This window comes from Periplaneta americana, chromosome 5 (genome assembly GCF_040183065.1).
Source record: "Periplaneta americana isolate PAMFEO1 chromosome 5, P.americana_PAMFEO1_priV1, whole genome shotgun sequence".
NCBI lineage: Eukaryota > Metazoa > Arthropoda > Insecta > Blattodea > Blattidae > Periplaneta > Periplaneta americana.
In genome coordinates, this window is record NC_091121.1 from 174,335,519 (window position 1) to 174,478,746 (window position 143,228).

The window sequence follows — 143,228 nt, forward strand, 5'->3', positions numbered from 1 at the left end:
GAAGTTGATGTACTAAAAGGTAGTGACTTTCCGTTCTTCAAATATGCACCTACTACATCGTATGATGTTGAACGTACATTTTCCCAATATAAAAACTGTTTGAGTGACCATCGGAGGAGGTTCACTTTGCAGTAGCTCAAAATGTACGTAATTCTTCACTGCAATGCACATATTCAAGAATAATGTATCTTACATTAAATTTTAAGAGTTAATATATCTCTCCACAAAATAATTGTGTACTTACGTGTTTAGACATTTCCTACTTCAATGATCATTCATTATGTTTCTTGAATGCAGGATACAAGTTTTATTGTAACCTCAATGTTTACATCAGAAGCATATTCCAGCCGCTGCACGTCCCCTTCTCATACAGTCTATACTGTGTGCATAGTAAACCTTACGATTCTCGTGACAATTCTACGAAGTCTAATTACATCATAAGCAAAAGATACGTGTGCATGTGTTGTAAAAATGTCAGCTCTATAACTTCAGCAGATTTTGAAAAAACAATTTAATATTCTGATGATAGGAAGTTGCTCACAAATATCACCTTAAAAGCGTAATGCGATAAGAGTTTTGTTATGTAATATTAGTTAGGAGAGACTGTTGTAACTTTAAACACTTTTTATATTTTATTTTTTTTTTTAATTTTGGGAAATGAAATTTTTTAAATTAAAAAATGCTTGAAATAATCGTTGAAGATTCCTTTACAACTTCCTGTATGTATTTTCCTGTTTTACAGATCTATTAAGGATGGAAGAAATAAAATGACGGGATATGTAATGTGTTCAAAAGTACAACAGGTTCATGTACCTTGGAACATATCCTCTGGTACCTCGGAATACATGAAATGTACGTGTGAATATAGCTGTAAAAATGACAGTCATATTTAAAATGTATTTGCCATCATAAACCAGACCAGGCTTCTCTGATTGAGATTTTATTTCCTGGAGGCGCAATAACTGCTTCCACAGCTTTCTTCAAGGCATCCGGATCAATTGGGGAGCTCTTAATTCCAGACTTACTTCGTGACATGATCTTAAAATAAAACAAAAACAAAAACCGATAGCAAATTAAGCTTTCAGGAATAACTCCCTGTAAAGTTAATTTGAACAATTTTTCCTTGAAATTATTCAAAAGCCGATAGTATCGTGTACTTTGCAACATGTTCCATGGTACAAATGTTTTGTGTTCAAAGGTACAAGAGGGTGCATTTTTAAACAAATCTGGCTCCCAAAACTAGAGATTCGAATAAATTGTGGAAATTAAAATATGTTATTGCTCATCAGATGATAGGGAACACGCTGTACTTGATTCATAATGACAAATGCAATCCTGTTTTGTGTTAGAAAACATATATTAATAAACGAAATGTTTAGTTTCGGAACTAAAAAAATTTCTTTTGTCCACGGAATTCACACTTTGCAGTAAATCAAACTGAAACTACAACCAGAGGTACTTTGCGGCTTTCTCTACAATCTACTTCAGTTTGATTCCTCTAGGTAGCAGCAAATATTAAAAAACAAAAAATGTTCAAAGGTACACTATGCTAAGGTACAACAGTCTCCCCTACACTTAAAACAGATACAGTACCTAGGTAACTTTGCTTCATACTGTAATATTGTTTTGATTAGTTTATTATTTACTTTTGTAAGGCTAAAGATACCATAAATATAAATTCCAACTCATCATGTCATTCTCAATCTCTTTCTTTGGAATATCACTTTCTTTATGAATGATGTGTTTCATCCACTTAATACAGTATAATATTATACTACTATGGAATTTAAGTGAATATTCCTTCTTAACTCTCTATTATGTTATTAAGATTTAAAACAATAGTGCAATATTAAGAAATCAGTGTTAGTACTTTTGTTTTACAGACAATATAGATAATATTACACAGAAAGAAGCCATATAAAAATAACGAAATAAAATTTCACGTTCCGTTTGAAGTTTATGCACCACTGTTTTCTAAATCCAACAGGTTGCTTATTCATATACACAACCCTTCCTCTTTCCATACTTAGGGCTTGCTGCCCGCGCACGACGTCAAGGTCAGAAAAATGCGCTTGCTTTGACATCACTGTACTAGGGCATTTGATAAGTAATGACAACAATGCTGTAAATCAGTGCTCCTAGCTGTGACCATTGGAATATTGTAGTACGTAATAGAGCAGCGATTGTTAAATAATTCTGTCAGATTGAAAGTCTCGAAGTAACAAGTTAATAGAGCCCTAAAAATGCGCAACAGATGCTTAAAAAAAATCCAAGTTGCAAGAGAAAAAAATGCAACTCATTGCTTTAGCCCAGCCGTGGCGAAAATGTGACTCGCGAGCACATTGTGGCTCGCAATGATAGCTGTGCATTTCTCTTGCTTCCTACTTCCCCAACCCCCACCCTCTCACTCACTGGAGTCAAACTCCGTTCCATTTGTATTTGTCTCTGACGTGCGAGTGGCATATCGTCGCAATATATCTCTCGAAACCATGTACCTCTACAAGTAGGATGGGAGGATGCATTTTTTTGCTGAAAATATGATGAGAATATTAAATGTATGATTTGTTCACAAGTATTACGAGGAGATTGGTTGTATAACATAAAACAGCATTGTACTACATGTTACTCATGAAACATTAAAAGTTTAAGTGTTGTTGTTGTTGTTATTATTGTTATTGTTATTATTATTATTATTATTATTATTATTATTATTATTATTATTATTATTATTATTATTATCTCTGTACGTCGATCCTTTTCAGCAGATGTACGAATAATTCGGTTAGATCTTCAATTTAAACTCACAGATTTACAATGTGATGTAAAATGAAAGCTAGATGTAAGGACTTTTCAAATCTTTGCCAAAAAATAAATATCCGAAGTTTCGTTCTTTTGCTTGCTCTGTTGAAAACATGTTTGCTACAACTTACGTTTGTGAAAAATTATTTTTAACAATGAAAATAGTAAAAACCAAATTTAGATCACGACTGACAGACAAACACCTTCGTTATCACCTACGACTAGCAGTAAGTGACATAATTCCTGATTTTGAAACTTTGTTGTCGCAGAGATATTATGAAGACAGTTAATAGGGTGTGATAATGTTTTCTTATTCATTTCTTTCTTCGTTACACGTACTAAACACTAGTTTGTAACCTTATACTGTATAAAATTATATTTAAGCGCTTGACGTAAGAAAAATGAAAATCCGTTAATAAGTCAGACAGTTGCTTCACTTCCCCTTCGGGTGTCCGTCCCCCTCCATAGGTGCTATGCACGTTGCAGGTTACACAGTGGCTCGGCGCACGAACACATTTTCGACACAGCTGCTTTAGGGCATTAGAAGAAATTTGTGGGAGAGAAATCCTACCATACTGAACTATTGCAAGTTGTGCGGAAGCGAGGCATTTGCTTTCAATCAAGAGTTGACATATCAAAAGAGCTTTAGATCGATCAGTGACAGAGATATCCAAAAACGATGCTGCAGATGGGGTCCGCTCTCTTCCAAGAATTCGGCAACATATTGTTGAAATGGCAAAGGTCTATATTTGAAGTATGTAATGCCAAAAGTAACCTAAGTAAATTTAGTGTGAAACAGTAACTGTGTTGCCATTACTTTTAGAATGTTCTAGTAAAAGAACTGTCATTGAGATCTTTCATTACGCACCATTCCAAGTTCGCTTGTAAACAACTGTTGTATCAGCGTGGTTGGGTAAAACGCAGGAAAGGAAAAAGGATCGTAACTTTAGATATTTTTGTCTGCCTTTCACAAATAGTATAAAGTAAACACCATGATAATTATAACAATTTAATATTAACAAACTGAGAGAGATAAGTTAATGTAAAAATACAAAAACAAAGAATTATATATCTAATAACAATACAAAGTAGTGAGATAATGAGAGAGAGAAAATTAATGACTGCCATCGAAATGAATGTAAGAATGGCGATGTATGACAGAATAAATTGAACACTCATTGAAAATACAGTACGAATAGACTCGGGCTCAAATAAGACATAAAGTTGTAGTCTCCAACCTTTAGCTGAATCAAAGTTCAAATCCATTGGAAGCACACGGTAACCTAGTAAGCCGTTATGTAGATTAATGGCGTAACGACGCCAGAGAACTTCCCTGTAGGTTTATGGACTTTAATGATCCCTCGTAGTGTAGAATATGAAAATTAGGAATGCTGAGAATGAAACAGACCATCCCTTAGTCTGTAAAGCGATGATGTCGAAACGATGTTCCACCGATCCGATGAATTATATCACACAGACGAAAGTCGTAGCTATCCAAATCAGCGGGTTACCTTGACCACCGCAACTACGTAATACGATGAGTTGACAACTATCTCAGCAGAGACGGGAGACTCCCCGTTTCTCTCTTGAAGTCGTAACTGCTTCGAGTTCTCTTACCAACTGAACGTTAGCCCGGTCTACCAGCCGAGGCCGGCGATGCGTGTCATTCCTCCAATGAGCGGAGGAGAAGATTAGGGTGCGTTCAGGAAAAATAAACCAAACAGTACAGCCACCATAAACAATAAAATTGCCCACAGCATAAACTACATCACATGACATTATGGTATTCTACACTTTTAGTCGTCTTGAGGGGAGATGCACGGACTGAGGACTGTCCTCGTACGTAGGCCGCTTAGGTGAGCCCATTGTACTACTCGGAATAGAATGGTGTTTAGCTATTAATGAAATGATGTGGATTTTTTTTTTCAGATATTCATGATGTAGATATTTATGTGTGTGAATCTCTAATTTTCTTAGGTAGTAGTACAGCACTATGGAAGAAGCATTAGTAATTGAGTCATGATTCCTATTTAGCTACGTTTTTAAACTACATAAAAATTAATTTCATATTCCTTTTGTTTAATCGATCAGATTTGTAATCGCTGCCAAGTCATTTTGCTGTAGGAAGAATAGCAGGCTATTTCACTTCTTGGTGCTATGATGAGTTAGTTTCCCGCCACCAACAACGAATGAAACATTGAAACTGCTAATGATTTACGATGAACAATTTTATTTAGGGCGCATATAAGATTCTACAACTCTGTTATAGCATTAGCGTTATTATCCGCATTTCAACAACTTTAAAAATTGTATTTGAAAATGTAATTCTTTTTTACAATTTCATAAAGTTTTTCTGTATATATTATATTTTATGTTGCAATTATTAGCAAAATAACAAAATAAATAAATAAATAAATAAATAAATAAATAAATAAATAAATAAATATTGCAAAACAGCTGTTCGTTCTGCGGTTTAAGTGACTGATTGACTGGCCGACTAACTAAGTAATTATTTAACTATCTGACTGACTAAGTGAATGATTGACTGGCAGACTACCTATGTAATTAACTAACTACCTGACTGACTGACTGGCCGACTAACTAAGTAATTATTTAACTATCTGACTGACTAAGTGACTGATTGACTGGCAGACTACCTATGTAATTAACTAACTACCTGACTGACTGACTGGCCGACTAACTAATTAACTACCTAATTGACTGACTGACTGACTAGCCGACTAACTAATTAACTACCTAACTGACTGACTGACTAGCCGACTAACTAATTAACTACCTAACAGACTGACTGACTAGCCGACTAATTAACTAGCTAACTAACTGACTGACGGACTGGCCGACTAACTAATTAACTACCTAACTGACTGAATGATTGACCGACTAACTAATTAATTAACCTACTACGTAACTAACTAACTGACTGACTGACAGACTAACTACCTAACTGACTGACTGACAGACTAACTACCTAACTGACTGACTGACTAGCCGACTAACTAATTAACTAACTACCTAACTGACTGACTGACTAGCCGACTAACTAATTAACTACCTAACTGACTGACTGACTAGCCGACTAATTAACTACCTAACGGACTAACTGACTGACTGACTAGCCGACTAACTGACTGACTGACTGACTAGCCGACTAACTAATTAACTACCTGACTAACTGACTGACTGACTAGCAGACTAACTAATTAACTAACTACCTAAGTGACTGACTGACTGGTCGACTAACTAATTAATTACCTAACTGACTGAATGATTGACCGACTAACTAATTAATTAACCTACTACGTAACTAACTGACTGACTGACAGACAGACTAACTACCTAACTGACTGACTGACTAGCCGACTAACTAATTAACTAACTACCTAACTGACTGACTGACTGACTGACTGACTAGCCGACTAACTAATTAACTACCTAACTGACTGACTGACTAGCCGACTAACTAATTAACTACCTAACTGACTAACTGACTGACTGACTAGCCGACTAACTAATTAACTACCTGACTAACTGACTGACTGACTAGCCGACTAACTAATTAACTACCTGACTAACTGACTGACTGACTAGCCGACTAACTAATTAACTAACTACCTAACTGACTGACTGACTGGCCGACTAACTAATTAACTACCTAACTGACTGAATGATTGACCGACTAACTAATTAATTAACCTACTACGTAACTAACTGACTGACTGACAGACTAACTACCTAACTGACTGACTAACTGGCCGACTAACTAATTAACTACCTAATTGACTGAGAGAATGACTGATCGACTAATTAGCTAATTAAGTAACTACCTGACTGACTAACTGGCCGACTAACTAACTGATTAACTAATTACCTAACTAACTGACTGACTGAATGACTGATCGACTAACTAGCTAATTAAGTAACTACCTGACTAACTGGCCGACTAACTAACTGATTAACTAATTATCTAACTGACTGACTGAATGACTCATCGACTAATTAGCTAATTAACTAACTACCTAACTGACTGACTAACTGGCCGACTAACTAACTAATTAACTAACTACCTAACTGACTGACTGAATGACTGACCGACTAACTGACTGACTGACCGAACGAGTGACTAATTAACTACCTGGCAATGTATATGTATTTCATTATCATCAATTGCAGTACATTCCAAGGTTCTTCTTGTTTTGGGCTGTTTATTTAGAATTTTTGAAGTCTTTACTACAGCTCACCATTTTCAGAAATAATAGATCCACTTAATTAGTAATCATGATGCATTTAGTCCCATAAGTGACATTTTTATATATTTCATTTTTTATAAGAAGTTATATTTTAACTTCTCCTTCAAAATAGATAACGGTGAACAAATGTGCTAACGATACAAGAAATAATAATAATAGAAGATAAAAACAGTAATTTGTAACGTCTAAGAATGACACATTGTGTTTACGCTTCTTATTTATAACATTCAACGAGCTATCTCGTCCAAGTCGATAATTGCACTCAAACTAGTCCTTATATAATGCACTTGGAAGATAAGTATAAGGAATGTATTTTGTACGCTATAATGACGAGGAAACGATGTCACACTGAGTTTCACGAGGGAATAAATTTAGTTCACGTTTGCTTTGTTTTTGTAGGAATATCTTTAGCACGTCATACCACACATGTTTTGGATACAGATTATATAACCATATTTAATTTTATTTAATGGAGAAGGTACACCTTTCGCCAGCATAATTTTACTGTATTTCAACTTTTTTTCTTCTGAATCTACGAGTAGACTACCTATAGATGCAAAAAAAAAATGGCATGCTTAATATATACTATTTGTATACATCAATAAATAATTTTTATATTTTTGAAAACCGAATAGTTATTATTTTTAACTATGAAAAGTTTTTGAGATTTTTTTTAGACGGGCAGCGTTTTAATGACTATTACACTTTTACTACGTCATACTACTTTCGACCAATAAAACGGTACGAAAGGACGTCTTTCAACCAATCATGGCTGCTTATCGCACAATTTTATAGCGTCCCTAGAATTTGTTTAATTTTATCGCGTCCCTAGCATTTGTTTATTTTTATCACTACCCTAGCATTTGTTTCTTTGTCAACATTTCAAACTACACTGGTCTGGACGTCAAAAAAAAAAAAAAAAAAAAAAAAAAACTGAAAATTGCAAACCACTCCAGTCGATGCACAGCAGTTTCAAATATGACTATTATGAAAAGTTTTTGAGATTTTTTTAGACGGGCAGCGTTTTAATGACTATTACACTTTTACTACGTCATACTACTTTCGACCAATAAAACGGTACGAAAGGAGTCTTTCAATCAATCATGGCTGCTTATCGCACAATTTTATAGCGTCCCTAGCATTTGTTTAATTTTATCGCGTCCCTAGCATTTGTTTATTTTTATCACTACCCTAGCATTTGTTTCTTTGTCAACATTTCAAACTACACTGGTCTGGACGTCAAAAAAAAAAAAAAAAAAAAAAAAAAGAACTGAAAATTACAAACCACTCCAATCGATGCACAGCAGTTTCAAATATGACTCGCATTGGCATTCAAGAACAAGAATTAATAAAGATCATTAGATTTACGAAAACATTCTGTACTGCTACTAAATAAATAGGCCAATATCTGAAAATTTCACTTTCTAATAAAAAAGTTGAGAAAATATTTCTTTTGAATAAAAAAAAATCAAACTTGTGAAAAATGAGCATTAAAATTAAAACTTTCATTCTTATAATCCACTTAAACTTCCCAGACAGATCTAAAAAATTAACATGGATACAGTTTTAATAAGTTCTCTTCCCTTTATCTATTGAATCAGTGCTGACCATCCCTGAATATAGCTCGACCAAGCGGCATATTCCACTTCATTCGTCTGTCCCTTTCCTTTCAGCTGTAAAGCGCTCAGGCTCTCCTGAGCTCTAAAGCGCGCGCTTGCGCCTATGGGCATCGATTGACATGACTGCTATAGCGCAGTCGTTTTTTAGACGTTGACTATTATCTTTGCAGCGGTATGGATGCTTTCCTTTAGTCATTTTGTAGAAACAATGTACCAACATAGACTTCACTCTGGTTAAATGAGGTGTCAGCTAGCCATGTTTAAGTAATCGATGATTATGAATGGTGCACAGAAATTACATTTTAACCACTGTTACTGTTTAACCGTTGTTTCGTAATCTATGATTACTGCGTTTTTAACCGGTGTTGATGCACTTCGCCATTAGTCTAATCGGTTTCGTGCGCAATTGAATACTGATGTCATGCTAGTCTGACACTTTCAATAACCTGTGCGTAGTTGTAAGATCTGTAATTTATTTAGAATAATTATATTACTATACGACAGTTACGTAAAAAATCGTTCTTGTAATTTCTTAAAGAGGTAATTTCATCGTAATTAACCCGCGATGCATGTTTAATTATCTTAACAATTTTCAACCTACGTATTGGAAAAAGTGCGAACAAATTACATATTTCCTATGGCTTTTATTTATGGACTACTCTTAAACAAGTAGAGTACATAAACAACCCACGTGATCGGAGGATTTAAAGGAAAATATTCGTCAAGTGATTTTTGCAATACAGCAAATTGAATTTTAAGTTTTTCGAAATCTTACCAACAGCATTTAAACATCTTTAAGAACGTAGGATGAACACTTCGATCGTCTGATGTAATGGTAGGTAGGCCTATCATTTATTTATAATAAATAATTAACTATTACAATAAGGTAAGTTATTAAAACTATAATTGTGGAGCACTTTACCGATGATAAAATATTGCGGGATCAACCTAATTGTGGTCACATCAGCGAATAGGGATTATAAAGAATTGACACTGAGCGAATTTTCCTCTGTTTTGTTTCTCTGTGCGCCGGCGTTTAGTTCCACTTTCAAGCGCTAGAGGTTAGTGTAATCGAGCATACGCTAAGATAATAAATGAGTATAGAGTTGAGACATAGGATCCAAACATCGCCTACCTTATTGCATAATCCAGTAAAGCTTTGCTTCAAATAAATTCAAGTTAACAGCTTTTCCTTATTTCTCAGTGACAAACTAGTTGTGATAATAATTTTTTTTATATTTCAGATATAATAAATTATATTATAAAATAATATAATACATTATAAAATTATGTATCAAATTCGTTTAATATTTATATATAATATCTGTGGTGTTCGGGTAAAGGGGTATAAGTCATTTTTTTGTCCAGGTGGAAATTTGTCCCCCAGATGAACACACAAGTTAAATTACACAAGTGGGTGTGCAAAAATCGAAGAATACTAGCAGTTGATGTGTTTTATTTATGTAGAAAATTATTTGTAATAAGGGTTCCAAGTTTAATTTTCATTTATCTCCGAACTCATTTTTATGACTTATCTCCCTTTACCCAAACACCACAGATGTAGGCCTAATATAGGTTATATGGTTTTACTTCTCATAAGAGTTTTGTTTTTCCATTTTCAGTGCTATCAAATCATTACATATTTTAATTGTTGTTGGGGTCAATGTCTCAACTCTCATTATAAAGGAACTCTAGAGTCTAGACATTACAGTTAATGACGGATTTATTATTTTATGGATCCAATTTAATTTATTTGAGTACATGATGTACCTAGATGTATTAATTATATGTGTTATATTTCCGCTGTGTCGACTGCTAGCTGGTGTGATGTCAGCGCCAACTCTAAGATGAAAGCAGAATCTCACGCTCTAGATGGCTTGAAAATCATTGAAATCAATCCTGCTACATCAAAGGTACCTACGCGAAGTGTCCATACTTAGTTACCTATACGCTGGTCACACGTTACTTGAGCTGACAGAGCCAAGGTTGTGCCGTTTTTCTTTATTTCATCAACACTCTCCATAATTCCCCTTATGTTGTATAGGACTTGGAAAGTAGGGCACCAATTCTGTTTATGTGACGCCGTACAGGCTATCCGCCATGGTGGGTATTCCTCGCGGTTTGCCCAGAAATTGACATATGGCAAAGATGGTGGTTTCTAGATGACTATTTCCATAAAAAGCACCTGAACCTTCCAGGATCTAACTCTTGACGTGGGCATGATCTAGAGAGCATACCTGCACAAATAGCGCTCAACGAGCGCGCGCGCTCCTTCGGAGCGGGAGCAGGAGAGCCGTGTTTACCGCTCGCCGAAACGGAGAGGATGATACGTCAGAATGACATAGACTTGCTATGGGTAGAGGAGAGGGAAACGACCACTCAGTTACCTAGCGGAGTGCAGTGTGTAGGCCTATTCTCAGTAACTGTTTCACGTTGCTTTCCTACTGCTACAGTATAGTATGGCGGAATCTAACAGACGGAACATAACATTTAACACTTAACGATTTACAGCTTGAATTTATTGATCTGCAATGAGACCTAAGGGCTAAAGATCGTTTGAATAATACTACTAGACTGGTTGAGTTTTACAAGACTAAACATTAGCAATAATATCCAGGACTACACAGGCTGACTGTGAAAATGATTGCTATGCTTGGCTTAACATTTATATAATATGTGAGCAACTGTTTTCTATAATCAACTTTAATAAATGCAGACATCGAACATCTGTAACTGATGTTTCATTACGATCAGTAGGCTAATGTTTCTTTCAGCTGCCAACAGCATAAAACCTCGTTTTGATGTACTGGTAAATAAAAATGTAACAATAGTAATATGCGTTACAAGAGCGGTGTGTTGACGTTTTCATGTTCGAGGAAAAGATTGAAAAAGCGAAACGTAGTTGAGCTTTTTTAATTTCCGAGAACATGAAAACAAACATACCGCTCGTGTATCGTACATTATTTTGTGCGAAGATCGTTTATTACATACCTGAAAGACGAATTTCTAATTAGTTGCAATGAAATCTCCATCTTGGTTTCTATTCAATGACGGCAACTTTGGAAAACAAATATATCTATCTTCAACATTGTTGCTATAAAATGTTTTCTGTGTTTACTATACTCCAGCAGGCCGTGATGTACGTCTGTCTTTTTTTTTCCCCAGTCTATAAATGCGTACTTAAAACAAACGGTAAGGTTATGTAACGATTTATTTTTCATTTTAATATTTTAACAATATTATTTATATGACATATTGCAGTAATAACATCGGCATCTGGAATCTTGTTGATTTTTTCACGCCTTCCTTAATGTTACTTGCATTACAAATGCAGTAACTTTTGTGGTGTTGTAGAGTTTACTTAATTTTTGCAAATATTTAAAAACAATAATTGACATTGCAATTTAGGTGAAATTGCAGTGGTAAGTTTCCAATTTATAATTATTACTATGTTAAAAGTCTCTAAAAATAATATGTTAAAAGCCTAAAGCAATAAAATGAATATGGCGCTTAAGCGGTAAGAAGAGGGAAATTGTTATGTGTGTTACGTTGGGAATACTGAATGTGGTATTTCACACTTACCGCGTATTGGTTCTGTGCGGAAAGCAAGCAAATACGCACGATCTCGCACAAAATGATATTGTACATTTAAGTAGCTATAGAATTTATATTATTTCTGTAAAATAAATATTTTTTTATTAATTAATAATAGCCCAAGATAGTTTTGCAAACACTGAACGGAAATTCATTTCATAAACATTCGTAAAAGTACTTTTTTTTGTGTATATTTTGTATGAAATCACCTCTTCTTCCAGTCCACCCTTATACAGAGCGCAGCTAATATCTGCATTCCGCTCATGAGCTCTGAGCCGGCTCGGAGAGCGCAAACCTTGTGCAGGCCTGATCTAGAGAGATGCAGAACTGGGCGCACCACGTGAACTTCGAATTAATTTATGTGTGCGTGTTAAACAAACTACAACTCTCACAGTTAACAACTTACTTTGCAATTATTTACTTATAAATTACAGACTCAGAGTACAAAACAAGTTGAAGACATCACATCTTACTGACAGATCACACTTTGCCGAAAAATAAAGAACTGTACTATGTACCGATCCTTTGTTTCTCCTGGTATTATCCAGGAAGAAAAGGTTTGAGAGTCAGCATGTTTCCGAATCGTATTATCTCTGTTTCTGACTTGTCCAAGAACTGCTTTAGAAAGTGTTGCGTTTGTTCAAAGCATTTTCCCAGCTGCAAAATATGTCAAAACCACTTTTTGGAACAAGAGTCAATATATTGCAAAAGACAATTCATGTCTGATACCTACAATAAAGATAAAGGAATGTGAATAATGACTGTTTATCTTGTGTAGGGTATTGCTGTAGAGTATCAAGATTTTAATGACGTCCAGTGAGCGGTGAGATTCTGTGCTTTCCAATCGCAAAAGGGGACTTGCCATTTGTGTCCACTCTGTATATGCCCCGTGCACTGTAAAAGAGATAAACCTGTATTAACTTATCGTAAAGAAGGTTTTGCAAGTCGATCAAGGTCTAGAACATATTTAGGCCCGGTTGCAGAAACACCGATCAAAATATGATTGGCAATCAAGGAGGGTTTGATTGGCCATCAGTTCTATTTCTGTTGCAGAAAGAACAATCAGTGTTTGATCGGAGATCAGTCTTCCATTAGATTTGATCAACAGATTTTTGCTGGTCAAGTCACTGATCATCGATCAAGTAGGCTATTAATGTTGTTCTGTTTGTAATGCAGTTACTGTAATTATATAGTAAATAGTTATAGCGTAACAATATTGTTTTCGACGTAATGGATTCTTCTGATGAAGAAATTTTAGAATGAAAAAAAAAATATTATTAAGAAGAAGGCGTTTCCGTGATGGACATGAAATGTCTTTATGTGTAATGACAGAATCTGAGCAAAGATTTAGGTTAAGTAAGGATTCGTGTGTTTTTTTACTTTCAAAAATTGAAACAAATAGGCCTATATGCAGACAGACAAATCGAAACCTTTCATTTTCTCCTATGAACCAAGTTCTAATAATGCTGAGATTTTATGCTGTTGGAATTTTTCAGATGGTCTTGGGTTATCTTGTTAGGGTCCACAAATCAACTATTTTCCGAGTAGTTAGGAATGTTACGTATGAAATTGCTTTGTTATGGCAGGGTCTCATAAATTCCCAAACTTCAAACAAGGAACGATTTGAAATCCAGAGAGAATTTTCAGCCATGTCAGGATTTCCAAGTTTAGCCTAATATTGGTTGTATAGACTGCTCACATCCCCGTCCAATCACCTGGTTGAAATGATGCCGAACTTTATCGAAATAGAAAAGGTTTCTTTTCTGTGAATATACAAGTAATATGTAGTTTACATCATCATTGAAATTCTGGAATGTTGTAGCTCGTTGGCAGGGTTCTACCCATGACAACACAATATTTTTAATGAGTAGGTTACGAGCTCAATTTGTAAACAGAGATATGGGAAATGGAATTATTTTAGGTTATGGAGGCTATGCATATTCCAATTTCTTGTCGACTCCCCTAGCAAATCCCACAACAGAAGCCCCCTCACGTTTTTTTTTTCTTTTTGCTTCATTTTTTTTTCACTATATTGTAGTATATATACAAATAGAATCCGCCTGTTTCCTTTCTACAAAAAGCAACAAACCAGCAAAACATTCACTTGTTTTCCTAGTCACCGCCCACTTGATGCATTCGTTTCGCGACTTTTAAAGAGCATCAAATTGGCTGTGGTTGCTAAATAGCGCTGTTGTCAAATGTATTTCTTTCCCAAATCAGCAATTAGTAAATTGAGACAAGTTGATTGGAGATTCACGTTTGTGCAACGCAACGAACAATCAAATAAATCAGACATCAACTGACTGGCGATCAGGGACTGATTTGATTTGCGTTTCTGCAACCGGGCCTTAATGCTACTTGAGTCGCTATACCATGTACTTTACCTGTAGTTGCCGCAAGTAAGGACACAGTCCTCTGTGCTCCGCTGTTAGTCCCTATTTACACTAGCTTAATGTCATTCGACTTATAGCGCGGGTGCATGCGCAGTACGGATTTCGTTTCTTCCCTTTCGACATCTGCTGGGTAGAAGCTGTTTCTATTTGTATGTATGTATTTATTTACACTGCAAGTGGGCATGCAATCGATGGCAGTGGTATACACAATATAAACAATACACAATAAAGAAATGATAAGCAATATTTACAATACACAATACAATAAGAATACACAATATAATTTAACACAATAATAATAAAACATAAATAAAATACCTAATTTTACATTACAACCTACATTATTATGTACAGGCCCTACATAAGTTTCAGTAGTCTTTCACTTTATTCTCATCTCACTCACTGTAGTGGCACTATGACGCATTTCACTGACACTTTAGCACACATTTCACTGACACTATAGAACACATTTCATTGACGCTATAAATTATCACTGATCGGAACTATTCACTGCACTGTAAAACCATAACTTCACTGACTCACCTCGCTTCACTGATACAACAGTTCAAATAAGTCAAATAATTACACCCTTATGCATACTGTACTTATAAACAGAACTACATTTAAACTAAACATTTCTAGTCTAAGACCCACTTACACGCTATTTTTAAATAATTTACAATTCAAACCACGGAAGTAACTCGTCAGGCTAAATAAATACATGTCACCTTAAAAAATTAAATGTTAAATGTCGCCTTAATTTTAATTTGCACTTTATACACAACTTTTTAAATTATTCTTGAATCTCCTTAAGGAAGGACAGCCCTCAAAGACCGCTGCAGGTAGGTCATTCCAATCATTTATAGTTCTATTTAAAAATGAGAATTTACCTACATCCGTTTTCTGTTTCCTACATTTGATTTTAAAATCATGATCGTTCCTACCATAGTGCGTTGGCTTTCCTAACCGAGCCGTTATGTCTACCCATGCTTTCTGACCTAGATGTGCTCTATACAATGATGTTATTCTAGTTTTCCTACGTCTGTTTTCCAAAGTTTCCCATTTAAGTTCTTTTATCGTATCGTTCCCATCTTCTCTTTTACCTTTAACAAATTTAGCTGCCCTATACTGGATTCTTTCTAAGGAGTTTATCTGATATATTCTATAGGGATCCCAACATGTAGTTCCGTATTCCATTAACGGTCGCACTAACGTTAGATATGCTATTTCCCTCGATTTGGGGCTAGCCTTTCTCAAGATTCTCATAATAAAGTGAAGTGCCCTCCATGCTTTACCCGTAACATTATCAACATGCTATCCCCAAGAAAGTTTGGAGTTTAAATACACTCCTAGGTATTTACAACATTGTTCTTGCGGAATTACAACACCACTGAATTCGTAATTAAGACTAGTTTCGTCTCGGGTTTTACAAAATGTTATAGATTTACTTTTAGAACCATTTACTTTCATCCTATGCATTAACGCCCAGTTATAAATTTTATTCAAGTCTGTTTGAATAGCATCTACATCTGAATTATTTCAAATCTATCTATAGATAATGCAGTGATCTGCAAATAGCCTCACATTTGATGTAATATTCTGGCATAGGTCATTTACGTATATTATAAAAAGTAATGGACCCAGAACGCTGCCCTGTGACACACCTGAATTTATATTTCCAATTTCCGATATTTCATGACCTACTCTAACTCTCTGAGTTCTACCTTTCAAGAATTCTTGGTTCTATAGCACCACTCTTTTATCTATTCCTAGCCTACTTAACTTATATATTAATATGTCATGTGGTACCAAATCAAATGCTTTCGAAAAATCAATCACAACTGCATCGATTCTTCCGCCTCTATCTACCTCTTCAGCTAGATCCTGAACCAGCGACGTAATTTGACTATCACATGAGAAGCCTTCCCTAAAACCATGCTGGCGGTTGTAAAACCAGTCTTTCGCATTTAGAACATGACGAATATAATCCGATATCAAATGCTCTATGAATTTACATACGACAGATGTAAGGCTAATCTGTCTGTAGTTTCCGACATATAATTTATTTCCACCTTTATGTATGAGTACAACTATAGCTGATTTCCAGTCACATGGAATAGCTGCATTGTTTATGGAAACATGAAATATACGCATTAAGTATGGAATTATGGCCTCGGAACCTAATTTAAGAATCTCTGTAGCAATACTATCTGGTCCTCTAGACTTCCGACTTAATTCTGTGCGATATTTCCGTAGGTGGGCCAGCTGAATTCACGCGACAGGACCCGAACATGGTTCGGAAAAGCAGTAGCAGACAACTTTTAATCAGCTGTTTCTCTGTTCCCGCGAGCATTGTAGCATCATGTCAGAGTGGAACAAAAACCAAGTAATGAAATTAATCGAGCTTTAAGAGCAATGTCCATGCTTATATGACATCAGAAGTAAGGACTATCACAATATGATTCGGAGGGAAAATGCACTGAAGTTTATTTGTAAAAATTTGGAGTCTGTTCGTCCCAATACTATTCCCTCCGACATCAAAACAAAAATAAAGAACATCAGGAGTCAATATGCAAGAAAAAATTTAAACTTACAATTCATTTTAATACAATAAATATCTATTGGACAATTTTGTTCCAGTTTGAAATATCTACTGAGAACATGGAATAACTCTTTCTCCTGCCTTCTGGATATCCATTTCCTTTTCCAGTCTCTCTTTGTTTTGTTTTTGTTTTTTTTTCTTTTGCTTCTCATTAGTGCAAGCTAACAAAACACTTGAACCTGCAGAAGCTAAAACAGCTGCTTTTATATTGTTCTAATCCATTCTGTTCATTTAAAATGCTCACCACATCAATCATACGTTGCTCTAGCTCTACAAGTAGCCTCGAGTAGCAGACGAGAAATCTGCCAAGAGTGAACGGTGATACTACATTTAGCCGACAGAAAGCGCTTGATATAGGACGTTCAACGAGTTAGAAAGAGAAAGATATAGAGTGGTCATTGCGCCGCCATGTTTGAAGAAAATTGAACGACCGTCGGTAATGAACTTATGCGCCCAAAACAAAGTGGGCGTGGTGATAACTGACATTAGAATCGTCAGCTGTCTTAATTTCGTTTGCTTAAATCAGTTAAACTGAAGTGGAAAAGCCTAGTATTTCGTCAAATACGTGCTAGGAACTTAATCTAAACTTATGTACGCTAAATTTAAAACACTTGAGCTATTCCTAGAAGGAATGCTTAAAAGAATAACCTAAGCAAAATTGTCATGTAGTATGACAAGAAGTCCTAGCAAATATACTGAAAAAAATGTTAATATTCCTAGGTTCTTTTAAATGCGACCTGCAAGATTGCCTATAAAATGAACGAGTACGATTCAGATGATTTTATTAAATTGTTTTCCCAGTCTCTACACTTTGCAAAACTATTTACTCTACCATAAGATATAGAATGAAAGTAGGCCCTATCTGTAGTAAACAACCTTTACCTCCAAGCTTGTAACGTGGGTGAAACATGACAAAACATGCTTTCAGTTTTTTTGTTACAGTAAAGTATAATTATTATCGAAATGTGAACGTGAGGCCAACAGCCGGCTGGTCTGTCTGAGCCTTTCAAGGGCTGTGGCACCACAGATAATTATTAGTGTATAATTGAGCACCCACGTACAATAATGGGGTAAGTAGTTACGAAATATATTCATACTTACCCCGTTACTGCACGTGGGTGCTCAATTATATTCTTTCATGTCCTTCCAGTCAAAATACTAACAACAATACGACCTACCCTAGAGTTTTGCGTTATTTTGGATGCGAGTGTCGAAATACAATTTTAATATTTGATTGCTATTACTAGGTTTGAAACGGAATTGTAGCGGTTATATCCGTATTTAGTTTAACTTTATTACTAGTGTACCATTTATTTGATTAATCATTTGTCTTTGAAATAGGCCTACTTCTTATAAGCTACAGCTCATCGTCTTCTTGTATAAGCAGTAGGGACAGAAGGAGCAAAAATAAAGGATGCCGGTGTCGAAATACAGTTTTAATATTGTATTGCTATTTGTTTTTCACTGGGTCTGAAACGCAATTGTATTGGTTTTATCCGTATTTAGTTTAAGTACATTACCAGTGAACCATTTATTTTGTTTATGCCGGGCGTTGTTACACATTTATGCATGAAAAAAAAAATGCTGCTAATTAACAAAACTGTGGACTTAACTTCATAAAATTTACATGAAAAATGATATATCAGTTGTCTTTTTCCTTTTGACATTGTAGTTATATGCAGCACATACAACAGGCATGTTTTTTCTTCGTTTTTTTGTACTTCTTACCTCCGTTATACAACATTGTAAGCAGACGAATTTTTACAAAGGTGGGCGCTTAGCTCAGATCTGCCGTGTTTCGCGGTGGCACCGCAAAGAGCGCTGTACAGGACAACATGGCCACTCTATAGTCTTCTCTTTCTAACTCGTTGAGGACGTTGCTCGACAACTTGCGTCGACTTGTGGACGAGAAATCTGCCAAGTGTAAACGGTGATGCTACATATAGCCGACAGAAAGCGCTTGATGTTGCGCGACAAATAGCAAGTGTAAATAGGGACTTATAGATACATTGGTGCTGCGAGTTTATTCACTGTGTTTCAGGCCCAATGCCATTAAAGCAAACAAGCAATAGCCTTCTATAAACGATTAGGTTATATCTGCGGTGCACAACCCGCGGCCCGCCACTATGTTTGATGCGGCCCGATAGTAAAGTTTCAAACTTAAAATTAAAAAAAATATATTTGAACAGACTTGTATTATTAATTACTATAAATTACAGTAATCACTAATTAGTAAGACATTTATGTAAATTATTTATTATTGGAGGATGTCTGCGGCCCTCCAAAAGAACATTTTTTAAGTATTGGGCTGCAGTATTCATAAGATTGAGCACTCCTGTGTTAGATGGACTTGGTTTATTCCCTATTTCAGTGACAAGATTAGATATTTTGTGAAGGCAATAACCATGCCTTGTACATTTGATTAGGTCTGCTTGACTTGGTTTAGTCCTAATTTCAGTGACAAGATTAGATATTTTGTGAAGGCAATAACCATGCCTTGTACATTTAATTAGGTCTGCTTGACTTGGTTTAGTCCTAATTTCAGTGACAAGATTAGATGTTTTATGTAGGCGATAAGCATGCTTTTCACAAACGATTAGGTTTCCTTGGCTTGGTTAAGTTCCTATTTCATTGACATGATTAGATGTTTTGTGTAGGCATTTGACAAACGATTAGGTTAGCTTGGCTTGGTTTAGTTCCTGTTTCAGTGACATGGTTAGGTGTTTTCTGTAGGCGATAAGCATGCTTTTCACAAACGATTAGGTTTGCTTGGCTTGGTTTAGTTCCTATTTCAGTGACATGGTTAGGTGTTTTATGTAGGCGATAAGCATGCTTTTCACAAACGATTAGGTTAGCTTGGCTTGGTTTAGTTCCTATTTCAGTGACATGGTTAGGTGTTTTATGTAGGCGATAAGCATGCTTTTCACAAACGATTAGGTTAGCTTGGCTTGGTTTAGTTCCTATTTCTGTGACATGGTTAGATGTTTTGTGTAGGCGATAATTATGCTTTTCACAAACGATTAGGTTTGCTTGGCTTGGTTTAGTTCCTATTTCAGTGACATGGTTAGATGTTTTGTGTAGGCCATAAATATGCCTTTTCACGAACGATTAGGTTTGCTTGGCTAGGTTAAGTTCCTATTTCAGTGACATGGTTAGATGTTTTGTGTAGGTGATAAATATGCCTTTAACAAACGATTAGGTTTGCTTGGCTTAGTTTAGTTCCTATTTCAGTGACATGGTTAGATGTTTTGTATAGGCGATAAATATGCCTTTTCACAAACGATTAGGTTTGCTTGGCTTGGTTTAGTTCCTATGTCATTGACATGATTAGATGTTTTGTGTAGGAATTTCACAAACGGTTAGGTTAGCTTGGTTGGGTTTAGTTCCTATTTGAGTGACAAGATTAGATGTTTTGTATAGGCGATAAATATGTTTTTCACAAACGATTAGGTTAGCTTGGCTTGGTTTAGTTCCTATTTCAGTGACATGGTTAGATGTTTTCTGTAGGCAATAAGCTTGCCTTGCACAATTGGCTAGGTTTAGTACCTATTTCATTGACAAGGTTAGATATTTTTTTATAGACGATAAGCATGTCTTGTACAAACGATCAGGTCAGATCTTCCGTCAACATTCCTCCATTTCATCATTCCATAGCATTCCCCGATCGCGGGTTGGCGACGCATGGAAGAATCTGGCCTAGGGAGGAGTGAGATGCAACGAACCGTACCATAGTCAGCCGGTGTGAATATGGGAATGCGCCTAGTTTGAGGGTTATCGCTAAGAGATTATGAAAGGTCGCCTTTGAGAAATTTCATTCCACTCCATCATAGTATTTAGTATAAATTATTATTCATAGGCCATTATACTTATACTTAGGTCTTTTAAACAACCCGGAGATTCATTGCCGCCCTCACATAAGCCCGCCATTCGTCCCTAACCTGAGGAAGATTAATCCAATACGTACCATCATATCTCATCTCACTCAAATCCATTTTAATATTATTCTCCTATCTACGTCTCGGCCTCCCTAAACGTCTTATTTTCTCTGGCCTTCCAACTAACACCCTATATGCATTTCTAGTTTCGCCCATATGTCTACATTTTCTGCCCATCTCAAACGTCTGGATTTAACGTCCCTAATTATGACAGGTGGAGAATACAATACATGCAATTCTGCGTTGTGTAACTTTCTCCATTCCCCTGTAACTTCATCCCTCTTAAGGCCGGTTCACAATAAACCGGGAACCAAAACGACAACGAGAACGAGAACGGAAATAATGTTAAAATACGTGTATTTAAATGTGACCGTTCACAATAGTTAATTGTGAATGCTCATATTTAAATACATTTATTTTAACAATATTTCCGTTCTCGTTCTCGTTGTCGTTTTCATTCCCGGTTTATTGTGAACCAGCCTTTAGCCCCAAATATTTGTCTAAGCACCTTATTCTCAAACACCCTTAACCTCTGTTCCTCTCTCAAAGTGAGAGTCCAAGTTTCACAACCATACAGAAGAACCGGTAATACAATTGTTTCATAATTCTAACTTTCAGCTTTTTTGAGAGCACACTGGATGGTAAAAGCTTCTCAACCGAATAATAACACGCATTTCTCATATTTATTCTGCGTTTAATTTCCCCCACGAGTATCGTTTATATTTGTTACTGTTGATCGAAGATATTTCAATTTTTCTACCTCTTCAAAGAATAAATTTCCAATTTTTATATTTTTGTTTTGTACAATATTCTGGTCACGAGACAAAATCATATACTTTGTCTTTTCGGGATTTACTTCCAAACCTATCTCTTCACTTGCTTCAAGTAAAATTTCTGTGTTTCCCATAATAGTTTGTGGATTTTCTCTTAACATATTCACGTCATCCGCATAGACAAGAAGCTGATGTAACCCGTTCAATTCCAAACCCTCTCTGTTATCTTGCACTTTCCTAATGGCATATTCTAGAGCAAAGTTAAAAAAGTAAAGGTTATAGTGCATCTCGTTGCTTTAGCCTGCATTGAATTGGAAAAGCCTAAACGGACTCTGCTCTAGGTTTCACTGACACACATTTTAATTAATCGAACTAGTTTCTTGGGAATACCAAGAAAGGCCATAAATGAAAATATTTTTAATTTAATCAAGTAAATGTCGGCAGATGGTGAGATTAACAGACAGATAGGCAAGCAAGGAGATAGAAACATACTCGTACATAATTTTGAGATGTAAGGAAATTGGCTCTCAGTTTTAAAGAACTCAGATACACAGATTTATCAATTCAGTATCTTATAGAATTGCATAAAATACGTACATAAAATGGATAACTTACGGTGCTCGACCCCGGACTCATTTCACCGGCATTATCACCTTCATCTCACTCAGACGCTAAATAACCAAAGCTGTTGATAAAGCGTCGTAAAATAACCTACTAAAATAAAAATAAAAACTAAAATAAAAATCCAGCACCGAAAGTTACCCAGCATTTGCTCGTATTGGGTTTAGGGAAAACCCCGGAAAAAACCTCAACCAGGTAACTTGCCCCGACGGGGATTCGAACCCGGGCCACCTGGTTTCGCGGCCAGACGCGTTGACCGTTACTCCACAGGTGTGGACCGGTGGGATGGTTCATTTACTAGAAGTTGTGTGTTTGTTTTAATGTGTATGTATCCGCACAGTGTATTAAACTTCAGCATATTTATATCTTCTATCGAATAATGTGTATTTATTTATGATTAATATGTGTCAACACTGTCGGTTCATCAAATTCAAAATCACTTTGAAGAAAGAATACGAGCTACTCCCTCTGTCCCATAATAATTGTCCGGTACGCCGAAATGGTATTACAGTAATTACAGGCGACGGGGCAAACGAGAAGTGCACGCATGAGGAGAAGCGCTGTAGATCAGTGTACAAGGTTATGCAGAGCAATGACGTGATTTTATTGAGACAAGCAACACACACCACCCAGAAGATTACCGAAAGTGGGTATTGGTTTTCAACTCACCGGTATGGCACTATATACAAACCAGAGTAGCAAAGCAAGCTGGAAATCGTTAGTAGAGCATACTCCTGCATTGAGTACGTACATTTGAACAGACATGGACATCCTGGGAACACAACTGGTGGTAGTGAGGGACAGGGGTAGCAAGAACCTTACAGACAGTGAACGGAGGCGTTATAGGAGTTTTTGTTGAAAAACACTAGTCTACGGCTGACGTAGTGAAGAAAGGTGCCATAACAGGTGCGGCCGAGAAATGTCATGCCAGTAAAAGAACAGCACGCTGCATTTGGGAACGGGGGCGGCAGTCTTTGGAAAGTGGATCCATGCTCATCACCAAATTAATCCCAACAGTAAATGCAAAATGGCCTCCTGGACCGCGCACAGGGAAAATTCAGGTGTCAGTTCAGCAGGATAATGCGCGTCCGCATATCGCTCCCAATGACCGCACCTGGATGGACGCTGCAGCAGCCAGTGGAATCACTTTGGAACTCGTGTGCCAACCACCAAACAGTCTGGATATGAATGTTTTCGATCTGGGTTACTTCCGGACAATTCAGTCTCTCCAGCATCAGTCAGCTCCAGAAACTATTGATGAGTTGATCGCCGCCATTGAAACAGCTTTCTCTCAGCTGACACGCCACAAGCACAACGTCTTCAACACTTTACAGTCCAATCTCATTGAAATAATGAAAGTCAATGACGGGAAGAACAAGATTCCCCATATGCAAAAGGGGCACCTGGACCACCTCAACATCCTGCCATCCCGCTTGGAGTGTCCTCGGAACATTTACGACGAGGCTATAGTAGCACTGCAGCAATAGGTCTGTGGTTATAGGCAAGCTGTTAGAATGACAACCTTCCCGGTCTAACAGGCAGTTTTTTCGTCTTTACTCGTAGGAGAATGTTTTTCTTTGTTTCACTTCTTGGTCAATTTGTACTACTCCTGCAGTTAATAAATTTGCATTCCTAGGAGTATTTATTTTCGGCTCAACGACTAACCAATTTGTACTGATCCTGGCGTCATAAAGCTGTACAAGTAGTATTCATGTTCTTTTTTTGGCTCAATGACTGGCCAATTTATACAGATCCCGGACTAATAATTTTTTTCTTTTGCTAATTGAGTGACAATTTTGTACTGATTCTGGAGTAATACAGTTGTATTACTCATTCATTTGTTTCATTTTACTCCTATATAAGCGCCAGAGTAAAATTATGGACATCGGACAAATATTATGGGACAAGAAATAAAAGCGTACCGGACAATTATTATGGGACAGAGGGAGTATAATCTAACGTTTCCATGTAATACACTAACGATCTTATTAATAAACCATGCATAAGCGATGGATGTATAAAAGCTTGTAACTATCCATGGGAATTGCTTTGCAGTAGTTGTGTACACGAAACCCCTTGTTTAAGCTTTGTATATAGAGAAAAAAAAAGACCACCTTGTAACAGTTGTTCGTATCGATTTTCATTTTATGTTTATGGTTGTCTTGTGATCACAGAACACAGAAGAACAAATTAAATAGCACAGAATAATTAAAATAATATTACTGTAGCTGTACTCCTTGACCAAAATATAGCGTAGTTTTTTTTAGACATTTTTGTTCCGACAAGTTAAATGTAGAATAATTAAATGTAAATCCTTCACTGTCACAATTGTTACAGTTATTGAAGGATTTACATTTAACAATTCCAAATATTTTGTGGTAATGGATCAGGCCCAGTTGTACTATCGATACTTAGCACGACACACTAGCGCTCATTATCGGATGCAACAGATAACCGAGTAAAGAGTTGCAAATTAAGCTTTCAGGAATAACTCCCTGTAAAGTTAATTTTAATAATTTCGAGGGTAAAATTGTTCCGGGGCCGGGTACGTGGGAGAGCGTAGGTACGTTTAACCAAAGGTCCCGGTTTCGATACCCGGCCCCGGAACAATTTTTCCCTCGAAATTATTCAAATTAACTTTACAGGGAGTTACGTACGTAACAGAAAACCACAATTTAAGGTCACACAGAGTTAGTGTGCACTCAAATGTTGATTGCTTGACTGTTGTCAGCCCACTTTGAGGTCTGTGGACATAGAGGGAAAAATTGGATCGGTGTCGGGTAGAGTTCCCGGGTAGCTCAGTGGGAGAGCGTTGGTACGTTTAACCAAAGATCCCGGGTTCGATACCCGGCCTCGGAACAATTTTTCCCTAGAAATTATTCAAATTAACTTTACAGGGAGTTACGTACGTAACAGAAAACCACAATTTAAAGTCACACAGAGTTAGTGTGCACTCAAATGTTGGTTGCTTGACTGTTGTCAGCCCACTTTGAGGTCTGTGGATATAGAGGGAAAAATTGGATCGGTGTCGGGTAGAGTTCCAGGGTAGCTCAGTGGAAGAGCGTTGGTACGTTTAACCAAAGGTCTCGGGTTCGATACCCGGTCCCGGAACATTTTTTCCCTGAAATTATTCGAGTACAGAGTTATTTTATTACTTTCATAATGAAGTAATGACGAAACTATGACGTAGCTGTGTAACAGTTGTAGTGATTAATAATAAAGAATTAAGAAACCAGAGAACCGTTCAGTATATAGTTTTCTGCTGTAATGTTTTTCACGCGACTTAATTCATGTGTCTCATCTTCGTGGCTACATTATTTTATAAGGAAGTATGTAATGTTTAACTTATAACTAACAGCCATTGAGTGTTAACATTACAACTAGGCAATGCTGCTTAAGCGTGAATAACTCATGTTGTTCCGGGATGCTAAAAAGTCGTCAGCTCCATGAACTAAGTTGCATCAAAAGGGTTATAGTCTCCCGGTTACTTACCTTGAATTAACGTATTCTCCCATAATGATGTTGTAACCAGAATCACACAAGAATGGAAAAGCAACAGCATATATTTTCTGAGAGCAATGGTATCCCCAGAAGCCTGTTTGTGTTGTTATGCTCTCAGAAAAGTACAGATTCGATCTGCGGTGGCTACATATAATATCTGAAACAGAAATCATTGTTCTGTATCATCACTAAGCTTGTAAAGTTTGGGACCGATAAGGTGCGTTACGGTGGTTTCAAGTTTACTATCCGTTCACCAGTCAGTACTCTAGCTTACATTAACAGTGTACCTGCTGAATACTCCGTTCGCCAGTAACTACTGTAGCATGTGGAAACGGTGTATCTACTGAATAATAATGTTGACGGTTAAAGGTTCTTAGGAGCATATTTTTGCAGCGGAGTTTGGTGAGTGTTTTGAAGTGAATGACGGGAACATTACTTACTTACTTACTAGCTTTTAAGGAACCCGGAGGTTCATTTCCGCCCTCACGTAAGCCCGCCATTGGTCCCTATCCTGAGCAAGATTAATCCATTCTCTATCATCATATCCCACCTCCCTCAAATCCATTTTAATATTATCTTCCCATCTACGTCGCGGTCTCCCTAAAGGTCTTTTTCCCTCCGGCCTCCCAACTAACACTCTATATGCATTTCTGGATTCGCCTATACGTACTACATGCCCAACCCTTCTCAAACGTCTGGAATTAATGTTCCTAATTATGTCATGTGAAGAATACAATGCGTGCAGTTCTGTATTGTGTAACTTTCTCCATTCTCCTTTAACTTCGTCCCTCTTAGTCCCAAATATTTTCCTAAGCACCTTATTCTCAAACACCCTTAACCTATGTTACTCTCTCAAAGTGAGAGTCCAAGTGTCACAACCATAAAGAACAACCGGTAATATAACTGTTTTATAAATTCTAACTTTCAGATTTTTTGACAGCAGGCTGGATGATAGAAGCTTCTCAACCGAATAATAACAGGCATTTCCCATATTTATTCTGTGTTTACTTTCCTCCCGAGTATCATTTATATTTGTTACTGTTGCTCCAAGATATTTGAACTTCTCCACCTCCTCAAAAGACAAATTTCCAAATTTTCTATTTCCATTTCGTACAATATTCTCGTCACGAGGCATAATCATATACTTGTCTTTTCGGGATTTACTTCCAAATCTATGTCTTTACTTGCTTCCAGTAAAATTCCCGTGTTTTCCCTAATCGTTTGTGGATTTTCTCCTAACATATTCACGTCATCCGCATAGACAAGCAGCTGATGTAACCCGTTCAATTCGACAGGAACATTACATGTAAATTATATAATACAAAAATATGAGGTCACAAGGAGTATTATATACAGAGATATTGTAGTACGAGATAGGAATGGAGGAAACTCAATACCACGAATAATTTTGTGATAATTCTTTTGCACATAAAGAAAGGTACAGTAGTGGCAAAAATCCGGACCGACCCTTGTAGCTGATTTTAGAGCCTTGTTCACTCCAGACCACGATAGACTCGTAACTAAGACTTTCGTGGTTCGAATCCTGCCTGGGAAGGAAACATTTTTTTGTTCCTTATTCAAATTTATTCCCAATACTTTTCGATTGCAGCGATAGTTTACTACTTAATTAACTTATTATTCCCAGAACATGAATTTTACCAGCTATCGAAAAGAATTGGGAATAAATTTGAATAAGGAACAAAAAAAAGTGTCCTTCCCAGACAGGATTCGAACCCCGAAAGTCTTAGTTACAGATCGATTAATTGGTCCTGACAGCTCAGCGGCGCGAAAGAGGGGAAGTAATCGGAGGAGAGGGGAGTGTTCCGGAGTATTGATAAGGGCGAGCAGTCGGTAAATGCAAGCGAGTGAATATATCAAACACCCCATGGCGTAACTAAATGGACTCGCCTGTCCCATGCGCACATCTCCGGCGACTGTCGGGACTAAATAATCGTACTGTATTAGTCTATCGTGCTCTGAAGTGAACAAGGCTCTGAAATCACCTACAAGGGTCGGTCCGGTTCTTTCTGCCACTGCTGTACATAAGAATATATCTTTGTAATGCTATGTAGCATATATTCACTTTTAGAGATGTCCAGATTTGTTTATGTGCACTTTGTTATTCGCGTAATCGATCGCAAAACCAAGTCAGTCTCCTCGTACTCTCTCACATCTCCGGCCTATGTACGATGCTGCAGTCAACTTGTGTAATCGGTCCTCAACATTACAGGAATAATAATCACAAATGACTGACAGTAATATCTTGTATTACTACGTCTGATAAAAAAAGTGTGGTATCCGGATAAAAGGCATGAAAAGATGTCCGGATGGATGGATGAATGAATGAAATGAATAAATGAAATTGAATGAAATGAATGAATGAAATTGAATGAAATGAATGAATGAAATTGAATGAAATGAATGAATGAAATTGAATGAAATGAATGAATGAAATTGAATGAAATTAACGAATGAAATTGAATGAAATGAATGGATGAAATGAATGAATGAATGATATGAATGAATGAAATTGAATGAAATGAATGAATGAAATTGAATGAAATGAATGAATGAAATTGAATGAAATGAATGAATGAAATTGAATGAATTTGAATGAAATTGAATGAAATAAATGAATGAAATGAATGAATGAAATTGAATGAAATGAATTAATGAAATTGAATGAAATGAATTAATGAAATTGAATGAATGAAATGAATGAATGAAATTGAATGAAATGAATTAATGAAATTGAATTAATGAAATTGAATGAATGAAATGAATGAATGAAATTGAATGAATGAAATGAATGAATGAAATTGAATGAAATGAATGAATGAAATTGAATGAAATGAATGAATGAAATTGAATGAAATGAATGAATGAAATTAATGAATGAAATTAATGAATGAAATGAATGAAATGAATGAATGAAATTGAATGAAATGAATGAATGAAATGAATAAATGAAATTTAATGAAATGGAATGAATGAAATGAATAAATGAAATTTAATGAAATGGAATTAATGAAATTGAATGAATGAAATGAATAAATGAAATTGAATGAAATGAATGAATGAAATTGAATGAAATGAATGAATCAAATTGAATGAAATGAATGAATGAAATTGAATGAAATGAATGAATGAAATTGAATGAAATGAATGAATGAAATTGAATGAAATGAATGAATGAAATTGAATGAAATGAAAGAATGAAATTGAATGAAATGAATGAATGAAATTGAATGAAATGAATGAATGAATGATTGAATGAATGAATGAAATTAATGAATGAAATTGAATGAAATCAATGAATTAAATTGAATGAAATGAATGAATTAAATTGAATGAAATGAATGAATTAAATTGAATGAAATGAATGACTGAAATTGAATGAAATGAATGACTGAAATTGAATGAAATGAATGAATGAAATTGAATGAAATGAATGAATGAATGAAATTGAATGAAATGAATGAATGAATGAAATTGAATGAAATGAATGAATGAAATTGGATGAAATGAATGAATGAAATGAATAAATGAAATTGAATGAAATGAATGAATGAATGAAATGAATAAATGAAATTGAATGAAATGAATGAAATTGAATGAATGAATGAAATGAATGAATGAATGAAATGAATGAATGAATGAATGAATGAATGAATGAATGAATGAATGAAATGAATGAATGAAATGAATGAATGAATGAATGAAATGAAATGAATGAATGAATGAAATGAATGAATGAATGAAATGAAATGAATGGAATGAATGAAATGAATGAATGAATGAAATGAATGAATGAATGAAATGAATGAATGAATGATTGAAATGAATGAATGAAATTGAATGAATGATATGAATGAATGAAATGAATGATATGAATGAATGAAATGAATGAATGAATGATTGAAATGAATGAATGAAATTGAATGAATGAAATTGAATGAATGAAATTGAATGAATGAAATTGAATGAAATGAATTAATGAATGAAATGAATTAATGAATGAAATGAATAAATGAGATTGAATGAAATGAATAAATGAAATTGAATGAAATGGATGAATGAAATTGAATGAAATGGATGAATGAAATGGATGAATGAAATGAATGAATGAAATGGATGAATGAAATTGAATGAAATTGAATGAAATTGAATGAAATGAATGAATGAAATTGAATGAAATGAATAAATGAAATGAATAAATGAAATTGAATGAAATGAATGAATGAAATTGAATGAAATGAATGAATGTAATTGAATGATATGAATGAATGTAATTGAATGAAATGAATGAATGAAATGAATAAATGAAATTGAATGAATGAAAGTGAATGAATGAATGAATGAATGAATGAATGAATGAATGAATGGAAGGGGAAATATTTATAATATAATTTTCTTCTTGTAACATTTGAAGAGTCCACTGCAAGAATGATGGATGTCATTTTTAATACATTTAGCAGGAGAAGCGATTGAAAATTTGAAATGCTTAGCGCTCAAAGCTTAACTGTGATTTTCCGATCATTACTGGACAATGACTATCAGTGTTAATGCCATATAACTCTCTATGTACATTCTATATGTCTTAAGCTATGCATTGACAGTCTTGGTTCATTTTCGACAAGAAAGTGACATCCATCATTCTTGCAGTGGACTCTTCATTTCTCAATATTGATGGCATTGCGTTTTTGTATGTTTTCTCATTGAAAGATTAGGAATTAATAAAAACGTTTCAAATGAAAGTTGTTTGTTTTGAAGAGCTCTGTCAAATGGTACCCTATTTGACCCCGACTCCCATTTGAAATTTAAAGTGATACGCCACTGTTCCTACTTCCTGTTAGAGCTGATTGATGAAATCAAGCTCAAGTGAATGTTCATAAGATGTTTAGTTACAAATATTTCTGTCTCGAAAATTTTAATGTACTAGTTTCCGAAATAAATTACTGTTACGGGTGATCTGGATTACCTTATATAGGCTACTGTATGTCTAACATAAATTGAATGTTGTCTCTTCATATATTAACATTACCAGTCAGTTGGCAATCTGGCTGCAAGGGTCCTCCGTTCATGTAGAAGTCCACGTGTCCCAAGGCGTCCAGCTGTCCTAACAAACCAGCGTTTGTATGCACAATGTCAACGAACTCTGCATCATCTTTGCTCAGTATATATCTTTTATTTCCATACTGAAGGAACAAGGGACCTGCCGGTTCAAAACCTAAATAGAAAGTATGGAAAAACATGCATTTACTTACCAAATAGTTGTTCAAGCTACGATAAGAAATTGGTAAATTCAAAGAGTATAATTTTTCGGAGTACATTTAGAATTCAAATTTTATATGTTAGGCCTACTCTCTTAAATATTTGATATTTAGTTTTATTGTTTTAAAATCTATACTAATAATAAATCTGTAGCCGAAATGTTTCTGTTCATTTTGTTTTTTTTTTTTTTAAAAATAATTGGTCCTAACATATATAATTAACCACCCTGAAACCGAAAATCGCTTTTTTTTAATTTTTGTTTTGTATGTCTGTCTGTATGTTTGTTACCTTTTCACGCGATAATGGCTGAACGGATTTCGATGAAAATTGGAATATAAATTAAGTTCGTTGTAACTTAGATTTTGGGCTATATGGCATTCAAAATACATTATTTAAAAGGGGGGTTATAAGGGGAACTGAATTAAATAAATCGAAATATCTCGCGTATTATTGATTTTCATGAAAAATGTGACATAACAAGCGTTTCTTTAAAAATCATTTCCGATAAGGTTCATTCTTTGAAAAATTTTGATAGGACTGATATTTAATGAGATAAATGAGTTTTAAAATTAAAATAACTGCCATCTAAGGCCGTAAAATGAAATAAAAAACAAATGACTTCGTCTATAAGGGGCCTTGGACAACAAAAATCGAAAGCTATGAAAGATAGCCTACAGAGAATGTTTCTGTGTTTGTATGAAGTAATATCGGAAGCTAAATTAACAGATTTGTATAATTAATTATTAATTCACCATTGGAAAGTGTAGTTTCTCTAGATGGACATAATACTATAATGTTATTACAGTAATTTCTGATATAATAATATAATATAATATAATATAATATAATATAATATAATATAATATAATATAATATAATATAATATAATATAATATAATATAATATAATATAATATAATATAATATAATATAATATAATATAATATAATATAATATAATATAATATAATATAATATAATATAATATAATTTAAGTTATTTGAAGGGTTCAGAACCATAGTGAGCCAAGCGCCATTTACTGAATACGTAGAAACAACAAGGTTAAAATTAAGTTATTACCAAAATTCAATGGAAACATATAGCAAGTAAAATAAAGTACACACATTAAATCTAAATGATGTCAATGTTCATTAAACTATGGTTGCATGTAATCACAATTAAGAAACATGTTAAAGGAATTGTCATTGACGTATCGTAGGAATACGTACCTTAATAACCAACAAGTTTAATTGTAATTTTATTATTATTATTATTTATTATTATTATTATTATTATTATTATTATTATTATTATTATTTAATTGAATGTTATTATATGTAGCATGAACTAAAAAAAACAGAGATACCAAAAACTTTTATTAGAAATGAAGTATTGTTGTTGTTATTCAACTGTCCGAAGACAGGTCTGAACCACACAACTGATACCAACAAGGCACCACTTATGAGGCAACTAGGCCAGGAGATAATGAAGTAGACTGGTCAGTTCCTTGTTCTTAAAAATTACGTAACATGTATGGTTCTTCATTCTTCAGATGTCTCCTTTTTTACTCGTTAATATATAATTAGAAAACAAATTTATTATTATTATTATTATTATTATTATTACTGCAAACTATTTATTATTGTGACAGTACAATTCAAAAGTGCAACTTTGTGGAATTTCTCCCGCGACAGTTATAACTAGACTTCGAGGAATTGCCACGAGAATCGCAAGGTTTACTACGCACGCGATGTAGACTGTATGAGAAACGGACGTGCAACGGATGGAGTATGCCTCTGATGTAAACACTGAGCAGTATACTGCGGTTACAATAAAACCTGTATCCTGCATTCAAGAAATATAATGGGTGATCATTGAAGCAGGAAACGTCTAAACATGTAAATACGCAATTATTTTGTAGTGAGATATATTAACTCTTAAAATGTAGTGTAATATACTCACATCATCCTTGAATATGTACATTGAAGTTAAGAGTTACGTATAATTTGAGCGACTGCATAGTGAACCTCCTCCGATGGTCACTAAAACAGTTTTTATATTGGGAAAATGTACGTTCAACAACACACAATGTAATATGTGCATATTTGAAGAACTTTTCAGTACACCAACTTCAGACGTTTTATCGTGACCTCATAGTACATCATTTATAATACGAAGTTGTGAATAGGATAATTTTTAGAAATAATGTTTCTCAACTTACATTTTATTTTTTCTCAAATTAGTGAATTATTATTTTGGATAACAGTTTGTGATATTTTATACACTATATTAAGGGCTTCTGGGAGATTAAACGATTCTAACAGTGTGATGCTTTTGGACACGATTTTAAAATTAGAATCAATGAACAGAATATCTTCCAATAGCTGTTCAGAAGGCAATGATTTTACAGCCACAACAGCGGAACTGTCTGTGCTATCCAATGCATCATTTACCTTCATTATTTTGCGGTAATATTTTGCATAATAATTAACAGCATACAACCACGTTTTCCAAGGGTCAAGACTGGTTGCGGGGGTAAGGATATTCCAGGAGCAATTGTTTGGAACAGCAACACTCTCATTGTAGTATGTTTGATTGAATTCTTGTCTGCACTAGACAAATGTTAAGCTTTGACTATTCCAACCACAGTAATGCAAAAACAAGTGCTTACTTAGGTATACATTAGCTGTAGCTGCTCTATCTATTTGGACCGGTCACAACTATTAACATGAACTGCTTATACTACGAGACCGGGCGGTCGCCCACCTCCTCTATACTACCGTACATCGGCAGCCTGATAGCATGCTGCGTGTGGCAATTCAACGAAGTCTAGTTATAACTTAGGTCGCTCATGCTTGTAACATGAATCAACGATCGACTATCTTCGGGTATTGCGCTTATCTCTTCAGCTGATTACACTATCAACACTTGCTCTCTGTAACAACTTTTATACGTTGGCCTTGAGACGTCTGGTCTATCTGCTTTACGAAATAGTATCAGAGAAGCAGCAGACCTTATTATTGTTGACATGTTACGGTCTACATTTCGTTCCACTACTGAAAGATGGAGTGTGTGCTTTGACATAAATTGCGTTCATGTAGAAGAGACGTAGAATGATTGTAAAACTTCACAGTAACATTGGGTGTATTCAGCCAGGACAGCGCTGAGATAGCACTGAAATAGCGACTGCATTGAGCGTCTTGCTGACCGAAAGCGCTGAAATACCAGCCGCCATTTTTCGTAGCAAAATTTCTTTCGCTTTAAATTTACTTCAAGCCAGCGAAAGTGGAGTGGTTAGGAAACAACCAATAGTGTGTTATATTCCGGGCCAGACGGAACAACGGTGTGTTTTTTTTTTTTGTAAACAGAACGGTCATTATGGAGTCTGGTCGTTCTACCAATCACAACTGCTATAACTCAGCAAAAATGAATAGCTGAATTAGCAAAAATGAATAGCTGAATTAGCACTGATCCGGCTGAATGCAGCAATTGATTTTTCACAATAACATTGATTTTTCGATCACTGCCTTTCTTCAGTGAAATAGATAAGGTCTTTAGAGATACACTGTATCAACGTTCTTCTCTAACATAGAAATAATATGAAACCCATCTTGTATTTTGGATGAAGGGGATGTACATTTAATTTTACCCTTTTTCTTAGAAGGCCTTCATACAGAAATATGAACATCTACATTCTGATAACAAGTATGATTTGGATGCTTTGAATTTATGCGGAATAAGAATAGAACATAAATATCTTCCTGTTGGTGATTATTTAACTATTATATATTATGAAACAAAATTAAATAATACGCTGTTTTAAGTTACTTTGTTAAATTTTTAATTAATCGACGAAAAACTCATTGAACTTAGAAGACATACAGTATAAAGAAGTAAATCTGGTAGTTTCAAGGAAATTTGTCAATTGAACATTACTCTCTTCCAAATTAGCAGAACAGAATATTAAATTTAATGTATATTGCATATGAAAAATAAAGTGATAAGGAACTGTTGCAACTTTCCTTGAATATACATTGAATACTGAGCAACAAAAAGAACTCAACGTCATACATTACCAATAGATAATGAAAGGGAGATGGTACAATGAGAACAAAACGTCTGTAGGTACGGATAGGTAAGTGAAGAGCGATGCTACAGTTGGAACACAACGTCATAGGGTACGAATAGGTAAGGAATGGGAGATGATACGAAGAGAGCATAGCGTCATGCGCTACGGATAGATAAGGGAAAAGAGATGCTCCAGCGAGAACATAACGTCATACAGTACGGATAGGTAATGAAAGGAAAATGATACAATGAGAAAACAACGATTAACGGTACGGATAAATAAGCGAAGGGAGATGCTACCGTGAGAACATAACGTCATACGATACAGGTAGGAAAGGAAAGGGAGATGAACAATAGAGAACACAAACATAATGTTATACGGTACGGATAAATAAGGGAAGGGAGATGCTGCCGTGAGAACATAACGTCATACGATACAGGTAGGAAAGAGAAGGGAAATGAACAATAGAGAACACAACGATTAACGGTACGGATAAATAAGGGAAGGGAGATGCTGCCGTGAGAACATAACGTCATACGATACAGGTAGGAAAGGAAAGGGAGATGAACAATAGAGAACACAAACATAATGTTATACGGTACGGATAAATAAGGGAAGGGAGATGCTGCCGTGAGAACATAACGTCATACGATACAGGTAGGAAAGAGAAGGGAAATGAACAATAGAGAACACAACGATTAACGGTACGGATAAATAAGGGAAGGGAGATGCTGCCTTGAGAACATAACGTCATACGATACAGGTAGGAAAGGAGAGGGAGATGAAGAATAGAGAACACAACGATTAACGGTACGGATAAATAAGGGAAGGGAGATGCTACCGTGAGAACATAACTTCATATAATACAGGTAGGAAAGAGAAGGGAAATGAACAATGGAGAACACAACGATTAACGGTACGGATAAATAAGGGAAGGGAGATGCTGCCGTGAGAACATAACGTCATACAATACAGGTAGGAAAGAGAAGGGAGAATAACTATAGAGATCACAACGTTATACGGTACGGATAAATAAGGGAAGGGAAATGCTGCCGTGAGAACATAACGTCATACGATAGAGGTAGGAAAGGAAAGGGAGATGAACAATAGAGAACACAATGATTAACGGTAAGGATAAATAAGGGACGGGAGATGCTGCCGTGAGTACATAAAGTCATACGATACAGGTAGGAAAGGAAAGGGAGATGAACAATAGAGAACACAACGATTAACGGTAAGGATAAATAAGGGACGGGAGATGCTGCTGTGAGAACATAACGTCATACGATACAGGTAGGAAAGGAAAGGGAGATGAACAATAGAGAACACAACGATTAACGGTACGGATAAATAAGGGAAAGGAGATGCTGCCGTGAGAACATAACGTCATACGATACAGGTAGGAAAGAGAAGGGAGAATAACTATAGAGATCACAACGTTATACGGTACGGATAAATAAGGGAAGGGAGATGCTGCCGTGAGAACATAACGTCATACAATACAGGTAAGAAAGAGAAGGGAGATGAACTATAGAGAACACAACGTTATACGGTACGGATAAATAAGGGAAGGGAGATGCTGCCGTGAGAGCATAACGTCATACAATCCAGGTAGGAAAGAGAAGGGAGATGAACTATAGAGAACACAACGTTATACGGTACGGATAAATAAGGGAAGGGAGATGCTGCCGTGAGAACATAACGTCATACAATACAGGTAAGAAAGAGAAGGGAGATGAACTATAGAGAACACAACGTTATACGGTACGGATAAATAAGGGAAGGGAGGTGCTGCCGTGAGAACATAACGTCATACAATACAGGTAGGAAAGAGAAGGGAAATGAACAATAGAGAACACAAACCTAATGTTATACGGTACGGATAAATAAGGGAAGGGAGATGCTGCCGTGAGAACATAACGTCATACAATACAGGTAGGAAATGAAAGGGAAATGAACAATAGAGAACACAACGTTATACGGTACGGATAAATAAGAGAAGGGAGATGCTACCGTGAGAACTTAACGTCATACAGGTAGGAAAGAGAAGGGAGATTAACAATAGCAAACAGAACGATTAACGGTATGGATAAATAAGGGAAGGGAGATGCTACATTGAGAACAGAACGCCATAAGGTAAAGTTTAGTAAGGTAAGGGAGATATTACAATGACAACACAACGTCATAGGGTACGGATATGTAAAGAAAGGAAAATGTTGCTTTGTTAACATAACGTCATAATAATGAACCTGATTGGGAACGAATAGGGAAGGGAAGGGAATGAAAGAGGTGAATGAATCTTAAAAACTTTGATTTTGACGACAAACATCATATCTGCTCGCTGACCGAGGATTACATTCATAAATGAGTTGTAATACTGTACTGTTTATCTTACCTGTAATTCTTTTGAGTTTTCCGACTGTGATGAAATTTCTTGTTTGACCTGCAACTTGAGCGCCCAGGCTGAATCCAATAACGTGAATGTCTTGTAAAGGAACATTCATCTTCTTTACTAAGAAGTCGATTAATTGGGCTGTACAATTAGCAAGAACCGGCAAGTTTATGATAGCTTGTACATAACAGCCGTCTGGCACAAAATCACCATAGTCGGCTGCTATCACGTTGTAGTTACCAGAAGATAAATACACTGTAAGAGAATTATTTGATTCTTATGTCATGATTACATTAATAATAATACAAATAAGCTAGATAATAATAATAATAATAATAATAATAATAATAATAATAATAATAATAATAATGACAATAATATATTAAATTTCTATTTCCCTTGAGGAGTGGCTCATATCCTAGTCCATTGGTTCCCAAAATTTTTGAAGTCACTATCCAAGTTTGGGTTGGATCTTTATTTGCGACCTCACACTACCGTAACGGTACCCCACCTCATTCGAAAAATACAAATCCCTGTAAAATCGGAAACTATGACAAGTTTACTCAATGATACCTCCCAACTTATAATCTACCGGTACCTGCAAGATGAGATAGGAATATGCACAGCTATTTTCCAATTCTCTCTGCCTTCAGTGACTAGCCGTTCTTGGTGATATATTTTGCGAACACTTAATCACTTTATATAGTAGTTTGGAAGGCGAAGATGTTAATATATTAACAGCCAGCTATAAAGTCGAATTTTTAAGGAAATTTAATGGAAAGAAAAATCCTGCAACTTTCTCTGAGGAACAAAGTAAGGAACGAGGAGCTACGCAGCCGTACCGGCATGAAAGACGTCCTAAACACCGCCGAAAGCCTGAAGTGGAAATGGGGAGGGCACGTGGTAAGGATGGACCACAGACGATGGACGCACAGACTGACATTGTGGGATCCCAGGATCGGCAGAAGAGTGGGACGCCAGACAACTAGATGGGCCGATTTCTTCAAGAAGAAGGCAGGACCACATTGGACGAGGAGTACAAGAGACAGACAGCTGTGGAGAAATCTAGAAGCCACCGTCCTCAGTGTGTAGTGTGGTGCGAATCTTACAAGTGCATATAGTGTTTGTGTACATGGAACACTCCTTAGGATCGGCTCACCTAACGAGTGAAGTCTACTGAGCCAAGCCCTGTCAATCAGGAGGCCCTTGCCCTTACGGGATCTAGCAGGCTAAATTTATTATTTATTATTTTAATTACTGTTAGATTTAACTTTACAAAAAACGTATTTTATTCATTCCAATATATAAAGAGCACGTGGAAAATTTAGGTCATATCGTACAATACTGAATTTGTTTCTTTAGCGGACGTGCAATGAAATTAACACAATTTTAAACCACACATTTTTTAGTGTAATTTGAAACAATTACGTCACAGAGGGACACTGAATCCGTTTTCACACAGTTTCGTTCACCTGACTGAAATTCCAAAAGATATTTAGGAATGTCTCGTTGAAATAGATGCCTACTGATGGATTGTTGAAACTTTTTTCGCAAAGCGTAGACAAGTTTTTGATCAGAAGTATGCAAGAATACCTCGAGCTTGCAAAAGAATCTGTTACATTAATTTTTGATAGTATTTACATGCTCGTATTTATGCAAAGTAAGTTTCTTGTGTGTCATTGCCATCAAAACAAAGACGCAAAATCTCCCAGAACTTGAAAATTATATTATTTTATGTGTCTAATACAGAGACCAGATTAGAGAAGTTATTTTCTTAAAAAGAAACACTATTAATTATTTTTTACTTTGCAACTACTGTAACTGCTTTTATTTTTTTATTTTCAACGTAATTTACATAGTTATATTGCCGGTTGTTCTTTATGGTTGTGAAACTTGGACTCTCACTTTCAGAGAGGAACATAGGTTAAGGGTGATTGAGAATAAGGTGCTTAGGAAAATATTTGGGGCTAAGAGGGATGAAGTTACAGGAGAATGGAGAGACCTACAAAACACAGAACTGCACGCATTGTATTCTTCACCTGACATAATTAGGAACATTAAATCCAGACGTTTGAGATGGGCAGGGCATGTAGGACGTATGGGCAAATCCAGAATGCATATAGAGTGTTAGTTGGGAGGCTGGAGGAGCAAGACCTTTGAGAAGGCCGAGACATAGATGGGGAGATAATATTAAAATGATTTGAGGGAAGTGGGATATAATGATAGAGACTGAATTAATCTTGTTCAGGATAGGGACCGATGGCGGGCTTATGTGAGGGCGGCAATGAACTTCCGGGTTCCTTAGAAACCAGTAAGTAAGTAAGTAATTTACATTTATACAATATAGATATATGTTAACAAGGCGTTTTTTTTTAATTTCATTTTGTAAATCATATTGCCACTTCTCCTCAGCTCTTTAACCGACACCTCACTGGATCGTGAACCACGCTTTGGGAACTACTAGCCTAGTCCATAATAATAATAATAATAATAATAATAATAATAATAATAATAATGTTTTATTTTCGGTGGCTGAGTTAAGGCCACAAGGCCTTCTCTTCCACTCAACCGGCCTTAACCCATTTTAACCTAGCGTTGCCATATGGTAACGCAGTGCAGAAAGTAATATAACTTGCTTCATACCCGTCCTTAATTAATAAAACTGGAATTTTTCTTTGTGAATCCAAGGTACATGATTGGTTCTTTCTTATTACACTATGAAATCACAATTTTATTATACCAGTTGGGCAAGAGCAGCTGCGCGATTTAGATGTTGCTTTCTCAGCAGCAATTTTTGAGAGCAACAAGAAGTAAGATCATTTTTTTTGTTACTTTGATTAGCGTGATTGTAATGTTTGTTGTGGTATTTTACTTATTGTTGATTGAGTATTCGCGTACATCAAGCACAAGTTTACAATCCGTAACATTGTTGTGGATATAATACATTGTTTCTTACGTTACCATATGGTAACGCTAGGCTAATATGTTGTCACTCATTCTTTGTGCTCTCTTGCTACTAACAGTAAGCTGGAGGAGTTACAGGAAAGCACAAGTAACAAAAATGAATGTTACAAACAGGTGCGTGGAAGTGCATGAGATACTTTGAGAATTAGAAAACGAAAAATTAGAGCATTCTACATACAGTCACCAAAGACCAACTTTGTATCTGACGAGAACTCTGCTGATGTAGAGGGTGGCATGTTCGACAACCTAAGTGGAAGGCAACTGAGTGCTGAAGCTGGGGTTATTTTTGTTAATAGCGACAGAACAGGTGGACCAGATGATATTCCTTTTATAGAAGAAGAGGAAGTTGAAGAGTCATCTGTGATAGAAAGAGAATGATACCGTCAACATTGCAATGTGTGGAAAAGGTACCATTACGGAAACGTAAGTGGATAAAACAGTATGTTATAACAGTTCAATCGATTTCTCCTGGGAGTGACTTTTAAAGACAAAGATGTGACAAATTTTGTTTTCTTTATAAAAATTCGCTTTATCTATGTAAAAACTGTTTTAGCCCATTTTAACATGGTAGTTAGATGTAGCTATAGAAAATGCTTGGCAGCCAAGTAGAAGATCTGGCTCACAATTGAATGAATTAGAATTCATATGGGAGATTTGAAGAAGTCGGGGCACCCCAAAAGGCTAGGGGTGACCATCTACTTCCAAATATAGCGATATTGGAGCTACGAGACGTGTCCAAAAAGTAAGTTTCCCTGGGGCCGTTTGCAGAAATAAAATACAATGTTATGGAAAGATTTATTCGAACAGATACAGGAGTTGTTGAGTTATTTTTTCAACATATTTCCACCTGAATTGAGACTTTTTGATACTGTGGTATCAACAGAGAGGTGCAAATGGCTGTCACACACTGGTTCCGATTCCAGGCGGGAGACTTCTACGAGGGACAAAAGTTGATCCCACGGTGTGACAAATGTCTCAGTTCCGGTGTGAAATATGTTGAAAAATAGTTCAACAATTGCTGTATCTGTTCCAATAAATCTTTTCATGAAATTGTGTTTTCTTTCTGTAAACAGCTCCGGGTAAACTTACTTTCTGGACGTCACTCGCAGAACATCTGATTGTATAATATACGATGGAATGGAACATTAGTGATTCCGATACCCGGAAACAAAAGACAGCGATGTGCTAGTGAGAATGCTCTTCCGACATACAGCTTTCTCAAAATTTGATGTAGCTCATGTTTTTTGTCATATCATAATAAATGTTTTACCTTACTACCAAAACATATGAAAATCGCACAAAAAATTTATGTAAAACGTTATGTTACGAAAATGTATTTTGTTCATACGAGTATTTTGTGACAGTAATTGTATTATGTATATTTGTTCAGGTATTGTGAAAATAATTTTCTTATTTCTGTATTATTTGTATGGAGTCTGGTATTATGTGGACATTACGACGAAGTGAAGAGAAACGAATAGATGCATTTGAAATGTGAATAAGGAGAAGAATGGAACGTGTTAAGTGGACAGACAATAAGAATTGAACCCGTGTTGGAAAGAGTGGGTGAAGAAAGAATTATGCTGAAACTGTTTAGGAAGAGGAAAAGGAATTGGTTGGGTCACTGGCTGAGAAGATACTGCCTACTGAAGGATGCACTAGAAGGAATGGTGAACGGGAGTAAATGCTAAAGAGTTCGGAGCAGAAGAAGATATCAGATGATAAACGATATGAAGATATATGGATCATACGAGAAGACAAACAGGAAGGCAGAAGATAGGAAACATTGGAGAATGCTGGGTTTGCAGTGAAAGATCTGACCTTGGGCAGAACACTGAATGAATAATGAATATATTATTTGTATGCTAAAGTTCAGTTAAGTTCAATAAATTGCTTGAAAGGTGACATTATAAGGCAACAACTCATTCTTTAAGATTTGACAACATAATGACCTAGCGTTACCATATGGTAACGCCCTGTAATGCCACATATTCGCTTCAACAATTGAAAACAAAAGCATTGTTGTGTTCAATTACATCCATTTAATTAGTCTATAACAAAATAATCGAAAAACTTGACAAAAAATAATTCAGGCTTTTTCAGTACAATACATATTTAAATTACGAATATTCCTTTCGTTATCGGTATTATGCATTGGAACATTTGGTGACACTCGCGGGATAAGACAAATAGACCTTCCTTCTAAGCAAAATCAAACTGCACGCCATAGTCTTACGTATATACTCCGGCCTGCATTAATCGGTATAAATTTATAAATTAAGTTTACAGCTTATAAAATCATTGTGTTCTAAATACAGGCCAATGTTAAAGTTATTTAATTTATTGCATTCACCTGGTCCTAGAACTGAGTTAGGATATTTTGTATAATTTGCAACGTAGCCATGCAATAACAGTTTGAACGGACTGCCCATCATGAAAAGAGAGCTAGTGATGTTGTCTGGGTAGTTCAGGTCAAGAAGCCTCGGTTCCGGGTGTTCACTGCAAAATTAGAGAAAAGTGCATTACATTAGCCCATGGTATTCCTTAAGAAGGGAATTAAACATAAATTTAATGCACACTAATTCACTAATGCATTACGATTCTTCCATAAGTCCATCTTGTCATGAGACATCACTAGTGATCCTTTAAGGGGGATATTCTTACCCAATTTTTGGTAGGGTACGCCATTCTACTCCTAAAATGTATACCTAAGTCCAACTTCAACATAAGGATAATGCAACCACCGGAGCCACAATACTAAGGCACATATCCCTTGTCAGGATCGGGAATAGAACTCTAGATATTCTAGTGTCCAGCATTAGACCATGTGGTTGGCCGAATTAATACTAGAACTGTTTCAAAATTTAGTAAATTGTCTTTATTCTTCAGAATCAGAGATTGGTGCTGACATAATGAACTTTTCTCTGTTGGAGAAGATTTCTTGGACACTATCCACTTACACAATGCATGGTGTTGATAATTTCATATCACTTTCAACAGGTCAATGAAAAATGTAGTTTTCACCTATTTATAGTTTCGAAAGCCCTTGTCTCGCAAATATCCATAGCTGGAAATTTGCAAAAATTACAAAATGTGTGGTTTGAAAGAAGGATGCTTTTTATAGAGTGATGTCTCACTGATTTCTCAGAGTAGAAACCACTTTTCTAGGAAGGAAACTTGGCCTTTCTTTCTCAGTGCATTCTTAAAATCTCTTCAACCTGAACAGGAAAGCGTTTATTTTTTCACTACATTTTTTCATTTGAAAGGTAGAAATTAACAAAGATTTGCCCGGTGTTTATATCTGGTTATAGTAAAATTGAAGTTAGTTAGATAGTATTTCCGAAGTTTCCCTCAACCAGTCGAAGCAGAATTGTTGGGTAACTTTCGGCGTTTGATCTCGGATTCATTTCGCGATCATAATAACCCTTACACTCTTTCATAACCATCTCAGTTTATTTCCTAGGTTTCGGACTCGCTCCTACATAGAGTCGGCTTCGTGCAGCCGGCGGCCTTGGACCCCAAGGATATATGGTCATTCGTTGTTGGTGGTAGCGCTATGCACAGTGGACTCTACACTGGGCTCATGGTAACCGGTAAGACCGGGGATGAGAGACCGTGGTGAGGTCTCCGCGGAAAGGTAAAGCAATCATATAAGCTGTAGGGGAGTTCGGAGGAGGAGCGTAGGGGGATCTGTACCGGGGAAATCCTTAGGGCTTGCACACCATTCCGTTCCGGTTAGTACAATGGGTACGCCCAAGCGGCCTGCGTGCTTGGACTGTCCCAGTGTCTGCCCTCCTACAAAATGGGGCTAATAAATAATAATCTACATAGGCCTAGTACGAAGTATATACAGCGTTAGTTAAAAATCCAGCACCACCTAAATAACTTTTGAAGCATACGGTTCAGTGACATGAAACTTGGTATGTGAGGAACTAAGAACTCAGTACTGGTATTACCGAGTTTTTTCTACTTCCGGAAGTAACTCCAACTCTCTTATTTTAAATGGAACACCCAACATATTTTTCTATTTTTGAATAGTACTCATTAAGAGCTGTTCAAAAAGTACCCACACTTGATACTTCTGTACAAATTCAGTGTTGCTAAGTCAAGAAAACAGAAATGTGTATCGAATATTAAAATAATAAAATACTCCTTCCTTAACAAAAACAAAACAAAGCTAGCTCACCTTCTAAATTATGTGTTCAAATTGGTAGCCCTCAGCTGCTTTACAATGTGTCACACGATCATAGAAACCATTAAAGAATGATTTAATCAGGCTTTAGGAATATCTTGCACCACTTACATTTTTATTTAGTAACACTGAATTTGTACAGAAGTATCAAGTGTGGGTACTTTTTGAAAAGCTCTTAATGAGTACTATTCAAAAATAAAAAATATATATTGGGCATTCCATTTAAAATAAGAGAGTTGGAGTTACTTCCAGTTAAACCGGAAGTAGAAAAAGCTCGGTAATACCATTATTGAGTTCTTAGTATATGGTTATCCTCTCATACCAAGTTTCATGTCACTGAACCGTATGATTCAAAAGTTATTTGGGTGGTGCGGGACTTTTAACTAACCCTGTATAATCTTAATTAATGTAGCAGACTTGTAACGAATGTCTCAGATTATGAATGACACTATATATTTAAAACTATATCTAGGACGAAAGGGGAAAAAAAATCTCTATTCAGATTGGAACGTCCAAGAGAATATTGTTGTTAAATGAAACAAGATTTAATCTTAAATCTCACATCAATATGTTACTTGTGGGATGCGACAGAAAATATGCTTTACAATAAATGGACTTGTGATGAATGACAAGCTAGTCATCGGATTCAAGTTTCATGAACATAGATACTATTCTATACCTAAAATTGAAATATGAACACACTAAATTGCGATAGAGACTTACGTCCTATGACTTACGTTTATCGTTTCATTTATTTTTGCCGAGTTTATGATTCTCTACTACTTACTGTGATTAATAACAAAATGAACCTACGTTGTATATAAGTAGAATTTGATGTCTGGGTTGGGGCACACTTTTTCAGCGTATATGCATATCGGAACTCCTGGAATTGTCGAAGACGGGTCTGTAGTGCCGTTATTCTCAGGTACGCCTGAAATAATGGGAAAAACATGGGATTTGTGACAAATCATGTTGGGAAGCTGAAATACACATTTGTTGCTTTTCATCTCCTACACAACAATCTCAATATTGAAATAACTACTGAAGCTTTCCTGGCGACGTGATAATTCGAAGTTTTCTCGGGCTTCCAGCCAGGTCATAAGTTGGTGATCCACCGACTTTTCGAGGATGTTCATCTTCCTCATCTTCAGGGTTAAATGATATCTGAGGAAGATGAACATCCTCGAAACGTCGGTGGATCACCAACTTATGACCTGGCTGGAAGCACGAGAAAATTTCGAATAATCTCAATATTCAATATTGGATCGGTGTCGGTTAGAGTTCCCGAGTAGCTCAGTGGTAGAGCGTTGGTACGTTAAAAATGGATCGGTGTCGGTTAGAGTTCCCGAGTAGCTCAGTGGTAGAGCGTTGGTACGTTAAAAACCAAAGGTCCCGGGTTCGATACCCGGCTCCGGAACAATTTTTCCCTCGAAATTATTCAAATCAACTTTACAGAGAGTTATACCTGAAATCTTGATTTGCATAATACACGTCACTGTTCGTTAACAGAAAACCACAATTTAAGTCACACGGAGTTTGTGTGCACTCGAAGTTGGTTGCTTGACGGTTGTCAGCCCACTTTGAGGTCTGTGGATATAGAGGGAAAAATTGGATCGGTGTCGGTTAGAGTTCCCGAGTAGCTCAGTGGTAGAGCGTTGGTACGTTAAACCAAAGGTCCCGGGTTCGATACCCGGCTCCGGAACAATTTTTCCCTCGAAATTATTCAAATCAACTTTACAGAGAGTTATGCCTGAAATCTTGATTTGCATAATACACGTCACTGTTCGTTAACAGAAAACCACAATTTAAGTCACACGGAGTTTGTGTGCACTCGAAGTTGGTTGCTTGACGGTTGTCAGCCCACTTTGAGGTCTGTGGATATAGAGGGAAAAATTGGATCGGTGTCGGTTAGAGTTCCCGACTAGCTCAGTGGTAGAGCGTTGGTACGTTAAACCAAAGGTCCCGGGTTCGATACCCGGCTCCGGAACAATTTTTCCCTCGAAATTATTCAAATCAACTTTACAGAGAGTTATGCCTGAAATCTTGATTTGCATAATACACGTCACTGTTCGTTAACAGAAAACCACAATTTAAGTCACACGGAGTTTGTGTGCACTCGAAGTTGGTTGCTTGACGGTTGTCAGCCCACTTTGAGGTCTGTGGATATAGAGGGAAAAATTGGATCGGTGTCGGTTAGAGTTCCCGAGTAGCTCAGTGGTAGAGCGTTGGTACGTTAAACCAAAGGTCCCGGGTTCGATACCCGGCTCCGGAACAATTTTTTCCCTCGAAATTATTCAAATCTCAATATTGTTAAAATCCAGCAGATGTAATAAACCTCAAAATAATTAGCAGTTAACGGATCTAGTGCTCGTCCATGTTAGACTTTCTAAGTGATGGTTCATAGCGTCTCTTCTGGAGTTTAACTTATGGACCAAATCATATAAGTTATTTCAATATAGAATTATGAGGCGGGCCTGGAATAGAATCCAAGTTGGGACAAGTTGCCAGATTGAGGTTTTCTCCGGGGTTTTGCTCTCAGCCAATTAAGAACAAATTCTCTTAAATTTAGCTATTTTTGCATTGTCATCTTCCAGCCGTTGCAAATCCATCCTCAAGTGTCATGCGTGACGTCTGACACTGTGTGAAAGCTTTGGTGATTATTCGTTATAACTCATCCAAATAGCGGACAAGTCCGAAAGAATTCGTTCACCCTTGTTAATAAACAACTCTTTCTTTTCCCAAAATGACAGTGATATCAATGGTGGATTAGTAAAAAAAAAAAAAAAAATTAATTTTGCTTTTTCCCATTGCTGATGAATTGTACAGAAATCCACAACCTTCGGAAGTTTGAACCTAAATTTATTGTTAATGAGGCAAGAGTGAGAAAGTTACCATACTTGTCTGAACCGTTAAAATGATTAAATCAGTGAATCAATCAAGTACTCTTTGCAATTTTAACGATCTCTGTGACAAATTTTGTTCCCCTAATAACAAACATGCTAGATATAATAGTGAAACGTTATGATTATTGTATTGGAATGGAAAATATCAATACCACGCATCTCCTTTATCACTCCTTTTCGAAATTTGTTCTGGTGTCAGCATTAACCAACACTACTTAGACGTGAAAAGTCAATGTTGAACTTACAAGGAAGATAATCGTTTTGACATGTAAGGTTAATTATGACGTTAGTTATGGTATTAAGGAAACAATAGTGTAAAACGAACTTCGTGCCTCTTTTTTTTAAGCGGTCCGAATCGCTTCATTCTCTTCGTATTTAGATTGATTCGAAGATTTCTACACGATAACCGTGAAGAGTTTTGGTATACTGTATATGGATTATATTTATGTAGAGAGAAAGTGTTACAAATATGAATAGGGAAACAAATATGAAATAATGTGATATATACCTAAGAGGTGTTGTATTCTGGCAGAAACCTTCCAAATTGCTATGCACTGATACTTTATTTCGCGGGAATGTATTAGTTTTCAGTTAGACGCTGAATAATCTACGTTGATTGCAATGTACCTATGTATAGAAGATTTCGTTTTTAAATTATAATATATTTTGGGGTTATGACTGACAATATCAGTGTCACAACTATGAAGTGCTAGTATTATTAGTATTCCATCTATATACCCAGGTTTTTTGTTTCAAAATTTTGAAATTTATAAATCTTCTCACTATTCGTGAGCTGCCACAAGGGACAAAGAGTACTTAACCATATAAATGTTTACAAGTTCAGTGAATCATTAATTTCGTTTTGACAATGAAACTCCTACAAGTACATAGCTGCAAATACATTTTTTGATTGGTGGAAATATACCTAGTTTTAGAGAGGCAAGTGTTACAAAAAAGTAAAGAATGCTAATGAACTTGGTTTCATTTCGAATATAGATAATGCTTCAGGAGAGCAATTGATCCTTTCAATGCAACTAAAGTTACAATGGGAATAATAGTTGTAGGTATTCGAAGCTTCTTAAACACATCTTTCATGAAGAGAGTAGCGGTACCTCTTGCTCCAACCAGAAGTCCCATTACTTCAAGCTCTTCTAGCTGTACTTTTGGAGGTAATATGGAATGGTAGGATTGTAAATATTCTTTTTTCCTTATCCACTTTTGTTGGCTGTTCCTCATTCGTTTCGAAACGCACAGTGGGATCAATTATGAATCCAGATCTTGTAGATTCCTTGATAGCCATTATATCTATGCGCCGTGTACTGCCAGTGACGGAGAGACCATGTACTTCTTCAAAGGTGTTGTAATCGGCATCTTTAAGGGCAGTGGCTATAATTGATCGTAGGCCTACTTGGTGGTCTCTAGCGTTTCGCAGACCTTCGCCGTGCGGACAGGATCCCAGGACGTGTGCAAGAGTTTCAACGTCGTGTTGGCACCTGTAGGAGGAGGGAAAACCTCACCTTCCAAGAAACTTAGGAAATAGTAGAATGAAAAGGCAATGCAAGAAGCAATAAAATAAATTCGAGAAAAGACGTGAGAGACGATTAATCTGGATTTAGTAATAACCGTTGGGAGAACACCTTCTAATGAAGAAACTGAATGCACGTTTTGAGATTTTCTTGGCAATGTTGTTAATCTTGTAACTTGTTAAAAGTATTTTATATATTTGCCTACATTTTTATGAAGGTAAATATGTTGGATTTTGAGGAAGTTATTTGTAAAACATGTTATAACATCTTACGAACTTCTAAGTCCGGTGAACCATTCACAGTCATTCAGAAATAAACGGAACGATACTTTACGTCCAGTATTGAAAACATGCAGGGTCCAAAAAAAAAAAAAAAAAGAAAAAAAAAAGAAAAAACAAATAAAATGGTATTATTTCATATGTGTAATAATACTTCCTCTGCATATATACTTGTGGCTTATGCAGCAAATACTGCAAACTATACTTGTTTTTTGAAAGATGGGACATGACAGTTAAGCGGCCGAGCTTGGAACTACAGTGCCATGTTGCCAATATGGACTACCACGCTGCCAGCTGATGGAAGCTAGCAATTGTCGTTAAGATTGCTGACGTTATAACATTCATTAACAATTGACGCGAAGGTAAGAAAACAATACAAAAATCGACAGAGAATGAAAGACGAAACGTGCCAATGCTAACATTGTGTGCACAATAAATGTCGCCAAGGGAGCTATTAAGCACTCGCCATGTGGGAACAGTAAGTTTGGCAACTCAATCGTTGTTACCATAGCAACAGGCCTACCACGCTATGTGGCATTCAGTTGTTTTTCCGATCGCAACGTTCCTGTCATGTCCCATCTTTCAAAAAGCAAGTATAAGTACATTAGAAGTTCAAAAAGAAATTCAATGATGTATATCAGATATTTGGAAAGTTATTTGCTTCTATAATAATGAAATATACTCCCTCTGATTGTTTTTTTTATGCCAAATACTTTCTCTTGAACATATCCATCTATAGTTCTTGAGTTTCAATGGGAAAACGCAAGTACGAGTAACAATGTCAGGAAGATCAATGGGATTTTCATATAGTAGTAAAGCAGTAGCTACTTCAGGTAATTGCGAATTGTAGATTTGCTATTCTTTCGAACAATACACATAACATCTTGGTATAGCTGCTGCATGATTATGCGCATTCGACAAACGCAGGAAAATCTGCTCTTTTTAGTATTTTAAGATATAATTGTCATTGAGGAATCCGTATACTGAAATTTTCCCATACATTCAAGCGAAGTGACATATTTAATCAAAGATCTTGCCTCATAATATGCAATTTTTAATTAACATTTTTTTGATTTAATATTTCAGTAGCAATATGGCGCATCTACAACGAAAGAAGCGGTGAAAATGATTGGATGACGTTCAACTTGCGTTTCTTTACGTTTGTGGAAGCTAGACTTCGGCAATGTCGAATCAGCATCGTCATGCATTCGTTCATTTTAACGTTAACCGTAATCAAGTACACGGAGCTTGTATTTGACAAACTTCAACGTACTTCACCGTAACGAAACGTAACGTAAGCGAACGTCGAACGTAATCCCGGCCTTAGCACGACTTCCTCATAGGATTCAATTTTTCTTCACACCAATTTTACGATCATAAGCTCACCCACCGCCTGTTCAAAGGCATAGAGCCCCGAGGGCTAAGTCTAGACTTGAGAGCCCGTGGAAGAAGTTCTCCTATACCTTTCATTTTACTTCCTAACCAACGAGTTATATAAGATAAATAGTGAAGATAAAGATAGTCTATTGTGTCCCATGAAGGTCAAAAGCTTCCTTAAATAAGGGAAAGCTCTATTTGTCTAACGTGATGAGCTAGTTCACGTTAGACGTGATATTTACGTCTAAGAACTTGAATTTCTTTAACAATGATTCTTTCACTGCCTTTCACAACTTCCTGTCTATGCACAAATGTCTCTCGAGCAGTTTCCACTTTCTTCTGTCTCTTGACTCTCTGGACCATTGTTGACCTGCCTGTTCTTTGAAGAAGTCTGCCCATCTGCATCGAGGTCTGCCCTGAAGTCTCCTTCCTATGCGGGGGTCCCACTTGGTAGCTCGGTATGCCCATCTGTCGCCTAGTAGCCTGGCCACGTGTCCACCCCATTTCCATTTGGATGTAATGGCTGCATGTGTGATGTCCTGTGTATCTGATAGTTGGTACGGTGTCGCATTTGAGATTTTCTCCTTCAGTGATACGCCTATACTATATACTATAACTCGTTGTTCCTAACGTTCTTTCGTCGATCTTTCTTATAAAAACTCAAAGCAAACCTCCTTTAGATATAGGTTGGTATTTTAGCTTCCATGACACATCCGTTTCCTCAACATTCAAGACCATGGAAAATAATGAAATATGATCAATAAAGCCAGATTCTTTTCAATCACAATCTACTATAATTTCCTGCCTTCTTATTCACTCAACTTCATTTAGAAAAGCAATGGCCGAGTCATGACACTATCATTAAATATGTTCTGGACCTTAAGAAAGTTGATTAATAAAAGTAATTCATGGTAAGATTTTAAAGCACTCACTAAGACTTACCTGGAATTATCAATCTGAGAAACCACATAAAAACGCTGTGCAGATCCATCTTGTGAAATCTGAAAAAATGGGATGTTAAAGATTTATCACTATCAAAATGTATTTAATAATCATCTTCTACGAAATGTTAAGGTTTCACGGTGTTTGTCTTCAGAAGAAGATCTTTAAATATTCCATCGTGTGCTAGAACTTAATATCTGCAATGTTTCGAACCACACACACGTTCCACATGCTACACCTCAAGGCTCTCCAGTTCTATTGGGCCCCGTTCTTTGGAGTATACAGGCGTAACTCTCTCAACTTTCTAGGTCACGGTGACCAAAACTCGAGCTGCAGTGATTACATGCGACAGACAGCCTATGAAGTAAGGAGACGGAGGAAAGGTACTTGGCATGAAAACTACAACTCAGTTCGTGAGTATAAACACTCATTGTTAATACTGTACTGTATTTTGATTAAATAAAAACCTAATGAAAATCATCAAACTCAAAATCGCGATATTTCCTAGTTTACGTAAATGGATGAACTACTTTTCTTCCCTCCTATACTTAGTAAAGTGATTTGTTTACATATTACGCCAGTATCATCGAACTTCAGACATGGAAGGGGGTAGCAAACGGTGTTTCCGGTTCTTAATCGTTGATCCAAAGGTATAGCCAGGTTAATATTAGAAATGTTAGTAAAAATAAAATGATGTCCCTGTATAAGGACAGATAGAACTCGATTCTTTCAAAAGCAGTGTAATAGCAAAAGTTACATGGAAAATATTTAATTATACGGTCAAAACTGGCCTTCAACATCCAGCAGATACTTTCCTTTTGATAAGTTGCGAATATACTTTGTAATTCGGTGCATTGAATTATGAAGAAATGTATGTTATGTAAGTATTGTATATTTTTTATTTTCTGCTCACACACAAATGATTATTTTACCGTATATTCTATATTGTTAAAACTCTTATATTGTTAAAACTTGTGGTAATTGAATCATGTAATGTTAGGCAATTACTTTGTGTACTAGAAATGCACTATATACTATTATATTTGTAAATGTGAACATTTATTTTGTGTCCTACTGTGACAATGTTTACATGTTGAGGCAAGGAGTAACTGCACTCTCAGTCTCCCATTCCCCTCGAACTACAAACCACAGTAGTCAGTGCATTCGTAACTTAATGCGTTGGGGTACCCTGCGCCTCAATCTGAACATGAGAATTAAAACATATCGCATATTCACATAACATTATATCAAACCCGACACGTCGCATAATAAAATATATGGAACTTATTAATTTTACAGAACGGTGAAATTTATCGAATGAAGTCTTACTTTACATAAGTGAACTTCTTAAAATAAAGACATGAATAAGAGACGTAAATTTTACTTGAATTTCTATGATTATTAATATGTCCATTTTTTCTTTTACCTAACTAGTATCAATTTATGGATTCTGTTGTCATATTTGGGATCTCTGTTAACCCTTCCTACTTTAGAGCGGGCGAGTTCAGTACTTTTCTAGGAATATTATTGAATCTCCCTTTGTATCTTACTCACGATACTGATCAAAACTAAATGTATTACATAGCGAATAAGGTTACTTAATTACTCGTTCATACTCTAATGTTGTCCACTAGTATTGATATTATTATTATTATTATTATTATTATTATTATTATTATTATTATTATCGTTAAGACAAAGATAGACAAATAGATAGATAGATAGATAGATAGATAGATAGATAGACAGACAGACAGACAGACAGACAGACAGACAGATAGACAGCTAGACAGAAGTCTTACTTTACATAAGTGAACTTCTTAAAATAAAGACATGAATAAGAGACGTAAATTTTACTTGAATTTCTATGATTATTAATATGTCCATTTTTTCTTTTACCTAACTAGTATCAATTTATGGATTCTGTTGTCATATTTGGGATCTCTGTTAACCCTTCCTACTTTAGAGCGGGCGAGTTCAGTACTTTTCTAGGAATATTATTGAATCTCCCTTTGTATCTTACTCACGATACTGATCAAAACTAAATGGATTACATAGCGAATAAGGTTACTTAATTACTCGTTCATACTCTAATGTTGTCCACTAGTATTGATATTATTATTATTATTATTATTATTATTATTATTATTATTATTATTATTATTATTATTATTATTATTATTATTATTATCGTTAAGACAAAGATAGACAAATAGAGAGATAGATAGATAGATAGATAGATAGATAGATAGATATATAGATAGGTAGGTAGGTAGGTAGGTAGGTAGGTAGGTAGGTAGGTAGGTAGGTAGGTAGGTAGGTAGGTAGGTAGGTAGGTAGGTAGATAGATAGATAGATAGATAGATAGATAGATAGATAGATAGATAGATAGATAGATAGATAGATAGATAGATAGATAGATAGATAGATAGATAGATAGATAGATAGATAGATAGATAGATAGATAGATAGATAGATAGATAGATAGATAGATAGATAGGCAGACAGATAGACAGATAGACAGACAGATAGACAGATAGACAGATAGATAGATAGATAGATAGATAAGTAAATAAGTAAATAAATACGTAAATAAGTAAATAAATAAATAAATGAATAAGTAAATAAATAAATAGAAAATTAAATGAATAAAATAAATAAATAAATAAATAAATAAATAAATAAATAAATAAGTAAATGCATAAAATAAATAAGTAAATAAGTAAACAAATAAGTAAATAAGTAAACAAATAAGTAAATAAGTAAATAAATAAGTAAATAAGTAAATAAATAAATTTGTTCTGCAGCGTGAATTGATTGTCCTGCTCAGTACAGGCTATGTCGTAGAACTTTTGTTTCTTGGGCATTCGGCTCCAAAATAATAATATTACTTTATTTAAACTTTTCTTGTGAAAGCATAGAAATAAATACGTGACTAAGGTGCATCACTAAAACTGAAGGTTGTGACGACAACATTCTTGGCTACACCGCTACATATATTAAGAAGCAACACGTTGAGAGGTAGTTCATATGTATGCTCGTTTTTATATAATAGACTAATTACGTTCTTAAAACATCTTAAGCAATATTATTCCTATGAAAAACTCATCACTGGAACTGTTCTATCTTTTGCATCTAGCTATAACATCTTAGGAACCATAACGAAATTACTTGTGATAAAATTGTGTTGGCTTCATTTTCAACTTTGAATAATAGGGTAAACTGTATAGTGATTGACCACTTAAGCTAATGAATAATAAAACAATGAAATAGCGGAAAATAGTGATAATTTATTGAGAGTATATTAAAGGAATTGGGTCAAGTGAAGATTCAGAAACAAATCAAAATCAATAAACAAAAGAAAAATAAAATTTAATGCAAACGTAAATTAAATAAACACAAGTCCACTTTTACAGTGATTGACCTTCTACTACACAGTTATTGACCACACGCTTATTAGTGATTGACCGTCTACTGTACGGTTATTGACCACATACTTATTAGTGATTGACCGTCTACTGTACGGTTATTGACCACATACTTATTAGTGATTGACCGTCTATTGCACAATTATTGACCACACGCTTATTAGTGATTGACCGTCTACTGCACGGTTATTGACCACACACTTATTAGTGATTGACCGTCTACTGCACAATTATTGACCACAAACTTATTAGTGATTGACCGTCTACTGCACAATTATTGACCACACACTTATTAGTGATTGACCGTCTACTGCACAATTATTGACCACACACTTATTAGTGATTGACCGTCTACTGTACGGTTATTGACCACACACTTATTAGTGATTGACCGTCTACTGCACAATTATTGACCACACACTTATTAGTGATTGACCGTCTACTGTACGGTTATTGACCACATACTTATTAGTGATTGACCGTCTACTGCACAATTATTGACCACACACTTATTAGTGATTGACCGTCTACTGTACGGTTATTGACCACATACTTATTAGTGATTGACCGTCTACTGTACGGTTATTGACCACATACTTATTAGTGATTGACCGTCTACTGCACAATTATTGACCACACACTTATTAGTGATTGACCGTCTACTGCACGGTTATTGACCACACACTTATTAGTGATTGACCGTCTACTGCACAATTATTGACCACACATTTATTAGTGATTGACCGTCTACTGCACAATTATTGACCACACACTTATTAGTGATTGACCGTCTACTGCACGGTTATTGACCACACACTTATCAGTGGTTGAACAACACATTTTTACAGTTTTCACTTTTTTCTTGTCTGTTTTGTTTCTCTTGTTTTGATCTTTCTCATTAAGAACTCTTCTCACTGTTTTTTTTCTTTCATCACTTATTCGCTTCCTTTCTTCTCTTGCCTCTTCTTCCATTTTTCTTCTTTATGCCTTATCAGAAGAAAGTGTGTGCCATTTGTCTGATGTTATTACAAATGGCTTCACCCAGCACTGGGCGAGGACCAAAGGATACTTTCACTTCAACCGGATATTTGTTTCTGAACGCTAAAGTTGCTTTTTGGACACCAAACTTCTTGGCAGCTTCATTTAAATCAATTCCACTGCGGACAGGTTCTGTAGCGTTTCGTAAAGCTTACTCTGTATAATGCACCTTACCTGACTTAGGCATTATAATATAGTACCAGTCCTGTAAAAATCCCCATCATTTAACTGAATATGTTAAAGAATTGGAGCAAATTGGTCGTCATTCTAACAAATAATTTATAAACGACCAATCACAGTAGTTTGCGGACATACACTGTATAGTGATTGACCACGGGGCTGTTTTATGTCATATAAAAACTTTTATGCTCGACCATGCCGAATTGTAGTAATTATACACCTGGTAGCAGTCCTTTAATGCATGTCATTAAAGTACACCTACTCATTAAAGTACATTTGTTTTCAGCCAATGACAACTCAGCTTACAGGTGTTCAGCCAATAAGAAGTCAGTTTTGTACCGTTATAAAACCGCAAGTATCGATTATTCTCGGATATGCAATCGAAAGAGAATTAGCGAAAAGTCACGGAGGCTGGAAATCCAATACTATCGCAGAATGTTATGTTCTGTTACTATAATAATTAGCGTTAATTTTAAATAATATTCAAATAAATTCAATTTGTCATCTCGGTTTTCAATATCGAATTCAATAATCAAGGTTATACCAAGTGTAACGAGATTACACAAGGTCAATGACATTATTATTCCTCGAAAAGAATCAATACTTTCGCGTCTGCGCACATCTCACAATACACGACCTAGAACGAGGTCACTTCCGATCTTGTCAGATACAAATAAAATGTATACATCTGAATAATTTCAAGTTAGAAATATGGTCGAGCATAAAAAGACGTATGAAACTCGCCTATATGGTAATTAAGAAGCTCGTATGAAAATTATGAAACGAGCGCAAGCGAGTTTCATAAACATCTATACTCGCTTCTTAATTACTATCATTATAGGCTCGTTGCATAATGTACTATTACAAAATAATATTCTGTGGACGGAAACCTTAAACCTTTTCTCACACTATGAGTGTAAAAACGAGCACAAAATTTATGTATCTTTTGCAGAATAAAGGAATTATTGCGTGCATTATTCTTAGCAATTACTCTAGTTACTTACACTTGTTTACGTTCAGTTTCATTTCCATTCCATTTCAGTCCTCTCAGACGACAGACACTAACTCAGTGGGATGAACAGCGACAACTAACCACAAATAAGGGTTGTTACTAGAGGTATATGCAGCAAAAAGTGAAATCACGATCGTGGTTTATTCACAATATACTTGAAAAAAGGAAGCGGTCAATCACCGTATAGGTCAATAACTATCTAGTTTACCCTACTAAGGCTATATTCAATGACTAGCAGTACCCGTGCGCTCCGCTGCACCCGTTAGAAATAAATATAAAGTTATTACATAATTAAATTAGGACATTTGATCCAGGGAACATTCGTGTTTGATAGAAGGATAAATCGTTTAATATGTTACTTAATTTAAATTGTATTTAAAATATTAAAATGCCATAATTTTGATCCAGAGACCACTCATTTGGTGCAATGACAATTCCTTTAACATGTTTCTTAATTGTTATTACCAATTATTTTTGGAAAACCGAAAATTAACTGAAAAATTTTGGCCACAGATTTATTATTATGTTTATATTATATTATATTATGAAAAAGTGTGTTGATAACGTATGTACTCGAATTAGAAAGTTTTTAATTTGTTGTGGGAGCTCTTGAATCTCAGGAGGAACAACTTTTACAACAGCGCAACATAATCTGCTTGGCTCATTACCCAATTTTTTTGCATTGCATTTATTGCAGAGTTTATTCATTTCATGTATTTTAACACGATTCAATTCAGCATAGTTAAAGTTTGGATTATAAAATAATGGATTGGTAAGGTAACGTACTATTACTGCATACTAAATCAATACGTACATTCTCGTTCGATAATTCTCTGAGATGAAAATGAATGTGTACATAAACATTATTTTAAGAAATACAGGAAACGAATATACAGAATAACCTATCAAGTTTTCTGTGCATAAGAAGCTATTTTAATCTTACCTGTCCTCAATTCACTCACAAGTTACTGTAATAACATTATAGCATTATGTCCATCCAGAGAAACTACACTTTCCAATGATGAAATAATAATTAAATATACAAATCGGTTAATTTAGCTTCTGATATTACTTCATACAAACACAGAAACATTGTCTGTAAGCTATGTTTCATAGCTTTCGATTGTTGTGTCCAAGGCCCCTTATAGACGAAGTCATTTGTTTTTTATTTCAATACACCGCCTTAGATGGCAGTTATTTTAAATTTAAAGGTCATTTATCTCATTAAATATCAGTCCTATAAAAAGTTTTCAGAGAATAAAACTTATCAGAAATCATTTTTAAAGAAACTTGGTTATGTAACATATTTCACAAAAATCAATAATAAGCGAGATATTTCGATTTATTTAATTCAGGCCCCCTTATAACTCCCCTTTTAAATAATGTATTTTGAATCCCATATAGCCTAAAATCTAAGTTACAACGAACTTAATTTATATTCCAATTTTCATCGAAATCGGTTCAGCCATTATCGCGTAAAAAGGTAACAAACATACAGACAGACAGACAGGCAGGCAGACAGACAGACATACAAACAAAAATATAAAAAAAGGGATTTTCGGTTTCAGGGTGGTTAATTATATATGTTAGGACCAATTATTTTTGGTAAATCTAAAATTACCAGAAAAATTTCGGCTACAGATTTATTATTAGTATAGATGATGGAAATATGCTGTGAACAAGATAGCTCTTATGTAAGAACTATCTTATAGCTCTGCGTCCTTCCGTAAATAGACTTGGTGCGAGATCGTGCGTATTTGCTTGTTTTCCGCACAGAACCAATACGCGGTAAGTGTGAAATACCACATTCCCAAGGCAGTGTCATATCTCCCACTCTGTATAACATCTATGTGGCAGATATTCCCCTACCTAATAACCCGCTAGTAGGACTGGCACAATATGCAGACGACGTCGCATATTGGGCAACACACCCCCGACTCCCCTCCGCTAGGAAGTTACTAAACGCAACACTCAGGCAGTATCTAAATTGGACCAACACGTGGCGGATCACAGTCAACACAGACAAAACACAGATATGCGTCTTCCGCCCAAAACTCCGGACTCGAGTCCTCCAGAACAACCCAATCACAATAGCCAACACTCAACTTCCACTCCAGCGGAATCTCACATATCTAGGAATACCCCTCACCTCCAAACTCTCCTGGACCGAAGTAGCTAAAGAAACCTGGAGGAAATATAATGCAGCCACCAGAGCAATAAGCTACCTAAGTGGCATCAATCGACCCGGTTGTATAACCGAAACACTCCTCCACCTATACAAAGCATTGGTTAGATCCCTATGCATATATCCCTCCATCTTCCTCGCACAAGCCCCTCCAACGACCCAATTGAAATTTGAAGCACGCGAAAGAAGAATTCTCCGCCAAATCTTCCACCTGCACAGACGCACCAGAAATAACACAGTTTACACTACCACAAAAACAAAGCCACTCTTCACACACCTAAACAACATAAACAGGAAATACACACATTCGGCAGTAAACCGCGTATATACACAACACATTTTCACAAATCCCCCGAACACAAACAACAGAACAACACTGGAGAAACTCCTCTACAACTACCACCAGCCCCCACCACCAAACTAAAACACACAAACAAAACCACAAACACGTGTTGGAAATTTGAATACTGTCTGAGAGGACACACGACAGCAACAGAGAGGCAGATGAATAAAATAACACCACACCATGAAAGTCTCCAGAACGATTCAGACGCTTCTGCCACCGGAAGGGGAAACTCAAAAATGTATGTATGTATGCACAGTGTTCTGCCCAAGAGCAGGTCTTTAACTGCAAACCCAGCATTTCCCTTTCTTGCTTTCCTCTTAATCTCCCCATATAATACTTTAATGCTGTCTATCAACTGATATCTTTTACCCCGAATTCTTGTCCCGTTCACCATTCCTTAAGCGTTCCAAATTAACAAATTAGGCCTACACCAAAATAATTAAAACAAAAAAAAAAAAAATAAAGTAAAAAATAAAATAAAATAAAATAAATAAAACGCAAATCACCCCACTCACACACCTACTGGCACTTATGCCAGAAATAGTGTCATATATAGTATGTAAATATATATTTATTGTTATTTATGTACAATGGCTGGAGAGGGCATCCTGCGCGTATAAGACCCTAAAACGGCCTCTGGCTCAAAGCCAGTAAAGTCAATAAACATCAACATCATACCACATTCAGTATTCCCAACCTAACACACATAACAATTTCCCTCTTCTTACCGCTTAAGCGCGACATTAATTTTACTGCTTAGGCTTTTAAAATATTATTTTTAGAGACGTTTAACATAGTAATAATTATAAATTGAAAACTTACCACTGCAATTTTATCTAAATTGCAATGTTAATTATTGTTTTTAAATATTTGCAAAAATTAAGTACAGTCTACCACTCCACGAAACTTATTGCATTCCTCATACAAGTAACATTAAGGAAGCCGTGAAAAAATCAACATGGTTCCAGATGCCGATGTTATTACTGCAATATGTTATATAAATAATATTGTTAAAATATTAAAATGAAAATTAAATCTTTACATAACCTTACCGTTTATTTAAAGTTCGCATTTATAGACTGGGGAAAAAAAAAAAGGCAGACGTATATCATGGCCTGCTGGAGTATAGTAAACACAGAAAACATTTTATAGCAACAATGTTGAAGAAAGATATTTTGGTTTTCCGAAGTTGCCGTCATTAAACAGAAACCAAGATGGAGATTTCATTGCAACTAATTAGAAATTCGTCTTTCAGGTATGTAATAAACGATCTTCGCACAAAATAATGTACGATACGCGAGCGGTATGTTTGTTTTCATGTTCTCGGAAATTAAAAAAGCTCAACTACGTTTCGCTTTTTCAATCTTTTCCTCGAACATGAAAACTTCAACATACCGCTCTTGTAACGCATATTACTATTAATGTTGTTGACTCTCGAATTGTTATACACTCAACAGCAAAAGTGATAAGATTTTGTAGGTTGCTCTAGGAATTTATAATAGTTATGAATAGTAATATGTATTACACATATTTTTTAAACCGTGTTGTTATTGCAATAATTCTGTACGTACGTACCTTTATTAAGGCCTGAAACTAGAGATGGTCGAAGTTGCTTCTTCCCTGCTACTGATGACAACTGATTCTAAACACCGTTTGTATAAAGGCTTGAGCATTTTGCTGAGCTATTTTCAAAATACAGATTAAAGTGAATAATTATGTAATTATTGTCAGCGACATGTCTGTTTTCACTGCGTGATAAAAACAAGGACATTTATATGCAAGTCTGCTTTCGTTCATTATCTATTCCCATGTAAACAAACAACTGCATTGTAGTTAGTTTCGCAATGAGTAGTGTCCATCAGTGTTCCTGAATAATACTAGAGCAATAGTAAGATAAAAATGTAGTTGTGTTTTGTTACATGTAATTCTAATAGTTAAACATTTGAAATTTAATCTATACTAATAATAAATCTGTAGTCGAAATTTTTCTGGTAATTTTCGATTTTCCAAAAATAATTGGTCCTAACATATATAATTAACCACCCTGAAACCGAAAATCGCTTTTTTGAAATTTTTGTTTGTATGTCTGTCTGTCTGTATGTTTGTTGCCTTTTCACGCGATAATGGATGAACGGATTTCGATGAAAATTGGAATATAAATTAATTTCGTTGTGACTTAGATTTTGGACTATATGGCATTCAAAATACATTATTTAAAAGGGGATTATAAGGGGGCCTGAATTAAATAAATCGAAATATCTCGCTTATTATTGATTTTTGTGAAAAATGTTACATAACAAAAGTTTCTTTAAAAATAATTTGCAATAAGCTTTATTGCTTGAAAAATTTAGATAGGATTGATATTTAATGAGATAAATGAGTTTTGAATTTAAAATAACTGCCATCTAAGGCCGTACAATGAAATAAAAAACAAGTGACTTCGTCTATAAGGGGCCTTGGACAGCAACAATCGAAAGCTATGAAAGATAGCCTACAGAGAATGTTTCTGTGTTTGTATGAAGTAATATCGGAAGTAAAATTAACCGATTTGTATAATTAATTATTATTTCACCATTGGAACGTGTATTTTCTCTAGATGGACATAATGCTATAATGTTATTACAGTAACTTCAGATATATAATATAATATAATATAATATAATATAATATAATATAATATAATATAATATAATATAATATAATATAATGTAATTTAAGTTATTTGAAGAGTTCAGAACCATAGTGGGCCAAACGCCATTTACTAAATACGTAGGAAACAAGGGTTAAAATTAAGTTATTACCATAATTCAATGGAAACCTATAACAAGTAAAATAAAGTACAGTATATACATTAAATCTAATGATGTCAATGTTGACTAAACTATGGTTGCATGTAATAAAAATTAGAAACATGTTAAAGGAATTGTCATTGCACCAATGAGTGGTTTCTGGACCAAAATGATCGCTTTTTAATTATTTGGATGCAGTTGAAATTAAGTAACATATTAAACGATTTATCCTTCTATCAAACACGAATGTTCCCTGGATCACATGTCCTATTTTAATTAAGTAATTATTTTATATTAATTTCTAACGGGTGCAGCGGAACGCACGGGTACGGCTAGTGTTAAATAAGACAATTTGAATAAAAGAAATTAATAACACAATGGAGGAAAATTGATATATTAAAAATTAATGTTCTACAAAAGTAATATTTGAAGAAAGATCATATTCTAGAAACGAAAAACAGTCTTTCTGAATTTCGGCTTTTGAAAGTAGTCATTGTTTGACAGCCCTTTAGAAGGTCATTCCATGAAGGGTGGGACATTTCATCAAAATTTTAAAATTATGAGACGATGTGGAAATTTTATTGTAACCATTGCCTATACTGTGTACTTCCTATTTACCAGGATATTTTGGTGGGAATCTGTTTTCCTTATGAAACGTAGCTTCAAGATATCATCAATAGATGTTTTTTTCTTCATACGAATTTCAGTGAATTTAAGGTCAATATTTTCTTATATTATATCATGATATAAGTCAACTAGTCCACGCCTGTGGAGTAACGGTTAGCACGTCTAGCCGCGAAACCAGGTGGCCCGGGTTCGATTCCCGGTCGGGACAAGTTGCCTGGTTGAGGTTTTTTCCGGGGTTTTCCCTCAACCCAATATGAGCAAAATGCTGAGTAACTTTCGGTGTTGGACCCCGGACTCGTTTCACCGGCATTATCACCTTCATCTCATTCAGACGCTAAATAACCAAAGCTGTTGATAAAGCGTCGTAAAATAACCTACTAAAAAAAATATAAGTCAACTATTTTAAGATTTCCCTTCTCTAAAGCTCTGAGTTATACACTACCTACCAAAAAGTAATTGGACACCATTTTTGCCTCTTTAAAACCTCGTGGTACCACTCTTGTTGCTATAACAGCAGCCACCCTGTCAGGCATGCTCTCCACTAGTTTGTGTAGGATATCCACTGGAATGCGTCGCCATTCCTCTTGCAACATGGCACTCAGTTGGACAATGGAAGTTGGCCGCATCTCCCGAGACCTCAATCGCCGATCCAATTCGGCCCAAAGGTGCTCAATGGGATTGAGATCAGAACTCTGTGCAGGCCAGTCCAACTGGTGAACATTATTGTCTGCATACCACTGCATAGTAGCCGCCGACACATGGGGCCAACTTCCATTGTCCAACTGAGTGCCATGTTGCAAGAGGAATGGCGACGCATTCCAGTGGATATCCTACACAAACTAGTAGAGAGCATGCCTGACAGGGTGGCCGCTGTTATAGCAACAAGAAATGGTACCAAGAGGTTCTAAAGGGGCAAAAACAATGCCCAATTACTTTGTGGTAGTTAGTGTACAATATAATTGGTAACTTTATACTAAGACGGGTATTATATATTTTTTAAATACTATGATTTTTTCTTTGCGTTTCATTTTCTAATGTGTTAATGATATATTTCAATGTCTTTGTATCATAAATTGTACTTCAAAATAACTTTTCTACTAAGTAATTCTGACCAAGTAATGTGAGTGGTAGAGAACTGTAATGTGAGTGACACAAATACAGCAGATTTTCCATAATTTAAAATATTCTACAGGTATTTTATTCCCACTCAGTTATCACTATCATATTGTGATGTTCAATAGAAAAAAACCGTATCTTTCCAGCTCTTAGAAGAGCGAAGCTTACCATTATTGTGTATGCATGTCCGTGTCTTGTAATGGGATTGGCAGTACATTTATAGTACATTATGCAAGGAGCCTATAATGGTAGTAATTAAGACTCGAGTATGTTTGTTTATGAAACGAGCGCAAGCGAGTTTCATAATTTTCATACGAGCGTCTTAATTATCCTTATAGGCAAGTTTCATACGACTTTTTATGCTCGACCATATTTCTAACTTGAAATTATTCAAAATTAAGTCATGTTATGGTTATGTGCGAACTGACCTGAATTGTGAGATGTGCGCAGACGCGAAAGTATTGATTTTTTCCGAGGCACGAATGTCATTGGCGTTGATATACTCTAGAGAATAACATGAACATTAGTCTTGATATAACCTGAAAATTGATTTAGAATTGAAAAACGAGATGACAAATTGAATTCATTTGAATATTATTTACAATTAACGCTAATTATTATAGTAAGAGAACATAACCTTCTGCGACAGTATTGGATTTCCAGCCTCCGTGACTTTTCGCTAATTGTCTTTCGATTGCATATCCGAGAATAATCGATACTTGCGGTTTTATAACGGTACAAAGGTGACTTGTCATTGGCTGAACACCTGAACTTTAATGAATAGGTGTACTTTAATGAGGTGCATTAAAGGGCTACTACCAGGTGTATAATTACTACATTTCGGCATGGTCGAGCATAAACATTTTTTCTTTTTAATAAATTATTATTTCTCAAATAACTGTACACGTATTGTCGCACTTTCTGCTGGGCAATGAAATATTGTTTTCGTCAAATGAAAATATACAATTAAAATCAGGAACTATATAATTAATAATGTGTGGTGAGAGTTTTACATTATAATATGACTGAGGTGGAGTGACCCTACAGTATGTACATAAAATTACGCTATATTTACTATTTACACTATCATAAGCAATTGAACTCCTATGTTGATCAAACATTATTTACTCTATTGTGCACAATTTATGAAAACAAGAAGTTTGTACTATTTTTACTTGAACTAGTGTATGTATGTGATATATAAGATGCAATAATACTATTACAACAATACAATAAAAATAGCAATAAAAAGTAAAATAAACGCAAATTTACTTCTAACTATAAATAAATAGATGCAATAAACATAGGACTATAAATAAAAACTATTATATAATAACGCCTACAATAAGCAAAAGTAAACCTAACTTATAAGTACTTATATTTGACCCAACTACTACCGGTTTTCCTCAGGCGTAAGACAAATGTCGGGATGAGCTCTATAAGAAATGGGCCACGGACCTATATGCCCTTCCCCATATATATTCCCCTTATTAAAAACGACGTATGCCCTAGTTCAGAACATATAAATTGTCTATTAAATATACGAGGTCACTCAATTAGTCGCAAATTGAAAGGACAGGGACCTCTCAAATTGCAGATTTAGATTTCACGGCGCTTCTTCCGACGGCCTTCACATGCTTTGTCATCGAACAACAGATGACAGCGTCTTGCCATCCTAACGGCAAACACCAGCCAGCTCTTCCTCTTCCCGTTCCGTCATCACTTGATCAAATCTCAGTCCCCCTCGCGTATGTGGTACCTAAGAGGTTACGTCCAATTTCGGCTTCCCCTTCAAAATTTTCTAGAGTTCCTTCTGTGGAGCAGCGTAACCCGGAGTGAGACTAGTGGCCAACAGGCTTGGAGCTCACATATTTAGTTTTGTACAGCCCCCAACCCCTTGCAAGGACGCGTTTTGCGTACCTTTTAAAATTTTTCCTCCCAATTCTCTTTCGATTTTTCGATTTTCAACTACTACCAATATAAGTAATTACATATCCCCTTAATTAATTACATATCAACTTAATTACGTAACATCTTAATTAATTACATATCACCTTAATTTATTTACATATCAACTTAATTACTAAAGATGAGAGGTTTGTGCGGGGCACGAAAAACAGGTTGACTCAACAGGGAGCATAGGTGGACAGACAGGTGAACAACTACGACCAGTGCAACCAAAAGAAATGCAACTACACGCTATCCATTTGCCTACTTGCCGTCTTATCTTAACAACACGGAACGAACACAGACCTTCATAGTCCAGTGCACTGCAGTGGTGAACGGACGTAGTGACGGCAACAAATGGAATAAAAGAACGGTATAAGAAAATTATTCACATAACGTGCCTTGCTCATTGTCTTCATAGATTGGCTGAGGAGATCCGTGCTATGTTTAGTGGTGTTGACAACGTCATATCTGCCATGAAGAAAATATTTCTTAAGGCGCTGCAAGGATACAACAATTTCGAGACATTGCACCAGGTATTGCCCTTCCACCAAAACCAGTAATTACAAAATGGGGTATCTGGGTAGAGGCTGTTTTATATTATGCAGTAAATTACACTTCAGTTATAAAAGTAAATGATGCATTAAGTACTGAAAATGCATCTGCCATTAATACTGCCAAATCTCTTATTTCCTCTAAATTGTTTGAAGATATAAAATTCATATACCAAAATCACAAAACGATACCGGAAAGCATAACACAGTTAGAAACGTCTGGTTTGGAAATATCCAAGGACATAGCAATAATAAAAGAGGTGTAAGAAAAAATCAAGGAAGGACCTCCAGAACCTTGCACATAGAGAATAAAGAATAAATAACAGAAAAATTAGAGCTATTTACCAATTTGTAACATGCTGAATAATGCAAAATCATCAGACGATAGGATAGTATACTTGATACAAGCACCGTTAACGTCCTGTGACGTTGAAAGAAGCTTTTCGCAGTTCAAAAACTGTCTGAGTGATCGACGACGACGTTTGACATTCGATAATTTAAGAATGTCTGTAGTAGTGCAGTGCAATTTGGCTTGTGATGGCTCTGAAGCTATGGATGAATCATAAAGGCAAGTTTCTTCTTCTAACCAAACTAATGTTTCAACATATTCCTCATATTTGTATATTGTCATCTGCTAGACCTTAACGGAGTGTTGCATTTGTCATTTTTAGGCTGTACTCTTCGCGTGGTTTGTTTACGTCGGAAGTCAACACAGGCATTGGGCATACGGCTGTATAACGTCTATGCACACGCAACTTGACGACAAACCGCACAAATCCCTCATCTTTATTAATTACATATCATCTTAATTAATTACATATCAACTTAATTAATTACATGACTCAACTTAGTTAATTACATTGCACCAACAATTACATTTTCTGTCTAATCTTCTCGACCTTTCCTTAAATGTATTGATTTTGAGAGGACCACCCTGAAAGATTGCTGCAGGTAAGCTGTTCCAGTCTACTATTGTGTGGTTAAAAAAGGAAAATTTTGCCGCGTCCGTTCTTTGTTTTCTACAATTAAACTTCCTAATATGATCAGCCCTGTCTAAGTATGATGGTGTTACTAATCTAGCATTGATATCGGTCCATGCTTTGTGTCCCATTTGTGCCTTAAACAATGCGGTGAGTCTGGTTTTTTGTCGCCTTGATTTGAGAAGTTCCCACCCTAAGTCTTTTACTATCTCTTCACCATATCCCTTTCCCATTTTGACATATTTTACTGCCTTGCGTTGGACTTTTCTATTGAATCGATTTGGTTTTGTCTGTACGGATCACAAATTACTGCTCCATATTCCATAATTGGGTGAACAAGAGTTTTGTACTCTAATTATTTTGATCTCCGGTTGGATGTCTTCAGAATACGCATAGAGAAATGTAGTGCTCTCCAGGCTTTCCTTGTGGAATTAGTGACTTGTTCGTCCCAACCCAGTTTGTTACTTAAATATATACCTAGGTATTTACAAGTATTCACTAGTGGCACCGATTTATATTTGTTTATGTATCTATCAACGAGCACAGACTACGTAGAGTAGGCAGAAGCATCTTAATACCATTGGACGGAATGAAGCCATTTTGATGGACCTAACGCCATCTTGTTGCTAACAAAACATTGCAAAATAGCTACTAGGTTATAGAGAATCTTATGATAGTAGGAATCCCATACGTCCCTTATTTCCTGAAGGAGTCACAGTTTCATCTTTTTTTATTCGTAACACGGAATCCCTAAGCAGGTAATTTTTTTAGCAAAAAGTTTGAAAACTGTCATGGATAAATCATATATATACACAAATACATACAATTGTTTAATTTGACAGGTATTCAAAATGCAGAATGGTATTTAATACTTTGGAAATTGAGAAATAGAAAGAAAACACTTTGACCTAATTTTGCCACTGGTTCAATAAAAATGCTAACCTACATTAAATGTGTTACTTTCATAGTTCGATCAATTTGATTTGAGTTAATAATGCATCATTCTCTTCCTTTTGCCAGTATTTTATATAGATTTACCGGTTTTGTTTAGAGAAGGTGCAATCCCCTTAACTATATAAAAATTGACAGACTCTTCGTTAAAATTATTGTTTTGCTATAGAATTTGTAGAGTACATACATAATGAAGTTAGCAATAAAACAAATACAGAATGTTACCATAGTTATTGCATTATTATTGATGTTTGGGAATGGAAGTAACCTATGAAATAAAATATTTCAGAAATACACTGAGGGACAAAAAAACCGGACACTTTAATATTTGCTGGTATTTTGCAAAACATTATCTTCTCATACAATATTATGGTAGCCATCTGTTGTTATGGAGACGTGTATACATTGTTGATTGTTTTTTGTTTTATAAACAAGTCATTACAACCAACTATTCCAATTTTGCTTTCGGAATCTCAGCTATAACAATTTTGTGCTTCATTATCGTTATCATTCGTTAATTCTTTATCTTTACATTTTATGAGTTTAAGTGGGGATGTAACATTTGTCTTAAAACAACATGTGGCTCGAGCTGTAGCCATTTACGATGATGGACGCAGTGTACGTTACATTGCAAATGTTATATGTCTAGAAGCACAACCCATGATGCCATAAAACGGTATAGAGAGACCCTAGAATATACCAGAAGACCAGGTTCGGGTCGTCCAAGAGCTACAAATCCAAATGAAGACATGTATATGGCAGGGGCATATTTTGCGGGCTACCGGGGCTACCGGCGGTAGCCCAAGGAAATTACAAAAGAAAAAGTTTATAATATAACATAATGTAATAATTTTGTATTATTAGTTTTACCATAGTAATTAAAATTAAAGTAATTGTTAGATATATTTTGTGTAATAATAGGGTCAGCGGTAGCCCAAACCCTTTAACCAGTATACGCCACTGGTATATGGTGTTGAGAGTTCTTAGGGAGCGCAACCTGCCAGCTACTAGTGTAGCCCAGCAATTTGTTAACATTCATGGACGCCCAATTTCGGTCAAAACAGTTAGAAGGAGGTTGAAAGCAAGTGGAATGATATCAAGTAGACCTGCAACTGGTCCCAGACTTCTCAGGATACATCGAGTTGAACGACTGCGTTTTGCAAATGATCACAGGGATTGGAGAAATGGACAGTGGAGCTGTGTTCTGTTCACCGATGAGTCCCGTTTCAATCTGTGCTCACCTGATGGACGTGAAAGAGTTTGGAGAAGGAGGGGAGAACGATTTTCACAGTGTTGCATTTCCGAAAATGTGCCGTATGGAGGTGGTGGAGTGATGGTTTGGGCAGGAGTGTGTACGGATGCTCGTACAGAGTTGGTTTTTGTTGAAAATGGAAGACTAACAGCTGATAGGTATATAAATGAATGTTTGGCTGATCATGTTGTGCCATTTGGCCAATTTGTAGGCGATAATTTTGTTTTAATGCATTATAATGCACGGCCGCATATTGCCCATGCGATCAGAGATTATCTCCAAGAAGTGGGAATCCATGTTCTTCCATGGCCAACAAGGAGTCCAGACATGAACCCAATTGAACACGTGTGGGACATGCTGGGACGGAGTGTTAAGAATAGACGACCGAGACCAGAATCGTTACAAGAGTTGAGGCGAGCACTTGGCGAAGAATGGGAACTTATTCCTCAAGAAGACATTGCTAACCAAATTGAGAGCATGCCAAGACGTATGGATGCAGTTATTCAAGCCAGAGGGGGTAATACCCGTTACTAAAAAGAGTTTTTAATGTTTAAGGCACCATAAAATGAAAAAACAGTTAGACCAAACGATGCCATAGTTATACGCCCATTGTAATTTTTTGTAAATTTCCTCATCAGAGATTTTTTTTTCAAATGTTGTCGTATAAGGTGCTAAATGAAACACTATTTTGTTTAAATGGGTTTTGTTTCATTTTGAAATAATTGGCAACAAAATACAAGCAAATATAGAAGTGTCCGGTTTTTTTTTTGTCCCTGATGCCCACGTGCATCAACGTCGGTTAGTGTAACCATCGGTTAAAATTGTCACCTAACCTCTGGTTAAGCATTTTTACAGTGGATCGACCTCGGTTACGACTTAAATAGGAGGTTAACCACGGTAATCTCTAACCGGCCATATACGAGCGGTTAAAAGAGATAACCAGTGATTAGTAGAGCAAGTGAAGCAAAATGGCGGCCAGAGCCACAGATGTTTATTTCGAAGACGATTATTATTATACAGTACTTGAATTACTTGGATAGAGCTTGAGCGTGAAGTTTCTTTAGTGGAAAGAGAGAATTCTTACGAGGAATTAGGTGACAGAAAATTTCAGGAGGGATTTCGTTTATCAAAATCTACAAATGGATCACTTGAAATAACACAAAAAGTCATATGTCTCCTATGGTTCGGCTGCTTATATTACGATTCTATGTAACAGTTATTTTCTGTATTTTAAGAGGGAATACTCGAATGTCTCTTTCTCTATGTCACTGGCTGAACAAAGAGAGGTTATTTATGGATCTTAGGATAATGAACAGTTCCCTCGTGTAAATGAGGTTTTGATCGTATACACATTCCTATTAATCTTCTGCATCCTTTTCCTTTATAGATATTCCATCTTTTTATATAATAGGCTATATTTAAATTCTGGTAATTAAGTCTAGCGACACTTCAACCACACATTGGGATATAATCATTTTTGCATTCAATTTTCTATTTTGTACGATTTTAACCTAACAGCAAAGAAATGCAACTCACAAATATAACAGCGCCCAAAGGCAAACAAATGCAAAGCGATAATGTAGGACACGTTCATTTCGATGTAGAACGGAGTGAGCGCAGTCATTTTTACACGTTGACTATTATCTTTGTAGCGGTATGGATGCTTTCCTTTAGTCATTTTGTAGAAACAGTACACCAGCATAGACTTTACTCTGGTTAAATGTGGTGTGAGTTAGCCATGTTTAAGTAATCTGTGATTATGAATGGTGCACACAAATTACATTTTAACCACTGTTACTGTTTAACCGTCGTTTCATAATCTACGATTACTGCGTTTTTAACCGATGTTGATACACTTCGCCATGAGTGTATTTAAATTAATTTCTTTTATACTGGTCGCAATTCCCTCTATTAGTACCTATGCGAAATAAAATCAAATAATTTATAACCAAATGTTATGTAATTAATATATATTTATTTAGGTAAATTATTATTTCACTAATGTTTCTTCATGGTGTAAACTATCGTATAACATAGCTCTACTGATAGGAGGATCTTTCCGTCATCTTGAGTCACTTCGTCTTGACTGATATTTTAATATTAAAAATACAAAGGTTTCCAGTTTAATACTGTAATAGTTCCACAGTACTGTATATGGCAATACAGGGACATCAATTTATTTTTACTAACATTTTTAATATTAACTTGTCTATACCTCTGGATCAACGCCGTTTGCTATCCCCTTCCACGACTGGAGTTCGATGATACTGACGTAATATACAAACAAATCAGTTTACTAGGTATAGGAGGGAAGAAAAGTAGTTCATCCATTTATGTAAACTAGGAAATATTGCGCTTTTGAGTTTCATCATTTTCATTAGGTTTTTGTTTAATCAAAATACAGTACAGTATTAACAATGAATATTTTTACTCGCGAACTGAGCTGTCCATGTGGACGTATTCATTATGCAGTGTATATTATACTGTCTACAACACATTAGCGTACAATATAGAGAATGAAGATAAATTGAAAAATAATCATAATATGGATATTAAACACATTTCGATACAGGCTTCAGTTCTAATGTGCATATTATCGCACTATAGACTATTGTACTTAATTCCAATTACCAGTTCTTCGTACTAGTAACTCATGTTGAAATAATTCTGTACCTACTCTATAAAAGAGTACCTTACGTACTGTAAATTCAATCTTCTGCCCGAAAAGATAAAATTACTCAGACATACTATCTACTGTCACTCCAAGTGGTTATGTCGTAGGATCGTAGAAAGGAGGGAAATCACGTGACAGTTAATTACTTAACGAGGTCCTTTTATTTAAGTTATTTTAAACAGTTGTATAATATTACGTAGACGTCCAATTCCTAACAGAAATTAATGTTCTCAGAAAAGAGCTAAGACAGCCCAGCCACTAGCTGGCGAATAAAAGGTGGTTGGGGAAACCGGGATACGACGTAGGCAAATGGACGACAGTACCTGTGCGAAAATGATTCAATATTGAAAGCTCTTTCGTCACTGGAAAACGCGAACATATTTTTGTAACGTACTGTGGCTACTATGACTGTATATGCGGTCTTGGATCTGTGTGGAAGACGGTTGAAGGGGTGGCAGTGAAGTACATTAAAAAACTCAGGTACAATAAAAATTGAAGTAAAAATAAAATGATGTCCCTGTACAATATTCATAAAGTGAATATGACAAGGAAGATGCTAATGTTTTAGTTCTGTAAAGCAATATTATCCCGAATTTTTGTAATATGATTATTTATTGTAGACAATCTTCGATATCGCCCCACATCACGCACGAAGCTGACGTCTAATTTGAGTTTCTTTATGGGTTAGGGTTAAATGAGGGGATAGATAAGTGACATTAAGCCGAGCATGTGACAAGGTTAGTGGGTTAGTCGAGGAGCTTATTAAGTGATACCAGACCAAGGAATTGTGTAACACGGGGAGATACCGAATTTTACCTTGTGATCGCGTTGATGTTAAAAGGGCATAACCACCACTCTAAGTCATTTTCGTTTTTTCACTGCATTTTAATATTTGAAGGTAGTCTATCAATCTACGTTAAAAAGGCATATATATATATATATCAGTATCTAATACGCGGTTAGAGCATGTTAGGTTCTAGGTTTTCAAACAAGCATGACGAAGGGAAATCAAACATACCTTGCATTATCACCATTTAATTCGAGAAAAATTCGTTTCGGCACCGGGAATCGAACCCGGGACCTCTCATCTCTACGCGCTGAGTGCTCTTTCCAACTGAGCTATGCCGGGACACGATCCGCGGTGCCGGCCGAACTCCTCTCGTAATGCTTTACGACCTTACTACCTGCACTTTAGACAATGTAAATCATACATGCAGGAGCGCATATTTGAATGACTTTATGGCCATATTCAACATCAGTTTGTGAAAACTGCTAACAGTTAATACATCACATATTCATTATGTATGAGGTCTCGCCTACCTCACTGAATATTACACGACTACTATGAAGTAGCCAATGTGTATTATCACCATTCATTTCGAGAAAGAGCACTCAGCGCGTAGAGCTGAGAGGTCCCCGGTTCGACTCCCGGTGCCGGAACGAATTTTTCTCGAATTAAATGGTGATAATACACATTGGCTACTTCATAGTAGTCGTGTAATATTCAGTGAGGTATGCGAGACCTCCTATATAATTAATATGTTATATACTTTGCATTATTGGATATCTTGAAATCAAGATTTGTACACAAGAAAACTAAATTTCGAATCTATAAAACAATGATTAGAACAGTACTCTGATATGGATGTGAAACTTGGGTAATCTATACTAATAATAAATCTGTAGCCGATATTTTTCTGGTAATTTTCGATTTTCCAAAAATAATTGGTCCTAACATATATAATTAACCACCCTGAAACCGACGCTTTTTTGAAATTTTTGTTTGTATGTCTGTCTGTCTGGATGTTTGTTACCTTTTCACGTGATAATGGCTGAACCGATTTATATGAAAATTGTAATATAAATTAAATTCGTTGTAACTTAGAATTTAGGCTATATGGCATTCAAAATAGTTTATTTAAAAGGGGGGTTATAAGATGGCTTGAATTAAATAAATCGAAATATCTCCCTTATTATTAATTTTCATGAAAAATATTATATAACAAAAGTTTCTTTAAAACTAATTTCCCATAAGTTTTATTCCACGAAAAACTTTGATAGAACTCATATTTAATGAGATAAATTAGTTTCAAAATTACAATAACAACGCCATTTAAGGCGGTGTAATGAAATAAAAAACAAATGACTTCGTCTATAAGGGGCCTTGGACAACAACAATCGAAAGATATGAAACATAGCCTACAGAGAATGTTTCTGTGTTTGTATGAAGTAATATCGGAAGCTAAATTATCTGATTTGTATAATTAATTATTAATTCACCATTGGAAAGTGTAGTTTCTCTAGATGGACATAATGCTATAATGTTATTACAGTAACTTCTGAGTGAATCGAGGACAGGTAAGATTAAAATAGCTTCTTATGCACAGAAAACTTGATAGGCATTCGTTTCCTGTATTTCCTAAAATAATTTTTATGTCCAAATGAGTGGTCTCTGGATCAAAATTATCGCATTTTAATTTTTTTAATACAATTTAAGTAACATAATAAACGATTTATCCTTCTATCAAACACGAATGTTCCCTGGATCAAATGTCCTATTTTAATTATGTAATTACTTTATATTTATTTCTAACGGGTGCAGCGGAGCGCACGTGTACGACTAGTGAATAATAAGATAGAATCAGCCTTAGGTGCATTCGAAAGAAAGATATTGAGGCGGCTAGTTGGACCAGTTAATGAAAATGGACGATGGAGGATAAGGTATGACCAGGAAGTAATGGAACAATATCGAGATATGGATGTAGTGACACGCATCAAACTCCGAAGATTGGAATGGACTGGGCATGTCAACAGAATGGAGAACCAGAGGATACCTAGGAAAATAATGGAAGGAAGGATATATGGCAAAAGACCGATAGGCAGACCGAAGGATAGATGGGTCGATGCAGTGAGAGAGGATGCTAGACGAGTTTTGGAAGTAACGGCATGGAAGAGAACATCACTGGACAGATCTGATTGGAAGAGGAGAAAAGAGGAGGTCAAGGCTTTTTTTGGGCTATAGTACCATAGCAGAAGAAGAAGAAGAGTTTCTAGGTTTCATGTTAAATGGGCATAAATCTGGCGCTTCTGCACTTTTAACAAAAAAAAAACCAGTGCTGTTGTGGATGCTATAGTAGTTCCGGTATCGTAAGCTCTTTGGATGCCAGTTATTTGGCGATTGGCGATTGTTTAATTCCAGCATTTTAATCTCTTTGGATGTCAGCTACATAATTTTCGTTGATTTGGTGGTTGCTTCTATATGTTACTTTTCTGTAATTTGCGATAATTCTTGGTCACGTGTTGGGATTCAGTCGAAAAACGGAGCTGCTGCGCAAAAATCGACACCATAAGGCCAGGACCGGTATTGCTGATGTCCTCAAGTGTCGTGGATGGGAGGTACACAAGGAGATCCACTGCGTTTCATCCTTAGATTCGAACAGAAGAGCAGATACTGTAGCCATCCACAGGACTCAATCTAAGGGAATAGTTCTTGAGATCCTACAATCCGGTTTGAGAGGGATATCCTGAAGGCACAACACGTTGATGAGGAGAAGAAATCCATTTAGGAGTCCTGCATCCCATACCTAAGTGAGAAATATAACATTCCCACTAGTCAGTGGAGTGTTTCTGGTCTTCTGTTTGGTGTACGTGGCACACTTCCTAAATTCACATTCATATTTTAAAAGCACTCGGTCTCCGATTTATTTGAAATTCAAAAAATGTTATTGAATATTCTTAATGATTCAATCCAAATATTACATTACCATTTACATTTTGGCCATTGATGATTCTATTGGCTTTGCATTTCTCTGGATGTTTTTACTAAACAATTCCTATATATTAAATCATTTTTGTCCTTCTAAATTATTCTGTTGTGCTTTTATTCTGGATCTTTATGGTCACTCTCATTGAGGGCAGAATATTTAGTTAAAATTAGGTTCATTGCCGCCCTCACATAAGCCCGCCATTGGTCCCTATCCTATGCAAGATTAATCCACTCTCTATCATCACATTCCACTTCCCTCAAATCAATTTTAATATTATCCTCCCATCTACTTCTCGGCCTCCCCAAAGGTATTTTTCCCTCCGGCCTCCCAACTAACACTCTAGATGCATTTCTGGATTCGCCCATACGTGCTACATGCCCTGCCCATCTCAAACGTCTGAATTTAATATTCCTAATGTCAGGTGAAGAATACAATGCGTAACTTTCTCCATTCTCCTGTAACTTCATCCCTCTTAGCCCAAATATTTTCCTAAGAACCTTGTTCTCAAATACCCTTAATCTCTGTTCCTCTCTCAAAGTGAGAGGCCAAATTTCACAACCATAGAGAACAACCGGTAATATAACTGTTTTATAAATTCTAACCTTCAGATTTTTTGGCAGCAGACTAGATGACAAAAGCTTCTCAACCGAATAATAACAGGCATTTCCCATATTTATTCTGTGTTTAATTTCGTCCCGAGTGCCATTTATATTTGTTACTGTTGCTCCAAGATATTTGAATTTTTCCACCTCTTTGAAGGATAAATCTCCAATTTTTATATTTCCATTTCGTGCAATATTCTGGTCACGAGACATAATCACATACTTTGTCTTTTCGGGATTTACTTCCAAACCTATCGCTTTACTTGCTTCAAGTTAATTTTGCATGTTTTCCCTAATCGTTTGTGTCGTTTGGTATTGTGTTTATAAAAATTAATTACAATAATTTCTATGCACTATTCCTTTCTCTTAATCAGACTAATACATAAAACAATACGAATCTAACCTAGGCTAAATATAAATATATAATAAGTAAGTTACAGTACATTCCACACATGCATTTAGCTGTGAAAAGTTATTTCAGGAATTTTCTTAGAAAATCTGTTTGTGCAGACATATGCAGCACATGTAGGCATCTGGAAATTGGTTGAGTTATCAATGAAAAAAATGATGTAACACCACAATTACAGGAGAATGGAGAAAGTTACACAACGCAGAACTGCACGCATTGTATTCTTCACCTGACATAATTAGGAACATTAAATCAAAACGTTTGAGATGGGCAGGGCATGTAGCACGTATGGGCGAATCCAGAAATGCATATAGAGTGTTAGTTGGGAGGCCGGAGGGAAAAAGACCTTTAGGGAGGCCGAGACGTAGATGGGAAGATAATATTAAAATGGATGTGAGGGAGGTGAGATATGATGATAGAGACTGGATTAATCTTGCTCAGGATAGGGACCAATGGCGGGCTTATGTGAGGGCGGCAATGAACCTCCGGGTTCCTTAAAAGCCAGTAAGTAAGTAACACCACAAATATCTGTCCATGTGCTAAGCGGGAGATAATATTTTCGTAGCAACATGATGGCGACTGTCCGCAAGCGCAGCTTCACCTCCAAGCTGTTTTTATCTACTCAATGTCTTTTATGCTCGTTGGTATCTACAGAATTTTAAGATACGTTGCAATATGGTTTTTTTGTTTCAAAACATGTTCAGATATATTTGAATTTATTTTGAAGAAAATTCCAAAATTCTCCCTGTTTTGAATAGCTTGCTTAGAATTTTTGAAATCTTTACACTGTGAGTATAGCACACTCTTCTCAGAAAAAATAGCCCACTTAATCATTAATCATGATCCATTAAGTCCGATATGTGTCTTTCTATTAGTTTTATTTCTTTATAAAATTATGACTCCTCCCTTAAAACAGATAACGGTAAACAAAAGCGCGAACGAAACAAGAAATAATAATTGAAACGTTGGGCCGAAAAACGGTCTATGTTACAATCTGCTAATTGTGCAGGAGGAACAAAAATATTATATCGTAATTCTGCTCGTAAATTTACTATCGGACGGGCAACCTAAACCGTTATAGCTACCGGCGTAGCTCTGTCGGCTAAGGCACTTTCCTACCGATCCGGAGTTGCGCTATAGCGCGGGTTCGATTCCCGCTTGGGCTGATAACCTGGTTGGATTTTTTTCCGAGGTTTTCCCCAACCGTAAGGCAAATGCCAGGTAATCTATTTTTTTTAGTTGGTTATTTAACGACGCTGTATCAACTACCAGGTTATTTAGCGTCGATGATATTGGTGATAGGGAGATGATATTTGGCGAGATGAGGCCGAGGATTCGCCATAGATTACCTTGCATTCACATTACGGTTGGGGAAAACCTCGGAAAAACCCAACCAGGTAATCAGCCCAAGCGGGGATCGAACCCGCGCCCGAACGCAACTTCAGACCGGCAGGCAAGCGCCTTAACCGACTGAGCCACGCCGGTGGCTTCCAGGTAATCTATGGCGAATTCTCGGCCTCATCTCGCCAAACATCATCCACTATCACCAATCTCATCGACGCTAAATAACCTCGTAGTTGATACAGGGCTGTTAAATAACCAAGTAAAATTTAAAAAATAGATCGTTATTCCATCAACAAGTTTTGTACACGATTGTATGTTATTGACAGTCATGTTACACATCATAGAAGTTTGTAACATTTTTAACTCCACATAAATGGTACTGGGAAATATACACAATACTCTTTTATACAATCAGAATGTTATAAATTATAGAAAATCAATAAAAAGGTTACATTATGAACAAAATGATTATGACATGTATTTTTAAATGCTATATATTAATATGAATTAACATCCCGCAATTTATTAAAGTTACACTCAATGTCATATTATGAATAAACATACAATATTGATCAAGTAATAGCACTATTATTAGAAAATAACAGCAGTATTGAGATGTAGGGACACCATTAAATTAATGAAAGTTGTAACAATAACAAACGAATAAAGAAAATTAAATATCACGCTTGAGAAATTGTTGGGGGATGGAATTTGAAACCCTGTCGCGAATATGCAGTATCTATCCTAACAGATGCCTTATCTATTAAGTATAAATTTTATTAATAATGAAGACAATAACCATCACAGTTTTTAAATGCTGACCGTAAGAGAGTAATACATTTTAAACAGTTTCTTTCTGACATCAAGAGCAAGCCGTGAGCACATCTCCTTACAAGAATTTCCACAAGTCTGTTCCTGAAACAAAATACCGTGATAAAATTCCAAGATAAACTATAGTGGCAAAACACAACATAGACCAACTAACACTAGGTAAAGTGTAAATTAAAATACAACTAATAAAATACTGAAAAAATAACAGACAGGGACTTGCATTACTTGGGGGATCTTTCGCACTAACTTGCGATTTCTTCTTCCTTGTTGTATAGGCTATTCAAGACCACTATCTCTCACAACTTTCGTGACACTTATTTCCACTTATGAGTATTAATTTTTCTAGATCTTTTTCTTTTCTAGGTTTATTTAGCCGGTCAATATCTACCGTAGAAATCGTCACTGTCTTGCAGACGTCCATTTTATGTAATAGATCAACCAAAACCTGATACACAGAGTTCAAGTACCCAGTATTCGTAAAGAGAACAAACTCCCGTGCAATAACTCCCGATACGATGTAAACAACTGGATACGCTAGAAGTGACTAGTGACATAGACCGTTGTTCCAACCAAGAAATTCATGGTTGTAACTCGTGTAGAAGCGCTTCTGATATAGATATTGAAACAATTTTTATTATAGCTGTGTAAGACTATACAGAGCATTATTCCAGTAAAAACTCGATTTGGAAAAATTGTAACATAGACCCTTATTCGGCCCAATGCTTCAATTATAAGATAAAAAGTAGTTTTTAAAGTTCAAGAATGACACATTTTGTTCACGCCCCTTGCTTGTGACATTGAACGAGCTATAATCGTGAAAATTGATAACTACCCTGAAAGGAGTCCTTATGTAATACACTAGGAAGATAAGTACTAGAAATGTATTTACTACACTATAATTATGAACAGACAATATCACTAACATTGAATTTCACTTGGGAATGAATTTAACTGACGTTTGGTATATTTCTGTAGAAATATCTTTGTCACTTCACAACCCACATGGTTTGGATACAGATAATGTAACAATATTTAATTTATTTAATATTTAACGCATCGTATAACGTAAAAAAGTGATTTAGAATTACAGCAGTGACGTGAAACTACTTCAACAAAAATATTTACAGTCACATTCCCTCTCAATATTTGGCGTGTTCCTCTAAAATGGACTGCAAGACAAAATAATTATTTATGTAGAAATTTTTGTCTTGTTTATAGGTGCGTATAAGGAATCACTACTGTAGGTGAAGGGAATAAAAAAGATTTGGAAGTCACAAAAATTATGTATACAGAAATGTTACTTCAATTTTCACGTAAGTGAGGTAGTAAATCAGTAAAATAAAACGAACAGTAAACTATTGTTGAAGTAGAGCTCGATTGCTTAGATAAAAACGATGACTTGCGTGGGAGGGGAGTGTAACAGAATGCAGGGGGGGGGGGATTCATGTTCGGAGAGGAGAGTGTCTGTGAGGCTCGAAATTTATTCTATAGAATAGACCTACAGCGGTTTCGGAATAAGAATTTTGGCAGCAGTTCATCTTTGAGCGGCATTGACACATGGTGCATAAGTCAAAGACAGAGACAGCTGACACGTGTGGGACAAAGATAGAAGATGTCCGCTGAACCGGACTCGCGAGCGATGTTTCATCATTGTGTGTTATGTTTAAATACTCTTACTAAAGTAGTTTTAGCCCCATTTTTATTATTTATTTACTTAAAAATTCAGTAGATCTTCGAGTCACTAACATGCGAAATAATGTGATTAATATAATAATAATAATTTAATAATAATAATTTATTTAATCTGACAGGATTAAGGCCATAAGGCCTTCTCTTCCATCCTACCAGATAGCACATATAAATACAAAAAAGAAATACAAACACTGATGAAAAAGATACAAATTAAGTTAAAGCCCTATAGAGGGTCAACAGAGTCAAAAGTACATTATAGAGCTCTCATCGAGCTAATACAACGAAAAGAAAGAAAACAGAGATAGCAATGATGATATTGATAACTGGCAATAATAATAATAATAATAATAATAATAATAATAATAATAATAATAATAATAATAATAATAAATACAGTACGTATTAATTTTCAATTTTACAACAGCATAGTTACAATATTTACTATATGTCATGGGTTAAGGTGAAGTTGCGCAACCTGATATGTATTCAACAAGCAATTCCACGAACTAGAATGTGATTTTTTAATTTAAATTTGAATTTTGATATTGTCCGACAGTCTCTGACGTGGTCAGGGAGAGAATTCCAGAGGCGTGGAATAGATATGCTGAAAGATGACGAGTAGAAGGATGTTCTGTGCAGAGGAATAGAGAGAAGGTACATGTTCCGGGTTCGAGGTAGTGAAAGGTAAACAAAACGAGATGCTAGGTAAGAGGATGTGGATGATTTTAAATAGTAATAAGAGAGAGTTGAAGAATCTTCTTTCTTTAAGTGGACTCCAAGACAACAATTCTAGTGACGGTGTTACATGATCGAATTTTCTAATGTTACAAACGAAACGAACGCAGATATTGTGAACACGCTGTAGTCTATGGGCAAGATCAGTATTTAGATTCGTGAATAGAGAATCGCAATAATCGAAGTGGGGCATCACTAAAGTTTGGATCAGGTTCTTTTTAAGGCTGAGAGGTAAAAACAGGGTGTTCGAAAAAAATACCGTCCAAAAGCAGCACTGTAGGATAGATTGCATTATATTGATTAATTCAAGTATAGAATGGAACATTCTACGATGTATACTTTCGGAGATATCGCAAAGAATCTGTCGGTCAAATGGGGCACATTGCCAAAATAATTGAAATAAATGAAATGGGTTTAATAGTGACTTTTATTTCTATGATATATATGGTAATACAGTATGGACAACTGGCCCCTACATCAACAATTGCTCAAAATGCCCACCATCCATCTCAAGGCATCTCCTAGCTCGACGCAAAACACCCTGGGTTGCCCTGCACATCTCATTTCCTCTGATGGTAGCAACGGCGGCATAAAGGCGAGCGGTGAGATCTTCCTCATCCTCCTGGACCACTCTGTACACCAGCTCCTTGAGATGACCTCAAAGGAAGTAGTCCAGTGCATCAGGTCTGGCAACCTTGGGGGCCAAGATAATGCCCTACGCTACCTATCCATCGTCTTGGACAGACCTGCAGAACTGGCAAGTAGGGGAAATATGACGTCAGCCTCACTCCACTTCTATTGGGGATGATCGACTTCCGGCGCGGGATGAATGTTGATGCAGCCGAGCGTAACTAGAACGCCGTGACCGCACAGGTAGAAAAGGTGGGTGGGGTAAGAAAGGGGAGGAAAGCAGTCGCTCTCAAGAGCTACAGTTCTGCAGGTCTGGTGTTTGATATTGCGTATTCAACTCCTGGCAGGACTCATTAGGGTAGTAGAGAGGTGCACCATCATGCTGAAACCATATGTGACATCGTATCGTGTAAGGGGCGGGCAGATTTTCCCTCAGAAGCAGGGGATAGCTTCTGCCATACATATTATTGCGATGTGCCGACGAACATATGATATTTCCGCGCAGGAATTCTGAGTTATCATATGATGAAGGATCGATGGAGAGGAGAAAAATTCTCTCCGGCACCGGGATTCGAACCCGGGTTTTCAGCTCTACTTGCTGACGCTCTATCCAATAAGCCACACTGGGTTCCAATTCCGAAGAAGGATTGAATCCTCTTAGTTTAAGCTCTATCTCTAAAGAAAACCTTGAGCGTCAAAAGATCGCCGCTAAACAAAACTTACAGCTTCAAAAACTTGCCGCTAACACAACCCTAGCGCGTGAAAGACGAGCCGCTAAACTAAGCCTTGAGCGTAAAAAATACGTTGCTACCTCATCCCTAGAGCGTCAAGATCGCGCCGTTAACCGAAACCTAGAGCATCCAAAATGCGCCGCTAACCCAATCCTAGACAGTCAAAAACGCGCAGGTAAGTCCACCCTAGACCGTCAAAGTGGTGCGTAGTTGACGCTCTACGGTTGAGTTAGCGGCAGGTTTTTGACGCCCTAGGGTTAAATTAGCGACATAATTTGGACGCTCTAGGGTCGGGTTAGTGGCGCATTCTTGACGCTGTAGGGTTGGGTTAATGACGCGTTTTTGACGCTTTATTGTTGGGTCACCGGGGCGTTTTGACGCTCTAGTGGTGGTGGGTTAGCGGCGCACATTTTATACTCTAGGGTTGTTTAGGTGCACGTTTTTGACGCTCTAGGTTTGGTTTAACGTCGCGTGGAACTAATATGTTATAATAATAATAATAATAATAATAATAATAATAATAATAATAATAATAATAATAACAATAACAATAATAGGAGCAGTAGTGTTAGTGTGCAGATTGATCATTAAAGCAACTGACTGCCGCGTTACGGCCTAAGAGCGAAATGTTATCTGAAAAGTAAGATCCCTAGTTGATCCTGCCGGTAGTCATATGCTCGTCTCAAAGATTAAGCCATGCATGTCTCAGTGCAAGGCGCATTAAGGCGAAACTGCAAATGACTCATTAAATCAGTTATGCTTCCTCAGATTGTGGACAAACTGTGGTCATTCTAGAGTTATTACATGCAACTCTGTCCCTACCGGAGACGGAAGACGAACTTACTAGATCAAAACCAATTATTGGTCTCGCGGCAATTTGCCTTGGTGACTAACCGAACAATAGAGCATAAAAATGCTCCACTAAACAAACCCTAGAGCGTGAAAAACGAGACGGCAACACAACCATGGAGCATCAAAAATGCGCCGCTAACCCAAACCTAGAGCGTGAAAAACGCGACGTTAATACAAGACCAGACACAGATGGTCAAAAACGCGCTGTTAATACAAACCTAGAGCGTCTAAAACGCGCCGATAACATAGCCGTAGAGCGTCAAAGAATTTTCAGGTTTGGGTTAAAAATGTCCAAATTCGCCAACATTTTCAAAAATTCTATATTGTCAAAAATTTGAGAAATTTTCTAAATATTCAACATTATCAAAAATTTACAAACATTTTGAAAAACTCAAAATTCGCAAAAAAATTTAAAAAATTTTCATAATTTAAAAAATTTTCACAATTTTCAATATTCAGAGAGTCAAAAATGCGCAGCGAAATCAACACTAGAACGATAAAAACGTGCCTATAACCCAACACTAGAGCGTCAGAAACGCGCCGCTAAACTAACAATAGTGCGTCAAAAACGCGCCACTAACAAAACACTGGAGCGTCAAAAACGCGCCACTAACCCAACCCTAGAGCATAAAAAACGCGCCGCTAACTCAACCATAGAGCGTCAAAAACTCGCCCTTAATCCGAGGCTAGAGCGTCAGAAACGCGCCGAGTTGTGGTTGGGTTAACGTCGCGTTTTTCATGCTCTAGGTTTGGATTAGAAAAGCGCGCCGCTAACGCAACCATAGACCGTCAAAAACACGCCGCTGACCAATCAAAATGGCGTCAAAAACGCGCAGATAAGTAAAACCTTTAGTGTCAAAAACGCACCGTTAACGCAACCAGCAGTAGCGGCATTGGAACTAATAATAATAATAATAATAATAATAATAATAATAATAATAATAATAATAATAATAATAAAAGCAGTAGTGTTAGTGTAGAGATTGGTCAGTAAACCAACAGACTGCTGGACTACGGCCTAGCATCGAACTGTTATCTGAAACGTAAGCTCCCTGGTTGATCCTGCCAGTAGTCATATGCTTGTCTCAAAGATTAAGCCATGCATGTCTCAGTGCAAGCCGCATCAAGGGAAAACCGCGAATGGCTCATTAGATAAGTTATGGTTCCTTAGATCAGTGTTCCGCAACCTTTTTTAATCTTTGGCACACCAAAGTTAAGTCCTAATTCATACTGGCACACCTACATTTCCAAACACAGAATTTGTACGGAAACAGGGAAATAAGTAATATTTGGCGTAACCATAAATCCTGCTTTTAAATAGAATACAATTAATATAACCATTAAATATGCGTATATTACTTTGCTACTAAATATTCTTATCATACGCAATTATATGAATAAATCCACATGAAATAACATTTTCATTTATTTTAACTCCAAATGTGGTCGTATTCAATTAAGGGATGTAAAATGATTTACAAAAGCTACAGTCAAAGAGCTAGAAACATTACTAAAATAAAAAATTAAAATGTATACTTGTTAGTGAGATATCTGAGCTCGTTTGGTTGCACATATCAAAGCAATCCTTGGAGCAACTGATGACAAGACAACTCTCATTTCTCCATCTACTGCCCGCAGTCTCTCGCGTTTTTCAGTTTTGATAAAATTTAATGCTGATGACCAAGTTCACATAAATATGTGGTTGAAAATGGCAGAAGAATTTTCATAGACATAGCTGATAGTATGGGATATTGTCTTTAACGAGAGCCAGAAAGTGTCCAGCGGAACCACGGAGAATTTAATTTTAAGGGTTTTGTCTGCTCTCAAGGCGATCAACTCTTCCAAGGCTTGTAAAGATAGAGACGTTTCAGTGACACTTATATTGATGGGATCGCGAAACCAGTGCCATTAATGACCGTAAGTACGAAAATATTCTCCGAACTTGTCGTGAAGAACTTTTAAGTGCTCTACAATTAACGGAATGAATGTGACATCAACTCCTAAAGATAACAAATTGTCAAATATTCTGCATGAACCACTTTCAAGACATTCCAACCACAACTTCAATTTTCCTCTGAAACCTTCAATTTTATCCGTATCTAAAGGTATTCTCCTCTTTACCTTGCATTTTTCTGTTCAGTTCATTTAAATGGGAGAAGATGTCTGACAAGTAGGCTAATTTAGATATTCAGTTTTCGTCAGAAAGTAATGCAGCAAACTCATGATTATGGGAGATTAGAAATATTTTCAGCTCTTCATGAAGTTCAAAAACTCTCGAGAGTGCTTTGCCATGTGACAACCATCTAACTCAGGGTGAAACAGAAGAGGCATATGATCAGAACCCATTTCTTGACGAAAGGCTGAAAACAGGCTCGAAGTAAGAGGACGTGACTTCACAAAATTAACAATTTTGATAACATCGTCTAGGACTATCTTAAGAGGAACCGGCAATGTTTTGGCAAAAATCACTTCTCAATGTAGAAAACTGTCATCGAATCTTATTTTAAGATTATTTATGATACACAGAGCCAAGGTTATGAACGCTTTTCTCGTCATTCTAGTCTTTTTTTCATATTCCTCCAAAACTCTCCATAATTCCCCTTACGTTATAAAAGTCTTGAACAATAGGGCACCAATTGTGTATATGTGACGCCATATGGACTGTTCCTCTCATTTGCCAAGAGTTTGATAGACGGCAATGGTGGTGGATTCTAGATCTGAATAAGAAGCATCTGACCTTCCAGGATCTAACTCTTGACGTGAGCAGGATTTATGAGGAACGGTAGCCCACCATCAAATGTATAAATGTATAATATACGGATCTGATGGAGAGAGAGTATAAAAAGTACGTCCGCTCAAATAAGAGCCACTTGCACCTACCTTGAGCGGGAGGAGTCAGCTGTTTCAGTCTTGAAGCACGCGGCTGGTTGTTGGTACGCCAGCGCTGTTGACAGATCTAAGTCGGTGCTCCGAGAACAAGTTCATATAGTATTCGGTTTCAGACAAGCACGCAAGTATAATACAGTTAGTTCAGAACAAGGCAGAAGACCTTAAATGTATATTGTGGCTGTTGTGTTCCATACATTGTGGTTGTATTTATAATGTGACGTCCTTGGGAAACGGATAATAACAATAGTCGTAGACGTAAACCCACACAATCGCCATTAGAACGTGGTAAGAGTACAAGAACAGTGTTAATTATTATTAATATTTATACGTATTTCAAAGACTGTGCGGGTAAGTGCCGGACACCACTGAAAAATACCAGTGCTGCTACAGGAGTGTCTCGAGCAACAATAAAGAGAATTATCTCTGGAGAAAGTAAATCAACAAAAGAAAACGTCGATCGAAATATGAAAGAAAATTTTCGTAAAATCGATGGTTTCGTAACGGACTTACTACGACGAACTGTGTATGAGTTTTATCAAAATAAAATAGCTCCAAGGTTAAATAAACTTCTCAATGCACCATCATCATTTTGGATAACGTCCCATATCATTCCCTTATTGTGAATCCTGTACCTACCACCAGATCAACAATAGATGTCATTTATACGTGAAAATAACATCCCTTTGCCCACGCCAGACCCAACAACAAAGTTACATCTGCTACATGAGATAAACCGTAGCCATCATAGAAAAAAGATGTATGTGATTGACGAACTATCATCAAAATACGGCCATGTTGTACTACGACTGCCCTCTCCCCTACCATTGTTGCTATAGAATTTGTTTGGTCGGAACTGAAGAGAAATGTCCGGTCAAAAAATACATTTGGAAATAAATCTGTTGAAGAAGTACGTGATTTAATATTAAATGTGATGGAATATATTAATATTAAAAAATCATTGGATAAAGTGCGGGTATATCAAACATGTAAAGACAAAAGAAAGAGATTATCGCTCCTTAGAAGCTGGCTTGGAATCTTGTGTAATTGATTTAAATAGTGACTCAACGGACTCAGAATAGGAGGTGTTCGTGTTTTAGTTCTGTATTTACAAGATGCACACGAAGATTCACTTCAGTCTTCAGAAGGGAGAGATGGCAACGCAGCGTTGTTTACATGGAACCTGTTCAGAGTCTCGTGCTTACTTGCTCCCTGCGGTAAGTGTGTCCAATCGCACATTCCGAGTGGCTCTCATTTGAGCGGACGTACTATAGTGCGGGAAGTGACTGCATATCCGTCCCTGTGATCACTTCTCCACCTCTGTGCTACACTAAAAAGACCTCTGATCATGAATTTAACTTCGTAGAACGTCAAAGGAATAAGTGTTTCAAATTACCTGCCTTACTCATTGTAGACAGATTTGTTCTATTTGATATAGGCCTATTATGTTTTACTATTAAAGGTAGGCATAACGGACCTCATTTCCGTATTAATTACACCGTTCTGCATTTCAGAACTTATTTTCTGTTCATTTCAATCTGATAGGCGATTCTAAACGGTTTTTTTTTGTGCTGAATTCGAAAATAATCTCCATTTTTCTCCATCACGTCAGGTTTTCAGACAATTCATGAATAACTAGAAATGAAATTATTGCTTTGTGAAACGTCATAAAATTATTTTGAACAAGAATTTTGTGAGAAAAACTAGGCCACAATTTGCTATTTGTCACTAATTAACCATTAATTAATAATTATAAGCACTTTCATAACCTTACCTCAATATTGTACTTCAAATTTTGTCCTCCTTGACCTCCTTGCAAGTTGTTCAGAGCAGTCCCTTTTTAACATCCAGCAATAGTCCGCAATGTTTCCATTATGAAGCAAAACACTTGTAAGACTTTTCTGAGAAGAATCTACGAAGAACCTCCATTCTTTGGAATTATAGTTTATCTTATAAAATTTTAAGACGCTAAGGAAATCTTGGCAATACACTAAATTTTCTTCTTCAGCAAAAAAAAGGGAAAGGTTCATTCTCATGATGCCTATACCGTGAAAAATATGTACCTTCAGCCAATACCTTCTTTTCTTTTAACCTAGAACCTAATAGTTCTGCTGATTCTTTAGGAAAATTTAAATCCCTCACTAAATCATTAAGCTCACTTTGATTAAAACATCTATCATCACCAGTTTTGCCTGGTTCATAAGTATGATCCACTGGAGATTCAGTTTCAGTGCTTCTGGATCCAGATGGCAGTGTATCTGATTCAGGGGGTAGCGGAACGGGAATATCAGGATCATGAGGTATGGGTCGAATGGCAGAGGGAATGTTAGGATAGAGAATGTCTTTCTTGTTTTTAGCAGTATATCCAGCTACCTTAACTGAAAAAAATAACAATCGTCTCTATGATTTGTAGGTTCCCTCCAAATCATAGGGATACCAATGGGCAATGACTTCCTTTTTCCATTTTTCCGACTCCTCAACTCTTCAACACAACTACGACATACTTTATGGGGGCACCAGGATTTGTCCTGGTCTCCTAACTTAATGCCAAAATATTGAAAGTAAGTATTCTTTACAAAAGTTGTTATATTCTGTCTCTGTTTTACTAACGTATATGACCAACATAAATAGCAAAACAAATTTGGATCATTTACACAACCACGTTTCGACATTTCTATGAAACAACACTATTATGTTGTACTCTCGCAGAAAAATGAGAACTTACACACTTCACTTTTACACGACAACCAACAACGTAAAACTGAACCTCTAATTTTGAAACAACTTTTAAAAGAGGATAGGTTTATTATCTCAGTAAGAAAATCTGTAACCTCATATAATTAAGCTGGATTGCACTTCCATAAATAAATATATATACAGGGACCCTATGTCATTTCTCTAATTCATTGTTAGTTTTAATAACAATCTCTAAGAATAAATATTTCCTTCATAATTTTTTATGACCTGAGACACTAAACATTTCAACTTCCTGTTTATAGATAAGGTTGGGTGCAGGCAGATAAAAATCTCCAAGAATAAACAACGGATGCCTTAACCTCGGTTCATTTTAAAGGGAAGGGTACAATTTTGTACATCCACTAAGGGCGGATTTAGTCAGTAGATTTTAATAAATATCAAATACAAACATAATAAAATATATTATAATACATTTTAAGTAATAAAGTTTAAATTATAAGCTGCCGTGCCTTTTTAACAAACGACAAGGACACTGTAATATTACTGTATTACGAAAAATATTGAAAACATAAAATTTTCAATTGTCAAAAATTCTGACGTGATACGCGAAAACGGATTTCATTTTTGTAATCAGTGTGAAATTGTGAATCAGAAACGTTCATTTATTTCAAAACAAAATCCATGCAGAACGATGTTATCTTACTGAAATGAAAAGAATTCGTTAGTAATTATGTTGGGCTATATGGTTCAGGATCAAGGAATAAATTATTATTCTTGGAAGTTCAAATACGCCATATGTTTATTTATTAAGTCCATTGAATAGACAATACAATTTCACAGAATTTATGCTCAAGTTATGACAAATTAAAATACCACAGTAATGACATTGTATCTGAAATGCCCTAACTCCCATACCATGTGAACTTTGACTCAATTTATATGTGCATGTTAAGCAAATTTTAACCCTCACAGTTAACAACTTACTTTGTGATTATTCACTTATAAATTACAGACTCAGAATGGAACACAAATGAAAGACATCAATCTAACTGATAAATCATATGTTACTGCCGAAAAATAAAGAACTGTATAATGTACCGATCCCTTGTGTTATCCAAGAAGAAACTGTTTGCGAGTAAGCATGTTTCCGAATCACATTATTTCCGTTTCTGACTTGTCGAAGAACTGCTTTAGAAAGTGTTGCATTTATTCAAAGTACAGTATTTTCCCAGCTGTGAGATATGTCAAAATGACTTTATGGAAAAAGATTCAATATAATGTAAAAGACAATTCATTTTTTATAAAGAAAAGTGAATAATAAGTAATAACTCTTTATCTCGTGTAGGGTATTGCTGTAGAGTATCAAGATTTTAATGACGTCCGGTAAGCGGTGATATTCTGTGCTTTCCAATCGCAAAAGGGGACTTGCCATTTGTGTCCACTCTGTATATGCCCCGTGCACTGTAAAAGAGATAAAGTTGTATTAACTTATCGTAAGGAAGGCATTGCAAGTTGGGAAAAGTGACACGTGAGTCGCTTCACTTTACCTGTAGTTGCCGCACGTGAGGATACAGTCCTCTGTCCTCCGCTGTTATAGATAGATGGTACATATATATTGATATAGCGAGTCTATTCACTGTGTTTCAGGCCTGATAGATTAATGTAAACAAGCAATAGCCTTCTACAAACGATTAGGTTAGATGGACTTGGTTTATTGCCTATTTCAGCGACAAGGTTAGCTGTTTTGTGAAGGCGAAAATCATGCCTTGTACAGGGACATCATTTTATTTTTACTTCAATTTTTATTGTACCTGAGTATTTGAATGTACTTCACTCCCACCCCTCTACTAGTAAACTTAAAATCGTTCTCCACACAGAGCCAAGGACGCGTAAGCAGTACTGAGTTAATGAGTATAGTTCGTTCCAGAAATACGTTCACGTTTTCCAGTGACGAAAGAGCTTTCAATATTGAATCATATTTTCGCACAGGTACTGTCGTCCGTTTGCCTACGTCGCATCCTGGTTTCCCCCACCTGCTTCTGTTCGCCCCTCTGTAAAATCTAGTAACTGGGCTGTCTTAGCTCTTTTCTGAAAACATTAATTTCTGTTAGGAATTGGACGTCTACGTAATATTATACAACTGCTTAAAATAACTTAAGTAAAAGGGCCTCGTTAAGTAATTAACTGTCACGTGATCCCCCCCCCATTTCTACGACCCTGCGACAAAACCACTTGAACGGACAATAGGTAGCATTTCTGAGTAATTTTATCTTTTCGGATCGGGCAGAAGTGAAGATTAAATTTACAGTACGTAAGGTACTCTTTTATAGAGTACGTACAGAATTATTTCAACGTGAGTTACTCGTACGAAGGACGAAACTGGTAATTGGAATTAGGTATAATAGTCTGTAGTGCGATAATATGCACAAAAGAACTGAAGCCTGTATCGAAATGAACGGCCACCATTTTCAAAAATGTGTTTAAATATCCATATTATGATTATTTATCAATTTAACTTCAATCTCTATATTGTACACTAATGTGCTGTAGACAGTATAATTACACTGCATAATGAATACGTCCACATGGACAGCTCAGTTCGTGAGTAAAAACACTCATTGTTAATACTGTACTGTATTTTGGTTAAACAAAAACCTAATGAAAATTATCAAACTCAAAATTGCGATATTTCATATTTTACATAAATGGATGAACTACTTTTCTTCCCTCCTATACCTAGTAAAGTGATTTGTTTGTACATTACGCCAGTATCATCGAACTCCAGTCTTGGAAAGGGGAGCAAGCGGTGTTTCCGGTTCTAGACTTTTAATCCAAAGATATAGCCAGGTTAGTACTAAAAATGTTAGTAAAAATAAAATGATGTCCCTGTACAAATGATTAGGTGTGCTTGGCTTAGTTTAGTCCCAATTTCAGTGACGTAGATGTTTTGTGTAGGCGGTAAGCATGCCTTACACAATGATTAGGTTTGATATTGGCTGGGTTTAGTCCCTAGTTCAATGATAAGGTTAGATGTTTTATGTATGCAATAAGAATTCCTTGTACAACGATCAGGTCTGCTTGACTTGGCTTAGTCCCAATTTCAGTGACAAGGTTAGATGTTTTGTATAGGCCAGTGATGTCAAAGCAAGCGCATTTTTCTGACCTTGACGTAGTGCGCGGGCATCACTACTTACCGAAGGAGGAATAAGCAGCCTGTTTTGTTTAAGAAAACAGTGGTGCACAAATTTCAAACGGAACGTGAAATTTTATGTCGTTATTTTTATATTGCTGCTTTCTATTTGATATTATCTATATTGCCTGTAAAATAAAAGTATTTACACCAACTTCTTGATATTGCAGTTGTGTTTTAAATGTTAATAACATTATAAAGAGTTAAAATGAATTTTCACATAAATTTCATAGTACCAACAACTATACTGTACTCAGTGAATGAAACATATCATTCATAAAGAAAGTGATATCCCCTCCCCCCCAAAAAAAGAGACTGAGTATGCCATGATAAGTTGGGATTGATCTTGGTGGTATCTTCAGCCTTATTAAAGTAATCAATGAACTAATCAAAACAATATTACAGTACAAAGCAAAATTACCTAGGTACTGTATATGTTTTAAATGTAACTAATATTACATAACAAAACTCTTATCGCATTATGCTTTTAAGGTGATATTTGTGAGCAACTTCCTATCATCAAAATATTAAATTATTTTCTCGAAACCTGCTGAAGCTATAGAGCTGACATTTTTATAACACATGGCAGATATCTTTTGGTTATGATATAACAGCAGTTGCTTTGTTAATTAATTTTCTTAGAGGCATTTCCATGCGAATATTTTCAAATTTGTAAAACACTATCTTCAGTAATACGTATTTACGGTATATCAGATTTACGACAACATTGATTCAGTACATGTAAGGGTAGCTACTAAATAAATAGGCCTACATCTGAAAATTTCACTTTTATATAAAAAAATTGAAACAAATATTCCTTTTCGATAAAGAATCAAACTTCTGAAAAATGAGCATTAAAATTAAAACTTACAAACTTACATTCTTATAATGCACTTATACTTCTCAGACATATTTAAAAATTAACATGGATACAGTTTTAATAAGTTCTCTTCCCATTATCCATTGAACCAGTGCTGGCCATCCCTGCATATAGCTCGACCAAGCAGAATATACTACCTCACTCGTCTGTCTCTTTCCTTTCAGCTGTAAAGCGCTCAGGCTCTTCTGAGCTCTAAAGCGCGCGCTTGCTCTTATGGGCATCAATTGACATCACTGGTATAGGCTATAACCATGCCTTGCAGAAATGATCAGGTATGCTTGCCTTCACTCAGTCCCAATTTCAGTCACAAGGTTAGATGTTTTGTATAGGCTATAACCATACCTTGTAGAAATGATCAGGTCTGCTTGCCTTGACTTAGTCCCAATTTCAGTGACAAGGTTAGATGTTTAGTATAGGCTATAACCATGCCTTGTACAAATGATCAGGTCTGCTTGCCTTGACTCAGTCCCAATTTCAGTGACAAGGTTAGATGTTTTGTATAGGCTATAACCATGCCTTGTACAAATGATCAGGTCTGCTTGCCTTGACTCAGTCCCAATTTCAGTCACAAGGTTAGATGTTTTGTATAGGCTATAACCATGCCTTGTACAAATGATCAGGTCTGCTTGCCTTGACTTAGTCCCAATTTCAGTGACAAGGTTAGATGTTTTGTATAGGCTATAACCATGCCTTGTACAAATGATCAGGTCTGCTTGCCTTGACTTAGTCCCAATTTCAGTGACAAGGTTAGATGTTTTGTATAGGCTATAACCATGCCTTGTACAAATGATCAGGTCTGCTTGCCTTGACTTAGTCCCAATTTCAGTGACAAGGTTAGATGTTTTGTATAGGCTATAACCATGCCTTGTACAAATGATCAGGTCTGCTTGCCTTGACTTAGTCCCAATTTCAGTGACAAGGTTAGATGTTTTGTATAGGCTATAACCATGCCTTGTACAAATGATCAGGTCTGCTTGCCTTGACTCAGTCCCAATTTCAGTGACAAGGTTAGATGTTTTGTATGGACTATAACCATGCCTTGTAGAAATAATCAGGTCTGCTTGCCCTGACTTAGTCCCAATTTCAGTGACAAGGTTAGATGTTTTGTATAGGCTATAACCATGCCTTGTAGAAATGATCAGGTCTGCTTGCCCTGACTTAGTCCCAATTTCAGTGACAAGGTTAGATGTTTTGTATAGACTATAACCATGCCTTGTACAAATGATCAGGTCTGCTTGCCTTGACTCAGTCCCAATTTCAGTGACAAGGTTAGATGTTTTGTATAGACTATAACCATGCCTTGTAGAAATGATCAGGTCTGCTTGCCCTGACTTAGTCCCAATTTCAGTGACAAGGTTAGATGTTTTGTATAGACTATAACCATGCCTTGTAGAAATGATCAGGTCTGCTTGCCTTGGCTTAGTCCCAATTTCGGTCACAAGGTTAGATGTTTTGTATAGGCTATAACCATGCCTTGTACAAATGATCTGGTCTGCTTGCCTTGACTTAGTCCCAATTTCAGTCTCAAGGTTAGATGTTTTGTATAGGCGATACTCAAAACCTCTCGTCGAACATGGCGTCGTATTCGGTTATGTCATGGTAACGACGGTGCACGCACAGATCTTCTAGATAAATAAAGTATGTGTCTGTGTATGAGTCGTTAGTTGTTAGTTATGAAAATATAAACAAATTCGGTGTGGAACATGACTCCTAGCCCGCTCTGTACATAAGACTTGTTTCATTTAATGTTAACATTTGCATTACTTCAACTAACAGGCCACGATTTGCAAATATGCTAGTTGCGTTTGGCGGAGACCCGACATCGTCCACGTGTCCATCTAAATGTGTGCCAGATCTAAAAAGTTACTGATATTAATTGAAAACGCGTTTCTTCCAGTGGACTACACGTATCACAAAGAGGGGCACTCCTGCGATGGCTGAGTGGTTAGACCTTTAGCCTGTCACACAGGCAGTCCGGGTTCTGTGTTTTTTATTGAAAAATCCATAGTTACACTTGTGGTGGTGAAAGTCGTAATTAAGGTTTTTCTTTCCGATCTTTCGTTTCCCCAAATTAGGCATCTATATTTCTTCCGTCAACATTTCTCCATTTCGTCATCATTCCATAGCATTCTCCGAACACGGGCTGCTGACGCATGGAACAGTCTGGCCTAGAGAGGAGTGAGGTTGCCTGCTCGAAACCTGGGAATGTAGCGAACCCTAGTGTAGTCAGCCGGCGTGTGTATGAGAATGCGCCTAGTTTGAGGGTTAGCGCTAAGAGATTATGAAAGTTCGCAGTGCCGCCTTTCAGAAATTTGATTGCATTCCATTCCATTCCATTCCATTCCATCATAGTCTTCAGTAGGCCTATACGTAAATTATGATTTATAAGCCATTAATGAAAATATTTTTTAAATTATCAAGGGAATGTCGGCAGATGGTCAGGTTAACAGACAGGTAGGCAAGCACGGAGATACAAACATACATAATTTTGAGGTGTAAGGAAATTGGTTCTCAGTTTTAAAGAATTCAAATATACAGATTTATCAATACACTAACTTATAACATAGCATGAAATGCATACATACGTACATACATACATCCATATACACATACACATACACATACACACACATACATACCTACCTACAATACTACATACATTTTTTTATTTTATTGGGTTATTTTACGACGCTGTATCAACATCTAGGTTATTTAGCGTCTGAATGATATGAAGGTGATAATGCCGGTGAAATGAATCCGGGGTCCAACACCGAAAGTTACCCAGCATTTGCTCGTATTCGGTTGAGGGAAAACCCCGGAAAAAACCTCAACCAGATAACTTGCCCCGACCGGGATTCGAACCCGGGCTACCTGGTTTCCCGGCCAGACGCGCTGACAGTTACTCCACAGGTCTACATACATGCATGGATACATACATACATACATATACACATACCTACCTACCTACCTACCTACCTACATATCTACATACGTATGCATGGATACATACATACATACTTATACACACCTACCTACATATCTACATACATGCATGGATACATATATACATACATATACACATACCTACCTGCCTACATATCTACATACGTATGCATGGATACATACATACATACATACATACATACATACATACATATACACATACACACATACATACCTACCTACATATCTACATACATGCATGGATACATTACATACATATACACATACACACATACCTACCTACATATCTATATACATGCATAGATACATACATACATACTTACACACATACACACATACATACCTACTTGCCTACATATCTACATACGTATGCATGGATACATACACACACACATACATACATACATACATACATACATACATACATACATACATACATACATACATACATACATACATACATACATACATACATATACACATACACACATACCTACCTACATATCTACATACATGCATAGATACATACATACATACATACATACATACATACATACATACATACATACATACATACATACATACATACATACATACATACACACATACATACATTAGAAGTTATGTGCTTGTTTTAATGTGTATATATCCGCACAGCGTATTAAACTTTAGCATATTATGTCTCCTACTGAATAATGTGTATTTTCTTTATTCGCTTGTGTTGACACTGTCGGTACATCAAGTTCAAAATCACTTTGAAGAAAGAATACGAGCTGTAAAGTTTCCATGTAATAATGGTGACAGTTATTGAAGAATTTGCATTGAACTATTCAAAGTATTTCGTGGTAATCAATCAGGCCCAGTTGTACTATCGATACTTAGGGCGGCACACAAACGCGTACTGTCGTATGCAACAGAGAAACGAGAACAGTTATTTTATTACCTTTCGTAATGAAGTATGACGAAACTATGACTTAGCTGTGTAACAGTTGTACTGTTATATAGCTTACGATGTATTTTTAGTGATTATTAATAAGGAATTAAGAAACCAGGCAGCAGTTCAGAATATAGTGTTCTGCTACATTCTTTTTCGCGCGAGTTAATTCATATGTCTGATCTTCGTGGCTACAGTATTTTACAAGGACGCATGTAATGTTTAACGTAACTAACAGCGATTGAGTCTTAACATTACAACTAGTAAACGTTGCTTATGCACTAATATCTCGTGTTGTTCCGGGAGGCTAAAAATTCGCCAGCTCCATGAACTAAGTTGCATCAAAAGGGGTATAGTCTGCCGGTTACTCACCTTGAATTAGCGTATTCTCCCATAATGGCGTTGTAACCAGAATCACATAGAAATGGGAAAGCAATAGCAAATATCATCTGAGAGCAACGGTATCCCCAGAAGCCTGTTTGTGTTGTTATGCTCTCAGCAAAGTACATAGGCGCTCTGACGTGGCTGCATGCAAAATCTGAAACAGAAATCATTGTTCTGTATCATCATTAGGCTTGTAACATTCGGGACCGATGGGGTGCGTTACGGTAGTTTCAAGCTGACCAGTCAGTACTCTAGCACGCATTAACAATGTTTCTGCTGAATACTCCGTTCGCAGGTCACTACCGTAGCATGAGTAAAAAGTGTACGTGTTGAAAAATAATGCCGAAAGTTAAAGGTTCTTAGGCGCATATTTTTGCAGCGGAGTTTGGTGAGTCTTTTGAAATGAATGACGGGAACATTACATGTAAATTATGTAATAGAAACATACGACATGACAAGCAATATTATATGCAGAGACATTTTAGCAGAAGTTAGGAAAGGAGGAAATTCAAGCCCACGAATAATTCTGTGATAATTCTTTTGCACATAAGGAAAGGTACGTAAGAATATATCTTTGTAATATTATGTAGCGTATATTTACTTTCAGAGCTGTCCAGATTTATGTGCACCTTGTTATTCTAGTTCAGGCTCCGCCAAGTCGAGTCAAGATCGCGAGAGGGCGTACAGGTCTACTTACGGCTTCCACTGCGGGCAGTACACTTGTACACTGCAGTCTACCAGTGGTGGAGCCTATCGAGGTCGCTTGGGGGCACCGGTGCACTGCATTTTGCACCAGGAATATTTATGTGCTAAAACATGAACCTTAGCAATGTAATGGATGTTGTTATGCGAACACTTAATTTCATAAGGTCTAAAGGACTCAATCACAGGGACTTGAAGGCACTGCTTGATGGTATTAACAGTATGGGGATTTACTCTACCGTACCGAGGTAAGGTGGTGAAGTCGAAAAATTCTGGAACGTTTTCTCGCACTTAGGAATGAAACTGCCTTATTAATGGATGTACATGGGAAACCTGTTAGAAGCCTTGGACATGAAAGAATATATAAGAATAATGCAACAATTGTGCGAAGTTTCGAACGTAGATTTGAGGATATTAGAGATCTTGAACAACAATTTAAGATATTTGCAATATCTTTTTCAGTGAGTGTCCTGGATATTCCTGCTGAACTACAATTAGAAATACTTGATTTACAAAGCGATATTGAGCTAAAGGATAAGTATCAAAACAAAAAGTATTAACCATTTCTATACTTGTTTTCCACGAGAAAGGTTTCCTAAACAGTATAATCTTGCTGCAAGAACGTTGTAAATGTTCGGGACAACCTACGTATGCGAAACACTGTTTTGTTTAATGAAGTTTACAAAGTCACGTCACAGAAACAACTAAGTGATGAACAATTGAAAGCATGTTTGCGATTGGCTGGTACTAAAACAATAGCTCCGAGAATTAAATAGCTGCTTACTAACAGAAAACTGCAAAAATCGCAGCGGATCTCTGATGTTTAAGAAAAAGTACTATTATTAGAGAATTGTATTTGAATGACAACGTTTGTACTGTTGTTTTATTTTGTTAATTGAATTGTATAGCAATGAGAAGAAGACAAACAGTATATTAATCTGTATAAAAGTGCATATTTTGTTTTGTTTCATTATTGTGCAAACATGCAAAAATTTGTTTCGTATATAGTTAACTGTACAAAATTGTATAGAGTACTGTTTTTCAGTATAGTGCAATTAACAGTGAAAGCGTGCTTCAATTAAAAGCTGAAATTAATTTACATTCTTATCACAAATTTGGTTCACATACAAGTTCTTAGCTCCGCCACTGTGGAAGCAGCTACCCTTGCCCGCAGCCGTACGTCAGGGCTTGAGGGTTTGTACGTACGCACGAGAGTGTAGTCACTTGACGGTCCCTGTTCTAGTTAATGTCCTCTTACTACAGGGATGTCAAGGTCAGAGCACGCGAAAGACGCTACGTGCTCCCAAGTGCTTTCGGGTTCCAACGAATCTGTTCTACAAGCAGTAGCGGTGAACAAGAAGGGGTGAGCAAAATGAACTCTATTGGCCTATCACTGCAAGATGAATTAAACTGCTCTTAAGTAATAGATAATGTGTTACACTCATACAAGAAAACAAGAAATAAAAACATATTTTGCAACATGTATCCCTCTAATAAATGCAGTTAATTATAAAATAGTAGGATATAACAAATAATAAACATAGCTTCTCTTTAACTTAAGCAGTTTTACATAATGAGGCCTATAATTAGCCTAGGCCTAATTATTGTTATTAACTGTTACATAATCATGTACTATTTATATGAGCATCATCACACTTCTAGAAACAAATTTAAATTCCTGACTTCTCGCGTAATTCAGAGGTGTTTTTTTTTTCTGATTTTTGCCGACACAATTCCAACTTGAGCTGGAGTAGGTCAATATCTTTAAATCGTCTATGGAACTCTTCCCAGAGATTTTTTAAAACATCACAGTATTTTACACTGTTGAACAGGAGGTCAATGACTGAAGGCGTTGAAATTATCAAAATTGCGCTGTGATATCTGTGACATCCACAATGAAATCTTCATCTGAAAGCTTTTAATAATATCTGTCGACACAAATTAATTGATTCTTTCCTTGCGATTTCAAATTCAAAACGTTCAGATGCTCTAATATATCCTTGAGAAAGTTCCGTTCCTCGATCAATTAGTTCTGGACTGTCTCTGTTTTTCTATTATGAATTCTGATAAATATTCATGTAATTCAAAACATCTGGACAGAACAATATCGTAATAATAAGAAACATCGTTAAACTGAGAATTTATGTACGAAAATCTGGACAATTTATAGACACAACTCCTAACTGACATTTAACGAATTTACGCCATTAGTAGCACACGCTTTTGTTTGTACTTTATTCTGTAAACATAAATACAATGCTGGGAGGAAGAAGCTCTACAATACATCTTCACATACATTTACTACTATTTAATATCAATAAAAACAAACTAATTTGAATATTATATAATTCTGTAGATGAATTAATAATTTCAGGCGTTCGACACTGCTTGTCTTTATAACTAAGTAATTTCCACAAACCAACCTCATCTTTCACTTACATAAGAAGTCAAGAGTCTAGTCAGCCTGAAACTTACTGAACGACTTCATCAATGTGTAATGTACAACCCTTGTGTTCACCAATGACTTGTACCTGCGTGTCTTACGTGCTCTGGGGCCTGATTCTCAAGAATACTAGTTTTGTAGTTCACCAGTTACTAGTTACCAGAGTATATTTCACCAGCTCTAGTAATTCTATTTCTCAAACTATTTCACCAGTCTAGTAGTTTGTGACAATTTTTTAATAGTCGCATGATCTCTTTCACTAGTCAGCTGATTAAGTTCATTTGTTTATAGTCATGACTAGGTATTGTTATTTGAGGTTAGAAGGCTAAGTTGTTTGTGCTTTGGTTTTGATTTCTCTTTTCGGTTGAAATTCAATCAATTGAAAGCAAATTAACTATACTGAATATACGATGAAAGAGTAATGGAACGGAGAAAAATTCTCTCATCGTATGATGACGCAGAATATCTGCATGCAAATATCATATGTACTTCGGTACATTAAAATAATATATATGATATGCGTAAATCACTTCGTGATTTAAGACTGCGCTTATTCCGTCGGATCCCGGCCAAGTAGTCACTCATATCGAGTGCACCTTAGCACATGTGTGGACTTCGGTCCTGCGTTCATAGACATCTATGACGTAGTGCAGAGGGCGGCCACTAGAGGGAACCCAAGAGTTGGAGCTTAATCTGAGACGATTCTAACCGGCGTCGGAGTTGTATCCGGTGTGGCTTAGTGGATAAAGCATCAGCACGTAGAGCTGAAAACCCGGGTTCAAATCCCGGCGCCGGAGAGAATTTTTCTCCATTCCATTACTCTTTCATCGTATGATGACGCAGAATATCTGCATGGAAATATCATATGTACTTCGGTACATTAAAATAATATATATACTGAATATGTTTAATGAATCAAGGGATATATTATTTGGTGCTTTTTCAAGCATACTAATAAAAAATGATGAAGTTAACGATGGACAAAAAAATTTTTATGCGTTAGGCAATGGAACTAATAGACTTACCTCAGAACAAAGATTATGCATACGTTAGGGACACTTATTGGACCAACATTAAGAAAGAAACTTTGAGAAGTACCAATTCACGTTCACAGTATCGTAATATGAACCTATGATGTAGCCAGTGGATCTACTGCCAACATAAATGTCACATATGACTTGATGAAAAATTCGCTAATTTTTTTTTTTCAGTTATACATGATCTATTCATAAATTAATGTAGTTTTATATTTAGTTTTTAGGCTAAAGTTGACAATGTCAAAAGAACTGGCAGTAGAGGAGGAAAGCCAGCAAAAATTACTGCAGTTGATGAATTGGTATTAGATTATTAGAAAAAAATTCTGCAAGTGTTGCTGGTCTACGGCAGAAAGACCAGATGGCATTGGAAAAAAATCAGTCCTAATTTATAGAGCAATTTGCATTTGAAGCTTTGCTGATAATGCGTGACTTCTATGTGTTTGTCTTGTTATGGCAGGTCCCACTATATTTAACAACTCTCCAAGCTTTTCAGTACTTTACCTAAACCGTTCATTATATTTAAACAATCCTCCCCTAAAGGAATAATAATTGTTCTTTCTCGATGTAGTTTTAGCTCTTCTCACAACAACTTCTTCATCACTTCAATCGGAATCACTAAAACACATATTTAAAAAATAACTACAGTATTTTCTTTGATTATCTGAGAAAGGTGGTCACTGGTAACTGATAATATAGAAATCACGAGTCTTTAGAGTCTTGTAGCAATATCCCTGTTAAATACTAGTATAATCATCTAGATTAACATTTTGAGAAACAGAATCACTTATGAACTGGTGAAATCGACCAATATTACTAGTCTGTGAACTGGGGCCTGTTTCTCAAAAATACTAGTTTAGTAGTTCACCAATTACTAGTTACCAGAGTATATTTCACCAGCTCTAGTAGATTCTGTTTCTCAAACTATTTTACCAGTCTAGTAACTTGTGACAATCTTTCACTAGTCACATGATCTGTTTCAGTAGTCAGCTGATTGAGTTCATTTGTTTATAGTCACTGGTAAGTATTGTTATTTGAGGTTAGAAGGCTAAGTTGTTTGTGTTTTGGTTTTGATTTCTCTTTTCGATTGAAATTCCATCAATTGGAAGCAAATTAACTATACTCAATAAGATTAATGAATGAAAGCATATATTGTTCGGTGCTTTTTCAAGCATATAAACAAAAAATGATAAAGTAAACCAATGGAGAAACAATTTTATAATGTGTGAGGCTATGGAACCATTACCTCAGAACAAAGATTATGCAACTTTGATAAGTACCAATTCAAGTTCACAGTATCATAATATGGACATATTATGTAGTTAGTGAATATACTGCCCACATGAATGCCACTTATGACTTGATGAAAAATTCGCTATTTTGTTTTTCGGTTTTACATTTGATCTATTCAAAAATTAGTGTCGTTTTATATTTAATTTGTAGGCAAAAGTTGACGATGTCAGAAGAACAGGCAGTGGAAGAGGAAAGCCAGCAAAGATGGCTGCAGTTGATGAATTGATATTAGATTATTAGGAAAAAATTCTGCAAGTGTTGCTGGTCTAGGACAGAGGCATTGGAAAATAATCAACATCCGGATTTGTAGAGCAATTTGTATTTGAAGCTTTGCTGATAATTCATGACTTCTATTTGTTTGTCTTGTTATGACAGGTCCCACCATATTTAACAACTATCCAAGCTTTTCAGCACTTTACCTAAACTGTTTCTTTATATTTAAACAATGCTCCAATAAAGGAATAATATTTGTTCTCTCTATATAGTTTTAGCTCTTCTCACAACAACTTCATCGTTTCAATCGGAATCACTAAATCACATAAGCTTAAAAAAATAATTACAACATTTCGTTTCGATTATCTCAGAAAGGTTGTCACTGGTAACTGATAATATAGAAATCACCAGTCTTTAGAGTCTTGTAGGAATATTCCTGTTGAATACTAGTATAATCAACTAGATTAGTATTTTGAGAAACAATCACTTATGAACTGGTGAAATCGACCAATATTACTAGTCTGTGAACTGGTAACTACTACTTTACCCTTGTAGTTTCTAGAAACACAGACTTGTAAAATAAGCTAATATCACTACTGTACAGACTAGTAATACGAGTCCATGAGTTTTGAGAAACAGGCCCCTGGTAACTACTGCTTTACCCTTGTAGTTTGTAGAAGCACAGACTTGTAAAACAAACTAATATTACTACTGTACAGACTAGTATTACTAGTTCATGAGTTTTGAGAAACAGGTCCCTGATCAGCACGTTTGCGCTCTCGTTCACATCACTGTCGTACTAGATGACGTCCCCGGCCTATGTATCATGCTGCGGTCAATTTTTGTAATCAGTCCCCAACATTACAAGCTAATCATCACAAATGACTGGCAGTAGTATTTTGTATTATTACTTCTGTTAAGGAAATATGTTATATCTGAATAAAAGGCATCAAAGCTGTCCGGTTGAATGAATGAATGGATGGATGAATGAATGAATTAATTACTTAATTAATGGGAGGAGAAATATTTAAAAATAATGCGAAAACTCTTCCGGGGCCATTTGTCTTATTTCGAGTTTCGCCATTGTATTCAGATAACTGTAGAGAATTTTGAAGGGAAAAGCCAAAAATGGACGTAATGAAAAGGTGTCCAAAATAGAAAAAACAGAGTCTCTGTAGTCATCACTTCATCATCCATAAAGGAGATTCACGTTGATGTTGCGTCTGACCGTCTTTCACCCCCGGGAAAGACCCGGTACTCAATTTTATAAGAGGCTGAGTGAACCTCGGGACCGTTCTGAAAGTTTGGCAACGAGAAAAAATTCTGTCACCACCTGGGATCCAGTCCGTAGCCAGCTGCTCTACCAACTGAGCTACCCGGCATGTAAATATGGAGGCATATTACTTTCATATCTATATCAATCTAGCAATTCATTTAATTAATTTGAAGATTCGTGAATCTTTATTTGAGTCGGAAGGGATCCGTAATCAAAAAATTCTGGAAACCACTGCTCTAGGTGAACTTATAGATAACATTCCAACAGAATTAGGCGCATCAGTGCATAGGAACTGATGTATGTAAAAAAGCTTGTTAGGAAGATGTAGATTATGCATCATACAGAATGGGCTACACTTTCAGTACCTTCTGTGAGAAAAATGAGTACAGAATTAATTAGATTAATGTGTAGTATGCCACATCTTTAAGAAGGAGAATGTACGGGATTGCCGGTGAAGTGTGGCGCCGTGAATTCACGGAAGGAAATGCCGGCTGATGCGAGGGGATCGTGTCGGTAAGCGGCCGACTTGCGAACGGATAGATTTAAAATACATCACTTATACAGCGACATCATTTTATTTTTACTTCAATTTTTATTGTACCTGAGTTTTTTAATGTACTTCACGCCCACCCCTTCTATTAATGAAGTTCAACCGTCCTCCACAAAGATCCAAGACCGCATATATGTACAGTCTTAGTAGCCTACCGGTCATAGTAAACAGTACGTTTTCCATTGACGAAAGAGCTTTCAATATTGAATCATTTTCGCACAGGTACTGTCGTCCATCTGCCTACGTCGTAACCCGATTTCCCTCACCAGCTTTTATTCGGCTGCTAGTGGCTGGGCTGTATTAGCTCTTTTCTGAGAAATTAAATTATGTTAGGAATTGGACGTCTACGTAATATTATACAACTGTTTAAAACAACTTAAGTAAAAGGGCCTCGTTAAGTAATTAACTGTCACGTGATTTCCTCCCTTTCTACGACCCTACGCCATAACCACTTGGACGGACAGTAGATAGTATGTCTGAGTAATTTTATCTTTTCGGATCGGACAGAAGTGAAGAATAAATTTACAGTACGTAAGGTACTCTTTTATAGAGTAGGTACAGAATTATTTCAACGTGAGTTACTAGTACGAAGGACGAAACTGGTAATTGGGATTAGGTACAATAGTCTCTATTGGGATAATATGCACATTAGAACTGAAGCCTGTATCGAAATAAACGGCCACTATTTTAAAAAAATGTGTTTAAGTATCCATATTATGATTATTTATCAATTTAACTTCAATCTCTATATTGTACACTAATGTGCTGTAGACAGTATAATTACACTGCATAATGAATACGTCCACATGGACAGCTCAGTTCGTGAGTAAAAACACTCATTGTTAATACTGTACTGTATTTTGATTGAACAAAAACCTAATGAAAAATATCAAACTCAAAAGCGCGATACTTCCTAGTTTACGTAAACGGATGAACTACTTTTCTTCCCTCCTATACCTAGTAAAGTGATTTGTATTTTACGCCAGTATCATCGAACTCCAGTCTTGGAAGGGGGAGCAAGCGGTGTTTCCGGTTCTAGACCTTTTTTTTAGTAGGTTATTTTACGACGCTTTATCAACATCTTTGGTTATTTAGCGTCTTAATGAGATGAAGGTGATAATGCCGGTGAAATGAAACCGGGGTCCAGCACCGAAAGTTACCCAGCATTTGCTCATATTGGGTTGAGGGAAAACTCCGGAAAAAACCCCAACCAGGTAATTTGCCCCGACCGGGAATCGAACCCGGGCCACCTGGTTTCGCAGCCAGACGCGCTGACCGTTACTTCACAGGTGTGGACTTCTAGACCTTTAATCAAAGATATAGGCAGGTTAATATTATAGATGTTAGTAAAAATAAAATGATGTCCCTGTATTATACTCCTACTACGCTCTATCACTCAAGTGCACTTGTTCAATGTTGCTTAAATACAGAAGTGAAGCTATCACTTCTGCGAGAGAGTTAACCAAGCTGACATGACTCTAACTCCTATTGTAATTCAAATTCACTCCCTGCCATTGAAATTGCTACGTTATAAATGAATTACAGACAAATTAAATGATGGACAAACCAAAAAGTGTACCACAGTTCTGTTTCCCATCGGAAGATTTAAATGTTATTAATGTTCTAAAAACGGAGCCGACCGACGTTTTATGCCATGCAGTGTATAACGGTTATTTTTCTCTCATAGATCATTCCGTTTGTTAGGTAACCGATATAAGACTGAACTCTGTCCTCGGCCACGGGGATTAAATACTGTATGTCTAACAGGAATTGAATGTTGTCTCTTCATATATAAACATTACCAGTCAGTTGACAATCTGGCTGCAGAGATCCTCCGTTCATGAAGAAGTCCACGTGTCCCAAGACGACCAGCTGTCCTGCCAAACCACCGTTTGTATGCACAACTTCAACGAACTCTGCATCATCTTTGCTTAGTACATGTGCATCATTTCCATACTGGAGGAACAAGGGACCTGCCGGATCAAGACCTAAATAAAAATAGATAAAAAAACGTATTTACTCACCAAATATTTGTTGAAGATAAGATAAGAAATTGGTAAGTTCAAAAAGTATAATTTTTCGGAGTATATTTTGAATTGAAATTTTATATATTGCTCTCTTCAACATTTCATATTTCGTTTTATTGATTTAAAATGAATTAATATAAGTCTCTAAAGTCCCTACGCACTTTCATAATAACGCTGAGTTATATTTATTTTCTTTGCAACTACAGTTAGCGTAAACAATGAGGAAGAACGGGTTGCCATTGTTTATGCACGGGTACTTGGGTTGTTATATGAAGACGCCAGAGCCGAATTTACCCTAAATTCCATAAACCAGCCCCAATAAGGGCACACATTCCTTTACGTGTAATAGTAATATGCGTTACAAGAGCGGTATGTTGATGTTTTCATGTTCGAGGAAAAGATTGAAAAAGCGAAACGTAGTTGAGCTTTTTTAATTTCCGAGAACATGAAAACAAACATACCGCTCGTGTATCGTACATTATTTTGTGCGAAGACAGTTTATTACATACCTGAAAGACGAATTTCTAATTAGTTGCAATGAAATCTCCATCTTGGTTTCTGTTCAATGACGGCAACTTTTAAAAACTAAAATATCTTTCTTCAACATTGTTGCTATAAAATGTTTTCTGTGTTTACTATATCCCAGCAGTCCGTGATATACGTCTGTCTTTTTTTTTTCCCCCAGTCTATAAATGCGAACTTAAAACAAACGGTAAGGTTATGTAATGATTTATTTTTTATTTTAATATTTTAACAATATTGTTTATATAACATATTGCAGTAATAACATCGGCATCTGGAATCTTGTTGATTTTTTCACGGCTTGCTTAATGTTACTTGCATTACAAATGCAGTAAATTTTGTGGTGTTGTAGAGCTTACTTAATTTTTGTAAATATTTAAAAGCAATAATTAACATTACACTTCAGGTGAAATTGCAGTGGTAAGTTTCCAATTTATAATTATTACTATATTGAACGTCTCTAAAAATAATGTTAAAAGCCTAAAGCAGTAAAATGAATATGGCGTTTAAGCGTTAAGAAGTTATGTGTGTTACGTTGGGAATACTGAATGTGGTATTTCACACTTACCGCGTATTGGTTTTGTGCGGAAACCAAGCAAATACGCACGATCTCGCACAAACAAATTTAAGCGTACCGGCAGTATGTTTGAAGAGGAACGCCATGAAAGAAAACATACATAGAGAGACACTGTACAGCATGTTCAATTTGCCAGAGATAGCAGTCCAAAGCCATCAATTCGACGCCTCAGTAGCGGGCTGAATGTCCCTCGGAACACAGTGTAGAAAATTCTATGTTTCACTGCACGAAAGCGTGATTATAACATCCAAGTTTTGCATGATCCAAACTTTCGCCTGTCGTCGAGCAAGGTTTTATGACCTTCTGGAGGTTATATGGAATGAGACTTTAATGGACATCATTTTATTCTCCGACGAAGCCACTTGCCAGGTTTGTGGGAAAGAGCACAGACACAACAGCCGAATATGGGCAAATGAACAGCCACACTAGAGATTGGAGTGTGAACGTGATACACCGAAAGTGAATCTTTTGTTGGGTATGACAAAATCAAAACTGTATAGCCTATTCCTATTTTTTTTTTTGCCGAGAAATCAGTAACAGGTAACATCTACCTCAACATGTTAGAACTGTTCCTGGAACCGCAGCTTCTACAGGAAGGCATACTGGATACAGTTGCGTTCTAGCAAGACGGTGCTGCTCCACATTTTGGCACACATTGTCCGTGACTACCAGAAGATAACTTTCCAGGAAGATGGATAGGTAGAGGGTCACCTCGGCTGTGGGCTTCCCCGTTCACCGGACCTTACAAATTTAGACTTTTTTCCATGGGGCTAAATAAAGTCCAGGGTGTACACCAGCATGGTGAATAGTTTATCTGATTTACGGAATCGTATCAGGAAAGCAGCAGGCCTTACTACGATTGGCATGTTAGGTCTACATTTCGTTCCACTACTGAAAGATGGAGTGTGTGCTTTGACATAAATTTCGGTCATGTTGAAGGGAAGTAGTATGAGTGTAAAACTTCACGATAACATTGGCTGCGTTTAGCTGGGACAGCGCTGAAATAGCAACCGCATTGAACGACTTGCTGACAGACAGCGCTGAAATACCGGCCGCCATTTATCGTAGCAATTTTTTTTCGCTTCAAATTTACTTCAAGACTGAGCAAAAATAAGAACTCAACGTTATACAGTACGGATAGGTAATGAAAGGGAGGTGATACACTGGGAACACAACATCTGAACGTACGGATAGGTAAGGGAAAGGCGATGCTACGTTGAGAACACAACTTAATTTGGTACGAATAGGTAAGGGATGTGAAATGATATAATGAAAGCACAACGTCATACGCTACGAATAGATAAGGGAAAGGAGATGGTGCAGCGAGAACCTAACGTCATACAGTAAGGATAGGTAATGAAAGGAGGATGGTACAATGAGAACACAACGACTAACGGTACGGATAGGTAAGGGAAGGATGTTGTTACAGTGAGAACACAACGTCATAAGGTACGAATAGGTCAGGTATGGTAAATGATATAATGAGAGCACAACGTCATGCGCTACGGTAGGTAAGGGAAAGGAGATGGTACAGCGAGAACATAACGTCATACAGTAAGGATAGGTAATGAAAGGAGGATGGTACAATGAGAACACAACTAGGACTGGGGACGGAGCGGTTCGGTTCGGAGCAGTTACTGTGATGTCATTACTCGGTTGAATCGAGTACAGTACAGAGTACAAATTTGTGGCGACAGATTTAAAATTTAGATAGATTGAGTCGATTTTAGAACGTACTTTGAAAGTGAAACCAAGCGTGTTTTAAAAGCGTTGTAGTAAAGCGCTTTCGCTTTGCCAATTGACGAGAAAAAAGTGCTTTCTTCATTGCAAAATGGCGGTTGCAAATTTCATTTGCGTGATTACAACTATTTGCGGGGTTATTTTGTATGAAAGGCCTATTTAACTTTCAGTGTTGTTATATATGAGAGACGGAATAAAATTGATAAAATAATTTATAATACTAACAGCTAATAAATTAACATGTGAGGAAAACGTTAAACGCCGCAGCTAAGTAAAAAATAAGATAGAAAGAAACGGGCTCCATGAAGCGCTGCCTAAAACACTTAAAAATAATATACATAATTATTTACTATTACGGAAAGTAGATAAAATAATCAATAAAAAGTGGAACCTTAAACTGAAAACCATAATGCTTATTTATTTTATAACATTACTAGCTTTCAATACAACCATGTTCTCTTTGGTGAAGAGTAATATTATTGATAAATTAAAGCAATTAGGGAACATAATTCGTAGAAATAAATAGGTACAAATAAAATGATGACTGATGAGGTAACACAAATCCAATAAACACAATTAGAAGAAAAATATAATGCACTTCTTTTTTTAACGTATTTTAAAATTAATCAAACACTCTAATATGATGATGATAATAATGATAATAATAATAATAATAATAATAATAATAATAATAATACTTTTGGCTTTTAAGGAACCCGAAGGTTTATTGCCGCCCTCACATAAACCCGCCATCGGTCCCTATCCTGAGCAAGGTTAATCCAGTCTCTACAATCATATCCCAACTCCCTCAAATACATTTCAACATTATCTTCCCATTTACGTCTCGGCCTCCCCAAAGGTCTTATTTCCTGCAGCATCTCAACTAACACTCTATATGCATTTCTGGATTCGCCCATACGTGCTACATGCCCTGCCTATCTAGAACGTCTGGATTTAAAGTTCCTAATTATGTCAGGTGAAGAATAAAATGCATGCAGTTCTGCGTTATGTAACTTTCTCCATTCTCCTGTAACTTCATCCCTCTTAGCCCCAAATATTTTCCTAAGCATCTTATTCTCAAACACCCTTAACCCATGTTCCTCTCTCAAAATGAGAGTCCAAGTTTCACAACCATAAAGAACAACCGGTAATATAACTGTTTTATAAATTCTAACTTTCAAATTTTTTGACAGCAGACTGGATGATAAAAGATTCTCAACCGAATAATAACAGGCATTTCCCATATTTATTCTGTGTTTAATTTCCTCCCGAGTATCATTTATATTTGTTACTGTTGCTCCAAGATATTTGAATTTTTCCAGCTCTTCTAAGGATAAATTTCCAACTTTTGTATTTCCATTTCGTACAATATTCTAGTCACGAGACATAATCATATACTTTGTCTTTTCGGGATTTACTTTCACACCATCTCTTTACTTGCTTCATGTAAAATTTCCATGTTTTACCTAATTTTTTGTGGATTTTCTCCTAATATAGTCACGTCATCCGCATAAACAAGGAGCTGATGTAACCCGTTCAATTCCATACTTTCTCTGTTATCTTTGCCTTTAATAATAATAATATTATTATTATTATTAATATTATTATTATTATTATTATTAATATTATTATTATTATTATGTACAGTAATATGTTCAGACTGTCAGTGTTCATTAGGTCCACTTGACAGGTCATATAATAGAATGAACTCCTCTTCAATACTGGAGGCCTTTCAGCCCGCCTTGGAGATAAGGAAATAATTTGTCCTGCAGCAGATAGTATTTAAATACAACAGTACCTACGTTGTTGTCTGCTAGAATTAAGTAAAACACTTGAACTCTGTTTGAACGTTTGAACTGACCGGTAACGGCTACGGTTAACCGAGTAACTTCGGTGCTCCGCTGCCAAGCACATAAACCGATACAACCGAGTAACTCAACAGATCTACTCGCTCCGTCCCCAGCTCTAAACACAACGTCTGTATGTACGGATAGGTAAGGGAAAGGCGATGCTACGGTGAGAACACAACGTTATATGGTACGAATAGTTAAGGGATGGGAAATTGTATGAGAGCACAACGTCATGCGCTAATGATAGGCAAGGGAAGGGAGATGCTACATTGAGAACACAACGTCATACGCTACGGATAGGTAGGACAAGAAGATGCTAAGGTGAGAACACAACGTCGTACGGTAAAGTTTGGTAAGGGAAGGGAGATGCTACAATCAACTAGAGGCCGGCAAACTTTCGATCAGGCTTGCCCATGACTGTTTACGTCCGTGAGCGGGCTTACGCTTCGTATCGTTCGCCCTCCTGCAACTTTCCCTCTCAAGCAGGCAGGCAGTGTGGTTGCACGTGACTCCCAAACAGTCCTAAGAGTGACCCGAAAGGCCTGTTGGGTTCCGCCGACCTGCAGCAGACTGCTGCTTTCAGATGCATGATAAATATGAACCAAGTCATTCAAACCCGACAAGAAGCCTATAGATATAGATAAACTACTGAAAACTTAATTCGCTGTCTTATGAAACGTGCCATTAATAAAGACAAAGAAAACTATTTCTCGTCGACATAATATCCATTAAATGCTAACAGTTATTATAAATTACTTGCACTTTCCTTTTCATCGTAGTAATATAAATTTAATGCAAACCATTCAAACTTTCAGCTTCATTAATAAAAAGAAATCTGTCCCTCAGAACTTAAATAGCAAATCAATATTCTGAAGAACGAAAAACTTTTATACAGTTTACAGATATTCATGAGGCTTTTTTTATTTTATTGGGTTATTTTACGACGCTGTATCAACATCTAGGTTAGCGTCTGAATGATATGAAGCTGATAATGCCGGTGAAATGAGTCCGGGGTCCAGCACCGAAAGTTACCCAACATTTGCTCGTAAAGAGTTGAGGAAAAACGCCGGAAAAACCTCAACCAGGTAACTTGCCCCAACCGGGATTCGAACCCGGGCCACCTGGTTTCGCAGCCAGACGCGCTGACCGTTACTCCACAGGTGTGGACATGAGGCTTTTAATTGTTGATGAGGAAAAAGTTAAAATGAAATATTTTTCTATAATAGTTGTTGATATTCATAATAATTTGTTACCAATATCTTTTCAACATATTCCTCTCCTCTCCTCTCCTCTCCTCTCCTCTCCTCTCCTCTCCTCTCCTCTCCTCTCCTCTCCCCTCTCTACCCCTCTCCTCTCCTCTCCTCTCCTCTCCTCTCCTCTCCTCTCCTCTCCTCAACTAGTCACAAGTTACGAAATGTTACTATTTTGTTGAGTCAGATGCACTTTGCAGGAATATGAAATGTATAATATTGTCTTATTACTTTACGAATTCTGTAGCGCAATAAATCGTAAAACTGTGTTTCTTTAATCAAGAAATATCTGCCGTGTTGGACCATAAGATAAAGATTTTCTGAAGTGACTAAATAGCCAACGAACTTAGGTTTCAAACTAGTACTGTTTCATCTTAACCAGCGCAGACTGGCTTCCGTGAATGCAAGTCACTCTACCTTATAATACGAGCAAACAGGCAGGCATTCTTAGGTCCCGACTGGACTGAACCTATAAAACCCGGGCTCAGTGGGTTCAGGCTAAAAGTTAACTTGCTTTGTAGCGTCACCGGAACCCAAGCCTGACGGCAACCGGGTACGGGCGTGAGTCTTGTGTGATTTGTCGGTCTCTAATCACAACACAACTTCATAGGGGACGGATATGTAAAGGAAGGGAAGTGAGGTTTTGAGAACATAACGTCATATAATGACACTGATCGGGAACGGATGGGAAAGGAAAGGGAATGAGATTGTGAATTAATCTTAAAAACCTTCATTTTAACGACATACATCGCATTTGCTCGTTGATGGAGGACTAGCCTACGTTCATAAATAAGTTGTAATACTGTATTGTTTAACTTACCTGTGATTCTTTTGAGTTTTCCGACAGTGACGTAATTGCCTGCTTGCCCTGCACCTTGAGCGCCCAGGCTGAATCCGATAACGTGAATGTCTTGCAAAGGAACATTCATCTTCTTTACTAAGAAGTCGATTAATTGGGCTGTACAATTAGCAATAACCGGCAAGTTTATGGTAGCCTGTACGTAACAGCCGTCTAGCACAAGATCACCATAACTGGCTGCTATCACGTTGTAGCTACCAGAAGATAAATACACTGTAAGAGAATTATTTTATTCTTATAATGTCATTTTTACATTAATATTAATACAAATAAACTAAATAATAATATAGTATTGATAATCATATTATATAAAATTTTCATATCCCTTGTGGAGTTTCTCATAACCTAGTCCAGTAGTTCCCAAAACTTTTTGAAGTCGCGACCCAGTTTTGGGACATACATTTGTTTGCGACCTCACACTACTGTACTTAACTCATTCAGAAAAACACAAATCCTTGTAAAATCGGAAACAATGATAATTTTACTTAAAACTATGCTTTCATTTCAACCTCTAATATACCGATACCCGATACTGGAAAGACAAGATCGGAATATGCGAACCTATTTTCCAATTCTCTCTGTCTTCTTTGACTAGCCTTTCTTGCTGATATATTTTCCGAACAGTTAATCACTTTGAGTAGTAATTTGGAAGGCGAAGTTGTTAATATAATAACAGACAGTTATGAAATCGAAGAATTTCCAAGAAAACTTGATTTCTGTTAGATTTAACTTTATAAAAAAATATTTTATTCATTTCAGTATATTAGTAGTATTTATTTAGTAGCATTTATTTATTTAACCTGGTAGAGATAAGGCCGTCAGGCCTTCTCTGCCTCTCTAACAGGAGATTCCAACTATAATATGAAGAATAAAATTACAATTAGTATTAAATTTACAATTACAATTACAAATAAAATTACAGTTAGTATTAAATTTACAATTACAACTACAAATAAAATTACAATTAGTATTAAATTTACAATTACAATAAAAATCAAAGTACGAAAAGATTACCTGACTAATTAAAGCTATTTAATTTATCAACAGTAATCTCACTAGACGTTTTGATTTGATCGATAAATCTGCGAGTGGAACACGAGCAGATTATCTAGAGAAAATCAAAACTCGAGTGGGATTTAATTGACTATTACACGATTAGAAGAAAGTATATAAAAATTAGAAGTAACGAAGTACTCCAGTACAATAAAATATTGACTTACGAAAATACAACTGTCTTCAAATATATTATTGTACCATCTCAACATTACAAATATTACGCTAGATGCATGCTAGATGGCAGTAGTGTCTTTATACAGACACTGTAATGATTACTATTCAATAAATCTTAATATTAAACAATCTCTGATACGTGACTATCCATAATATCATATAGCAGAAGTCCTTTTTATCCTCTCAGAGCAGAAGCTATAACATAACCTAACTAATATACACAAGTGTTAGAAAAGTTTTAATTAACGACGATGACATAAAAAATAAACATGAATAATTTTAAAAGGAATAATTATTGAATGTATAATTTCCAAATTTGAATGTGGTTGGTGGTTCAATTGATGTTATATTGGACGTGTGCATAATAGAATTGGAACTCGTTGATTTAGGCCTACATGGTGTATTCAACTTATTCAGGATTTCCGAATGGTGCTCTTCATTTATTTGTAAATCGGATTTCAGAAGGTGCATAGGTATGATCAGTGATTTTTATTAATTCTTGTTGTTGAATGCCAATGCAAGTCATATTTGAAACTGCTGTGCATCGACTGGAGTGGTTTGTAATTTTATATATATTTTTGACGTCCAGACCAGCGCAGTTTCAAATGTTGGCAAACAAAGAAACAAATGCTAGGGACGCGATAAAATTAAACAAATGCTAGGGACGCGATAAAATTAAACAAATGCTAGGGACGCGATAAAATTGTGCGATAAGTAGCCATGATTGGTTGAAATACGTCCTTTGGTATCGTTTTATTGGTCAAAAGTAGTATGACGTAGTAAGAGTGTAATAGTCATAGAAAAACATAGAATATTTTATATTTACTGAATTACAAATTAAACCTAGAATAACAAAATTGTATAGTGATGAAATTACTGGATATTGAAATATTTTGTGATAGATTAAGGAAACTATTTACAAGACATCAATTACTGACAAAGTGCCTAGTAAGTTTGCGTTTGAATTCAATTTTATTTCGACAGTCCCTGATGCTAGCATATAAAGAGCACGTGGAAAATTTAGCTGCATGCCGTACAATACTGAATTTGTTTTTGATGAGGTGCAATGAAATTAGCACAAATTCTTTTTTGATTTGAAACAATTAACCAAAGTCACAGAGGGATACTGAAACCTTTTCAGACAGTTGCGTTCAACTGACTGAAGTTCCAAAAAATATTTAGGAATGTCTCATTCAAATAGATGCCTACTGATGGAACGTTGAAAATTTTTCGCAGAGTCTAGATCAATGGTTGCCAAACACCACGAAATTGTGACGTAATAGAAATGCAACCCACACACCGCTATTGCAGGGAGAGAGGTGGAGTGGGTATCTCCTCAGGTAATGCAGTGAATAACAGTGCAGAGACGGACTGTGACCAAAAAACGAAAGCAATATAATATTCTTCTACTTATTAACTATACATAATTTTTTTTCCATGTTAATTTTTTATCCTCCTATTAATTATTTTTGTATTATTCATAAAATAAAATAAATTTATTTTCTTATTTACTATAGAAGGAACGTGTACTTCACATCAGCATATATTTGAAATTAGAAAAACGTACCAGGCTGGCCACGAAGTTGTAAACTACACTACATACTTCAAAAAAACTTTGAAGTATTTTACTCCGATTAAGACATAGAAGCCAATACTTTTTATTGTTTATTTATTAATGAAATATTCAAATTACACTACATACGTCGAAAAAAACGTCGAAGTATTTTACCCCGATTAAGACATAGAAGCCGTCACTTTTTATTGTTCGTTTATTATTCAAGTTACAGGTAAGGGCGTGGTAATCTTCATAGCAAGAAAAATAATGACAACATACATTGTTCTTTTATACTTCATTTAAAATTTTAAAACAAATTAAGTATATCATATTTTTGCCATCTGCACAAAATAAATACTTTTCCTTCCATGCTCCTTAAAATTACGTTTTTACTTACTATCTGTTTTCGAAAAGACATCGAAACATATTATCCTACACACTTGTAACATTATATGCGTACGTCCGCTGCTGATAAATGTCTTTACTTCTACCGAAGTGAAGGCTGTAAATAGAGGGTGGGGATATGATGTCATGGTTACGCTTGAGTGGAGACAGGGGCATGTGTCGCGACACAGCTTTTGGCGATCACTGGCCTAGATCATTTTTTGATCAGAAGTATGCAAGAATACACCGAACTTGCAAATGAAGCTGTTATATTTTTATAGCATCTACATTCTCGTTTTTATGCAAAGTCTATGATTGTCACCGAAACAAAAGCGCGAAATCTCCCTGAATTTGAAAATTATATTATTTTATGCTCGACCATGCCGAAATGTAGTAATTATACACCTGGTAGCAGCCCTTTAATGCACATCATTAAAGTACATCTATTCATTAAAGTTCAGTTGTTCAGCCAATCAGAAATCACCATTGTAGCATTATAAAAGCGCAAGTATCGATTATTCTCGGATATGCAATCGAAAGACAACTAGCGAAACGTCACGGAGGCTGGAAATCCAATACTGTCGCATAAGGTTATGTTCTGTTACCATAACAATTAGCGTTAATTGTAAATAATATTCAAATAAATTCAATTTGTCATCTCGTTTTTCAATGTCTAAATCAATTTCCAGGTTATATCAAGATTAATGTTCATGTTACTCTCTAGATTATATCAAGATCAATGACATTCGTCCCTCGGAAAAAATCAATACTTTCGCGTCTGCACACATCTCACAATTTAGAAGGTCAGTTCCGCTCCTCACTCAGATAACCATAACATGAATACTTATGAATAATTTTAAGTTAAAAATATGGTCAAGCATGAAAGGTCGTATTAAACTTGCCTATAATGGTAATTAAGACGCTCGTATGAAAATTATGAAACTCGCTTGCGCTCGTTTCATAAACAAATATACTCGCGTCTTAATTACTACTATTATAGGCTCGTTGCATAATGTACTATTATATGTCGAATACGGAGTCTAGATAAGAGAAGCTGGTTTTCCTAAAAAGGTACACTATTATAACTACTGTACTTAACTGCTTTTATTTTTATGTCCAAAGTTATTTACATTATGTGTCCAAATACAATATAGATGTAAGTTATTAAAGCGTTTTGTTTATATTATTTTGTAAATCATCTCGCCGTTTCCCCTCAGATCTTTATCCGACACCTCACCGAGTCGTGAACCACGGTCTTGGCAACTACTGGCCTAATCCATATGCCTTTCGTTTTCGATATTACGTATTGAAACATTTGGTGACACTCACGGATAAGACAAGACCTTACTTCTGCGCAAAGTAAAACTGCACTACGTAAACATCTGACCTGCATTAACCAGTATGAATTTGTAAATTAAGTTTCCAGCTCATAAAATCACTGTGTTCTAAATATAGGCCAATGTTAATAGTACATTATGCAACGAGCCTATAATGGTAGTAATTAAGACGCGAGTATGTTTATGAAACGAGCGCATTATAGGCAAGTTTCATACGACTTTTTATGCTCGATCATATTTCTAATTTGAAATTATTCATAAGTATTCATGTTATTCTTATCTGACTGGAGAGCGGAAGTGACCTTGTGCAATTTCGTAAATTGTGAGATGTGCGCAGACACGAAAGTTTTGATTTTTTCCGAGGAACAAATGTCATTGACCTTGACATAATCTAGAGAGCAAAATGAACATTAATCTTGATATAACCTGGAAATTGATTTAGACATTGAAAAACGAGATGACAAATTGTACTTATTTGAATATTATTTACAATTAACGCTAATTAATATAGTAACAGAACATAAACTTCTGCGACAGTATTGGATTTCCAGCCTCCGTCACGTTTCGCTAGTTGTCTTTCGATTGCATATCCGAGAATAATCGATACTTGCGCTTTCATATTGCTACAATGGTGCTTTCTGATTGGTGGAAAACCTGAACTTTAATGAATAGGTGTACTTTAATGATGTGCATTAAAGGGCTGCTACCAGGTGTATAATTACTACATTTCGGCATGGTCGAGCATAAAGTTATTTAATTCATTTCATTTACCTGGTCCTATAACTGCGTTAGGAGTTTGTGTATAATTTGCACCGTAGCCATGCAATAGCAGTTTGAACGGACTGCCCGTCATGAAGAGAGAGCTAGTGATGTTGTCTGGGTAGTTCAGGTCAAGAAGCCTCGGTTCCGGGTGTTCACTGCAAAATTAGAGAAAAGTGCGTTGCATTAGCCCACGGTATTCCAAAAGAAGGAAATTAAAACATAAATTTAATAATACTAATTTACAAATGCATTACGACCATTGGCGGTGCGTCAATAAGAGCACAAGAGCACGTGAACACCTTGTTTCCATTAATGCACGACTAGTTTTATTATTTAATACCGGATTGGCGTAGTGGGGATATATAATATCAGGATCGAGTATTATAAACTTCCTGCATCTTGCATAAGCTTCTTATGCAAACTTGGCAACATCTGTTCATGTACAAGCCGTGCTCTTTTCAAGAATGTTACAGAAATTTCACGCATGCGTGGGAGAAAATTGTCTTTCCCTGGCCGCTTATGACTCGTAAAGAGCACAAAGCATTAAGTGAACAGTGAATCTATCCTACAGATATCAGGTGCATTGATGCCTATCGTTTACGTGCTATATATCGAAGAGGAAATTTAATTAGTCTGTATTTTAGCCTGCAGGTTTCAGCATCTCACTGTCGGAACGTTTACTTTTTGTGGATGTGTGTACAGTGCTGCTACGAGAGTGTAGTTTGTGAATTACTATACTTCATTGTCGGCATATAGCATAGTTTCGCTTTCAAACACGTGATGGCTGAATTTGATGATGGTATGAAATTAAATATCTGTATGGTGATGTATATTATTTAAGAATAATATTTACTGGCATGTATTTACAGTAATCAATCTATGCGAATGGGATTACAGTACTGGTATAGGCTATAGTGTATCAGTGTGTTGTGAATCAAAATATATTACTGAACACACGCTTTTGTAAATTGTGTTATGTATTAATTTTTAAAAAACGTAAACCATGAACTGTGTTCAAGTAATTTTGAAGAGTAAAGAACTGGGTAAACTGGCTTACCAGGAAAAATTGGAAATAAAAAGACTGGATATTATTATTATTATTATTATTATTATTATTATTATTATTATTATTATTATTATTATATGTTGTTTTGAATTTATATACGGTTTTTTCGAGAGTGAAACATTGGAATCATGACATTTCATATTAGGGTAAAAATGTACGAATTCAAATTCTCTTCGATTTTGGAACACAAAATTGTGAACACACATAATATTTTATCACGAGCAGCCATTGATTACGACTCCTTCTTAAGTCCATCTTGTCATGATAGAACACTACTGATCCTTTAAGGGAGATATTCTTATCCGATTTTTGGTAGGGTGCGTCAGTCTCCTCCTGAAATATATACTTAATTAAGTTTAACTTAAATCTAAGAATAGTACAAACACCCGGGCCACAATACTAAGTAACATATCCCTTGTCAGGATCGGGAATAGAATTCTAGATATTATCCCAGTGTTCAGCATTGCTAATCACTAGACTATGTGGTTCACCGAATTAGTACTAGAAATATTTTAAAATTTAGTAAAATCTCTTTATTCTTCAGAACCAGAAATTGGTGCTGACATAATGAAGTTTTCTTTGCTAAAGAAGATTTCTTGGACACCCTATCCATTTACAGAAGGCATGGTGTTGATAATTTCATATGACTTTCAACAGACCAATGAAACAATTGGTTTTCATCTGTTTATCGTTTCGGAAGCCTTTGTCTCGGAAATATCCACACCTGGAAATTTGCAAAAATTACCAGATGTGTGGGTTACAAGAAGGATAATTTTTATAGAATTATGTTTCATTGATTTCTCTGAGCAGAAATTACTTTTCTAGTGGAAAAACTTGCTCTTTCTTACTCACTGAATTCTAAAAGTCTATTAAATGTTACCAGGATAGCGTATATTTTTCAATTACATTTTGTTCATTTAAAATGTGACAATTAACAAATATTTGTCCTGAGTTCAATTCTGGTGGTAACAGTAAAATTGTAGTTAGATAGTTTTTCCCAAAAATTTTCCCTCAATCAGTCGAAGCAGAATAGCTGGGTAACTCTCGGCGTTGGATCTCGGATTGATTTCGCGATCATAATAACCCTTTCACTCTGTCATAAACATCTCAGTTTATTTCGTAGGTTTCGAGCTTGCTCCGATGTAGAGACTGTTTCAGCCTGCCGGCGGACTTTGACCACAATGATATGTGGCCATTCGCTGTTGGTGGTAGCGCTATGCACCGTGAACTCTACACTGGGCTTATGGTAACCCGTAATACTGGGGATGATGGACCTTGATGAGTTCTTCGTGGAAAGGTAAAGGAATCATATAAACTGTAGGTGAGTTGGGAGGCGGCGCGTAGGGGGATCTGTAGCGCGGGGGGGCCTTAGCAAATGCACACCATTTCATCCGAGGTAGTACAATGGGCACACCCAAGCGGCCTGCGTGTGAGGACTGTCCAAGTTCCTGCCCTCCTATGAAGGAGGACTAATAGATAATGGATAGGCCAAGTACAAAATATATTCTGAATTAATGTAGCATAATTCTATCGTATTTCTCTGGTTGTGAAGAATACAATATATTTAAAAGTATACCTAGAACGAAATGAAAAAAGTTATCCTTATTCAGAAAAACGAACGTCCGGAAGAATAATGTTGTTAAACGAAGCAAAATTTAATCTTAAATCTCACATCAATATCGTAATTTGCGGGATGCAACAGAAAATTTGCTTTACAATATATGGAATTACGATGGATGTATACCTAGAATTGAAACATTAACACACTGAATTTTGATAGAGATAATTCTATAAACACAGGAAGTGTGATTTCAAACATTCCTCCTTCAAGCAATAATTTCTAGTTATTCGTACTGCGATTTTTCTATTTTCTGCAGCTTTATGATCGACTGTTACGTATGAACCTACCACTCTTATGACTATGACTTACGGTACGTTTATCGTTTCACCTCTTTTTGCCGAATTTCCTATTTCTTATTACATACTTTGATTTATAAAGGCCCGCTCCTACTTAGCGGAATCAAATCGAACAGAATTTCTCATCGCAATGTATTTAAATGGAAGATAGCAGAAAGTGGCGAGTCGCATCGAATCGTAGCGAATCAAATCGAACAGAATTTCTCTTCGCAATGTATTTAAATGAAAGATAGCAGAAAGTGGCGAGACGCATCGAATCGTAGCGAATCGAATCGAACAGAATTTCTCATCGCAATGTATTTAAATGGAAGATAGCATTAAGTGGCGCGTCGCATCGAACCGTAGCGAATCGAACAGAATTTCTCATCGCAATGTATTTAAATGGAAGATAGCATTAAGTGGCGCGTCGCATCGAACCGTAGCGAATCGAACAGAATTTCTCATCGCAATGTATTTAAATGAAAGATAGCATTAAGTGGCGCGTCGCATCGAACCGTAGCGAATCGAACAGAATTTCTCATCGCAATGTATTTAAATGAAAGATAGCAGAAAGTGGCGAGTCGCATCGAATCGTAGCGAATCGAATCGAACAGAGTTTCTCTTCGCAATGTATTTAAATAGAAGGTAGCAGAAAGTGACGCGTCGCATCGAATCGTAGCGAATCGAATCGAACAGAATTTCTCTTCGCAATGTATTTAAATGGAAGATAGCAGAAAGTGACGCGTCGCATCGAATTGTAGCGAATCGAACAGAACAGAATTTCTCTTCGCATTCTATTTAAATTGAAGATAGCAGAAAGCGGCACATCGAATCGAATCGTAGCGAATCAAATAGAACAGAATTTCTCTTCGCAATGTATTTAAATGGAAGATAGCAGAAAGTGACGGGTCGCATCGAATCGTAGCGAATCAAATAGAACAGAATTTCTCTTCGCAATGTATTTAAATGGAAGATAGCAGAAAGTGACGCGTCGCATCGAATCGTAGCGAATCGAATCGAACAGAATTTCTCTTCGCAATGTATTTAAATGGAAGATAGCAGAAAGGAACGCGTCGCATCGAATCGTAGCGAATCGAACAGAACAGAATTCATTTGAGCTAGAATATTTTATTGCACTGCCAGAATAGGATTTCTTATTTCGGGTATGATCGTATGTTCTAGTGAAGCCTTCGTGAAAGAACAAATGAACCACATCCATTCTTGGCGGCTTAATTTATTTACTATTGAAAGTTATTGCTGAAATATTACGTATACAAAAATCACAATGTAATATAAACGAAGAAAAATAAATAAATCTTGTGTAGATTTGCTCACTTTTGTATGACAAAACACAAAAAGTACTGTTCGGTTCGATTCCGCTAAGTGGGAGCGGGCCTTGAGAAAGAACTTACGTTGTATATAAGTAGAATGTGACGTCTCTGTTGGGACACACTTTTTCAGCGTATATGCATATCGGAATTCCTGGAATTGCCGAAGTCGGGTCTGTAGTGCCGTTATTCTCAGGTAAGCCTGAAAGAATAGTGTGTCACAAATCAAGTTGGGAAGCTCAAATACACTTTTGTTGCTTTTCATCTCCTACTCAGTAATCTCAATATTGTTAAAATCGAACAGATCTAATAAACATAAAATAGTTAGCTGTTAACCAACATAGAGCTCGTCCATGTTAGACATTTCAATTAGTTATGCAAGTGATGGTTCATAGCTTCTCTTCTGCAGTTTAACTTATGGAGCAAATCATATAAGTTATTTCAATATAGAATTATGAGGCGGGCCTGGGATAGAATCCTGGTTGGGACAAGTTGCTAGATTGAGGTTTTCTCCTGGGTTTTGTCCTCAACCCATTAAGAACATATGCTCTTATATTTCGCTTTTTTTATCTTGTCATATTGGAGCTGTTGCAAACCCACCCTCAAGTGTAACACTTGACGTCTGACACTGTGTAAAAGCTTTCGTGAAAATTCATTGTAACTCATTCAAATAGCGGACAAGTCAGTGGCGGCTCCTGCGAATTTCTTAAGAGGAGGAAAGAAGGTAACAGGACGAAATGACACCTTCTTGAATGAAACATGCTACAAATTAGCCTACATGCATACATGTAAGACCAGGTAGTGTTGGGGTTGGCCTTCCCTTCTGTATAGCAATAATCTGTTCTTGTAAACTGAGTTTCCTAAATTTTCCAAAATATATGTTTTCATTTCCATTCATTGTTGAATAATTGCACAAATTAACAATTACAAGGAAATTCACATTGCAGCATTTTTCGAGCACACTACAGCATCACACGTGTTGGAAGAGACTATAGCATCTAACACGTAATCGGAACCGCGGAAATAGGAATGGGAAATAATCTTAGGAAAGCGAGAACACTGCACCCACCCACGTGGTCTGTGTTGCCACATGTACATTTTACAAGTTCAGTATCACATGCTTTTGAAGAATATTAGTTCTTGTAAAGTCATACTACCATTATTGTTCAAAGTTGCCGGTGGCCAATTTTTTATGTTACAAATAATGTAGTTTGGGGTACCTACTTTCAGTTTCAAATATATTTGTACAAAACTGACAACTTGGCTGTTGCCCTGTCTAGTACACAATGAATGGAAGTGAATTTCAGGGGCCAAAAAGATCTGCGATAAAAACGGAGAACTACTTCCTCTTTGTTTTATATAAACCCGACTTTAACTTTCAAATATCCTTGAAAGTTTTAAACCATGAATATTAACCTATATAAAGTGCAATGAATAATATTTTTGATTCATAATTTAAAAAAAAAAGTTTATATGGTGTCTTTCATAGCGTTGCGTTAAAACTGTTTTTATTGTGCCTCCTCCTAGATGTGTGTTAGTCTGGTTGAATTCAAGATCATTAGACGGCAGCGGTAGCGAGTTTGCTGCACGATCAGTCGGTTTCTATTTCCCGCCCATGCGATGATTCAGAGGAGGATCTCCTCCCTCTCCGTACATCTACTCCCTTTAAAACTCTGCTTCTTTCTCTGGCCGCTAGTGCGCTGTTGTCTATGTGTGTTAACTCCAGTAAAGGAGGAATGGATTGACTTTCCTCCACACAAACAATCTCGCATCTTTCTCACAGTTTTCTAGCATCACATGAGCGCGCGTCGTTTAAAACTCGATCAAGCGAGGTTTTCTTATAGCTGTGAATTTAAATATTATCGAATTTTCCTTGAATTTCAAGGCACATATTTTATTTGTTATTTACTTTCAAAAGAAGAAAAATATGAGGAGGACGTTCCTCCCTTCCCTCCCCCGAGGACCGCCACTGGGACAAGTCCAAAAGAATTCGCTCACTCTTCTTATTAAACAACTCTTTCTTTTCCCAGAAGACCAAAGATAGGAATGGTGGATTATTAAACAAAGATGAACTTTGCCTTTCCCCATTACTGATGAAGTGTACAGAAACCTACAACATGTGGAAGTTTGAACCTAAATTTATCTTAAATGAGACAAGAGGAAGTTATCAAACTCGTCAGAATCGTATTTTAGCTTCCACGTCACATCCCTTTCCTCAACAATCAGGATCATGGAAAATAATTAAATATGGTCAATAAAACAAGATTGTTTTCAATCACAATCTGCTATAATTTCCGTCCTTCTTATTCACTCCACTTCATTTAGGCAATGGCCAAGTAACGATACTATCATTGAATAAGTCCTGGACATTAAGAAAGTTGTACAGGGACATCATTTTATTTTTACTAACATTTTTAATATTAACTTTTCTATATCTCTGGATCAACGCCGTTTGCTACCCCCTTCCACGACTGGAGTTCGATGATACTGGCGAAATGTAAAAACAAATCACTTTACTATGTATAGGAGGGAAGAAAAGTAGTTCAACCATTTACGTAAACTAGGAAATATCGCGCTTTTGAGTTTGATCATCTTCATTAGGTTTTTTAAATCAAAATACAGTACAGTATTAACAATGAGTGTTTTTACTCATGAACTGAGCTGTCCATGTGGATGTTTTCATTATGCAGAGTATATTATACTGCCTACAGCATATTAGCGTACCATATTAACTGTATTATATGGCACTATATTAACTGTAATATTATAATATTCTAGCATCTATTACTATTATGTATTTTCTTTCTTTTGTTTGTGTTGTTTGTTTTGTTGTTTTTCTCTCTCTTATTATGTATTTTGTGTACACATCTGTGTAAGCCACCTGTAATTGGAAGCCTGCTTCTGTTGGTGGTGGATTTAAAATAAAATAAAACAAATAAAATAAAATAAAATATAGAAAATGAAGTGAAATTGAAAAATAATCATAATATGGATATTTAAACACATTTTTGAAAATGGTGGCCGTTCATTTCGATACAGGCTTCAGTTCTTTTGTGCATATTATCGCACAATAGACTATTGTACCTAATTCCAATTACCAATTTCGTCCTTCGTGCTAGCAACTCATGTTGAAATAATTCTGTACCTACTCTATAAAAGAGTACCTTACGTACTGTAAATTCAATCTTCACTTCTGCCCGATCTGAAAAGATAAAATTACTCAGACATGCTATCTACTGTCTGTCCTATGTCGTAGGGTCGTAGAAAGGGGGGAAATCACGTGGCAGTTAATTGCCCTTTTATTTAAGTTATTTTAAACAGTCCTATAATATTACGTAGACGTCCAATTCCTAACAGAAATTAATGTTCTCAGAAAAGAGCTAAGACAGCCCAGCCACTAGCTGGAGAATAAAAGCTGGTGGGGGAAACCGGGATACGACGTAGGCAAATGGATGACAGTACCTGTGCGAAAATGATTCAATATTGAAAGCTCTTTCGTCACTGGAAAACTCGAACATATTTTTGGAACGTACTGTTTACTATGATCGTAAGGCTACTATGACTGTATATGCGGTCTTGGATCTGTGTGGAGGACGGTTGAAGTTCATTAGTAGAAGGGGCAGGAGTGAAGTACATTCAAAAACTCAGGTACAATAAAAATTGAAGTAAAAATAAAATGATGTCCCTGTATAATAAAAGTAAAAAATATGGTAAGATTTTAAAGCACTCACTAAGACTTACCTGGAATTATAAATCTGAGAAACCACATAAAAATGCTGTACAGATTCATCTTGTGAAATCGTAACGTTGATATTCAGTGCCTAGTTTATGTAGCAATCTGAAAAATGAGATGTTACAGATTTATCATTATTAAAATAGATTTAATAATCATCTTCTATGAAACATCAAGGTTCCACGATGATTTTCTTAGAAGAAGATCTTTAAATATTCCACCGTGTGCTAGAGTATTATTTTCAGCTTTAAATGATACTAATGCTGTATTAAATGATGATGAAAATATGTTATGAACAAGATAGCTCTGAATTAAGAACTGCGATGTAACACTGCGTCCTTCTGTAAACAGTCTTTATATTTATGTGGTGAATCTTCAAAAGTCACAACTGGAAAAAAAAACACTAATATAGTCTACTGGGAAAAGAATGTTTAATTGATATTTTTGAATGTAGTTGACTGTCGAATTGTTATACACTCAACAGCAAGAGTGATAAGATTTTGTACGTTGCTCTAGGAATTTATAATTTTTATGGATGATAATATGAAACATATTTTTAAAACTGTGTTGATAGTGCCATAATTCTGTACATACGTGGCAAAGTTTTCCTTGATTAAGGCCTGCAACTAGAGGTGGTCGAAATCGCTTCCTGCCGGCTACTGATGGCAACTGACTCTGAACTTCTGTTGTCTATTAAACTTTTTAGGTCTTTGCTAAGCTATTCCATGAAACAAATTGTAACTAATAATTATGTAACCGTAAGTGCCATCGACATATCTCTTTTTACTGCGTGACAAAAACAAGGACATTTGGATGCAAGCCTGTGTTTATACTATCTATTCGCACGTTAAGAAAAAAAGCTATTCAGATTAGTTTGACAGTTATTATTACGACGATAATAAAAGAGTACCGGTAAGCTAAAAATGTAGATGTGTTTAGTTACATGTAACTCTAATAGTTAAAAAGTTAAAATTTAGTATTAAATAGGACAATTTGAATCAATGGAATGAATACCGTCAACCGGGGTTACTTTACACACTTTTTTTGCTTATTCGTTAAAATAATTGGAGATTATCAAGTTAGATACACAAATTAATTTATATATGAATGTTCCTGGTTAATTTGAGTAAAATCTAGTGGTTGTACAGTAGCGTGCAAATTAATCCGAACACGACATATTTTTACATTTTCTGTCATTGTTGGCCTCACATCTGCTCATACCGCTTTAATTGACATCTGTAGTACGTGTAATTCCATTGTTGAAGGTTTGTCATTATTTTTTGATAATATGTGACATTTTTCCTGTCGTTTTGTACTTATAAGCATTTCAGTTGTGTTGAAGACTTAATACTGCAATCCTGTGTACATTCTGTCGTATTCACAAATGGATAAACTCCACGAAAACGGTCTAAAATTATAACATTAGCAGAGCATTCTTCTATGACACAGAGGCAAATTGCTGCAGAATGTCACATCGGTTTGGCTACTCTTAATTCGATCATAAAACGATACAGGGAGACTGGATCCATCACACCCCAGAAAAAGGAAACTGTGGCCGGAAAAGAAAGACTTCACCTGCAGATGATCGTTTGTCAGGAAAAGAAAATTAAATCCTAGACTAACTGCTGTCGACTTAACCCGCGAGTTAATGGCTACCACTGGGGCGAATATTCACGTCACAACAGTGCGGCGTAGGCTTTTGGAAGCTGGACGAAGAGCTCGTAAGCCTATTAAGAAGCAACTGCTAACCACTGTTATGTGCAAAAAACGCTTAATGTAGGCAAAATTACACCAACACTGGACAGTGAATGACTGGAAGAATGTACTTTTTTTCCGAAGAGTCTCATTTCGAGGTCCACGGCCACCGTGTTTCTTACGTACGGAAAGGATCCGAAAAAGTAACAGCAGCTCATCTCCAACAAGCACCCAAATACCCCCCTAAAGTAATGTTTTGGGGTTGTTTTACACATGTAGGGCCTGGAGCATTAATACCTATCAAAGGAATGATGAATTCTGGCAAATATATTCACTTATTGGAAACCAGAATCGTACCCCAGCTGCAAAAATCATTTCCGGATGGCAGAGGTGTGTTAAGACCTGGCACCATGCCATACGTCTCGAAAAACTACAGAATTCTTCAACAAGAAGAATATTCAGGTACTCCCCTGGCCAGGCAACTCACCCGACATCAACCCCATTGAGAACTTGTGGTCAATTTGCAAAAGAAAAATGCAAAAAGTGGATTGTTCTACAAAGGAGATAATTATTTCTGCTCTCATTGGTGTATGGTTTCGCGATGAAGAAATGAAGAATATTTGTGGGAAATTAGTGGAATCCATGCCAAATCGTCTCGGAGCTGTTATTAGGAACAAGGGAGGCCACATAGATTACTGAGGTATGTCTTAGATCCTTTTTTTTTTTATCCCGTTTGAGTGTTTTTGCATAAGTAATTACGTTGTTCGGATTAACTTGCACGCTACTGTACATATGCATTATGACTCACTTGTAAATAAATAATCACGTGTGTATAGATGCCCCGCTTACGGGGTTACTTTACACACATATTTACTTTGCCTTATAATCGAATTTCTGTTCAATATGGTCCAATATTGCACTGTTTCAAGTACTGGGATTGGAAAGGTAAAACATTTGTTAACAATATGATGTGTTTCGCAATTTATTAGCCTACTACAGTTAGCACAGCGGGAACAAAATATATTGGTAAATTCCTGAAAATGAAATATTTTATATAAAAGTAAAGAAATGTAATAACAGTACAATAAATGGTTAAATGCTGTTCATGCATGTGCTGCTACATTGTCATTTTCCTGGGGAGGTGCTGTAGGAAGCCTTTTCAGAACCTGGTGATGGTCCAACGGTTGAGTGATAGCGTCATGCTAACCACATGACTATACTGCTACCTACTAGTTGCAGTAACCGATTCAACTGGCATTGATCCTTCAGAGCTGACGTGCCACGGATTATTTAAAATAATAATAATGATAACAGTAATGATAATAATAACCTACAAATAACGACCTTGTCTGTTTGAAAGTCATTTATTTTCCCCTATCATTGACGGGAATCGATCCTACCACCATTAATAGTGACATTATACATCATATTAAAAAGAGTTTTTATTCTTAATTAGTGTCCATAAACACTTCACATCTGTGTAAAGTTGCCCCGTTCAGAGGTACATTAGGTTATCATTCTTGTTTTCCCTCTCGCAGGGTAGCACATGTAACGAAAAACTGGTCAGGCAGTAATTTCCCGCTTCCGAAAGCTTCATAATTTCATACAATACTAGTCACAATTGAATATATGAACTGAACTGTTCAGTACAACACAAAGATTTTACACATAGAAAAAAGAGTAAAAATACTTGCCTCGTGAAATTCACCAGCAACAATGGTGTATAACAGCTTTAATAATTAGTAGTAGTAGTATTTATTTATTTAACCTGGTAGAGATAAAGCCGTCAGGCCTTCTCTGCCCCTCTACCAGTACCAATTAGTATACAATTTACAATTACAATTACAAATAACATTACAATTAGTATTAAATTTACAATTACAATTACAATAAATTAAAGTACGAAAAGATTACCTGAATAATTAAAGCTAGATAATTTATCATAGAGAAACAAAGAATATTTTATATTTACTGAATTACAAATTAAATCTAGAATAACAAAATTGTATAGTGATGAAATTACTGAATATTGAAATATTTCGTGATAGATTAAAGAAACTATTTACAAGAAATCAATTACTGACCAAGTGCCTAGTAAGTTTTCGTTTGAATTCAATTTTATTTCGACAGTCCCAGATGCTAGCAGGTAGCGAATTCCAGAGTCTTGGCAGGGCTATTGTGAAAGAAGATGAGTATGAGGAGGTGCGATGGGAGGGTATTGTTAGTATTGTTTCATGACGAGAGCGTGTGTTCAGATTATGGTGGGAAGAAAGGTAAGTGAAGCGAGACGACAGGTACGAAGGAATAGAAGAGTTCAAGATTTCGAAGAGAAAGAGAAGTGAATGTAAATTTCTTTTCTTATCTAGTTTAAGCCAACCTGTTGCTTCCAGGGATGGGGTAATATGATCATATTTACGAACATTGCTTACAAAACGTACACACAAATTATGATGGCACACACTTCAGACTACTACACACATGTGATGTTGTCACACACAATCAGTTCCACGGAGTTGCTACACATTGTCTCTAATGTGCTACCATCTAAACATTTTTTCTAGAAATGTGTAAAGTTACCCCCCTTATGTAAAGTGTACCCGGTTGACGGTAACATAATGGAGGAAAATTGATATATTAAAAATTAACATCCCACATAAGTAATATCTGAAGAAAGGTCATATTCTAGAGGCGAAACGTAGTCTTTCTGATAATCGGCTTTTGATAGTAGTCAATATCTGACAGCTCTTTACACTAAACTACGGTATTTTCACTATTTACATCAGGCGTCCTCAACCGATCGCACGGTCGTGCTGGCTGAAGCTGCACAGTGCACAACTCTACGCGTGAATCAGTCGCTGTGCCTGAGAGGGGAGGGGATGATAGTTGAAACCGGCTCAGTGGCGGTCTACCAGTATAGTCATTCAAGCGTTGTCCGGTATTCGTTATACTCTTATAGCAGGGCCGGGCATGAGAGCGGCTCCATTTAGTCGGCCAGAGCTGCTCTCGCTCCGCAAGGCACTTCAATTCCAAGACAGAACAGAAAGCTCACGCAGTGGCGGACTTGCATTACAGCTACCTTTCCTGCATTAATATAACAAGAGCCACGATTGTTCTAGTCATTCGGTCTGTCAGTACATAATAGTTTATAAGGATATTACATCAATCCATTGTACAGTACAGAATTTATAACATTCTTATTAATTTAATGAAATAAACTTCGCTCTATGCACACACAAATCATTAGGCTTATTTACATAACCCATACGCACATACTGCAACCTCCTCACCACGGTTCTACAAGAAGGCGCATGGCTTCCACTTCCCCTACTTGCTGTGGACAGAGTTCATCTGCCAATATAATTAAACAGCGCTTGATGAATTCACCTTCGTTGAATGTTTTCAATTCCTTTGCAATTTCGTGGCAAATTTTGTAGCTAATTCTCATAGCCGATTCACTAAGTGCATTATTGTCATCCTCTTAATATAATATAATATAATATAATATAATATAATATAATATAATATAATATAATATAATATAATATAATATAATATAATATAATATAATATAATATAATATAAGTTATGATATGATATATATATGATATGCTATGTGATATATGATATTGATATGATATGATATGATATGATATGATATGATATGATATGATATGATATGATATGATATGATATGATATGATATGATATGATATGATATGATATGACCATAAATTAATACAACTTAAAGAAAATGTTTCTCAGGTACATTATATTAGAGTATGTATTCGATATTTATATTGCATTATAAGTTATTATAGTACATTTATTTAGTAATATATAATTTTAAATTGTACAAATATTATGATATATCATAGTATAGTATAATTTAAAATTATATATTACTAAATATATAATAACATATAATGCAATGTAAATATCAAATAGATACTCTAATATAATGTACCTGAGAAACATTTTCTTAAGTTGTATTAATTTATGGCGTTCATTACCAACATATTTGTCATATTCAGTAGCATGTTGTAAAGAATAATGCCGTTGGATATTGAACTTCTTAATCAGTTGGAGTGTTTTATGACAAATTAATATGATATATATTCTAGCCAATCTTCGATATCACTTCACACCACGCACGGAACTGACGTCTGATTTAAGTTTCTTTATGAATTAGGAGGATTAAGTGAGGGGATAGCTAAGTGACATTAATTCGAGTATGTGACAAGGTTAGTGGGTTAGTTGACGGGATTATTTCAGTAATATGAGGCAGACGAATTGTGTAAAGTGAGGAGAAACCGAAGTTTCACTTTTATTCTTTATATTTTGATGGCATTCCGTTGAAGAGAAACTTCGGTATATCAATGTTGGCTCTTCTATAGCATTCAACACTGAAGCTTCCTACATGCGTTAAGTTAAGTTAAGTTAACTTCGCTTTTAAATGCTTAAGTCTGCAAAGCTTAAGTTTGATTTCATGGAATCATGATACTAAAAATTAATTACAATAATTTCAATGCAGTGTTCCTTTCTCTTAATCAGACTTATACAGAGACATCAGTTTAATTTTACTTCAATTTTTATTGTACCTGAGTTTTTGAATGCACTTCACTCCCACTCCCTCTACTAGTAAACTTCCAACCGTTCTCCACACAGAACCGAGCCCGCGCATGCAGTACTGAGTATAGTACGTTTCAGAAATATGTTCGCGTTTTCCAGTGATTAAAGAACTTTCAATATTGAATCATATTTTCGCACAGGTACTATCGTCCCTTTGTCTACGTCGCATCCCGGTTTCCCCACCTGCTTCTGTTCGCCCCTCTATAAAGTCTAGTAGCTGGGCTGTCTTAGCTCTTTTCTGAAAACATTAATTTCTGTTAGGAATTGGACGTCTACGTAATATTATACAACTGTTTAAAATAACTTAAATAAAAGGGCCTCGTTAAGTAATTAACTGTCACGTGATCCCCCCAGCTTTCTACGACCCTGCGACAAAACCACTTGAACGGACAGTAGATAGCATTTCTGAGTAATTTTATATTTTCGGATCGGGCAGAAATGAAGATTAAATTTACAGTACGTAAGTTACTCTTTTATAGAGTAGGTATAGAATTATTTCAACATGAGTTACTCGTACGAAGAACTAAACTGGTAATTGGAATTAGGTACAATAGCCTATAGTGCGATAATGTGCACAAAAGAACTGAAGCCTGTATCGAAATGAACGGCTACCATTTTCAAAAATGTGTTTAAATATCCATATTATGATTATTTTTCAATTTAACTTCATTCTCTATATTGTACGCTAATTTGCTGTAACAGTACAATATAGACTGCATAATTAATACGTCCGAATGGATAGCTCAATTCGTGAGTAAAAACACTGTTAATACAGTACTGTATTTTGATTAAACAAAAACATAATGAAAATTATCATACTCAAAATTGCGATGTTTCCTAGTTTACATAAATAGATTAACTAATTTTCTTTCCTCCTATACCTAGTAAAGCGATTTGTATTTTACGCCAGTATCATCGAACTCCAGTCTTGGAAGGGGCAACAAGCGGTATTTCCGGTTCTAGACCTTTAATCCAAAGATATAGCCAGGTTTATATTAAAAATGTTAGTAAAAATAAATTGATGTCGCTGTACATAAATTAATACGAATCTAAAGTAGGCTAAATCAATATGTAATAAGTACATTCCACACGTGCATATTTAGCTGTGAAAAGTTATTTAAGGAATGTTCTTAGAAAATCTCTTTCTGCAATCATACGCAGCACATGTAGGCATCTTGAAATTGGTTGGGTTATCAATAAAACGACGATGTAACACCACAATTAACTGCCCATGTACTAAGCGAAAATTAATGTTTTGATAGCATTATGATGGCGACTGTCCGCAAGAAGGCTTATGTCTACTCCATGTGTTCTGTCCTGGTTTGTATCTAAACAATTTTTGAGATCAGTATGTTGCATTATGGATTTTTGTTTCAAAACATGCTAAGATATATTTGAATTTGTTTTGAAGAAAATTCCAAAATTCTTCTTCTTTTGAACACTTTGTTTAGAATTTCTGAAGTCTTTACACTGTGAGTATAGCTAACCATTCTCAGAAAAAATAGGCCTATTTAAGCACTAATCATGATGCAATGTGTCTTTTTGTTGGTTTCATTTCTTTATAAAAATTATATTACGACTCCTGCTTTGAAAGAGGTACCGGTAAGGAAAAGGGCAAACGAAACATGAAATAATAATTATAAGATAAAAAAGCAGTTTTTAAAGTTGAAGAATAGCACATTGTGTTCACGCCCCTTGCTTGTGACATTGAACGAGCTAGCTTCGTCCAAATTCATAACTATCCTGAAAGTAGTCCTTATATAATACACGCGGAAGATAAGTACTAGGAATGTATTGTACACTATAATTACGAACAGACGATATGACTAATATTGTATTTCACGTGGGAATAAATTTAGTTGACGTTTTCTTTATTTCTGTAGGAATATGTTTGTCACTTCACACCACACACGCTTTGGATACGGGTTATAAAACAATATTTAATTTTATTTAATACTTGAGATCATATAATGCGAAAAAGCAATTCGGAATTACAGTAGTGACGTAAAACTACTTCAACAATAGTAATATACATTACAAGAGCGATATGTCAACGTGAGGAAAAGATTGAAAAAGCGAAACGTAGTTGAGCTTTTTTAATTTCCGAGAACATGAAAACAAACATACCGCTCGTGTATCGTACATTATTTTGTGCGAAGATCGTTTATTACATACCTGAAAGACGAATTTCTAATTAGTTGCAATGAAATCTCCATGTAGGTTTCTCTTTAATGACGGCAACTTCGGAAAACCAAAATATCTTTCTTCAACATTGTTGCTATAAAATGTTTTCTGTGTTTACTATACTCCAGCAGGCCGTGATATACGTCTGTCTTCCCCCCCCCCTAGTCTATAAATGCGAACTTAAAACAAATGGTAAGGTTATGTAATGATTTATTTTTCATTTTAATATTTTAACAATGTTATTTATATAACATATTGCAGTAATAACATCGGCATCTGGAATCTTGTTGATTTTTTTCAAGGCTTCCTTAATGTTACTTGTATCAGGAATGCAATAAGTTTCGTGGAGTAGTAGATTTTACTTAATTTTTGCAAATATTTAAAAACACTAATTGACATTGCAATTTAGGTGAAATTGCAGTGGTAAGTTTCCAATTTATAATTATTACTATGTTAAACGTCTCTAAAAATAATATGTTAAAAGCCTAAAGCAGTAAAATGAATGTCGCGCTTAAGCGGTAAGAAGAGAGAAATTGTTATGTGTGTTACGTTGGGAATACTGAATGTGGTATTTCACATTTACCGCGTATTGGTTCTGTGCGGAAAACAAGCAAATACGCACAATCTCGCACAAAAATCTTTACAGTCACATCCCCTCTCAAAATTTGGTGTGTTCCTCTTTGTATGTATGTGTACGTATTTATTCACACTGCAAATGGGTATATACCCGGTGGCATTGGTAACTAATTACACTCAATAATGACAATTAATAATAAATCCAACTAATAAAAAACAATAATTAATAATAATAATAATAATAATAATAATAATAATAATAATAATAATAATAATGAGCATCCTAAATTAAATGAAGCATGATCACTTAAAATAAGATTTGAAGTAAATCTAATTTGTATCTTAACCCAAAGTTCGAACTAAGACCCACGAGTGTGACAGATTCATACCTGCACAAGTACCTTTCGGCACTACACTTATTTCGCTGTCAACTCACTCACTGCACTAATTCTATCCTGATTTCACTAACACTTTTAACCATTTCACTCTTCAAATACTTTGAACAGCCACTTCAATTACACAATAGACTTCACTGACACTACACACTTCACTGACACAACACACTTCCTCACTGATAGAACACTTCAAATAACATGATATTAATTACACCCCTTAAATAGCGTGTATAATATACTTCCATCTATTTGTAAAGTCCTTAAGCCTATTTTTAAATACATTTTTGGTTATTGGTAAAGTCTTTAGTAAGTCTGCAGGTAAAGCATTCCAGTCCCTGATAGTACGATTGAGAAAAGAAAACTTTCCAGTGTCCGTCCTCTGTCTTCTTTCCCTCAATTTATATGAGTGGTCGTTCCTTGAAGAGTAATTTGGCGGCTGCAACCTATTTTTTATTTCTCTCCAGGCAGGCTCACCTCTGTATGTTTTGAACAGTGCGCATAATCGAATTCGCGTTCTCCGGTCCGTGAGTGTGTCCCATTTTAATGAGACAACACTTGAGAGCCCGTTTTTGAATCTTTTCCAGTGTCTTAATATGTTCTAATCTGTAAGGATGCCAACATGCAGCACCATATTCCATTACTGGACGAACTAGTGATTTATATGCAATCTCTTTGGATTTCTCAGAGCCTTTTCTTAGTACCCTCATCACAAAGTGTAACGCCCTCCATGCCTTTACCGCTGTGTGTGTAACATGTTCACCTCAGCCGAGATCGCTGCTACATTTTATTCCTAGGTATTTAATTTGTTAACTTCCGGAATGGTTTCACCCCCTAACATATACGATGCGATTATTTTATTTCTTTTTCTTGTAAAGCTAATGGCTTTGCTCTTTAGAGAATTTATTTTCATTTTGTTGGCCATTGCCCAATCGTTTATTCTGGAACGGATTGCAAGACAAAATAATTATTTATGTAGAAATCTTTGTCTTATTTACAGGTGGGTATAAGGATTCAATACCGTACGTGAAGGGAATAAAAAAGATTTGGAAGTCACAAAAATTATGTATGCATGTATTCATTTACACTGCAAGTGGAAAAGCACCCGGTGGCAGTGGTATACACAACATAAACAATACACAATAAAATTACAATACACAATACAATTATACAATACAAATACAATTATACAAAACATAATACAATTATATACACAATACAATAAGAATACACAATAATACAGATTGTATGTATACAGAAATGTTACTTCAATTTTCACATAAGTGGGGTAGTAAAGAAGTAAACAAAACGAAAATATACGATTGTTGAAGTAGAGCTTGATTGCTTAGATAAAAACTATGATTGCGTGGGAGTGGAGTGTAAGAGAATGCAGGGGGAGGAGATTCATGTTCGGAGAGGATAGTATCTATTAGGCTCGAAACTTGTGTATAGAATAGACCTACAGCGGTTTCGAAATAAGAATTCTGGCAGCAGTACGTCATTGAGCGGCGTTGTCACATAGTGCATAAGTGAAAGACAGAGACAGCAGATACGCGTGGGACAAAGACAGAACATGTCCGCTGAACCGGACTCGCGAGCGGTCTGTTTCATCATTGTGTGTTAAGTTTAAATGTAAATACTCTTATTGAAGTTATTATACCCCCATTTTTACAATTTATTCGCTTAACAAATCAATAGATCTTGGAGTCACTAACATGCGAAATAAAGTGACTAATATACAGGGTGTACGAAAAATGCCGTCCAAAAACAGCACTGTGGGATAGAGTACATTATGTTGATTAATTTAAGTATAGGATGCAACATTCTACGATATATACTTGTGGAGATATCGCAAAGAATCTGTCGGTCAAATGGGGCACATTGATAAAATTATTAAAATCAATGAAAGGGGTTTAATAGTGATTTTTATTTCTATGATATATACGATAATAAAGTATGGACAACTGGGCTCTACATCAACATATGCTCAAAATGCCCACCATTCATCTCAAAGGCTATCCTAGCTCGACGCACAATACCCTGGGTTGCCCTGCACATCTCATCTCCTCTGATGGCAGCAATGGCCGCATGCAGGCGAGCTGTGAGGTCTTCCCCATCCTCCTGGACCACCCTGTACACCAGCTCCTTGAGATGGCCCCAAAGGAAGTAGTCCAGTGCATTCAGGTCTGGCGATCTCGGGGGCAAAGATAAGACCATTCGCGACCTATCCATCGTCTTGGATATTGCCTGTTCAACTCCTGGCAGGACTCATTAGTAGAACTAAGAAATTGGTATCAAAACTGTTAAGTTATGTGATCTTCAACTATATCTCTACCGAGTGAAAAGTAATAGAGCGTCTCTCGGATTCAGTGAAGCAGAATGACTGACATGTACAATCGGGTGGTAACCAAACATGTGTTCAAATCGTCCACAGCCTTAGAATAAGAAAATAATACAAAAATAATAATTTGTAATTGTAAAGTTCGTAACTCCCAATCTAAATTAATTTACCCATACATATAAAAATAACATACAAAGTATATAATTACGATTATGGTCTCATTATAATAAATAACAATGAACATTTTCATTTCATCAAAAGAAATATACCTTTTAGGTTAAGAACAAATAAAAACAATATTTGTACTCTGAAAATATTCGTTCTACGTCACAAGATGTTACTGGAGCAAATCTGAAATATGATACAATATTTATTACTGTCATCAGGTGAAGAACTACTTTGTGAATCTAATAGTGTATCTTGTATGTGGGACATAGCATTAAACTCATAATTGTTTTCAAGAAAATTTTTCGTTTCTATTGTAATGACAGCTAGGAAGTTCGTATCGCAATTCCGATGTTGAACTTGGACTGTAACGCAACCGAATGCATAGCAGCACGAGACGTCAACATTTAACGAAGAATAATACGGAAAAAAATAGTTACACACTTTTGTTTGCCTAATTATTTAATAATAGATGAGATTACTCTTTTTGGAATCACGCATAATATTCACATTACGTAAATAACACAATAATAATAGAATAGCTCACTTTGTTCAGATCCTAAAATGTTAATATAAATTAAGAATATTATTCAAACTATTCACGACTCTACACAGCTTCACAGAATGCCACTATGCGTTGTTTGTGATGTGAATCATCTGTAGCGAGCAGTAGCAGAGCGATTGCAACGATATTTTACTACTTAATTAACTTATTATTCCGAGAACATGAATTTTACCAGCAATCGAAAAGTATTGGTAATAAATTTGAATAAGGAAAAAAAAAAAGTTCCCTTCCCATGCAGGATTCGAACCACGAAAGTCTTAGTTACCAGTCTATCGTGCTCTGGAATGAAGAAGACTCTGAAATCAGCTACAATGGCCGGTCCGGTTTTTTTTGCCATTACTGTAAATAGTTATGTAAAAAAATCGTTCTTACAAATCGTTCAGATGTTATTTTTTATCGTAATTATCCCGCGATAGACTATCCATTATCATAACAGTTTTCAAGCTGTGTAGTGGAAAAAGTGAGAAATAAAGTATTTCTAGTGATTTTAATTTGTGGACTGCTCTTAAACAAGAAGTGTAGCCTATGCAAACAACTCACGTAATCTGGGGGATTTTAAAGGAAAATCTTTTACAATTGGTTACTTTACGACACATTATCAACTTCTATGGTTATATAGAGTGTGAGAAAAATATTCGTTAAGTGATTATTGCAATACGGCAAAACGAATTTCAAGGTTTCTCGCAATCTTTCTAACAAGATTGACGCATGTTAAAGAGCAGAGGATGAACACTTCGATCATCTGATGTAATGGTAAGTATGCCTATCACTTATTTCTAACGAATAAATAAATAAATAAATATGACAATAAAGTAAGTTATTAAAACTATAACTAATATCGGAGCTGTGCAGAGATTACCGATGTTAAAATACTGTCGAGTCAACATGACTTGAGGTCAGACGTTCCTTACGGTTGACATAGCCAAGGCTATGAACGCTTTTCTCGGGATTCTACTGTTTTTTATACTCCTTCAACACCTCCTATAATTCTCCTTGCGTTATAAAGATCTTTAGCAAACAAGGCACCAATTGTGTATATGTGGCGCCATATAGACTATCTGCCATAGTGGGTGTTCCTCACAGTTTGCCCAAAGATTGATAGACGGCAATGGTGGTGCATTCTAGAAGACTCAGATCTGCATAAGAAGCATATGGCCTTCCAGGATCTTAGTCTTGACGTGGGCATGATTTATGAGTAGGGCCCAGATTTTTCGAAAATGCATATGCGCATATGCAAATGCATATTTTGAGTTTTAGTGCATATTTTGAGGGTTAGTGCATGTTTCGACATTTATTAAGTTTATGTATGATCAATTATCTGACATTTCTGAACGAATTGTAAATCTAGTAATGAATTTGTATGTCGGACATCCCTTGACACCACAATAACCTTCCTATTTCAAGGGAAATGTTAATGGGACTATACTTCCAGTCTCACAATACATGCAGGTAGATGGACGTTGCAGACCTTTTTCACAAAAGGAATTTCTTACATTCCTTTCTCAATGCAGTATCATCTCAAAGTTTGTGTCGAGAAGACGCAGGTATTCATTTGTTGACTTGTTTTTCATCTACTAATAGTCTATGTGGTGTTCTGTCAGATTAAACTAAAAATGCCTAAAGATAAGTCCACTAAATCATTTTTAATTAAACAGTGGATTTCAGGCAATAGTGACTATTCAAGTGACGTCGATGTCAAGTATGTGAGAAGACTGTGAAATGCGAGAAAAAGTTTCAACTGGAATAGCATTCGAAAACAACTGCACATCTCTCGTCAAAACAAAAGGGTAAGAACACGCAACAGGTACTTTTAACTCAGGCGAAATCACGGTCTGAATTTAGTACATTTTCCGCTGACCTCTGTAAAGCTTTTGTATGCAGAACATTCCGCTGCATAAATTAAATAATCCACATCTACGATCATTTCTTAAAAAATGTTGTCTTAATCAGAGGACACCGGATGAATCCACTCTTAGGAAAAATTATTTACTTTCGCTACATGCTTCTATCCTGGATTCAACACGGTCTGACATAGGAGAGAACTGGGTATAGATTTTGGTTGATGGAACAACAGATTCGTGTGCAGATACATAGCGAACTTCATAGTGGGTAAATTATGTTCAAAGGAACCGAGCAAACCTCATTTACTTTCATGCAAAGTGTTGGGAAAAACCAACTACAGTACAGTTGCAAGATTAGGTGAGTGCATATTGTTTTGTTTTAGTGCATATTTGCATGCATATTTTAGGTACTTTCTGTGCATATATATCCGGGCCCTATTTATGAGGTACGGTAGACCACCACCAAATGTATAACATGCGGATTTGATGGAGAGACAGGAATGCATGGCGTGGCGAATGGTAAAGTAGACTTAGCAGGACAGCATAATTAATTTGGCACACTCTACTCATTTCACAACGGGTGCAC

The 143,228-nt window shown here is 36.0% G+C and overlaps 2 protein-coding genes across 2 annotated transcripts; both read right to left on the reverse strand.

Moving 5' to 3' along the window:
• Positions 1–11,874: 11,874 nt before the first annotated feature.
• On the reverse strand, positions 11,875–61,883 carry LOC138700554 (pancreatic triacylglycerol lipase-like). Its single transcript, XM_069827139.1, has 8 exons — positions 61,785–61,883; positions 52,021–52,079; positions 45,808–45,925; positions 43,156–43,301; positions 37,842–38,093; positions 31,150–31,335; positions 26,097–26,262; positions 11,875–13,174 (listed from the first exon to the last, which is right to left on the reverse strand). Exons 2-8 carry the CDS (start codon positions 52,067–52,069, stop codon positions 13,084–13,086), a joined length of 1,008 nt encoding a protein of 335 aa, XP_069683240.1. The 5' UTR covers positions 52,070–52,079; positions 61,785–61,883; the 3' UTR covers positions 11,875–13,083.
• A 29,182-nt stretch (positions 61,884–91,065) lies between these two features.
• Positions 91,066–128,985, reverse strand: LOC138700556 (pancreatic triacylglycerol lipase-like). Its single transcript, XM_069827140.1, has 8 exons — positions 128,849–128,985; positions 128,263–128,359; positions 124,606–124,723; positions 120,241–120,386; positions 114,925–115,176; positions 107,941–108,126; positions 98,616–98,781; positions 91,066–91,736 (listed from the first exon to the last, which is right to left on the reverse strand). The coding sequence occupies exons 2-8, from the start codon at positions 128,309–128,311 to the stop codon at positions 91,646–91,648; spliced, it is 1,008 nt and encodes a 335-aa protein (XP_069683241.1). The 5' UTR covers positions 128,312–128,359; positions 128,849–128,985; the 3' UTR covers positions 91,066–91,645.
• Between the last annotated feature and the right edge of the window lie 14,243 nt (positions 128,986–143,228).

What these genes read in the sequence shown, in the direction of transcription:
- LOC138700556 (XM_069827140.1), bottom strand. Translation starts at nt 128,311, where the DNA reads ATGAATCTGTACAGCATTTTTATGTGGTTTCTCAGATTTATAATTCCA. An exon ending in ACATTCTACTTATATACAAC is followed by an intron (nt 120,387 to 124,605) that starts GTAAGTTCTTTC and finishes CTAATTTTGCAG; the next exon opens with TGAACACCCGGAACCGAGGC. An exon ending in GGAGAATACGCTAATTCAAG is followed by an intron (nt 91,737 to 98,615) that starts GTGAGTAACCGG and finishes TCTCTTTTACAG; the next exon opens with TGCACGGGGCATATACAGAG.
- LOC138700554 (XM_069827139.1), bottom strand. Translation starts at nt 52,069, where the DNA reads ATGGATCTGCACAGCGTTTTTATGTGGTTTCTCAGATTGATAATTCCA. An exon ending in AAAACTCAAAAGAATTACAG is followed by an intron (nt 31,336 to 37,841) that starts GTAAGATAAACA and finishes CTTTCTATTTAG; the next exon opens with GTTTTGAACCGGCAGGTCCC. An exon ending in GGAGAATACGTTAATTCAAG is followed by an intron (nt 13,175 to 26,096) that starts GTAAGTAACCGG and finishes TCTCTTTTACAG; the next exon opens with TGCACGGGGCATATACAGAG.